A 144,179-nucleotide genomic window follows, 5' to 3' on the forward strand; every position below is an offset into this window, starting at 1 on the left:
ATACACAGAAAAATCAGAGTTATTACCTGTAATAAATGTGAAAGATTCCTGCAGTGATAACCAGGCAGGACTGAAACACATCCAAGCTGTCACCACGGTAACAGCACCGCCCATCCACAGGTGAGGGGAGGAGCAAAAAGAGGGACTTTGACCATTTTATACTAAAAACACTCAACTAATGTTTCTAATATGAAACAAATAAGCCCACATTAATGTGAGCGTTTATTAAATAATAATAATGATGATTTCCTCCTGATCTCATTTCCACAGCAGAGAAAACTGTGGTGTATATTGAGGTGGAGGGTGTGGTCTGTGGCTCAGGTGTAGAGTGAGGGTGGGGTGCACCACAGCAGCATGCTGGGACTGCTGAGGGTGGAGGAGGGAGTGATGATGACATCAGAGCTGCAGCACAGAGACCAGTGAACACACAGTCTGTTCATCTTTGCATAGATACAATATACAGCACAATATTGAATGACAGACACGCTGTGGGAGCTTCCACAGATACACTGACGTCAGCATCCAGAGTCCTCCTGCTGCTCCCCCCTCAGAGCCCCGTGATCAGCACCAACACATTCAGTTAGATGACAGAGTCCAGCTGCAGCTAGAATCAGCTCCCCTCTGTGAACAACAGCACAGCGTCAGTGTTTCACACTCAGTGAAAGGAGGAAACAGCAGAAGAACACCATGTGTGCTACGTTTCCCAGGACACACTACAAACTGCACAAATACAGAGCAGCACGTGGAAGGACCTGGAGCTGCATTTACAGAGCTGCAGACAGCGTGATGTCCTGTATGGACAGGTGGAAGGAAGCAAGTCCTCAGCTGGAACACTCGTGTTTGTCCACAGACAGGAAACACAGCAGGAAACTTCCTCACAGAAGTGCAGCTCATGGATAACACACTTCCTGTCAGTCAGAATGAGGCTGCAGCCAAACACAGAAAGGTGTTTTTGTCCAGATGAGCCCAGAGAAGAAACACGAGTGTTCACAGACATCAGAAGCTCAGAGAGGTGAAACATGAGGTTGGAGTCCTCGTCAGCATCCAGAAGAGCTGCTGTGAAACCCTGAGTACTCATGACAGACTCTGATGGCACAAACACATCATGATTCAAACAGAAAGACAAACATGGAGCTCCTGATCCTCCTGCATGAGAACAAGCTGACATGAGCGCTGTGTCTGAGAGTGTCTCCCTGTCACAGTGACAATAACACAGCTGCTGCTCACAGTCATTAAACTGACCTGAGGTCAGCTGTGCTCCTTACATATGAACCATGTGACCTCACATCAGTGCTGTGGATGACTGTAGTCATAGAAGAGTAGAGCTGTAGCAGGTGGTGTGAGGAGGAGGTGGTGTATTCTAGTTAACGCAGTACTGAAACACTCCAGCAGAGGGCGCTGTTAAGTCCTTATTGTAACACAGTTACTGTGTGCAGTTAGACTTCATACATAATCTGCACTTATTTCCATCAGACATGCTGTCAGTAAATGATTGGTTTCTATTGATTCTACTTCCTGTTGACTCGTTTGATGACAGTGAAACAATCACAGCTGATTGTGTGATGATGTAAACTGTCACTGTTACATTCAGTGTGTGTGACATAATGTTAGTGCAGGCTGATAACAGCCTGGTTCTGTTAGAAACACATGAACGTGTCCATAGATCAGTGTGTGTTTAACATGAGAGCTTCAGCCCTGCTGATGTGTTAAATAAAGACATGCAGGAAAACTGATGAGACTCTGAAATAACTCTTTATATTTATAATGTAACTCTGCATCAAAAGAACAACAAAGGATCCCAGACAGGTTTCTGTGAACAAAGACCATTCTGATGTTTCTGTGTTTCTAACACTTTGACATTATTAGTAAACAGACTGCAGTGAGCAGCATTTATAAAGAGCTTCTATATAAAGATATGACAGCTGTTTGACAAGTTTATCACTCTGTGTTTGGACCTGATCAGTCCAGCTGTTTACTTGAAACATGTTCATTTACCTGTTCTGTTATATTCATGTTCTTGTCTCTGTTGAAAACACATTTTAATGTCCCTCAGATTTTTCTCCCAGATGAATAAATATAAAAATGACACAAACTGACTGCAGCTACTTTTTGTCCTTTCTGTCAAAAACCTTCATGTGACTCATGAGAGACACGTTTCAGCTGTTTGTGACAGATCAGAGGCCAACAAGTCATTTATAACACTTTCCATCATTGTTTAAAGTTCTCAGTGTTTCTGTGTTGCTGCGTATAGGATCTCCCAGCATCATCACTGTGCTGTCCAATCATTGTGTGCGAGGTTACCCTTATAGTGCCATGTGTGTTTGCACAAAGAGAAGCATGTGTGTCAAATATAAATAAGCACAGAACAGAAACAGCTGCTCGTTTCTTCTGTTTAGAGTCAAGTTAGTGTTTTGTGTCTTTGTTTGAGGCCTGATGTCGAGCAGAGGTGTGTGTAACTGCACTGCTCTGTTATATGTGTGAAGTGTGTGCTTCTCTTCAGCATCATCTTTGTCACTGCTGATTCCTTTGTGTCATCATGTGTTGAGAAGAGAGAACAGTTATAACGGAGGAGCAAAAGGAAGCCCTGAAATCTGCATCAACAAGGAAGTGTTGGCTCACCAGTGATCCCAGCAGAGCCACTGGTTTGGCTCCAGTTGTTCTAGATTCAATGATGTTGTTGCTACAGATACATGTCAGCATCTTTATTGAATTTAATATGAAGCAGAAATGGTGTCATTAGGAGAAGAAGAGGAGAACAAGTCCGGCGAGGAGGCAGCAGCTCTTAAAGATGAAACAGCAGCTCAGCCCTGAGCTCAGAGAGCTGCACATGAAAAAGCTCCTCAAGCAGATCCTGTCAGAGGTTTGTCATCAACAGGAGGAACTGTTCACATCATAGGATGAAGATGCTGTCAGCTGGATGAAGAAGGTTATTTAATGGCTTCAACAATAAATACAGGAAGTGGACTTTCAAATACTAGATTCACTTTAGACTCACAGAGAAATGACTCAACCAGCTGTGTTTGACTCTATGAAAGGTCAGTGTGTGTCTGCACACAGACTGTTGTGTTGGACTGTTATTCAGTTGTCTGCTGAATGTTTTCAAATGTCTGCATCTCAGCTGTGATGAGGCTGGGGGTCATGGGAGGCCACCGTAGCAGCCTCTTCAACATCATGACATCATCATAAATGCTGCTGGACTGTCTGATGGGCTGACGGTGAAAAAGCCGTCGGGAAGGAAACAGAAGACGTTTCAGAGGCTGCAGCAGATTTCTTTGATTCGGGGCCTTTTTCAGCTTTATTGGACAGAGCAGTGAAGATAAGTGACAGCAAAGCAGAGAGAAAGGGGGCGTGGCCCGGGTCAAAGCCAGGCCAGCTGCTCTCCACCTCGTGGTCACCTGCTCATCCTAGTGAGCTCCACCAGCAGCCCTTTCACACACTTTACACTGTCAAACACTGTGTGTGGACCTCAGCTAACAACAGGCTACATTTAAGTCTGGACTACATGCTTTTATATTGTTTTTATTCCATCAGCAGCTCAACATCATGAGCAGCTTTGACATAAAGACATCAAACTCAAGCTGACTTTAAGCTACTTTTAATACAGGGGCTCAAAAACAACAACATCTTTATTATATATCAGGACACAAAGACATTTCATCTCAAAGGGAAACAGCTTTATTTGGAATAACCAGCACTATCAACTGGTTTGGGATCTCCACCAGTTTCATGTCTTTGCAGCTTCTCCAACAAAGTTCCTGTAAAATCAGCATGTTTGTCTTTATTGGTTTGATAGTGATTGATTATTCAGTCCCAATCTGCTGTCATCTAAAGAACAAAATGATGTTTCTATGAGTCACAAAGCTCCAGATGTTGTCGGCTTCACAAAGAAAACAAAGAACTTAAACACAAAGTGTTTGGAGCCAAAATGTTCCCAAGCTGCTCTTTTTGAAATGGCAGAGGTACAGTGGTGTCTAACAGCACACTGTGGAAGGCAAACATGTTATTGTTGGATGAAACTTCATGAATCCTTTGTAGATTTGAGCTGTTGGAGCCTTTCTTTTCTCTTCAGGTGTACAGATGCTGAGGAGGCAGGTGAAGCAGGTGGAGCTGTTGTGATGCTGCAGAGGGTGTGTCTTAGTAACTCTGTGAGGCAGAACTGGATCCAACATTGTGGATGTGTTGATGTTGGAGCCATTAAGAGTCTCTGGCCACACTGTAGGATTTCCCTTTGATCCACTGTGGGGGCATTTTGGAGTCTGTCAGTGAAACTCTTCATGTTTGTGTTTGACTCCAGTTTATAGAAACAGAGGAATGTGTCATGCTTTTGTTCGGCCTCCACAAATACACACATTTGTTCATTGGTTGGACTTTTTGGAAGGAGACACATTGAAAACCATGTTAATAAGATCTTGTTGTTTCCTGTGGATCCGACACAGAGAGTGGACTTCAGACAGAAAGCGTGGAAGAGATTTTAGAGGCCGTGTGTGGCAACAGGAAGTTTCTGTGTGTTTGCTGATCTTACATGTGGAAAACAACACGTGATGTTTGTGAAGTTCTACAATGATCATTGTTCTCACAGCATTTTGAGTGGGAACAGTTCAAACTGGGAGTAGTGGGAGTTATTTACTGATTGAAACAAGCTGAATGTTTCTGTGACGATGAAGATCAGCAGCTCAGCTGATCAATGAACTGACATCTATCAGTCGTTTCATGAGATGAAGTCATCAGCAGACATTTGTTCTGACTGTGTGATGAATGTCAGAACGTCAGGGCTCTGCTTTAGTCACTGCTTGATGATCATTGGCTCATTGTTGAATCCAGGGCCCAGTCTGACCTCTGACCTTTGCTGCAGGTCTTCTGTGTTATCTCCACTTTCATGTCTGATCTTCTGCTGTATCGTCCAAAATAAACATCTGGATCATTTCCAACACTTCAGCAGATCTTTAGTTTGGGCAGTGCAGCACAGAATAACACATATTGTACTATACTGCCCACTTCCTGATCTTATTGGATCTGTGTGTGAGGTTGGTGAAGGAAACACATGTTTACTGAGTGAGTCGCTGCCATTAGGAACTAGTTTTTATATCACAGCCTGGAAATCACACAGGACCATTTCTGCAAGTGAAAAGTCGTCATTGGAGGAAAATGATCATGTAGTTTGTGCGACTGAAGACTTGTCCCAACTACATGTGCTGCTGACCTTTGACCTTTCCTTTAGGTGCACAGAGGAGTCTGTGGAAACATCCAGAACTGAGGCAGTGCTACAGATGCTTCAAATAAAGTGGTGTATTATCCATGTTTTCTATGGATCACATCCAGTATCCTGATCTAACGAGCCCCCTTTGTGTGGATTTTAGAGCCTCTGACTTTTGCTGCGTCTCATTTCAAGCACAAGAGCAAGAAGTGGATGAAGAAATGGGGCGAGTGGGGTCAGTGTGGTGCATGTCAGCTGTGCTCACACATGCTTTCACAAAGAACATGTGTGTTCATTGGCAGCATTAAGGTGCACTTTAGTCTTCATAATAATAAAGTATTCTGACTTTATTCTTCTGAATCCTCACAGTCATGTTGCAGCTCTGCTTTGCTTTAAGAAAATGTTCTACCAGGATGTTACTTTCCTAAACGTGTTCTCCAAATGTTCCAAAGACTTTGTTCTAAGTAGTTCTACATGATGAAACATCCACACTAAGTTTAAGAAGGACACACAAACACCATCTGTCCTTTCATCATGTGTACAAACGTGTTCAGATGTCAAATGTACCGTGAATGGATGCAAATGTGGATCGTTCCAATAACATGAGACAGTTTTGTAAGTGGATCACAGTTTGAAGTTCATTATAACCTATAAGAACATGTTATTCAAACCAATTTTATCCAACAGGAAGAAGCATCAGGGGAACAGGAAACATTCAAACATGTTTACTGTAAGAACTGCACAAAGAAAGGAAACACAATCCTACACACGAGCACTTTAAAATGGACATTTAGCTTTTCAAACATCAGGGAGCTGCAATAACAACACTGTGCCCATTCTGATCAGACTGAAAGATTTATAGAGATTTATCCATGTGCTGGAAAAGGATTTGATATCAACATAGATGCAGATTAGCAGGAGCATTTTCTTCATATTGATTTAGAGTTCAGTACCAGGAATATGTAGAATTAACATCTGTGCGCATGACGAGTGATGAAAATTCAAAGTCAGGCTTTCAAAGGATGTCAGAATTGGTGTCTCTATCTGTGACTGTCCCAGAGGAACCTGCCTGAGGGATTATTACAGATCTGTCTATATAGAAAGACTTGCATTGATTCACAGTGTACAATTCTTTCTAATCTATTAACATCTTCCTCCAAATCCTGTTTCTGCTGTTTAATGACATATGTCTGAATACAGACAGTGGAAAAATGTCAGTTTTAGTTTTACTGGATCTCAGTGCAGCATTTGATACAGTTGACCACAACATATTACTCAAACGACTGGAGAACTGGACAGGTCTTTCAGGAACTGTACTAAACTGGTTCAAAACATACTTAGAAAACAGGAAATACTTTGTATCAACAGGTAACTTCACATCCGAGCAGACAAGTATCACATGTGGAGTTCCCCAAGGTTCCATCTTGGGACCCTTTCTGTTTAACATTTACATGCTCCCACTGGCACAGATTATAAAGAACAACAAAATAAACTGTCATAGCTATGCAGATGACACACAAATATATATCACAATGTCACCAGGAGACCAAGGCCCCGTACAATTTTCTCCAGCTAAACAAAACAAAACTGAGGTAATAGTCTTTGGCGCCAAAGAAAAACGATTACAGGTCACCAGAGAACTTCAATCTATACATCTAAAAACCACAAACCAGGCGAGACATGTGGGTGTAGTGATGGATGCAGACCTAAACTTAGAAAAACACATTAAGACAATAACAAAATCAGCTTACTATCGCCTCAAGAATATTTCAAGGATAAAAGATCTGATGTCTCAACAGGACCTGGAAAAACTAGTCCATGCATTCATCTTTAGTAGGCTTGATTACTGTAACAGCATCTTTACAGGTCTACCTAAAAAATCAGTCAGACAACTACAGCTCATTCAGAACTCTGCTGCTCGAGTCCTCACTAAGACCAAAAAAGTGGACCACATCAGTCCAGCTCTGAGGTCCTTACACTGGCTGCCTGTCCGTCAGAGGATAGACTTTAAAGTTCTGATGCTGGTCTATAAAGCTCTGAATGGTTTAGGACCAAAATACATCAGTGACCTCCTGACCCAGTATGAGCCTTCCAGATCCCTCAGGTCATCTGGATCCGGTCTTTTATCAGTTCCCAGAGTCAGAACCAGACACGGAGAAGCTGCATTCAGCTTTTATGCTCCTTATATCTGGAACAAACTCCCAGAAAGCCTCAGATCAGCTGAAACACTCAGTTTATTTAAATCCAGGTTGAAGACTCACCTGTTCTCAGCTGCATTTGAATAAAGCACCAAATCCACACTTTTAAGCTTAAATTTTAAAACTTACATTTAACTACTGATTTTATCTACTGTTCTGATCTGTTTTGATTTTATATACTGTTTTGTTTGTTTGTTTGTTAATTAGTTAGTTTGTTTGCTTGTTTTAATCAATTTTAAATCATGCTTTTTATTTGTTTTTGTTTCTAATGTCTCTGTAAAGCACTTTGAATCACCTTGTTGTTGAATTGTGCTATACAAATAAACTTGCCTTGCCATCAGAAGGGCTCAAACCTCCTGCTGTTTCTACTGGACCATAAATTCTACTTTATGATCATCTTCAAAAATAAAAACGTGAGTTTATTTGTGAACTCTGTGAAATGTGTCTGATGTTTAGTTTGAACCAATCCTGTGTCAGCCGCAGCCACATCATTGCCACACATACAAATGGGTGCGTTCCTGTTTATTCAATTCAATTCAATTCAATTCAATGTTATTTATATAGCGCCAAATCACAACAAAAGTCGCCTCAAGGCGCTTCATAGATACAGAGAAAAACCCAACAATCATATGACCCCCTATGAGCAAGCACTTTGGCGACAGTGGGAAGGAAAAACTCCCTTTTAACAGGAAGAAACCTCCGGCAGAACCAGGCTCAGGGAGGGGCGGCCATCTGCTGCGACCGGTTGGGGTGAGAGAAGGAAGACAGGATAGACCTGCTTAGACCTGCTGGCTGTCAATGGGCTTCATTCCATTTGATTTCAGCCATTTCCGGTGGTCGGCTGTGATCTAAACTCAACATGGCTCCTGTGTTAGAAGAGCCTCTGATTTTAAACTTTGCACATTTAATAGTTTCTTTCCAACACTGTGGAGCTACCAGCCCAGTATATGTAGCCACAGTAGATGGAGTTATCAAGCTGACTGACAAACATCAGGACTCATGTGATCCCTACATGTGGACCTTTCACAGATGGATCCAAGTGCAGATTCAACTCTGCATCACATTTGACTTCAGCTGTTACACACTTTCTAGCTGTGTCACTTCCTGCTTTTTGGATCAGATAGTTTATTCATGTCCACAAATGTTTGGCTGCATGTTTTTATCATCTATATTTCCAGTCTTCATACAGCCGATATTTCATGTGAACTCCAACCTGCCAGCTGCCATCATGTTTTCAGGGTTCATTCAGTGTTGAAATGTAGGACAAACAGCAGCACATGTTCTCTAAATGTTTGCAGTCATTTTAAATGAAGCTGATACTACATGAGACATTTTCCATATTTACTGTCTTTGAACAGAGAATAATAAAGCCATCAAACATATACAGGCTGTGCAAATACAAACTTCTGTGGTGCATTTGATGACCTGCAGAGGAGAACAAGTCGGGCTTTTCAGCCCTAACACAACCTCTTTGTTCTCAATACTACAAAACCTTCAAAGGCTGATATGCAAGTTTGCATGAATCACCAACACAGTAGTGTTTGTTTCTAGTATAATTATAAATAAGCTGATCAGATATCTGCTCACTGATTAGATCCTGTATCTATTACAGATGAACTGGATATCACAGCATGTTGTTAATCCGTCATATCAAACTAAACCGTGTTGCTGGTGTAAATATCCTCCAATAAAGTCAGATGAGGGCTGCTGTTGCCAGGTAACGATGATGTCACACTGGATCTTCTGATCTTTAGCATCGTAGCGCTCGGAGTCTGATGTTGGCTCATGTGTTGTTAAACACCAACATGACGTTCTACTAGTCAAGGCCTCAGCTTATTATATACCTATTATATTCTAGTATCAAATACACAATTTTCAAATGGAGGCCTTATAACAGATTATATTGTTCTCTTCCAAGATGGTTGCTGGCATCCACCAGTAACCTTTCAAAACAAAATGTCTAATTTCACTGCATTGACAGTAGGTAAAGAATTAAACTGACATTACTCCTCCACTGAATCTACATAAATCAACAGTTAAATAATGTCAGTTCTTCCGTGTTCTCTGGAATCAATCACAGCAAAGAAATTAGACTGTTTCTTTTGAAAAATGTTGGGAAAGAACAAATCAAGATCAAAAATCAAGATTCAGTTAAACAACAATTATAACTAAACAATTTGAGATAATGTTAGTTTCCATTAACATTAAATTAGGTTACTGAATTGGCAAACACCTTCCTATCAACATTACCCATTTTACCCCAATAACTAAAGAAATTAGCACTTGCAGGTCAAAACCTTTATTCAAGAGATGCAAAAATAACATTGATACAGTGACTGTCAAAAATTACAGCACTGATCATACTGTGACATGTTGGTTCAAAACAGCACACTTAGAAATATTCAACGTTCTTTACTTCAACTGAATGAAACTGAAAACACCATTTCACACGACCCAGATGGGATATTTAGACTGTATAACTGTTCACTCTACATCTCTTCACTAGTAAAAGAAAGAAAAAATACAAAGAGAAATTTAAAAATGCTGCCAAAGTATATGTCAGGTTGGGTATCAGACGCCACCTCTCTGGGGACACCTCAGGCCCTCCAAGGTTTGGAGGCCTATCTCCACCCACCACCACTTCCCCTGCCGGTGGCGGACTCCCTCAGGTGTCGGTGTGTTGGTGGTTCTTTGTGTCTGGGGGTGGGCGTCCGGGTGCACACCGGCTCACTCCTTGGCGGCCGCTTGTCGGGGCCTGGGGCCTGGGGCTCGCTCGGGCCCCTTTGGAGGTGGGGTGCCCCCGGCCTCTCGGCCTAGGGCTCGGTCACTCAGGCGCAGCTGGGGGCCGGCGGAGCTCACGGGCGCGTCACTGCAACTCCCCCTGACTTCTGCTCCGCGGCTGCTGGGCGAGCCCTCATCTGGGACTCTCCTCAGCTCTTACTGGGACAGTGGCGCGGCTGCCCTTCTGTTGGTCTTCCATGGTCTCTTGTGTTCTGGGGGCCTCTGGATGTCTGGAGTTTTGATCTCCTCCATACCCGCTTCACACCCTGGAGGACGGGGCTGTGGCCCCCCCACACTCCCTAGCAGATCATTACATGGAGAAACCTTTGGAATGCAAGCATGCTGATCCACACAGGTATGCACACATGGGTATTCACAGACGCGGACTAAAGCTTTCTTGGCTGCTGCCTCAAAGCACACTGTGCGCTGTCTATCTTGCGTGCTGCACAATATCGTTTATTACTTAGTAAATACTGATATCTATGACTAGCTAGTTTATTGTGATGGTGCTTTGTTTTCTCTATTATTATGTTGCTCTTTGTTGTTTGCTGTCTCCTCTGTTTGTTTTTGTTTGTTTGTTTTGTTTTTTTTTTTCTCCATACAGGTGACCCAGGAGTTTTTTTTTTCTCTCTCTCTTCCCCCCCCTTCTCACCGTCTCTTCTCCCCTTTGGTTTTCTTTCTTTCTCTCCCCCTCTCTCTCTCATTCATTCCCCCTGTCCTATTTATTAAAAAAAAAAAAAAAAAAAAAATGACAAAGGATGAACTGAAGCTCTGCCATCACGTAATGTCGTATACTGCTGTTTCTGATGTCATTTAGAAAAAAAAAAAAAATGCTGCCAAAGTGCTGCACAGAGCAAAAGGAAAAACAAACAACAACAAAAAAATGGCCCTGTCCTCATGGCAGTTGCAGTGTATATAAAAATGAACCCTGCGATCTGTTCCTCCAGCTTCAAAAATGCAGCAGAACAAGTGTGAGATTTAAATGTCTTCTCACCTAGAGCTGATCAACTTAAGATAAGATAAGATAAGATAAGATAAGATAAGATAAGATAAGATAAGATAAGATAAGATAAGATAAGATAAGATAAGATAAGATAAGATACGATAAGATACGATAAGATAGAACTTTATTAATCCCTCGGGTGGGTTCCTCTGGGAAATTCGATTTCCAAAAAAGCACAGCACCGACAGAAGTTACAGAGTTATACACACACACATATATATAAATACAGAGACAATATAAATAAAATATACGAAGGGGATAAATAGAATAAATAGGAATAAAAATAAAAATACAAGTGAATTGAACATTTCAAGTATTGAGTCTATTGCACTGTTGACTATTTACAAAAGTATTGCACAAGGTATTGTACAGTGAGGTGAAGAGGCACTACAGCTTAGTTGTTCCCCCCTCCTTTGTCCTCCTGTTTCCCCTCCCTCTCCCCTCCAGAGAGGAGTTAAACAGTCTGATGGCGTGTGGGACAAAGGAGTTTTTAAGTCTGTTAGTTCTTGTCTTTGGGAGAAGCAACCTGTCACTGAACAGACTCTTCTGGTTGTTAATGGCCGTGTGCAGAGGATGCCTGGCATTGTCCATAATGTCCATCAGTTTCTTTAATGTCCTTTTCTCTGCCACTGTCACCAGAGTGTCCAGCTTCATGCCGACCACAGAGCTAGCCCTCCTGATCAGTTTCTCCAGCCTGGATGAGTCCTTCTTTGCTGTGCTGTTCCCCCAGCACACCACAGCATAGAAAAGTACTCCAGCAACCACCGACTGGTAAAACATCCTCAGGAGCTTCCTGCAGATGTTAAAAGACCTCAGCCTCCTGAGGAAGTACAGTCGGCTTTGGGCTTTTTTATACAGGTGCTCTGTGTTGCATGACCAGTCCAGTTTATTGTCCACCCACAGCCCGAGGTACTTGTACTTGTTGACCACCTCCACCTCCTCCCCCTCTATCTGAACCGGCAGTGGACCTGCTCTAGACCTCCCGAAGTCCACAACCAGTTCCTTAGTCTTTGAGGTGTTGAGTTGCAGGTGGTTTGTGTGACAAACCATGCGACAAAGTTCCTCACCAGACTTCTGTACTCCTCTTCCTGATCATCCCAGATACACCCCATGATGGCCGTGTCATCTGCAAACTTCTGAATGTGGCATAATTCAGAGTTGTAGCAGAAGTCAGAGGTGTACAGGGTGAAGAGAAGAGGGGACAGCACAGTTCCCTGTGGTGCTCCTGTGCTGCTGACCACTGTGTCAGACGTGATGTCCTTCAGCCTGACGTACTGTGGTCTGTCGGTGAGGTAGTCGGAGATCCAAGCCACCAGGCAGGGGTCCACCTCCATCCTGTTCAGTTTTTCCTGAAGCATACAGGGCCGGGTGGTATTAAAGGCACTGGAAAAGTCAAGAAACAGGATCCTGACCGTGCCTTTTCCCCCATCCAGGTGTGAGTGGGCTCTGTGTAGGAGGTACAGGATGGCATCCTCCACTCCGACACCCGCCTTGTATGCAAACTGTAGTGGGTCCTGGGCATGTTGTACCTGTGGTCGGAGGAGGTTGAGGAAGAGCCGCTCTAGAGTCTTCATAAGATGTGACGTCAGTGCCACCGGTCGGAAGTCATTCAGCTCATTGGGCCGGTTCTTTTTGGGGACCGGGACGATGCAGGATATCTTCCATAGGGCGGGCACTCTCCCCAGTCGCAGACTGAGGTTGAAGACTCGTTGTAGCGGCTCCCCAAGTTCAGCAGCACACGCCTTAAGCATCCTAGGACACACCTTGTCTGGGCCTGCTGCCTTTCTGGGGCGAAGCTTCCTCAGTTGTCTCCTGACCTGATCCACTGTGACACTGGGAGATGTTTGGGAAGAGGGGAGGGGGGGAGATGTCTTGCTGCTGAGAGAGGGATTGGAGGAGGGGGGTGTCATGGTGTCAGGAAGGGGGGGAAGCGAGGGAGGTAGGAGAGTGGGGATTGGACTCTGTAGTGAAGGTGAGGGTGGGGGGGTTGTGGGCTGGTCAAACCTGTTGAAGAAGTTGTTGAGTTCGTTTGCCTTCTCCACAGTCCCCCCCACTGTGCTTTTCTTGGTGTTGTGGCCTGTGATGGTTTTCACACCATTCCAGACCTCCCTCATATTGTTCCTCTCCAACTTCTGCTCCACCTTCCTCCTGTAGGTGTCCTTTGCTTCCCTCAGGCAGCGTTTCACCTCCCGCTGTGCTGCTTTCATCTCCTCCTTCACTTTGCTCCTGAAAGCCTTCTTCTTCATGTTGAGGACAGCTTTGACTTCCTGTGTTACCCACGGTTTGTTATTAGGATAACACCGTACCGTCTTAGCAGGGGCGACCGTGTCCACATAAAAGTTGAGGTAGTCTGTAAGACAGTGTGTCGCCCCCTCTATGTCCTCACCATGTGGGCTCAGGAGCACATCCCAGTCTGTGGTGTCATAGCAGTCTCTCAGAGCATCCTCCTTTTCTGGGGTCCATCTCCGGATGGAGCGCGTTGTGACAGGCTGCCTTTGGACGAGGGGTGTGTATTGTGGCTGTAGGTAAACCAGGTTGTGGTCTGACTTCCCTAGTGGGGGGAGGGGGGTGGCTCTGTATGCATCTCTCACATTAGCATACAGTAGGTCAATTGTCCTGTTGCTCCTTGTGGGACAATTCACAAACTGGTGAAAAGCAGCCAGAGTAGAGTCCAGTGTGGCATGGTTAAAGTCTCCAGATATAATAATGAAAGCCTCGGGGTTTTGTGTCTGAAGTCTTGCTGTGACTGTGTGTATTTTCTCACAGGCAGCTGTTGCGTCGGCCCTCGGAGGGATGTAAACACACACACAGATCACATGACTGAACTCCCGAGGTAGATAATATGGCCGCAAGCTAACAGCTAGCAGCTCCAGGTCCGGACGGCATACCGAATCTTTAACGGAGACGTGTCCAGGGTTACAGTATCTGTTGTTAACGTAGACAATGAGTCCCCCACCTCTGCTTTTTCCGCTGGCCTGCGTGTCCCTATCGGCTCTCACGGATGTGAAACCGCATAGGTCTACGTTAGCCTGCGGCGTTAGCTCGGTTAGCCACGTCTCCGTGAAGATAAACAAGCTGCACTCACGGTATAGTCTGTGGTTGTTCAGAGCACACAGTTCGTCAATCTTATTCTGTAACGAGTTCACGTTGCCCATGATCACTGTCGGGATTGATGGTTTGAATCGCCTCCGGTGATCCGCTCTCCTCGCTCCAGCTTTGCAGCCTCTGTAGCTCCTCTTTAGCTCGGCCGGGATGTTGTGTCGCATGCCGGTCTGTCCCTTTGTTTTTAGTGCCAGCAGCTCCGCTCTCGAATAGATGAAGGAACTGGTTCCAGAAGTTTTAAAAAGTGCATTATCCATCTTGTATCGCTATATCTAAGAGGTATAAGTAGAGGAAGGTGAAAAAAAAGTTTGAAAAGCCTAGTCTAAAAAGTTAAAGTTAACAAAAAGGTGCGGTGTTGCAGAGCTACTTGGAAAGGCTGCCGTCACTCCAGCGCCATCTTGATGATGTCATCTTGATGACTTGCATGCATAACAGTGAGCTTTCCTTGCAGGAGCAGTTTTGTCTTAGTTGTGAGCTTTTCTTGTACCGGACTCTGCGCCCTAATTTTAGTGTCAGACCACACATTCAGAGTATTCCATCAGAACCAACCACGACGCAAGAGGAACACTGATGACGTGCAACCCCATGACCCAATCTGGGGCAGTGATGTACCAGCGGAGTTCAAGTTGTGGACCACCAGACAGAAGGTCCTGCACTCACTGTTCCCATGGGTCGGAACTGGAAAAAACACGTTAAGAATTGAGACTCTTGACTACCGATTTGGACTTTTCCTGAACAGCTCAACAAAGATAAATAAGGCTCAGAATGAGGAAATCGACGCGATCAGAATAGTGGTCATGCAACACAGGGTCGCCCTGGACATGATTCTCGCTGAGAGAGGGGGCCTCTGTGTCTTATTCAACACCACTTGTTGCACCTATATCCCGGACAACGTGCACTCCTTGACCATGACCACCGCCCTAGACAAGTTGCGACAACTGAGTAATGCGCAGCAACAAGACTATGTCACGAACAATGAGGACTGGCTGACCTGGCTGCTGAGTGGCAGCTGGAAGACCCTCGTGATAAAAGGACTCGTACTGATAGGAGTTCTGCTTCTATTATTGTGCTTGTTTTCTACATGTATCCTACCATGCATAAGATCCATGATTGACAAAATGGTACAGGCCACAGTAATTACCTATGTTGGACTGCCACTAGAAGATGAATCGGATGAAGAAGATTTAGTATAGAAACACACACACACATACTGAATGATGCTACAATTGAAAATGTTATAAGCAAGTGATTGTTGGCTGATAATAAAGTATGATTAAGTGAAAAATATTAACATCAGGAGGGGATGTTAAAGAAGAAACGCTTTTATGAGTTTTATGTTGCATTAAAGTATATGTTCATATTTTACTCTTAATAGGAAAAGAACAAAATGTACTACTCGCTCTGTTTATAGAAAGAGGAAGTTCACCCTATGACATTTATACGAACTTAGACACACACACACACATATATTCAAAATTAGAGGAAACTGCTATGCTTGTTTCACCCTGCTATAAATAATAAACGACTACTGCAGCTCGGTGTGAGTCCTCTCTGAGCCCTCACCCGTGCAGCACGTTAACCGTCTCCAAGTGTCTCAGTGTTGTTTATTCACCTGTTTGATAACTGTAAATCTCTGACAACAGTTTATTTATACCATCTTCACGTGAACACATTCAAGAACATCACAGATGAAGAAACATTAAAAACTTCCACACTACATGAAGCAAGAAAAATAGTTTATTCCTTTATGTAGAAAAAACAGAAACATCAAACATCTCCAAGACTCTCTTTGAAAGAACTAAAAACCTTTGTTCTCATGGTCCAATCATGAGTGAACTCCCCGATGAAGCCTTGTGTGCTAAAACATGTCAGAGTTTTAAAGGTTAAACATGAGTTTCCAAAACGTTTTGCTGGAGAACAATGAACTATTTGACTGAGTTTCAATCATTTACAGACGAGCAAAACCAGGACAGAGAAAAAAGGACAAAACTGACTCAGTAAAACAACAGAAAAGAAGATCCCATGTAGATCTGTATTATGTAGAAGTTCAGCCCAGCAACCAGTTCAGTTCAACACAAGTTTAAATGATTCTATCTGAACTCTGTGGAGCCTGATCTCAAGCTTTTTGACTCTGACACAGAAACCAGAGGATCTTTCTGTGTCTTCAGATTCACTGTGATCCAGTCATGGGAGTGATTTCAGCCCTGAGTGATCGCGCTGATGTTTGCACAGAGCAGACAATGAGGTGAATGTTTGGGCACATTGGTAACAGTGAAACAGTTTATTAGTAACGTGGGATCGTTTGTGTGCAGAGTATGAACTGAGATTCCTGAAGCTCTTGTCACACTGGTCACAGCTGTAGTTTCCTTCCATGTGTGTTCGTTCATGAATGTTACGATGACCTGACTGTGAGAAGCTTCTCTCACAGTGTCTGCACTTGTGTGGTTTCTCTCCTGTGTGGACTCCTTTGTGTGATTTAAGGTGACTTTCAGTGGTGAAGGATGACCCACACTGATCACAGAGGTGCTTTTTAACCCCACTGTGAATCAGGTCATGTTGTTTTAAATCACTTGGTGTGGTGAAGCTTCTCCCACATTCTTTGCAGTATTTCAGTTTGTCTCCAGTGTGTCTACGTTGATGTGTATTAAGGGCAGCTTGCCAACTGAAAGTTTTTCCACAGAGGTCACAATGAAAGTCTTTCCCACCACCACAGTGATGACAGGGTTGAGAACTGGATCCATCTGTGTCGCTCTGCTTCTAAACAAAGACACAAAGACAGTGTAAGTCAGTCCTTCAACATTTGTATCCTGAACGTCGCCTGAAATAAAGAGCATCTCTGCAGACGTCCAACTACATTTGACTGTTTCAGTTAACACACTCAGTTTACTGGGCTGCAATAACTACAATACTACCACCATAATACTACAGTAATACTAAAATCATAACTGAAAGGAAAATCTGAATAATCACTCAGAGCTGCTTTTCCATGCAGTAGAATTGCTAACATGCTAACACAGTTTAATGAGCAGAGTTGTTCCAAACAGTCAGGCTAAAATGACAAGATAACAATATAAATACATACCTCACAGTAGCTGCACTTGTAGAGTCTCTTTCTGGTGTGGATCTGTTGGTGTCGTCTCAGGTCATGTGGAGATTTAAAAGTCTTCTCACACAGGTCACATTGATAAGGTCTCTCCTCAGTGTGGGTAAACATGTGTCGTTGTAAGTCTGTGTGAGTTATAAACTCTTTGCCACACTGTTCACAGCAGTACACATCATGTCTGTTGTGAATGCGTAGGTGTGTATTTCGGCTCTCTCTCTGGCTGAAAGTTTTTCCACAGATGTCACAGCTGTATGCCTTAATTCCAGAGTGGGTAACTAGATGACTCTGTAAGTGGCTACTGTGAGTAAAAGCTCTGCCACACTGATCACAGCTGTACGCTTTAACTCCACTGTGGATGAGTTGGTGTTTTTTTAGGTAACCCTTCCTGGAAAAAGACTTTCCACACAAGTCACAGCTGAACGGTCTCTCTCCAGTGTGGATGACCTGATGCTGTTTTAGTTTAGCCCTCACAGTAAAACCCTTCCCACACTCGTCACAGTTGTGTTTTTTCTCTCCCTTTCTTCTGTGAGGTTTGTCGGCCTCCTGAGAGCGCTGACTTCTGGCTCCATGTTGGTCCTGCAGTGACAGAGATACAAACAGAGGCAGTGAGTGAAATGCAGTCGTGGAACAAACTCAACCTTCAAACTCCATTAACACTAGTTTTAAACCTGAAGGTGGAGCGTGGCACCAAACACCTTAAAGGTCTCTTATCCCCACCTGCTGGTAGTTCTAACACATTACATCCAACCTGCTGTTAAAGATAATTCATGACTGTTCAAACACTAAAATCATGCACACACACACACACACACACACACACACACACACACACACACACACACACACACACACACACACACACTATTTTATAATTTAGATTATTTTGTTGGTTCCTATTACATATTTCTATAATTTGTATAGATTTATACAGAATTATTCAGTGATAATAAATCCTATGTTTGTTTATTCTAAAGGAACCCCGTTAGCTTCCACAACAGATGTTGCTCGTCTTCCGTCAAATAGTCACATAAAATATTACACAATAAAGTGGATTCAAGATATCCACATAATTTCACTCTTACATCCACAGTGAGGTTTCACAATTGTTCAAATATAAGCAATCAATAATAATAATAATAATATCAATAACATTGAGGCACATTACACAAATTTCAAAAACAAATCATGTCTTACAATATTTACAACAACTAAAAGCTCTGTAAATCGGCTTTTAAGTGTTCATTGAAGTTTTGAATAATTCTCTAATTTTTTAAGGCAACTTATTCCACTTAAAAGTTGCTCTAAATGTAACAGTTTTACAAAACGTTACTTTTAACTCGAGCATTTACTAAATTGCAGCTTGTTGAAAACTGTGTAATATGATGATGTATTTCATCTGGATACTGCAGCTGAGCAGAATAAATGTGGTGTGTTTAACAGAATTGCTTTCTTTAGAACTACAAGTAAGCCAGAGAATATTTTAGCCTGTACAGGAAGCCAAGAAAGGTTATTATGCATGTTATCAATATTAGTATAGTATGAACATCTTCACACTAATCTGGACGCCTTATTCTGGACTAACTGAAGTCTGTTAAGATCTGTCTTATTAGCTGCTGACCAAATGATTGAACAATACTCCAGATGAGACATTACTAGTGCATTAATGACATCTTTCATAATGAAGAAGTGATACACAAAGAGCATTTCATAGCCATAGCTATGCCTTGTCGGCAGAGTTATGTGACATTAGTGATGTTTGTACTTTCAGCGTTAACTTGGTTTTAAAGCCTTTAAAATATACGTCGTTCAATAGTCGACCTTCATCTGACAGAGAATGTGATGATTTTGTGGATAATTAAAGTCAGTCATATATCCACAAACACAACAAGCTGAAAGTCAGTGATGCTGCTCGGTTTGCAGTCCTGAACATCACGGCACAAGCAGGATTCACTGCACTGTTAATGTTAGCTGTGTTATATTGCTGCCTCTGTTCGGTGGTGTCGAGCCAAACGCACTTTAACGTGTGTTTGAACGAGCTGACGGTTCACTCGTTAAGCTGAAAGAAAGATGCTTTAATCACAGCAGTCACACATGTGTCCACTGCACCATCTGGAACTCTTCTTGTTTACACTCGTAATAACACAAACACTAAATCCTGCTTCTCTGGTGCTGTTGTGTAGCAGTGTGTACACCTGAGACTGTCACCTGTCTGTCTGTCCTGCACTCTCTCTCTGTTTCTTTCTCTCTGATTGTGGAATAAAAGTATGAACATGTGTTTATAAGTTACACTTGTGTTTGAATCCTGCAGCTTATCACACATTTGATTTCCATGTGTGACGACTGCAAGTGTCCAGAGTGAGGACAGACTGAGGGACCCACTGCTGCACATCATCTGTGAGGCTTTGCAGCCCTGATGATCCACCAGGACAAACTCAGCAGTGTGTGAGGAAGAGGAGGAGGAAGAGCCAGCAGCAGCTGACAGATGGAGAGAATAGACAGACTGTTCCCTGTTTGTGAAGGACTGCTAGGAAAGTTTAACATAACTGTCTGTGCTGAATCAGTCTTATTAGGTAATGTTCAAATAATGTGATCATCCCAGTGTTTCTGCTCCGCGGCTGCTGAGTGAGCCCTCATCTGGGACTCTCCTCAGCTCTTTCCGGGACAGTGGCGCAGCTGCCCCTCTGTTGGTCTTCCTTGGTCTCTTGTGTTCTGCGGGCCTCTGGATGTCTGGAGTTTTGATCTCCTCCACACCTGCTTCACGCCCTGGAGGACGGGGCTGTGGCCCCCCCACACCCTCTAGCAGATTATTACATGAAGGAACCTTTTAAAAAAAACAAAAAACAAGCGCGTCCATGCTCACAGGTGTACACACGGGTGATCACACCCACAAACTACACCCTTTTTGGCTCCTACCTCAAAGCACACTGTGTTCTGTTGATCTTATGTGCTGCACAATAATGTTTAACATTTAGTATTTACTGTCATATTCCCATATATCATTGTGATGTTGTTTATTCTATTACTCTTGTTCTCTTCTGCTTGCTTTCTTTTTTCTTTCTCAGCAGGTGATCCAGGTGATTGATATATGCATTTTTTTTCTCTGACCGTTCTGTTGGTTTTTGTCTTTTGCCCTTCTCCCCCGTCCCTCTTCTCAGCTGTTTCTCTTTCCCTCTTTCTTTCTCCCCTTCTTTCCCCCAGTCAAGTCTGTCCCGTATTCAGTAAGTGAAAATAAAATAAACAATAAAAGGTGAATCAAATGGACCATTACGGCAAGGCTGGGATGGTCAGTTTGGTAAAGTAAATCCGTTGGGCATCTTTTTTTGCCTTTAGACAACAATTCTGATGGCAAAAGAGCCAAACGGGACAGGCAAAAAAAAAAAAAAAAAAAAAAAAAAAAAAGGTAATGTTCAAATAATGTGATCATCCCAGTGTTTCCAGTGTGGGAGAAAGTACTCAGAGTACTCAGGGCCTTCAAGTTACACACTATGAAAGGCAGCAACAAGTTTAATGTTCAGAAACCTAAAGTCTGTATCAGCAGCAGGATGGAGCTAAAATAAATGTTGGTTTCAGTTCTATGAAGCTTTGAGTATTTTGGATCAGTAGCTGCTGTGTTTGTTGCATCATATTGCTGTAACTGTTTATATGCTTTATATATTCTGAGCTAAGTTGATCTATAGTGTTACATCATATTCTATAAGGATGTTATGTGTTTGTAGACTTTCTGCCCAGTTTGACCCATTTAGCAGACGTCAGCCTGTTTAAGGCTCTGATATCTATTCTGTGTGACTTACAGCAGTTATGACATGGTCTGATTTTCTCACCCAATAAAGGAATATTTCATATATCAGTCTACTCTTCATTCTATCAGACACAGTTATCACAGCTCCTACATTTGCTTTTTACACATATATGTAAGCAATGAGCCAAATTTAGTAACAACATATTAAATAAACAATATTTGTCTCTTATATATGATACATCTGTATACACACTGTCACAGATACTTGTCTGTGAGTGAAGTGATTAATATAATAACTATAATATTGGCCATATTATATTTACATTACCACAGTGAGATGACTTTAGTCTCATGAACAACATCAGCTAATTGTTATTTACAGCTAATCTTAAACGACTGTTCAGCACAGAAATGAAGCCCAACAATCATGTTTCACAGTCCTGTGGTCTCAGCCTCAGATACTCATCAAATCACACAGAGCTCATGTAGAAACAAATGAACTAAATATGTTCTCCTTCATTTCTGTCAAACAAAGCTGTATGAAACGTTTCCAGCTGTTAGTATCATGGTTGCTAGGCAACCTGGGCAGCGCGACGGAGGCTAGACGTCCCATTTCACGAGCCTACGAGCCTCGCACTTCGGCCTTAGCGGTCTTTGAGTACCCTTGAGGACTTTAAAGCTGCAGAACCTGAATCGGGATACAGCCATGATGATCTCCAGCCTCGTGCTCGCCAACATTCTCACCTGAGTTAAGAAGACGATCACTGAAATGGTCTCAGCAGGTCCTTTGATGACAGCAATGAAATGCAGCGGTAAGGCTTTTTGGGGATTAAGTTCGTTTTCATGGCAAAGAAGGACGATGCAGTTCATCTGATCACTCCTCATAACATTCTGGAGTGCAGGCAAAATGCTATTATAAAAACTTAAGCAGCAACTTCTCCCGGTTCCAATATTTATGCAATTCTCAAACCTTTTGGCCACGACTGTATAACCTCTTCTGAAGTTTAGTGGATATTATACATGGTTATGCTCAGGATGTGTCGGCCAGTTTCCACTGGAAACGCCTTTTGGTTAAACTGTCAGCGAGGAATTTGCATTTGCACTGTTACATTTTTATATAACTTTAATGCACATAAACAACAGCTGCTTGTTTCAGTGAAAATACATTGATGGCTTTTTAATAAAGTTGTGCAGCTGTAAAGTATTTTGTCTGGTGTCAATTCTATCGTCAGCTACATCGTTATGGCAAATGTTCAAATGTATATGGTGATAAATATCTTTGGTCATATGGTCCTGCTCTGTCTGTCACCTTCTGTGTTGAGCTCATTGTTTCCTCTGTAGTGGCTGAGCTGAGTCCAAGTAGCTGAAAATGTTCCTCTGCTGCTCCGTCAGACTCTCCTCCTCCTGCTGATCAGCTGGGACACAAAACAGATCTTTGTTAGGCTCCACACTGCACTGAAGAGTCAAAGTGTCTCATATGTTCATCTGACAAGTAAAAGAACACATTTTTGTTTCCCGAGGTGGGCAACTTGTTGGAAACAAACACAAAAGCTTTGAGCACTGATACCTGCCATTGCTGGCATTGAAAGATGCAACGCCAGCAATGTGGATTGTCAAGACTCAAACCAATCATCAAGCAAAGACAACAGGGATCATTTGTTTCTGTTTATTTAGCATTCACAGCATTTGTAGTTGCCTTCTGTGCAGGGGAAGTCCACGCACACTGTGTGGTACCGCCATCCGCAGAAGGTGCATTCAACCTCTGTAAGAGAAACGAGATTGTCTGAGACTGAAATGATATTCACTAAAGAAGTGGTGATTTGTAAAACTTCACATTTTGATCCGGGACGTACTCTGCATGAAAACAAGCGCTCACTCTTCCTGCTCAACAAATGACAAGGGCGGAGCCTTATACCACGTGATACAGAAGCTGTGCCGTGTGATGCTAAAATTAGCAGGGAAACAACAACGGAGAGCACGTCAGGGATGACGAGAAAGTGACAGGAGAAAATCCGTCCCGGTCAACCACCCAAACATCAATAACGGGAACCTTATACAGCGCTTCCCTATACACGTCGAACTCCCGCAGGCACAAAGACATTACGGAGGCTATCACTTATCACCTGACCAAAGATATGGCTCCATCAACACTGTGCAAAACGAGGGATTTAGGAAAACGATCAACACCCTAGACAAACGCTACACAGTGCCGTCCTGCAACTATTTTTCTATTGTTGCACTACCTGCTCTGTACACGCAGCGTCGAGCAACGGTGGAGACGGAATTTCAAGCAGGACAACATTTTGCTGCAACAACAAAACGTGAGACATTTGTTGTTTTATGTTTATTTATTGTTATGAGAGAATCATGATCTCAATTCTAAGCCAAAAAATCGTGATTCTCATTTTATGCAAAATCGTGCAGCCCTAACATTAACACAAAACTATTGTTTCACCAGAGAAACACACATGAAGAGAGAGAGAGAGACAATAACAGCTACCAAACAGTCGTCATAATTCGTCACACAATGAGAAAAGGACAAATCAACAAGTAACAATGACTAATTAATATTAAAATCTGTAACATACACCCTAAAAAATTATTCAGGGGCTTAGTAAATATCATTATAATTCTAAGTTAGATGACCTTGATTAAATCTCTGAAAATCACAAAAGTGTTATCTTGAGTTGAAAATACTGAAAAGAATGCTTAAATTTTCAACACCAGTTTTTGAGTTGAACTGAGCTCTTTTGTTCAAGTTTATTTAAAAGAAAAAATTCTGTATTTGAAACACAGGGTGCATTATTTAAATCTACTCAATATATCTCATAGAAAGTACTCAAAATAACTGAGACACTGGTATTCATACTTATCATTGTCTTTAACTTTAATTATCAATGGTTCAAAATCAATATAATTTGGTCCCCCAATACTAACTTAAAACTTTGAGTAAGACTAATGACCTTTGGCATGTACCGCACGCGAGGAGCATGGCCTCATGGGAGATTTTCTGCACGTTGAACGAGACAGACACACATCCACTGCAGACTTGGTAACGTTTTCAGGTAAGTGACCAATTCTTACATTAGCTGTCTTTATCCACACCGTTCTTTTATAACATGTTCTGAAGAAAGCGTTTGTCATGGTGGCTCACTTGGTGGCGTGTTTGTGCACGTTAATTTAAGTTTTCAACCCGTCTTCCAGTAAAGGCGGCGGGAAACCGCGCCCTTTTATCCTTTTACGTTCTGAGTCGCTATCTGCGTTCCGGGTAATTTGACCGGAATGTCCCGGTACCAGCGACCTGACCGTTTAATCGGGGGCATTTTAGGAACCACGTGGAAGCAGGTGTGCTCAGACATTTCTAGAAAATGGCCCTGTTGAGTCGCGGTGCGGGAGCTGCAGTAGTCACGCGGCCTGACTCACTCTGTCAGGTTGTTCAGGAGATGAACAGACGTCATCAATGGCTTTGGTAACTAAGAAGACCTGCCCGCGGAACAGTTCATAGCAGCAACCATGCTGCTTAGCTTTCTTGTTCTATGTGGGGTCTTTCAGAGCATATAAGACGCTGCTTTCAGCTTTGTCCCGAACAGGGCCAGTTTTTGAGAGAACGCTGACAGGACCGCCCGGGTCAGCAGATTACCTCATCCAGGGCCGGTCCAAAGTACTATGGGGCCTTAAGTAAATTTAGACTGGGGGCCCTACTTCCTTTCAGATCCCAGAAAATAATGAAAAAAAAAAGCTTTGGTCCTTTTGGTCAAGCCAAAAGTGCCATCATTTCCAGTATAGTTAGTATATAGTTAGTATAGTATAGTTCCAGAAACACGCAGTTTATTTAAATCCAGGTTGAAGACTCACCTATTCTCTGCTGCATTTGAATAAAGCACCAAATCCACACTTTTAAGCTTAAATTTCAAAACTTACATTTAACTACTGATTTTATCTACTGTTGTGATTTTATGTTTTGATTTTATATACTGTTTTGTTTGTTAGTTTGTTTGTTTGCTTGCTTTAATCAATTTTAAATCATGCTTTTTATTTGTTTTTGTTTCTCTGTAAAGCACTTTGAATCACCTTGTTGTTGAATTGTGCTATACAAATAAATTTGCCTTGCCTTGCCTAGTTACTCCCAATTTACATAAATAAATGTTTATTTCAATCCAAGCTAAACTTTCTTATAAGAGATTGGTGTTATGGCAGATTACTCAGTGACATGTTTTGTAATGATAAAGTTTTGATTTGTATTTTTTCAGCACCATCTTCACCACCAGGAGAAAAAAATCTGCATCAACTACAAAGTAAAGCAGGTAATTTTACTCAGAGGACTTGATGTGTTAAATTTTGGAAGGATATGATATTGTTTTATACAAGCTGAGTAGTGGATGGTGATACCACCTAAATATTTATACTGGTTTTGTGGTGGGTTATTTTAGTCATACAAATGCCAAATCTAAATTTTGAGAATTTTTCAGTTCGGCAAATATATCGATGAGTTCATGGTCTGTCATCCAGTGTCACCATGAGTTTGGCGCAGCCCTTTAAGTGGGTATTCCCCTTGTGCGCGCAGCACTGAAGTATTTTAGTCCACGCCCACCTGCTGTGTGGGCCTCACCCTGGTCTAGTATAAGTTACGGTGAGACCAGGAAATCGGCTCTACCGTTTTTCTTCAGCCAGCCAGAAGATGTCCAGCAAGATCATTCGTCTGTGTCCATCCTGCCAGACCGGCTACATCATGTCGTGTGACCGACATGCCGTCTGTGTGGGCTGCCTCGGTCCTCACCATGCGGACCTCGCCCTCACACCTTAATCCTATTGCCGCTCCTGTTAGATCCTCCCGCCAGAGGAAAAGCAGCGAAGGCTGATGCTGAGGAGGCGTTCCCGCTAATAGAGGTATTCGCTGGAAGAAGCCATCGAGTTCTTCGATGGTGGGCCGGAATTGGATGATTCCACCCACCGTGAGGTAAACGGCAGTGGTGGCAGCTCCACTGCCTCCCAGCTGGGCAGCCTGGCGACAGAAGGGAGGTGGATGAGCGGACGCTCATCCACCCCTGGCCTTCATATGTCGGCGAGGACGCTGCTCCCAGTTGTTGGTGCGCTGCTCCTGGATCTGCCTGGCATCATCCAGGAGGCAGCTGGTGAGAAGGGACTTCCCGTCCCTCAGCCTGCTCCACCCCCATCTGATGATCTGGCGGGAAGGTATGGCTCCGCTCACTCTCATTGCCCAGATCCCATCTGGCCTCAGTTCCCGGCGGTGATGACCTACCTCTCTGAGGCAGCAGCAGAGCCAGCGAAGATTAGAGCGCCGGTCTCTACCTAGGGCTTCACAGACCGGAGTTTTCCGCCTGTTCCCCCTCTAGAGCCGAGCCTCGCTTCAGTTTTCGGCACCAAAATGACCAAGGTCGTTGGACAGCGACCGGCCCATCCCGCCAAACTTGACCAGCTGATAGCAAGGTTCACTGATCGTGCACATCAATGCACTGTTCAGTCAGCTGCAGTGACTAACAACACTGCCTTGCTAGCGTTTGTCATCTCCAGGAAGGTGGAGGAAGCAGAGCTGCCAGAGGAGCTGAAAGGCTTTCTCTGTAAAGCCGCTGACACGATTCTGAATATGTGCACCACTTCAGCGGTATGTTCCTCTCGCATCGCTGCCTGGGCAACCTGGCTCCGCCTCTTCCCTCCAAGATTATACAATCTCACAGGGAAATAGTGCAAGCAATTCATAACATAACATTTAGAAGCTTAGTGGAAGATAATACTTTATGTTAAGGTTTTAGTCTGCATACTGAACAACTCCACTTATATGGATTTATGTCTGGATGCGTAAATTAATCTTTTGCATGTTAGAAAATAAGGTCCAGGTTGCAAAAAATGGTAGATTTTTTTTTTTTTGATTGAATCAGAATTTTGGCCTTCAGATTTTTTGTCCTCTCCCATCCAGGTCAGTGCAGAGTTTCATAGGATCACGACCCTGAACCTTGAACCAAAGTTCATGTCATCGTTGGACTTGTATTCATCCAAACTCCTGTCCTTGTTTCAAGCCAAGAAAGCTGCTGCTGGACAACGCCACAGGGCACAGTTAAACCTTCTGCTTCAGGTAAGGAAGATTGCATTTTCTAACCACAAAAACGTTCCAACACAGCATTGAAGAGGCCCTTCCACTAAAAACGGCTTTTCTTAGGTTTCTGTTCAATATTTTAGTTCCACAGGTGTTCTTACCTTGATGGTGGGTGTGAAAACAGGTCAACAACAGAAAAAAAATAGTTATGTTAAAGCTAGAAATGGTAAGTCATGCTTTAAATGTGCAAATTTTGCCTCAGTTGAGACTTCCTGTTTTACAGAGTGGAAATTCCATCGAGAAAAAACGAGAAGTCATCATCAGATGTCTCATTGACCATCTGGGAGAGGATCCAAGTGCCTTAATCAAAACCTTTGAGGTTGGTGCAATAAATCTGTTTTAGTAGTAGTTTATTTTAGCTTGTGAGATCATAGAAAAGTTTTAAGATACTGTTCTAAAGAAGGGAAAAAAACACTTCAAAGCATACAAAAGAATAGCATTTGCTATTGCTATAAGATTTTGGAGCACAGTGTCTACATATTATGAGTACCGGTGATGTCATACAAATGAAACTTTTTGTTTCAATGTTTGGAAATATGTGAGCTTAAAATAGTTGTTTCTCTTTTTAAAGGACGGTGCTGATGCTGTCTTTGTTGAAGAGGCTTTGGCTGAGGAGGTGATGAAGATTTACCTGCTGCAGAATCAAGACAGGTCAGGCGAACCTACTGATGTGGGTATTGTTATTGAAGGCGTTACTGTTCTGGGCAAACTTGGGAATCTGAGCAAAGCCTGTTGATATCTTTTGGGACTGTGCTATGCTCTGGATCTGAAATACCCCAAGAATTTCAAATGCACATTTGAAGCATTTCAAAAAGTGTTCATGGAGCTGGATCCAGGAAACCTTTCTGTCAAGGTTCAAAGACTGAAAAATGACCTCTGTTCATTGTAGACAAAATTTCACAGGGCTGTTCTTAAAGTGTTAGACTTGTTAAGTGACATGTAATGCTCATCAAAAGGTTCAGTTGCGACATTACATTGTTTTGACATTCCTGTTCATAAATAATGTTTGTACCATAAACTGTGTTTTTGTATTAACTTTCCAGATTCACATTAAGGTGTAAATGGGAGAGTATCTTCTGTATGGTTTTTTTTTTTTTTTTTTTTTTTTTTAGCGCAATCCTTTTTGAAACCTTTTTATTTAAATTATGGATGTTTTTTGGTCACTCTTTAGTTATAATCTTCCCAATTTTTTGGAATCAAAATAAGATGTTCAAAAACTATGTCACAGTGCAAATGTTTTTTTGTTTTTTTTTCAGGATTAATATTTTTTTGGGATCTTAATTTTATTTTTGTCATTTGACCTTTTCTGAAAAGGTAAAGCACTGCGTTCACTTGAGCCACTTTTATTCTTTGTATGGCAGGTACATTTTTCTTGTTGTTAGCATCAATATGCCAGTTTTACAGAGTTTTATCAAGCATGCCAATTTGGATGCAATTTTATTATATAAGGCTGTTGTGACTGAAATTTTATCCAAGTTTTATCTACTGAATGTAGAACAGATTTCAGCTCACTGTGTTCAGAGAAGGAATCTGCTAAATGTGTGATTCACAAAAAAACTGTTTAAAATAAATCATTGTGAACAATGTTGAACTGACGTGGTTCTTTTTTCCTGTGTGTGTGTGTGTGTGTGTGTGTGTGTGTGTGTGTGTATAAAATAAACTTAATTGTAATTAACGTTTTTGCTTAAGTTAACTTAAAAATATTAAGTAAATTGAACCATTATTTAAAAACAAATAATTGTAATGGTGTAGGTTAAATGTGCCAAGCATTTCAGCATTTCCTAATTAATATTTTATGTACTTTGAACTTTTGGTTACTGTTGTTTTAACTTACATTTTCAATTGTATTTACTCAATTTTGTATGTTACTGTAACATCTTTAATTGTTCATAACAACTTATTCCATTTTAGTTGGATTTACTCAATTAATAAGGTGTATTTAAGAGATGTGATTGTTTTTGCATTTACTCAGTGTAAAAGTGTTGCACCAAAATATTTAAGTAATTATCAGTTTTAGTTCTTAGAGTGTAATGTATTGTTTGGAGTTTAGTCTGATTGGTTCAGGATGACCTGCCATTATCCAATCACACGTCTGCTTACCTGCATCTTTTCTCTTTTTTCTAACCTGAGCACCTGATGGCTTTGAACTTTTGTTGTCCATCTTCCATTGGTTTGAATTTTGCGCTCCAGTACAAATGCAAATCCCCCAACCCGAGGATCAGCACAATTAACCTAACAGCAGGCACGTGCAGAGGGGGGGGCTAGAGGGGCCTTTCCTGATGGGTGCCCAAGGTGCCCTTTTGTTGAGGCAACTTTTTTTTTTTAAATTGTTTTTTGTTTTGTTTTTTTATGTGTGTGTGCGTGCGGAGTCCTGTCTGTGCCCCTCAACAATAATATTTAACTATTAATCACAGTTTTGCTAAATAAAAGGATCTGGCTTGCATCAGTCACATGATCACATTTAACCAATGATCGCCCTTGACGGCAGAACGCGCTGGTTACGAGCCGGGAACGAGCTCACAAAGAGCACGCGCATTTTTAGCGGTCCAGAGCTGTAGGAGAAACACAAGTTAACTCAGAGACACAGACTGATGCGACAAAACCAGTAAGTACAGTGGGGCAAAAAAGTATTTAGTCAGCCACCGATTGTGCAAGTTCCCCCACTTAAAATGATGACAGAGGTCAGTAATTTGCACCAGAGGTACACTTCAACTGTGAGAGACAGAATGTGAAAAAAAAATCCATGAATTCACATGGTAGGATTTGTAAAGAATTTATTGGTAAATCAGGGTGGAAAATAAGTATTTGGTCACCTCAAACATGGAAAATCTCTGGCTCTCACAGACCTGTAACGTCTTCTGTAAGAAGCTTTTCTGTCCCCCACTCGTTACCTGTATGAATGGCACCTGTTTGAACTCATCATCTGTATAAAAGACACCTGTCCACAGCCTCAAACAGTCAGACTCCAAACTCCGCCATGGCCAAGACCAAAGAGCTTTCGAAGGACACCAGGAAAAGTATTGTAGACCTGCACCAGACTGGGAAGAGTGAATCTACAATAGGCAAGCAGCTTGGTGTGAAGAAATCAACTGTGGGAGCAATCATCAGAAAATGGAAGACATACAAGACCACTGATAATCTCCCTCGATCTGGGGCTCCACGCAAGATCTCATCCCGTGGGGTCAAAATGATCATGAGAACGGTGAGCAAAGATCCCAGAACCACACGGGGGGACCTGGTGAATGACCTGCAGAGAGCTGGGACCAAAGTAACAAAGGTCACCATCAGTAACGCACTACAACGGCAGGGAATCAAGTCCCGCAGTGCCAGACGTGTTCCGCTGCTGAAGCCGGGGTGGAAACATCATGCTATGGGGCTGTTTTTCTGCCAAGGGGACAGGACGACTGATCTGTGTTAAGGACAGAATGAATGGGGCCATTTATCGTGAGATTTTGAGCCAAAACCTCCTTCCATCAGTGAGAACTTTGAAGATGAAACGAGGCTGGGTCTTCCAACATGACAATGATCCAAAACACACCGCCCGGGCAACAAAGGAGTGGCTCCGTAAGAAGCATTTGAAAGTCCTGGAGTGGCCTAGCCAGTCTCCAGACCTCAACCCCATAGAAAATCTGTGGCGGGAGTTGAAAGTCCGTGTTGCTCGGCGACAGCCCCAAAACATCACTGCTCTCGAGAAGATCTGCATGGAGGAATGGGCCAAAATACCAGCTACTGTGTGTGCAAACCTGGTAAAGACCTATAGTAAACGTTTGACCTCTGTTATTGCCAACAAAGGTTATGTTACAAAGTATTGAGTTGTATTTTTGTTATTGACCAAATACTTATTTTCCACCCTGATTTACGAATAAATTCTTTACAAATCCTACCATGTGGATTCATGGATTTTTTTTTTCACATTCTGTCTCTCACAGTTGAAGTGTACCTCTGGTGCAAATTACTGACCTCTGTCATCATTTTAAGTGGGGGAACTTGCACAATCGGTGGCTGACTAAATACTTTTTTGCCCCACTGTAGGTGTACAGCGCACACTGTAGTGTGTAGCACCCAGGAGTATTGGCTTATTACGTACACGTTGGTAAGCTGTCTTGTTGCAACTGACGAACTGAAACAAACGAGCGTGCTGTGTGTGCAACAGCGCGACAAACATTACCTGTCCTTTTATTAACTGCACAAGTAGTGCTGGTCACAGCTGCTGGCTACCTGTGTAAGGCTGTCATGGGTCTGTAGCTCTGTCACCGTTTTAGGGAACATATTTAGTTTTAAAGTATTTAGAAACATATTTAGTTTTAAAGTAAGTTTCCGGGCTTTTCCTGCCTTTCTGGAGGGATTATATTTCACTAAAAAAACCATCTAATATGCATGTCCACATAATTATGCATTATTATAATTATAATATATTAAAAACATTTTTAAAGAACATACATTAAGAAACAGATTATATTAGATTTATATTTTAAATAAGACAAAATTTGGATGTTACAGCAGTAAAATGATTGTATCTCTACAGTTTAAACATGTAATAAGCTTTGCCCTGCACAGAGTGGATAGTGAAACAAATGGAATCATCATAAATACATTATTTCATATTTATTACTTCCCCCTCCTCTTTGCTTTATTATTGTAGCTCTAGTAATAAATAATAATGTAAGGATTCTGGATCAGCACCATGATGCCCATAGTATAGACAGTATTCTGAAGAAGGTCTAAAGTGTCACTGTGTGTGCATGTGTGTGTTTTATTTAGATGGATTTTTAAAAAAAATATTACTCATGATATAACATTGTGCAGACATGGCTGGTAAGGACATGAGGAGGAAACAGCAGGAGCTGTGTGAGGCTACTAAAGGCAGGGCTATAACATTTTTCTGTCATCATTTTATTATAGATTAAGTGCAAGAGTTGTTAGGTGTGGATAATTAGATTATAGTTTATTGCAATAGCAAGTTGTGCCTTGTTCTCACATAGACAGCAAGTGGAGAGTGATATATGAAATGATGCGATGGAAGGAAGAAGAGAAGCAAAGAGTGATTCACAGGCAGAGCCTAAATTATTTCTCACAGTTTTTTGTTGCCTTATGGTTCCAAGCGCTGTCACCAATCTTTGCATTTTGTTATTATCTCATGACACTTGTTTAATCAGCTACCATCTCTCCTGTGGACTTTTTACTGTCTACAGTCTCAGACCAACACAGCCCTGCCCTTCCCATATTAGATTCTTGATGAATGTGTGTTGTTGTTATTCAGCCTGGTTCAATGTGCCCCTTTTTAACTTTGAGCACCCGCCCCTTTAAACCTCTCTGCACAGCCCTGCCTAACAGACCTACACCTTAGTTCACAGATTCACTTTGTCTAAGGTTGATTTCTGGGATTTCACACAACCCAGGATTCAGATCGTGAATCCATGATGGGCTTGGATTTACATCATTATAAATGAAATGTGCTCTACTTGGAAGCAGCCGGCCCCGCCCCTTTTGACGGGTTGTGTGAGACTTTAAATCATCAAACTGTAAATTATAAATTTAAATTGTTATTGATCCTTTACCCCGAGTCCTAAAGTGTAGATTTATTTTCTTACTCTTCTTATATTTATTGTTTGTTTACTTGCACCGCTGTAACTGCAGCCTCGTCGTCTCGTCTCTCTATATGCTGGACTGTCTGTAGCGGAGATGACAATAAAGTTTACTTTGACTTCAGCAGCGCGCAGGCGCACCGAGGGCTCTCGCGCTCACTTTATAGAATTTAGAAAAAACATGGGTGCAGATTATAAGTCTGTATCATAATATCTGTTTGTTGTTTTTATTTTGTTTTGCGAGTTGGTTATTAGATGCCGCTCCAGCCAGCCAGAGACTCCCCGCCGCCCCGCCCTCTCCTCCCTGTGCCGCCAGCAGCAGGCGCACCTCGCAAACGGAGGGCGCCCTTACTCCCAGCAAATGGCTGATAGAAAACCGATCGGTGCCTACGAATTTCCCAATATGCGCTGGCATGACGTCGGGGAAGCATGGGTACGACCGATTATTTTATTTTTTTCTTGCCCGTGATACCCCCCCCACCACGATGCATTCTATTGGTTTGCACACTTACACACACCCAGCTGTGGTTTCCTGTTTTGCTGGACTCTGGAGAGCCCCGCCTTTAACGCTCTTCTCTCACAGAGAGCAACAGAAAACTTGGAAAAACTCCAGATTGACTGAACTCAGTTCAAAGTTACCTTGACACCTTTAGATGTGAGACGTAGTGATGGTCCGCTTGAAGCTGACGCTCCGGTGCGTGTGTCAGAAAGATCAACGCGCTGCTTCAGAAGCACCGTGTCGAGGCTTGATTCGTTTGGCCAGAGTCACGTGATCAGTGACGTCTGAAGCTTCGTTTAGAACGTACCTTTTTTTAAATCGAACTTTATTGAAACACAATGAGTATACAACATACAAACAGATGAAGTTTACAAAAGAACAGAACATGAACATACAGAACCAGGAGTAAAAAATGATGATATGAGTAGGCGAAAAAAATCAACATATAAATATTGTTCTGAGAGGCTTTTTGTTGGTTGAGTCTGAAATTGATTGTATGTACAATTCATATCCTTATAAAAAGGCAGAAATATGGTGTTTTATTAATAAACTTACATTCATGGATATAAAATAGCTAAAAGTATTAACAAATTTTTTATAAAAAAACATTTATCATTCTTCCTGGGGAACTTAAAGAAACAGAATAAAACATTTCCCATCGTAAAGAAAACTCCCTTAAAATATGGACAATAACAAAACTGCTAAATTCTTCCAGAATCTCTGTGTAGAGGAACCAAAAGAGATGTGCCACAGTTTCTGGATGATCCCCACAGAAAGTTCAATTAGTATTTATGTCTCTTTTAAATGTTACCATATAGTGACTGGCTGGGTCACATTTATGAAGAATTTTATATGAGATTTCCTTCACCTTGTTCACAATTAGATATTTATGGGATCATCCAGACTGTCTTCCAGGTGATATCTGGAACATGTCGGTTCCAGTAAGATATTCTATATATGGGAGAGACATGATATCTTCTTGGAATAAACTACGTATTTTCTTATTGCTGTTACCAAGTTCCTGTGAAAAGCAGATTTTTCCCACTGCTGACTCAGCTGGATCAGGGAGAGTGACTGAGGCAGATATTGAGCTGTCAGTGTTTTTATATAACATTAAAGTCCCTGAGGGTATGGCACCAAGCACCATTGAGAATTCCCCAACACTGACGGGAAAATTATATAGTGTAAGGAATTCATTGTAAGTAAGTAGTGCTCCCTCGTTAAATTTTAAAACTTAGTAGCGGCCGCCATTGTTGGCAGCTGAAATTTGGCTGGGCCGCGCTATGAATTCTGGGATATGGTGGGCCACGAAGGACACACCCGACCCATCCTTCAAACTCGGGGGAATGAAGGACGCATTTGAAGGAGTCGAGGAATCGGGACAGCCTTCGTCGCCTGGCTGTGACGTCATCGGCCTTCAAATGCGGCCTCCGGAGGATGCAGCCGACGTTTTGGGACACAGCTTGTGTGTCTTTGTTGGTCATGTGACCTCCCAGGGACTACACATGGAAACGAGCAGTTTAGCTCAAATCTGGCAGGTTTCCATCGTCTGTTTTTGTCCTGATGTCCATGAACATGAACACTGTCCCTGTCAAACACGTCCAGATAATCTGATCCAGTGTTGTTCTTCTTCTGTGGTGTTTGTGATGGAGCAGCAGCTGCTGATCCTGATGTCCTCCACCAAGGGGGCAGCAAATTCAGCTGACTGTCATCATTTATTAAAAAGATGTAACAATGTGACATAATGCAATATAATAGTGTCAGTTACACATTGTGGGTTGCACTGTGGCCAGAATGGACATTACCTCCTGCCTAATGGAAGCTGTCAGCCATCCTGCAACCATGAATTAGATAAGCAGAAGTGAAGGGATTGTTAACAACAATTTAATAATAAAATGTAATGTGATAGTTGCACTTTATTAGCTCCCCACAATCGTATGAATAATAACCATGAATGCACTGCATGCTCATAGCAAGTTCTTTAGGTTTAAAGTGAGATCCTGCTTTAAAGGGCGCTTCATCTGCTGGGAATGACATGTTTCTTCTAGTATGTAAGGCTCAGCCCATCTTACTGGGACTTACTTTTGTAGATCCACATGCTCTAAACCTGCTGCTCCATGATTGGTGCAGAAGCTTTAAGCTACTATTAACAAATAATGACCATGGACTTAGTTGTTACTACAATAACTTATCATTGAGCAACTTTTAATTTTACTTGTAAAACTATGCAAGTAGAATTGAATGGGGCACAGTGAGCTGAGCACAGGCCCACTCTGTGACACTCAGAGGTTTGTGGATATCATACTGAGAGTATTGGACACAGTGCAGCCAGCTTGCAGCCACTTTCCCACCACTTTAGCACAATGTTTACATGAGACTCAGCCACACTAATGTTCCTGGGCAGACATGTGGTGCAGCATGGCTGATGGCACTGTACCTGCAGCTGTCATGGACAAGAACCACTCAATACCTCACCCAAGCCAAGCCTGTGCTGATGTTGTGATCTGAGACCGAGACACTAACCCAGGATCAGGATATGATGTTGTGAGAGTTTCACTAAGAATTAGCTCTGATTACAAGATTTCAATCTATGGTAACTCTAATTTGTATTTACTTCAGTTTGTTCATCTTGGAGCTGTGTGCAGCTGAGGACAGTCTTATTATTACCAGGTGAGGATATGTAACAGCCACAGTCTGTAGAGATGATGTCACCATGGAGTGGTGATGTCACTGGAGCTGCCAATATGTGCTCCAGCCAAAGCTACACCAGAGGGTTGTGCTGTGTAACAGGTTGGTGCAGGTGGTGTTATCTACATTTGAACATTAGGCAACAGTCTCATGAAGACACTTTCTATTGTTCACTAAAGACCAACAATAACAGAGACAAAGGGAGAGCAGCAGAACTAGTGCTAACAATTAGCACTGCTAGCCTGCCCACCAACACCAGCTAATGTTCTAAAAACGATGATCAATGATTTTGCTGTAACGGCTCCAGCTGTCTGTGTCAGGGACACGTTGGAGATGAAGTGAGTGATCCAGTGACAAAGGTTTGGAAAGCTGCAGTCAGCTGAGACTAAAGGAGTCACCTGACCGAGAGACCAAATGTTTCACTGAGAACGTCCAGATGAACAGAATCAACCTTTGGGATAATCTGTTCCACACATCCATGTTTCACTTACTGCATTATATTTCCTCATTGCTGTGCACACAGGCCTGTGGCTTATAACCAACTCCAAGTTCAGACTCAGAGGCTGCTGAAGCTGTTTTCTGGAACAGAGACGTGTTGGATATAAAAGCAACTCTTCTTTATGTGTCAGCACTGAGGAAAGGAGCAGCTTCGTTTCTAAGTGTATGAAGGACTGTAGCAGTGTGTGTGTGAGCTTTATTTCACAGACAGAACCATGTCAAAAACACAACTTCAGGTAAAAACAATACAAAATCAAAGAGTCTGATCAGAAGGATTAAACAGAGGAGTGTGGGACTGTTTTTAACAGACAGCAGGTTAAGCCAGGCTGGAGGAGTAAACTGAGCCTCGGTGTGAGCAGCAGTGTGTTTGACAGGAAGCTGAGATAAACAGTCTGGAGCCCATTTAGTGCTTCATATGAAAGTGTGAGGATTTGAAAGCAAATCTAAAATCAAGCAGGAGTCAGTGTGAGAATGATTTGTGCTTTTCCTCAGTCAGATGCTGGGAGTTTCAGTTCATCCATGTTCAGCGTGCTGTCCTTTGTGTAACAGGAGAATATGACAGTATAAATCAAGTCTTCATGTCACTGAAAGCCTCCACAGTCTGCTATGGAGGTGCATCAGTTTGGATTTACAAGAAGAACATTTCTTAAACCTGCCACAAGATGGCGCTCCAACAGAAGGGATGTCCACAGTGTAACACAGACACACACATACTGTGTGAATGTGTGAGTGAATGGGCTTTCAACACAAGGCTTCTGCTGCTACCTTTAATGACATAATTAGCTAACAAGAACAAACTGTTAATTACCACCAAAGAACGGCTCCAGATTTTAGCTGCTGACCATTTTGTGAAACGTTGATTACATCAGCTTATTGTTGATTTTTCAACCTTAATATCAGCTGCTTTAAAGGAGCCTCGTTCTCTGGCAGTAACACTTTTCTTCACTAGATGCAGTGCAGGCACAGTCTGTGTTTCTAAACTACACACTAATGTTCATTGTTGTGCAGCTAAATCCTCCCTCTGGATGGGAAGAATCCCTGTCAGGCTTCAAACACCTGGCTTGGTGTTCTGGAGCTAATGTGTCACCTGTGAGGACTCTGAGATGAACACACAGCAGACACTTCAGTTCTCCGTCTGTGTGTCCTCAGTTTCCCAGCATGCCTTGGCTGTGGTGGTGGAGGTGAATGAGGGGGAACATGCTGCTCTGTCAGCACTCAGGTTTCATACCTGGTGATCTCAGAGGACAAAGCGGCGTTACAGCAGCGCACGTTGATGAGACCTGATGCTCTGAACAGTTCAGACTTCAGCCTCACTCTGAGAAAACAAACGACTGACTGTCAGCAGCAACTACACCTGCTCCATCAGTGACGGAGAGAAGAACTGAGACTGAGAGACATACAGCTGCAGGTCAAAGGTCAGAAACGCCCGCTCTTTGTACGGGTCAGGAGTTAGTACTGCAGAGGTCAGAGGTCAGCTTGCTGACAAACCATTTGAAACAGTTTGGAGCTAAAAGCACAACAGCAGAGGAAAGAAGAGACACTGCAGAGATGATGCAAAATATTGTGTTTTGTTCTCAGCTGTCAAAAAGTGTAACACACGTGTTCCAGCACAGCCTTTGTGTACTTTCACTTCTCCATACTGTTCATTGGAAATCCTGTTTGTTACTTTTTGATTTCAGTCCATGTGTCCAAAGCAAACTTCTGTCCCACACTTTCTCTGCTGACTCTTCACCGATGCTCAGATGATCTCAGATGATTTCACCAGAACTCATCAAAATTCGGGCTCCACAGAAACCCAGACGTCACTAAACAAGCGTAACAAGCAAAGTGAAAACTGGTCGTTCAGCTTTATTGACCAAAGATAAGCTCACATGTCACCTCATGACACAGACACTTATTTCCACAGCATGCACGAGGACTGACAATAAGTGTCTATAAAGCCACTTCTATCTGCCACACCTGTGCTTCTGTCATGGTTGCTCTCCTCTCACTCTGTCATTTATCCACAGTCTGCCTCCCTCTGCTCCGTCAGCTGACGTCCTCTCTACACCACCTGCTGTGTTTTATCCTGCAAAAACACATTTAAGAAGCGTTGCACCGAGTAACGGGAGGAACTGCTATAAAATCCATTTAAAGGAGGTGGTGCTGAGTGCTGTGACTGGGGTCCCACCACTGACATCACGGGTGGAGGACATGTTGGAAAACTGCTACAAAGTGCTGTGCAGCCAGCAGAGCTTACAGTCTGTCCTGTGTGTCATACAGGCTCTCACACTTAGTGTTTCTGTGACACATTGAAGAGAAGTTTGTGTTGTTCACAGTTGTGCTTGTACTGAGTGACAGCTGACATGACCTAACAGGAATAATGTGTCTGTGCTGAATGAGAAGTAACACACAATGAAGTCTTGATGCATCTCAATCATCCAGGAAAGTGAGTCTGTTGCTTCTGTTCATCTGGACGCAGCGTTTTGTGGGAGAAACGTGTCGTCATCATCAGGTGACGTCTTCAGTCTCAGCTGCAGGTTTCAGTCTTACAAACAGGACATTTGCATAAAGACTGAAAGCAGCTGCAGGAACGATGGGCTGGGAGCTCCGTTCCTTCATCTTAATTATGCAGATTCTCAGGACCATTGATCAACAACCACTGATCCATGTCCATGAGTCCCATTCACAGAGATGTGGGAATGGCTGCAGTCACAGCATGTAAGATGGAAATAAATGAGAAGTATTTAGCTGAAGTGGATTTGATTTATGTTACTTCTTTTTTAACTTGTAGTTCTACATTGGAAGATTATTGTGATATTGGAATATAAAAATACATTTATATTCTATTATTTTCTCAAAATAAGCGTCACACTCGTGGAAGCCGGTGTAGCCGCCGAAACGCCTGCATTTATGGAGACTTTCAGCCCCAGGTAGGCCAGTTATGGATCCTGGATCCACATTATGTCAGCAGCTGTTCTCCACCGTGAACTGTGTTCAAACAAACACGCTCACGCCTCACAGACGACAGCTTACAGTCCTGTAGAGATAAAGTGACTTCGTACAGCCCCGTCTTCAGTCTTGTGGAGATGATCTCGACGCTTTGGTGGATGTTACTAGCTCCTGTGCAGTATTTTGTAAAGACATGATTATACCCCGTAAGCGCGTTAAAATTTACGCTAACAATAAGCCATGGGTCACTAAAAGTGTCAAATCCTGTTTAAGGAAAAAGAGACAGGCCTTTAAAGAGGGGCTGTTACCGATTTTCAGACAGCTACCAAGGAAATGAAAATCGAGATCTTGAAAGCAAAACAGACAAAAACCTTCTTGAAAGCAAATTTGCTGCAAAAACTTTTGGGTCTGCCTGGACTTGTATGAAAACCATAGCAGGGTTTCAAAACCCCCAGAGCAGCAGTCAGGTCATTTTAGATGTTTTAATTCAGACAGAGATTTTCAAATGCTTTAAACATGTTTTATGCTCGTTTGTAAACATATCACGGCAGACCCGACGATGTTTGCATGAACGCGCTTTTTTTAAAAGTCAGGTCAAGGCTCCAAAGCCCAAAGGCGATATAACAGTTTGTGTTTGCTACATGGATCATTGTAGTTCAGCTTTCCTTTGTTATATTTCTTTAAGAGCTCAAAATGTGTTCATTACATAAATCAAATGTAATTTTCTCTGTAGCACTTCATGGATTTCATAAGCAACACACTGTAGTTGTTCACACAAAGCATAAAGGTAAAAACAATATACACAGTGTTATCTTCATTTTAGATGTCACAAAGTATTTGCGGCTCCCAGTGTTTTCCCGAACCCTGACCCTTTGCGTGGAAACCGGGTCCAAAAGGCTCTTTGGGTGTTAAAGGTTGCTGACCCCTGCACTAGGCCCAAATGACACATATATTTGATTCCAAATACAAAAAATAATGTGTAACCTGCTGGAAGAATGTAGGAGGTTGAGACAGGATCTCAACACTTGGTGTCTGCAACAAAAGACAACAATATGTGGGCCGATCGTGGCTCAAGAGTTGGCAGCTCGTCTTGTAATCGGAAGGTTGCCGGTTCGAGCCCCGGCTTGGACAGTCTCGGTCGTTGTGTCCTTGGGCAAAAAAGCACTTTGGGGTCCTCAGGGACGAGTAAAGCGCTCTACAAATACAGGCCATGTAATGGCAGAAACGTTCTCTAGTGTAAATCCTGACTAGTTCATTAACTACAGATCAGTTTCAGTGAACATTATTCACAGAGGGATCTGAGTTCCTTATACCAGACTCTACAGAAACTGTAACACTGTACAGCTCTGCGACTCAACAATATGACAACAATGTAACACACACTAGAATCCTCAAATAAAGCCCCACTAACCACTAGAACTAGAACTAACTAACTAGCACTGGACACTTGCATATTAGAGATTTCTACCACCATAGGAGGCGAGATATCATCCTTGAACCAGAGCATCCAGCCCTCAATTTCGGACATAAAAAGCGACGTGGCCAGGCATGATAACACTTTGACTGAACTGCAGGACTGTGCCTCGAACCACTCTGACACCATCGCCACTCTCCAGGCCACTGTGGAGCGTTTGTCTGCGGAGGTAAAGAAGTTAGATGAGAGATGTGGAGCTCTTGAGGCACTCCAGGAGGAATCATTTAAGAACTGCAGGAATACCAGAAGGCACAGAGGGACCCAAGATGACTGAGTTGGTTCACACCTGTTGGCGGAGGCGCTATCTCTCCAGGAGAAGCCACTCATCGATCGAGCACATAGAGTGAATCGCCAGCGTCCCAAACAAAGTCATCTTCCTCGGCCCATCATCTTGAGATTGCACTACTACCACATTGGTGAGGAAATTCTGCTGAAAGCTGCAGAGAACAAGAACCTGATGTATAAGGGTTTTTAAAATAAACATCCTCCCAGATTTCCCTCCCTCTGTTGGAAACGCAGAGCCGCATTTGCAAATATGAGAGGAAGACTACGTGGGATGACCGGCGTCAGGTACAGACTGCTATACCCTGCAAAGCTGTTAGTGACCCATGGTGATGTGAGGAAAAGCTTTAGCGATCCCAAAGAGACCGTAGACTACGCGGAGAAGCACCTCTCCCACCCACCTTCAAATGTATTAAAAGCAAGGATATATCTATATGTCTAACGCTGACACAGCACTGTGTTTCTTCTTTTCCCTTTATATTCCATGTAAAGGTGAATATGGAGCGTTTATGGAGCTCGTTTATTGACCAGCTGTCAGTTAGAAGGTAAGAGTTACTAGGTTAACAGAGGTTAGCAGTAACAGTACGGGGAAGTATATTGTGTTGTTCTTTTGTTGGTTTTTATTTTATCCTACTTTACTTTGTTATTTTGATTTTACCTGTTGTGAGTGCTTCCCGTAATTCTCCTTTTTCTTGCGCCGCTGCGGCCAGAGTTCACAACATTACATATTTTTGTATCTATAAACAGGAAGCTGACACTCTCCAGACTTTATCAAAGGTGTGAGCGTCACAGCAGAGGCCTTTGTGTCAACGTAGCTGAAGACAAAACACAGAAACACATGAAGGAGATTTTCCTGGCCTGGATTTTATACAAATATTCTGCAGTACATCAAAAATGAAAGAAAACCATTAGTCAACATATGAACATCACCTCTGAAGTTACAGAGCTTTGATTGGAGACACAGCTGAGCGTTTTGCATTTTGCATAATTAATTACATAATTAATTATGTAACCATAATTAAATGGTTACATCATCTTTAAAGTCCCCAGAGATCAGGAAAAGGGCCTGAGGGTGCTGTGTTTGGAGTCTGCTGGTTACAGTGTGCAGGACCTCACAGGCTGCTGCAGCGTTAGCAGAGGGCGGGACATACACAGCTATCATAATCACGTGTGTAAACTCTCGTGGTAGATAGTACGGTCTCATGCTAACCGCTAGCAGCTCAATGTCCTTACAGCGTAGCGTCTCTTTGATAGAGAAATGCCCAGAGTTACACCATCTATCGTTCACAAACACAGCCAGACCCCCTCCTCCCTTCTTACCACTCTCCGCTGTTCTGTCATAAGAGGCTCAGCAGCTAAAGCAGCACACCTGGGTCTCCCAGCCTATTAAAAGCAGCCCTTTGCTTCACCTGCTTCACTAAACATTATTATTTTAAGCAGAGTGGTGTGATTTATGTAGGCATTGCTGTGTGACAGGATGACTTTTCTTGCACACCCACCAAATGAGGGCGCACATGCTTCCACGCCCACTGGTGACTGCACACATCCTTTCAAGGAAGCATTTCATTCATCCCTAACAAATGGAACAAAACACTGTGCAGCGTGTTCAGGTTTGAACGTGGCCCTGGCCTCTCTCTGCATCCACCTGGCACATGCAACACACATCCACTCCCTGCTGAACTGCTTGTATTTGATGTGTTGAAGTTTTGGTAAAGTTTGAATAAATTCCACTTTATTTATAGGAACATTTCATCTGTGGACTCCTGCTTCCCCTCTCCTTGAGCCAGTTTGTGACGGGAACATGACATAAGAAAAGTAATTTATCCCTTTTTGATTCTGTGTATCTGGCGCTCATCCAGTGAGTTCACACTTGGCAGAAACAGACTGAATTTGTCTGGAGAACTTTGGCTTCAGCCAAGTTAGATAAACACACTGTGTCTCTGTCAAAACAGCAGTGTAGTTGTGGCACCCCTGTGAGGGAATGACCACATGAATATTATTTTGTGTAAAACACTCATGTAACGGGACATTTTTCATTGCTATATGTATTTATTTTCAGTTTCTGTAAGAGGATAGAAAATCCATGTAACAGGGATTCATTTTATGTTAGAAAGCAGTGAGGGCGGAACTTTGGTGCTTGCTCCGGGGTTTCGGGGTGCAGTAAGTGGAGCCCACCTTCCGCTGCTTCCTCAGACACGTTCTGGAGGAAAGCAGAGACGCATCGTGTCTTCCTTACTCTGCTCTTCACCTGCTTTTACAGGTCGGTACACGGTGCTCGCACCGAAAATGTTGTTTATTGTCACCATGGTTACCCAGGTTAATGTGAATGGGAGAGTTAAGGCGGTCCGCCAAAGTTATTTATATGTAAACACGGGAGAAAACCAGAGGAGTGTCCCGCGCGACCGCACCGCGAGCCCGCTCGTTAGGTGGAGCGCTCGTGAAGCAGAGTCAGTGCGCTCCTATGCTCTGTGCAAACGTGTTGTAATGCTCCAATCAAATCAGTTCTGTGAGATGTGAATGTTAATAGTTCTGTTAAAGTGACTGAGTAGATTAGCTAGTGTAACACAAGCACTCTGAGCAACTCTGTGTAGCTAACAGAGGCATTCATGGGTTGATTCAACAAGCTGTGTTTCATGATGCACTAAATAGTGATTTTGCCAGTAAATTACTGGAGGGAACAAATGTAATGTATTTACCAATGCTGTTATTGAATAGAACTGTTTAGCCAGTAAGACACTGCAGAAGACAATGTGATGTGTTTATTGATATGATAAAAGGATGTAGCTGTTATGGAAAGAAGTGTGAACTTGAGAAACTGAACCAGTTAAAAAGAGTATATTTCACTGATGTTGTGAAATAAGTAAATGTAATTGATGTGAATGAGGAACCAGCTGAACAGTATATTGAAAGCTCATGTTTAGTGTTTTATAGCATTTATTTGTGTGAAATAAATCAGACTCAGACACGTTCTGGAGGAAAGCAGAGACGCATCGTGTCTTCCTTACTCTGCTCTTCACCTGCTTTTACAGGTAACATGTTTGTCATCGAGGTCTTCATCCTTGGGACCCGTAACATAGTAACTTCTTCATTGTTATACTTCTATAGTTTTCCCATTTTGTGAGCTGTGGATGTGGAAAGTGTCTCAGTGACACATCCACATGAAAACGGCGTTACCTTCGTTCATTTGCACGTCAAATGAACGAGCTGTTTGGACTTTAACGTCACAGCTGATGCTTCGATACTCGAACTCAAGAGTTCAGCTTCCACTCAGAGGTACAAGTACACACAGCAAAGATAAACGTGTACACAAGGTGGAACCCACAAGTGCACAGCTCCGACCAGAGATGGGCAGTAATCCGATTACTTTTTTCAAGAAACGAGTAAAGTGAGGGATTACTATTGCAAAAAAGGTAATTAGATTACTGTTACTTTCCCGTAAGCACACTGCGTTACTGCGTTACTAAAACCGCAGCTGTGTGCAGATGAACAATGGATAATCTATCGAGTGTGGAGAGAGTGTGAGCGTGCAGCGTTTAAAGCGTGGAAGCACTGACCTTACTTTGAGTTTGACTCTGTAAAAAGTGACAAAAACATTAGCATCCGCTGTTCACTGCGTGGGAAGACAACATGCTCACTCACTATGTGTTAATGGGCATGCTTATTTATAACTTTGATAAAATGTCATAAAAATAATTCCATGCCAGCTCACCATTGGTGATCAGGTAGTTTCTGTTCCAGTTCCAGTCCCATAAATCATGAAGCTTGCTGCCAGAAAAGCTTCAAATCTCCTTTGAAAGCTGTTTGTGGTCTTGATTGTGGGAGCTTCAGTTGTCTGACTCCAGCTGCCACACAGTGCTCACTGATATCATTTGCAAAAACCCCAGTGTGACAGTATTTATCAGGAAGTGACGACTTTTCTTTGAACATTTGCTAAGGCTAAGCTGTGCTTTCTACCACAGTTGGGAATTTCCTGGTTTACAACAAATTATTGTGTCAACACCGCATAAGATTTCAAACTACAGGAAAATCACTGGAGTTATAAGAGGCAGACAACGACACACACACCACATGCATGCTGTTGCTATTTATTGTGGATTAACCTGTCAAGGGCAAGAACAAAAGAATTCTGCCTCAAATACAGGAAATCATAGCTTTCCTGTATTTCCTCCATTGTTGGCATGCTGGTTAGTGCTGTTGCTCCACAGTAAGAAGGTCCTGGGCTAAATTATCCATGAATGTAAACGGCTGTGTGTTTCTATCTGATAGACTGGTGAGCTGTCCAGGGTGTACCCTGCCTGGTAACCTATCACTTCAGGGTTATTTCCCAGCCCTGCTGCAACCAGGATAGAGATAGGAGGATGGTAGTTGTTGTAGACCCATTCAATTTCAATTGAAGGATTAAAATGTTCCAGGAGCTCAACTTACTCCATCTGAACATGTTTCAATCGTGTTTTATGAACACAACATGCAGCTTTACTGAATATGAAAAGGTTGTGTTGATTTAACTCAGTTGTTTAAGTTTCTGCCAAAGCAAAACCTTTGTGTGCAACCAGTGTCCACTATTGAATCAAGTCAATCCAACATGTTTTTGTCAGTGCAAGGAGGAGTTACGGTGCCTGTATTCCTGCACAATATTGTCCCGGGAGGGAGGAAAACTTTCTGGTGAAGTTTTGGTTGATTTTTGGGTTTTGCTTGACACTAGGTTGATTTTATCAGTGAGGTTTGGATTGTTTTCTTTCTCTAAGAGAGAGAAAGATGGTTTTATGCTTGGACATGTTTGCAATGGGCCCCAGTATTTGTTACTTTATTAGTATTTTATTGGTTGCGTTTGTTTGTGCTTTTGTTACAGTGCACTGAGATAAGAACATCTGAGAGGTGTGATCCACCACTGGTGATATTTTGGTATTTTGTGAGTTCCCGATTTAACAAATCAGCTCTTTAATCCAGACCTGAGAGGTTGAACTTTAAAGCGCTATAAAATATTCTTACTGGAAACAGTGGCAAAGTGTTTTTCTCCATGATTATAATGGGCTTGGGAGAAATTCACTTATATGTGACATTGATCACATGAGAAGTCCTGAGCCTAAAAGGATTGCAGCGAGTCAATCCAGTCCAAAAACAAGGAGCTGTTTTCCTTTAAAATGATGACGTCATCTTGCTGGTGATGGAGGCTCGAATAGGTTGCGCGTGAGACTCCATTATCAGCAATATCTGGTATGAATGTGTGTGGATGTATGCATGTGACTGGACTGTGACGGACTGACGACTAAAAGTTTAACTGACTTGATACTGAGACAAAAACGGTGCCGACTTTAGGATTAGTGAATGTCCACAACAATTCACCCAGCCTGTAGAAGAAGGGTGGAGGTTTTGTCTTGCTTTGTTTGTGCAGGAGCAGAAGGATGACAGAGACTAAAGGGGGAGGCTGTAGCTTCACATGAGTGTGAGCTGCAGACTGAACCCTTTGGTTGCTAATGTTGAGTCACTGATGTTTGCATTAAGAAAATTGTGTTTTATTAGCTGTGTTTTAATTAAGGTATCACATTATATTGTTGGGAATGTTAAATGCTAAAGTGAAGAAAAGCTTTGATTTCACTCATGACTGAACATGTTATTATTAACCATAGCAGGCCACTGTAAAGAGTCAATTAACTTTTATAGAGTGTTAAGGTTCAAAATATTGGGGATGGAAACAAGAGAAAAACCACAATAACAACACTGGTCCGGTCGGGTTGAGTCAAACGATGATTTTAATGATCACACGCGTGGGAGATGGACACTGATGCAGACAGCCTCAAAATCTCAAAATGGTGGAGCATTGCTCAAACTTTTATAGCCTCTGGTGCCTCCACCTTATCATACAAAGAAAAAAAATTAAAAATACAAAAAAAAAATGTGAATTACTAGCAATTAAAGGCTGCACTGCAAATGCTCTCTGTAACATTTCTGTTAAACAAGAAGTCACATACCCAGGACTGTTAATATCCAAAGACCAAAAGTCAAGATGCTCATCAAACTTGTCAAACAGTGTTGGGGAATTCTCAATGGTGCTTGGTGCCATACCCTCAGGGACTTTAATGTTATATAAAAACACTGACAGCTCAATATCTGCCTCAGTCACTCTCCCTGATCCAGCTGAGTCAGGAACTTGGTAACAGCAATAAGAGAATACGTAGTTTATTACGGCGGGGAGTCTCTGGCTGGCTGGAGCGGCATCTAATAACCAACTCGCAAAACAAAATAAAAACAACAAACAGATATTATGATACAGACTTATAATCTGCACCGATGTTTTTTCTAAATTCTATAAAGTGAGCGCGAGAGCCCTCGGTGCGCCTGCGCGCTGCTGAAGTCAAAGTAAACTTTATTGTCATCTCCGCTACAGACAGTCCAGCATATAGAGAGACGAGACGACGAGGCTGCAGTTACAGCGGTGCAAGTAAACAAACAATAAATATAAGAAGAGTAAGAAAATAAATCTACACTTTAGGACTCGGGGTAAAGGATCAATAACAATTTAAATTTATAATTTACAGTTTGATGATTTAAAGTCTCACACAACCCGTCAAAAGGGGCGGGGCCGGCTGCTTCCAAGTAGAGCACATTTCATTTATAATGATGTAAATCCAAGCCCATCATGGATTCACGATCTGAATCCTGGGTTGTGTGAAATCCCAGAAATCAACCTTAGACAAAGTGAATCTGTGAACTAAGGTGTAGGTCTGTTAGGTTAATTGTGCTGATCCTCGGGTTGGGGGATTTGTGTTTGTACTGGAGCGCAAAATTCAAACCAATGGAAGATGGACAACAAAAGTTCAAAGCCATCAGGTGCTCAGTTTATGTATTTATTTTTGGCCTACATCAGTAAGAAATGCCAAATTATATACACAAAGTTACAGGAATCACCACTCCTGTTATTCATGATGATTTCAGTAACATCACATAATAACATGTAACGTTATTATGTGATGTGCGTACTGTTAATGCTGATACTGTGGTGAAATTCTCTGCTTCTTTTGTGTATTCTGCATCTATTACGTCAGATTGTCTTACCCCTCATATGGTTGAGAATTTTGCCAATACCCTGTTAACTACATGTTCCTCCATCCTCGACACTGTGGCACCTATTAAAATGAAGCGCCCCAGAACTTACTCACAATGTTGGTTAAGTGACTCTGTTCGCGCTCTACGACGTGCGTGTCGGCGGGATGAGAGAAGGTGGAGGAAAGATAAACTCCAGGCATCTTACGACATCCTACGTACTAGTCGCTTGAAGTTTCAAACTGCTGCCAAAATGGCTAAAGCAGCTTTTCTTTCAAAAATTATCTCTACCAATGGTAACAATCCTCGAATTTTATTTAAAATTTTTAACTCTGTGGTCAACCCCTGCCCCACTATGCCGCTGCCGTGCTCCACGGTTCTTTGCGAACAATTTTTAAATTATTTTTTAGATAAAGTCTCATCTCTTAAATCTGCTCTTCCTTTAATGACAGGCCCTGCGTTTACCCCTGACTGTTCCTCTTCTATCAGTTTGAACCCGTTTCACTCCCTACTCTTAAGCGTCTGGTTGAACAACTGAACAATACTAATCTCGTATATGATGTTCTTCCATCTCGTATAGTTAAGGACTGTTTTAGTGCAATTGGACCTAGTATATTGTCCCTTTTGAACTCTTCTTTGCTCTCTGGTTGTGTACCATCAGCCTTTAAACATGCTATAATTCAGCCTCTTCTTAAAAAAAGGAACCTCGATTATAATGATTATGCGAACTATAGGCCGATTTCCAAGCTTCCGTTCTTGGCCAAAATTCTTGAGAAGATAGTGTTGCTTCAACTCCAGGCCTACCTGGATGAGAATAGCATTAATGATAAATTCCAATCGGCCTTCAAACCACATCATAGCACTGAGTCAGCGCTGCTCCGAGTTCTCAATGACCTTCTACTAATGGCTGATAATGGGCGCTCCTCGGTCCTAGTGCTATTGGATTTATCGTCGGCTTTCGATATGGTTGATCATAAAATCCTATTGGCGAGACTTGAGCACACTGTAGGCATCAAGGGTGTTGCCCTGGATTGGTTTAAATCATACTTCTCCAATCGGCTCTTCTCGGTTCACTTGGCCACTTCCTCTTCCTTCGCTGTACCTGTCTGTTGTGGTGTCCCTCAGGGATCTGTGTTAGGCCCTACTCTGTTCTCATTGTACATGCTTCCACTAAGCGCTATCTTTGAGAAATATCACATCGCTTTTCATTATTATGCCGATGACATTCAGATCTACTTTGAGTTAAATGATGACCTAGCTTTGTCCTTGAATAGTTTTCGAGAGTGCATGTGTGAGGTCAGGCAATGGCTCCTGGCAAATACTCTTATCCTTTATGATAAGAAAACTGAAATTGTGGTCTTTGGCAGTGACGTCCTTCGTGCCAAACTTCGTGATGCTTTTGGTTTTCTCACTAGCTCCTTTTCCGACACTGTTAGGAATTTGGGCGTGTTACTTGACAGCTCATTTAAACTTGATAGACAAGTGTCTGCTGTTGTTAGATCGAGTTTATACCAACTCCGCCTTATTTCTAAGGCCAGGCAGTACATCCCGCATAAAGACCTGGAAAAACTCATCCATGCCTTTGTAACTTCGAGGCTGGATTACTGCAATTCACTCTATTTTGGACTCCACTCTCCCTCCTCCATAGTTTACAGACAGTCCAAAATGCTGCTGCAGGCATTCTAACCAAAACTAAGAAGTTTGCCCACATTACTCCCGTCCTAGCTGATTTGCACTGGTTGCCTGTGAAATATCGTATCCAATTTAAAATTCTGCTGTTTACTTTTAAAATCACTAATAACACAGCACCGAGCTATCTTAAGGAACTCTTAAGCTTATATGTTCCTGCTAGGGCTTTAAGATCATCCTCACAGTTACTGTTGGTGCGGCCTAGATCTCGGCTGAAGTCTAGAGGTGATCGAGCGTTTGCCCTGGCCGCACCAGAGTTGTGGAACAACCTTCCCATTGGCATTCGGGCGTCTGACTCTATTCAATCTTTTAAATCACGGCTTAAAACGTATTTGTTTAATCTTGCGTTTTCTACTGGTTAAATGCTGGCCTTGTCTGCAGTGATTTATTTTACTAATTTTCCTATCTTGCTTTTTATTTGCACTGTGTATGTCTTATCCCCATTGTGTGTTGATGGCACAGTTATATTGTGCTATAGCTATGTGCTATAGTTATATTTTTTCTATTGGTGGCTTTTTCCTGTGAACATAATTCTACACTTTTATTTTTATGACTCTGATTATACTTGTGTTAATTTGTTCTATGTTAAGCACTTTGGCATGCCGTTGGTTTTTAAATGTGCTCTATAAATAAAGATTGTTGTTGTTGTTGTTGTCCTGTAAGCACAGTCTGCCTGTGTCTTTTCTCTGCAAATGAACATTTTCAGCCAATATAGGTAATACATCAACATGGCTGCCGTGGCTAAGTTAGGAATATTTATAATGTCATTTCCAAAACTTGCATATGATCTGCAATTTGTAGCAGATCTACTGACTGTCACAGAGCAGCTGGAGCAGTCTCAAATGCAGGTCAGTCCACTGCTGCCCCCTGTGGCCAAGTGCCATAGCTACTGCTGGATGAACTCGTGACACATGTGCACCTGTTTCTATGAACACATTGAGTCTGAGTGGCTGCACTTACACTGGTGTATTCAACATATTGAAAGATGCCAGCAATGTGGATTGTCAAGACTCAAACCAATCCACATTGCTGGCGTTGCATCTTTCAATGCCAGCAATGGCAGGTATCAGTGCTCAAAGCTTTTGTGTTTGTTTCCAACAAGTTGCCCACCTCGGGAAACAAAAATGTGTTCTTTTACTTGTCAGATGAACATATGAGACACTTTGACTCTTCAGTGCAGTGTGGAGCCTAACAAAGATCTGTTTTGTGTCCCAGCTGATCAGCAGGAGGAGGAGAGTCTGACGGAGCAGCAGAGGAACATTTTCAGCTACTTGGACTCAGCTCAGCCACTACAGAGGAAACAATGAGCTCAACACAGAAGGTGACAGACAGAGCAGGACCATATGACCAAAGATATTTATCACCATATACATTTGAACATTTGCCATAACGATGTAGCTGACGATAGAATTGACAGCAGACAAAATACTTTACAGCTGCACAACTTTATTAAAAACCCATCAATGTATTTTCACTGAAACAACCAGCTGTTGTTTATGTGCATTAAAGTTATATAAAAATGTAACAGTGCAAATGCAAATTCCTCGCTGACAGTTTAACCAAAAGGCGTTTCCAGTGGAAACTGGCCGACACATCCTGAGCATAACCATGTATAATATCCACTAAACTTCAGAAGAGGTTATACAGTCGTGGCCAAAAGGTTTGAGAATTGCATAAATATTGGAACCTGGAGAAGTTGCTGCTTAAGTTTTTATAATACAGATTTGTACTTTATTTCAGATTGAACCTTTAAAGGGGCATTTCTGGACTTTTAAACGCCAGTATGTTCCTATAGACCAAATATTTAAAGACCAAAAATGTTCTTCTCTCTTCTCTTCTCTCCCCTTGTTCTCTCTCGTATTTCTGAGAGTGTATCATGTAACACTATAGATCAACTTAGCTCAGAATATATAAAGCATATAAACAGTTACAGCAATATGATGCAACAAACACAGCAGCTACTGATCCAAAATACTCAAAGCTTCATAGAACTGAAACCAACATTTATTTTAGCTCCATTCTGCTGCTGATACAGACTTTAGGTTTCTGAACATTAAACTTGTTGCTGCCTTTCATAGTGTGTAACTTGAAGGCCCTGAGTACTTTCTCCCACACTGGAAACACTGGGATGATCACATTATTTGAACATTACCTAATAAGACTGATTCAGCACAGACAGTTATGTTAAACTTTCCTAGCAGTCCTTCACAAACAGGGAACAGTCTGTCTATTCTCTCCATCTGTCAGCTGCTGCTGGCTCTTCCTCCTCCTCTTCCTCACACACTGCTGAGTTTGTCCTGGTGGATCATCAGGGCTGCAAAGCCTCACAGATGATGTGCAGCAGTGGGTCCCTCAGTCTGTCCTCACTCTGGACACTTGCAGTCGTCACACATGGAAATCAAATGTGTGATAAGCTGCAGGATTCAAACACAAGTGTAACTTATAAACACATGTTCATACTTTTATTCCACAATCAGAGAGAAAGAAACAGAGAGAGAGTGCAGGACAGACAGACAGGTGACAGTCTCAGGTGTACACACTGCTACAAACAGCACCAGAGAAGCAGGATTTAGTGTTTGTGTTATTACGAGTGTAAACAAGAAGAGTTCCAGATGGTGCAGTGGACACATGTGTGACTGCTGTGATTAAAGCATCTTTCTTTCAGCTTAACGAGTGAACCGTCAGCTCGTTCAAACACACGTTAAAGTGCGTTTGGCTCGACACCACCGAACAGAGGCAGCAATATAACACAGCTAACATTAACAGTGCAGTGGATCCTGCTTGTGCCGTGATGTTCAGGACTGCAAACCGAGCAGCATCACTGACTTTCAGCTTCTTGTGTTTGTGGATATATGACTGACTTTAATTATCCACAAAATCATCACATTCTCTGTCAGATTAAGGTCGACTATTGAACGGCGCATATTTTAAAGGCTTTAAAACCAAGTTAACGCTGAAAGTACAAACATCACTAATGTCACATAACTCTGCCGACAAGGCATAGCTATGGCTATGAAATGCTCTTTGTGTATCACTTCTTCATTATGAAAGATGTCATTAATGCACTAGTAATGTCTCATCTGGAGTATTGTTCAATCATTTGGTCAGCAGCTAATAAGACAGATCTTAACAGACTTCAGTTAGTCCAGAATAAGGCGTCCAGATTAGTGTGAAGATGTTCATACTATACTAATATTGATAACATGCATAATAACCTTTCTTGGCTTCCTGTACAGGCTAAAATATTCTATGGCTTACTTGTAGTTCTAAAGAAAGCAATTCTGTTAAACACACCACATTTATTCTGCTCAGCTGCAGTATCCAGATGAAATACATCATCATATTACACAGTTTTCAACAAACTGCAATTTAGTAAATGCTCGAGTTAAAAGTAACGTTTTGTAAAACTGTTACATTTAGAGCAACTTTTAAGTGGAATAAGTTGCCTTAAAAAATTAGAGAATTATTCAAAACTTCAATGAACACTTAAAAGCCGATTTACAGAGCTTTTAGTTGTTGTAAATATTGTAAGACATGATTTGTTTTTGAAATTTGTGTAATGTGCCTCAATGTTATTGATATTCATCATCAACATCATCAACTTTATTTATAAAGCACTTTAAAACAACCACAGCTGACACAAAGTGCTGTACACTGGAACTGTAAAATAAAATTACATGAGATATAAATAAAACACAAATAAAAGAAGAGTGAAATCATTAATTAAATAACTACTTTAATTAAAAGAGAAACTAAGTCTCACTGAGGTTAAAAGCCAAGGAATAAAAGTGGGTTTTAAGACGTGATTTAAAAGTGGACAGTGAAGGGGCCTCTCTAACATGCATGGGCAAATCATTCCATAACTTTGGAGCCACAATAGAGAAGGCCCCGCCCCCTCTGAGCTTCCTCCTGGATCTCGGTACCTACAGGAGCAGCTGGTCAGCTGACCTGAGAGACCGACAGGGTGTGTGGAGATGAAGAAGCTCAGAGAGGTAAGGCGGGGCAAGACTGTGAAGGCATTTAAAAACAAACATAAGAATTTTAAAATGAACTCTAAAAGACACAGGCAGCCAGTGCAGAGAGGCCAGCACGGGGGTTATATGCTCTCTTTTTTGAGTTCCTGTTAGGAGTCGTGCAGCCGCATTTTGAACCAGCTGCAGACGTGAGAGCAATGACTGACTGACCCCCACATAAAGTGAGTTACAGTAGTCCAGGCGGGAAGAAATAAAAGCATGGATCACTGTTTCAAGGTGCTGCCTCGAAAGAAAAGATTTTACTCTTGCCAGTCGCCTTAAATGATAAAAACCGGACTTCACCACTGCTCTGATTTGGTTGTCCAATTTAAAATCACTGTCCAACTTAAAACCAAGGTCAGTAACAACAGATTTAAAATAGACTTCCAGGGATCCTAAAACAACAGGGGAGGACTCACAGGGACCACTGGGTCAAAACACCAACAGCTCTGTTTTCTTTTCATTAAAATTTAAAAAGTTTAGAGCCAACCAAGCTTTAATGTCATCTAGACATGTCAAGAGAGGTTTTATGGAGATGCCATCCTTGTGTTTTAGTGGCAAATAAATTTGGCAGTCATCGGCATAACAATGAAATGAGATCCCATGCCTTCTAAGGATAGAACCCAGAGGCAATAGATACAGTGAAAAGAGCAGTGGCCCTAAAATTGAGCCCTGTGGGACGCCGCATGACAGAGGAGCAGAAGACGATTCGTAACCGAGAAGGCTGACAGAGAAATATTATTATTATTATTGATTGCTTATATTTGAACAATTGTGAAACCTCACTGTGGATGTAAGAGTGAAATTATGTGGATATCTTGAATCCACTTTATTGTGTAATATTTTATGTGAGTATTTGACGGAAGACGAGCAACATCTGTTGTGGAAGCTAACGGGGTTCCTTTAGAATAAACAAACATAGGATTTATTATCACTGAATAATTCTGTATAAATCTATACAAATTATAGAAATATGTAATAGGAAACAACAAAATAATCTAAATTATAAAATAGTGTGTGTGTGTGTGTGTGTGTGTGTGTGTGTGTGTGTGTGTGTGTGTGTGTGTGTGTACAATCAGGAGGGATGGGCATGATTTTAGTGTTTGAACAGTCATGAATTATCTTTAACAGCAGGTTGGATGTAATGTGTTAGAACTACCAGCAGGTGGGGATAAGAGACCTTTAAGGTGTTTGGTGCCACGCTCCACCTTCAGGTTTAAAACTAGTGTTAATGGAGTTTGAAGGTTGAGTTTGTTCCACGACTGCATTTCACTCACTGCCTCTGTTTGTATCTCTGTCACTGCAGGACCAACATGGAGCCAGAAGTCAGCGCTCTCAGGAGGCCGACAAACCTCACAGAAGAAAGGGAGAGAAAAAACACAACTGTGACGAGTGTGGGAAGGGTTTTACTGAGAAGGCTAAACTAAAACGGCATCAGGTCATCCACACTGGAGAGAGACCGTTCAGCTGTGACTTGTGTGGAAAGTCTTTTTCCTTCAAGGATGCTCTAAAAAGACACCAACTCATCCACAGTGGAGTTAAAGCGTACAGCTGTGATCAGTGTGGCAGAGCTTTTACTCGTAGTAGCCACTTACAGAGTCATCTAGTTACCCACTCTGGAATTAAGCCATACAGCTGTGACGAATGTGGGATGGGTTTTACTGTGAGGGCTTCACTAAAACAGCATCAGGTCATCCACAGTGGAGTTAAAGCGTACAGCTGTGATCAGTGTGGCAGAGCTTTTACTCACAGTAGCAACTTACAGAAGCATCTAGTTACCCACTCTGGAATTAAGCCATACAGCTGTGACGAGTGTGGGATGGAGTTTACTCTGAAAGCTTCACTAAAACGGCATCAGGTCATCCACACTGGAGAGAGACCGTTTAGCTGTGACTTGTGTGGAAAGTCTTTTTCCTTGAAGGGTTCCCTAAAACAACACCAACTCGTCCACAGTGGAGTTAAAGCGTACAGCTGTGATCAGTGTGACAGAGCTTTTACTCACAGTAGCAACTTACAGAAGCATCTAGTTACCCACTCTGGAATTAAGGCATACAGCTGTGATCAGTGTGGCAGAGCTTTTACTCACAGTAGCCACTTACAGAGTCATCTAGTTACCCACTCTGGAATTAAGGCATACAGCTGTGATCAGTGTGGCAGAGCTTTTACTCACAGTAGCAACTTACAGAAGCATCTAGTTACCCACTCTGGAATTAAGGCATACAGCTGTGATCAGTGTGGCAGAGCTTTTACTCACAGTAGCAACTTACAGAAGCATCTAGTTACCCACTCTGGAATTAAGGCATACAGCTGTGATCAGTGTGGCAGAGCTTTTACTCACAGTAGCAACTTACAGAAGCATCTAGTTACCCACTCTGGAATTAAGCCATACAGCTGTGACATCTGTGGAAAAACTTTCAGCCAGAGAGAGAGCCGAAATACACACCTACGCATTCACACCAGACATGATGTGTACTGCTGTGAACAGTGTGGCAAAGAGTTTACAACAGACGCACACTTACAACGACACATGTTTACCCACACTGAGGAGAGACCTTATCAATGTGACCTGTGTGAGAAGACTTTTAAATCTCCACATGACCTGAGACGACACCAACAGATCCACACCAGAAAGAGACTCTACAAGTGCAGCTACTGTGAGGTATGTATTTATATTGTTATCTTGTCATTTTAGCCTGACTGTTTGGAACAACTCCTCCTTGAATCACTACCTTATCGTGGTGGAGGGGTTTGTGTGTCCCAGGGATCCCAGGGGCTATGTTGTCTGGGGGCTTTTGCCCCCTGGTAGGGTCTCCCATGGCAAATTGGCCCTGGGTGAGGGACCAGACAAAGAGCGATTCAAAAGACCCTTATGAAAAGGACACCGAGGGAACAGTTTACCCTGCCCGGGATAGGGTTACCGGGGCCCCGCCCTGGAGCCAGGCCCGGGGAGGGTGCCCGAGGGCGAGCGTCTGGTGGCCGGGCCTTAGTCCATGGGGCCCGGCCGGGCACAGCCCGAAGAGGAGACATGGGCCCATCCTCCCGCAGGCCCACCACCCGCAGGAGGCGCCATAGGGGTCGGGTGCATTGTGTGCCGGGTGGCGGCCAGGAGCGGAGGCCCTGGCGGACTGACCCCCGGCTGCCAAGACTGGCAATAGGGACATGGAATGTCACCTCTCTGGTGGGGAAGGAGCCTGAGTTAGTGCGTGAGGTTGAGAGGTACCGGCTAGATATAGTCGGGCTCACCTCTACACATGGCTTGGGCTCTGGAACCAGTCTCCTGGAGAGGGGCTGGACTCTGTCTCAGTCTGGAGTTGCCCCTGGTGAGAGGCGGCGGGCTGGGGTGGGTATTCTAATATCCCCTCGGCTTGCTGCCGGTACGTTGGGGATTTTCCCGGTGGACGAGAGGGTTTGTTCCCTGCGCCTTAGGGTCGGGGAACGGGTCCTGACTGTCATCTGCGCTTATGCGCCGAGTGGCAGTTCAGAGTACCCAGCCTTCTTAGAGTCCCTGGGGGGGGGGGGGGGGGGGGGGGTGCTGGAGGGTGCTCAACCTGGAGACTCTGTTGTCCTGCTGGGAGACTTCAATGCTCACGTGGGTAACGACAGCGAGACCTGGAGGGGCGTGATTGGGAGGAACGGCCTCCCTGATCTGAACCCGAGCGGTGCTTTGTTATTGGACTTCTGTGCTAATCACAGTTTGGCCATAACGAACACCCTGTTCGAACATAAGAGTGTCCATAAGTGCACGTGGCACCAGGACGCTCTAGGCCGTAGGTCGATGATCGATTTTGTAATCGTATCAGCAGACCTGTGACCATATGTTCTGGACACTCGGGTAAAGAGAGGGGCTGAGCTGTCAACTGATCACCACCTGGTGGTGAGTTGGATCAGGTGGCGGGGGAGGACGCTGGACAGACCTGGTGCACCTAAACGCGTAGTGAGGGTGTGCTGGGAACGTCTAGCAGAGGCCCCAGTCCGCGAGATCTTCAACGCACACCTCCGGCAGAGCTTCAACAGCATTCCGAGGGAGACTGGGGACATTGAGTCCGAATGGACCATGTTCAGCGTCTCCATTGCCGAAGCTGTTGCATTGAGCTGCGGCCGCAAGGTGGTTGGTGCCTGCCGCGGTGGTAATCCCCGAACCAAATGGTGGACACCAGAGGTCAAGGGAGCCACCAGGCTGAAGAAGGAGTCCTATCGGGCTTGGTTGGCCTGTGGGACTCCGGAGGCAGCCGACAGGTATCGACAGGCCAAGCGGAATGCGGCTCGGGCAGTGGCTGAAGCAAAAACTCGGGTGTGGGAGGAGTTCGGAGAGGCCATGGAAAAAGACTTTCGGACTGCCTCGAAGAGATTCTGGCAAACCGTCAGGCGTCTCAGGAGGGGAAAGCGGTGCTCTACCTGCACTGTGTATAGTGCTGGCGGAGCGCTGCTGACGTCGACTGAGAAAATTGTCGGGCGGTGGAAGGAATACTTCGAGGACCTCCTTAATCCTACTGACACGTCTTCCGAGGAGGAAGCAGAGTCTGGGGATGAGGGGAATGACCCACCAATTTCCGGGGGCGAGGTCACTGAGGCAGTTAAACAACTCCTTGGTGGCAGAGCCCCTGGTGTTGATGAGGTCCGCCCCGAGTTCCTGAAGGCTCTGGACGTTGTAGGGCTGTCCTGGTTGACACGCCTCTGCAATGTTGCGTGGAGATCAGGGGCAGTACCTGTGGACTGGCAGACCGGGGTGGTGGTCCCCATCTTTAAGAAGGGGGACCGGAGGGTGTGTTCCAACTACAGGGGGATCACACTCCTCAGCCTCTCTGGGAAAGTCTATGCCAGGGTGCTGGAAAGGAGAGTTCGTCCGCTAGTCGAACCTCGGATACAGGAGGAACAACGCGGTTTTCGTCCTGGTCGCGGAACACTGGACCAGCTCTTTATCCTCTCCAGGATACTTGAGGGTGCATGGGAGTTTGCCCAACCAGTCTACATGTGTTTTGTGGACTTGGAGAAGGCATTCGACCGTGTCCCTCGGGGTGTCCTGTGGGAGGTGTTGCGGGAGTATGGGGTGTCTGGCCCATTGCTACGGGCCATTCGATCCCTATACGACCGTTGCAAGAGCTTGGTTCGCATTGCCGGCAATAAGTCGGACTCGTTCCCGGTGGGTGATGGGCTCCGCCAGGGCTGCCCTTTGTCTCCGGTTCTGTTCATAATTTTTATGGACAGGATTTCTAGGCGCAGCCAAGTGGCGGAGGGCTTTCGCTTTGGTGGCCTCAGAATCTCATCTCTGATTTTTGCAGATGATGTGGTTCTGTTGGCTCCATCGGGTGAGGGCCTCCAGCTCGCACTGGAACGGTTCGCAGCCGAGTGTGAAGCAGCGGGAATGAGGATCAGCACCTCCAAATCTGAGGCCATGGTTCTCAGCCGGAAAAGGGTGGAGTGCCCACTCCGGGTCGGGGATGAGTTCCTGCCCCAAGTGGAGGAGTTCAAGTATCTCGGGGTCTTGTTCGCGAGTGATGGGAGAAGGGAGCCGGAGATCGACAGATGGATTGGGGCTGTGGCTGCAGTAATGCGGACGCTGCACCGGTCCGTCGTGGTGAAGAGGGAGCTGAGTGTAAAAGCGAAGCTCTCAATTTACCGGTCGATCTATGTCCCTACCCTCACCTATGGCCACGAGCTGTGGGTAGTGACCGAAAGAACGAGATCGCGGATACAAGCGGCAGAAATGAGCTTCCTCTGAAGGGTGGCTGGCCTCTCCCTTAGAGATAGGGTGAGGGCTAGTAGGAGGAGTTGGCCGTCCGACTGCGGTCTGGGGTGTGGGGCCTCCCTGCTGCTGCGGAGTCGGGGTGGTCTGCCTCTCCCCACCGCAGGGAAAAGGGTAACACCACCTGGGTCTGGGTGCAATTCCCCCCTCCAGGGGCAAGGGTACCTAGACCCGGTTTGTAGAGTACGCTTGGGGAGTGTGATTGTGTGTACAGCGTCTCTTTATGTCTGTCTCCACGTTGGTTGAGTGTGGAGTGAGTGCATATGAGAGCATGAGGGTGGGAATGGATGTTTGTGTCTGTGTGTGCCTGTATGTCTGTGTCTATATGTCAGGTTGGGTATCAGACGCCACCTCTCTGGGGACACCTCAGGCCCTCCAAGGTTTGGAGGCCTATCTCCACCCACCACCACTTCCCCTGCCGGTGGCGGACTCCCTCAGGTGTCGGTGTGTTGGTGGTTCTTTGTGTCTGGGGGTGGGCGTCCGGGTACACACCGGCTCACTCCTTGGCGGCCGCTTGTCGGGGCCTGGGGCCTGGGGCTCGCTCGGGCCCCTTTGGAGGTGGGGTGCCCCCGGCCTCTCGGCCTAGGGCTCGGTCACTCAGGCGCAGCTGGGGGCCGGCGGAGCTCACGGGCGCGTCACTGCAACTCCCCCTGACTTCTGCTCCGCGGCTGCTGGGCGAGCCCTCATCTGGGACTCTCCTCAGCTCTTACTGGGACAGTGGCGCGGCTGCCCCTCTGTTGGTCTTCCATGGTCTCTTGTGTTCTGGGGGCCTCTGGATGTCTGGAGTTTTGATCTCCTCCATACCCGCTTCACACCCTGGAGGACGGGGCTGTGGCCCCCCCACACTCCCTAGCAGATCATTACATGGAGAAACCTTTGGAATGCAAGCATGCTGATCCACACAGGTATGCACACATGGGTATTCACAGACGCGGACTAAAGCTTTCTTGGCTGCTGCCTCAAAGCACACTGTGCGCTGTCTATCTTGCGTGCTGCACAATATCGTTTATTACTTAGTAAATACTGATATCTATGACTAGCTAGTTTATTGTGATGGTGCTTTGTTTTCTCTATTATTATGTTGCTCTTTGTTGTTTGCTGTCTCCTCTGTTTGTTTTTGTTTGTTTGTTTGTTTGTTTTTTTTCTCCATACAAGTGACCCAGGAGTTTTTTGTTTTTTTTTTGTCTCTCTTCCCCCCCCTTCTCACCGTCTCTTCTCCCCTTTGGTTTTCTTTCTTTCTCTCCCCCTCTCTCTCTCATTCATTCCCCCTGTCCTATTTATTAAAAAAAAAAAAAAAAAAAAAAATGACAAAGGATGAACTGAAGCTCTGCCATCACGTAATGTCGCATACTGCTGTTTCTGATGTCATTTAGAAAAAAGAAAAAAAAAAAAAAAAAAGAGATAGGGTGAGAAGTTCGGCCATCCGGGAGGGGCTCAGAGTAGAGCAGCTGCTGCTCCACATTGAAAGGAGCCAGCTGAGGTGGTTCGGGCATCTGACAAGGATGCCCCCTGGGCGCCTCCTGGGTCAGGTGTTCCAGGCATGTCCCACCGGGAGGAGGCCCCGGGGCAGACCCAGGACACGCTGGAGAGATTATATCTCTCGGCTGGCCTGGGAACGCCTTGGTGTTCCCCCGGATAAGCTGGAGGAGGTGGCTGGGGAGAGGGAGGTCTGGGCCTCTTTGCTTAGGCTGCTGCCCCCGCGACCCGGCCTCGGATAAAGCGGATGAAGATGGATGGATGGATGGATGGATGTTTGGAACAACTCTGCTCATTAAACTGTGTTAGCATGTTAGCAATTCTACTGCATGGAAAAGCAGCTCTGAGTGATTATTCAGATTTTCCTTTCAGTTATGATTTTAGTATTACTGTAGTATTATGGTGGTAGTATTGTAGTTATTGCAGCCCAGTAAACTGAGTGTGTTAACTGAAACAGTCAAATGTAGTTGGACGTCTGCAGAGATGCTCTTTATTTCAGGCGACGTTCAGGATACAAATGTTGAAGGACTGACTTACACTGTCTTTGTGTCTTTGTTTAGAAGCAGAGCGACACAGATGGATCCAGTTCTCAACCCTGTCATCACTGTGGTGGTGGGAAAGACTTTCATTGTGACCTCTGTGGAAAAACTTTCAGTCGGCAAAAGACCCTAAAAGTACATCAACGTAGACACACTAGAGACAAACTGAAATACTGCAAAGAATGTGGGAGAAGCTTCACCACAACACATCACTTAAAACAACATGAACTGATTCACAGTGGGGTTAAAAAGCACTTCTGTGATCAGTGTGGGTCATCCTTCACCACTGCAGGTGAGCTTAAAACACACAAACGAGTCCACACAGGAGAGAAACCACACAAGTGCAGACACTGTGAGAGAAGCTTCTCACATTCAAGTACTCGTAACAGGCATGAACGTGCACACATGGAAGGAAACTACAGCTGTGACCAGTGTGACAAGAGCTTCAGGAATCTCAGTTCATACTCTGCACACAAACGATCCCACGTTACTAATAAACTGTTTCACTGTTACCAATGTGCCCAAACATTCACCTCATTGTCTGCTCTGTGCAAACATCAGCGCGATCACTCAGGGCTGAAATCACTCCCATCACTGGATCACAGTGAATCTGAAGACACAGAAAGATCCTCTGGTTTCTGTGTCAGACTCAAAAAGCTTGAGATCAGGCTCCACAGAGTTCAGATAGAATCATTTAAACTTGTGTTGAACTGAACTGGTTGCTGGGCTGAACTTCTACATAATACAGATCTACATGGGATCTTCTTTTCTGTTGTTTTACTGAGTCAGTTTTGTCCTTTTTTCTCTGTCCTGGTTTTGCTCGTCTGTAAATGATTGAAACTCAGTCAAATAGTTCATTGTTCTCCAGCAAAACGTTTTGAAAAACTCATGTTTAACTTTTAAAACTCTGACATGTTTTAGCACACAAGGCTTCATCGGGGAGTTCACTCATGATTGGACCATGAGAACAAAGGTTTTTAGTTCTTTCAAAGAGAGTCTTGGAGATGTTTGATGTTTCTGTTTTTCTGAAACCACCTGAAAGAAAAACTATTTTTCTTGCTTTATGTAGTGTGGAAGTTTTTAATGTTTCTTCATCTGTGATGTTCTTGAATGTGTTCACGTGAAGATGGTACAAATAAACTGTCCTTTCAGCTTTAGCTCCTAATTTATTCATTATTTATGGATGTAGCACAGCAGCCGTCTCTTGATTAACACATGGAGGGCTCGGGATCTGATGGTGTCGTCTCCCTAATTTGCCCACTCAGTAAATCTCACTCATGGCCAAGAAATTGAAATAAACCTTGTTTCCCTGCTGGATAGTGATCCACTGTAACTCTGCTCCTCCTTCCTGTTTAGGATTTCTGTGGCTGAAGTAAAATTCCCTCCATCCATCACTTATCCCAGCTAACCCAAAGTGAAATAAAGTTTTGCTCGTCTTAAAAAAGCATTACAATAATGGGCATTACCAATGCAAACTGAATGATACAGAAGATGAAAGAAGAGACTTTGATCAGTTAATAAAGCTCATGATCTGGATTCATTGTGGCTGCTACACAGATACTTCTGGGTCACTTCTCTCAGTTAGGAACCTTCCTCACCAAACTGACTGTTGGACCACACCCCTGGTTTCATGAGAAATTGTTTCAGCCATGATTTCTCTTCCTGTATTTCAGAGTAAAGACTGAAGTGACAAATGGAAGCATGTTTAAAAAACACAATGTGAGAGAGACGTTGAGGTCCTTAGAAGTTACCCTGGGTTTTTCTGTCACCCTGCTAGATGTTACACACCTTGTTATTGGACTGATTTCTACTGCTGGACTACTCCTGCGGAGAGTAACAATACTCTTGCTAATTAGCTCCCTTTCACACCTTTGGGGATATTTATTTTTGTGTTTGCAGCGCTGTGAGCCAGAACAGCGAGAGAAAAATCTGCAACAGCGACGAGCCGAATGCTTACGTGAATCGCAGCAGCTGCTCATGTGCTACGCTGAATTAGAGGATATCTTTGCTCTGGATTTCTATTTCTACTTTTTCATTTCTATATGATTCTTCTTGCATCTAAAGAAAGATGATTCAATTTGCTAAATGTTGATGGCTCTTCGTGCTCAGGTGTAAATGAGACGTAATATTTGCTCTTGGTTTGGTTCTCCTGTACAGAACCTTGCAGTACAACAGAAACCTAAAAACATTCTTTGTAGTTGTTATTCTTAGTTGTTCTGCTGCCTAAATACCACAGGGTCTGATTATGAAGTTATTGAGCTGCACATACTTTACGACCTGCTTAAGTTCGAGGTCACAGCGTCTGTAGAGCAGCTGGAACATAATGAAGTCTACAAGGTTAAAGTTTTCTGTTGGGTCTGTGTTTCCACAAACCCCGCTAATTCTAGAGACTTATTCATCATGAAGAAAACAAGACAGTCGATCGATCGATTACTTGCGCAAGGGAGGCCTCTCATCTGTGTCTAGCACGACAATGACCCCAATGATGGCCTCCTCTCGCTGCCTTTTATTGACAAACATCAAACAATAGTTTACAAAACACCTCCCCTTGCAACCCCCTTTGGTTACAAAGACAAGTCACTGTATGTAAATGTATACTGTATTTTCATGACCATAAGGCGCACTTAAAAGTCTTAGATTTTCTTCAAAAAGTACGGCGCGCCCTATAGCGCAGTGCGCCCTGTGTGTTGTAATGAGGACGTAGTAGAGAACACCATGAGAACGCTAAAGAGTGAAGTGTGCGCGTTGACTTTATGGCACATACCTGTATAAAAGAACAGGTATGCAGGACATCGTTGTTTTAACAACCCTGAAAATGGCAAAGAGACACGCTTACGAAGCACAGTTTAAACTGAAGGCCATCAGCTACGCGGAGGAACATGGAAATCGAGCAGCAGCGAGAGAATTTAAGATTAACGAATTGATGGTTCCCAAATGGAGGAAGCTGGAAAACGAGCTCCGGCAGGTCAAGAAAACGCAGCTGAGTTTCCGCGGACATAAGGCGAGGTGGCCCGAGTTGGAGGAAAGACTCGAGCGGTGGATCATCGAGCAAAGAACGAGCGGGAGAAGCGTTTCGACGGTCACCATTCGGCTAAAAGCAGTTTCACTAGCTGAAGAGATGAACATTGAACATTTCCAAGGAGGTCCGTCTTGGTGCTTTCGTTTCATGAAACGGTGCCATTTTTCCCTCCGGACCAGGACTACGGTAGCGCAGCAACTTCCAGCGGATTATAAGGAAAAGCTGGCCATCTTCCGCTCCTACTGCAGCAAACACATCGGCGACAAACACATCCAGCCCAGCCACATCACAAACATGGACGAGGTCCCGCTCACTTTCGACATCCCGGTGAGTCACACTGTGGAGAAGAAGGGGACCAGCACGGTAGCGATACGCACAACGGGTATGAAAAGTCTTTTTTTACTGTTGTGCTTGGCTGCCATGCTAATGGACAGAAACTGCCGCCTATGGTGATTTTTAAGCGAAAGACTTTGCCTAAAGAGAAGTTTCCAGCAGGAATCATCATTAAGGCAAATGAAAAGGGCTGGATGGATGAGGAAATGATGAAAGACTGGCTGAGGGAGGTGTATGTAAGGAGACCAGGTGGTTTTTTCCATGCATCACCATCACTCTTAACACTAGGAGTCCCAGGCTTCTACCTTTCTACCTTTAAAACCCGGAGAGCAGCCAAATGGCTTTTAGCTAAGCTTTAGCTTCAGCCAAGTGGAAGCTAAATTCACTAGTCATTCATATGTATATTAGGTTGTTACCTGGGAATTCTGGAGGGAGGGGAGTGGGGGTGTGTGAATGAGGGGGTGCTGGAGCTGCTAAAAGCTTGAACTTACTTTTGTGTTTCATCTTGATGCATTCTCAATCATCCAGGGAAATAAATCTCCAAAAGTCACCAACTTGGAGTGTTTCAGTTTGCCGTCTTAGGGAGAAATCAACACACATGGGTGTATTTCCTTTGTTGCTGACATTTATTGATAAAAACAGTACAAAAAACCAACCATTTGTACACATATTTACAAATAATAATAAAAAGTGAGTGAGTGCATTTCAACATTTTCAGCAATCACTCACAATCCTGGCACTGCCATGGTATCTGTAGTCTGCATTTACCACATGTGTATCTGTTGCAGTGAACACATCGCACAGTGGCATGATTGTTCTTGCATTTGTGTTTGACCTGACACATGGCTCTTTTTCCAGGGCTCGGTGTGGAGGGTTGTGTCCAAAGCAACTGTTCTTTTCTTGCCTTCTTCGCAGCTACATGAGAGTGAGCCAACTCCCTTGCAAGCTCCACCAGGAAGTCCACCCGTCTTTCCTTCGTCCCGGTGCATGCTTGATACAGCACATGTGCATTCAGTGCTGCCATGTCAATCATGTTATAAAACACGGCAACTGGCCAGCACCGTGTTCCTCTGCGGACAGTGTACTCCCGAACCATCTGGTCCATCACATCCACGCCACACTTTGTTTTGTTGTAAAGGGTGACTGTGTTTGGCTTCCTTTTGGTAGTGTTATCAGTCTGAACCACGCTGTGCATGCTGCTAAGAATATAGACTGTCTTCTTCCGTTTGGCCACATACGCCGTCAGCGTGGCAGCAGAGGTTAACAACCTAACAACCTAATCGTACCCCTGACACTAAAACACCATGTTTAGTCTCAAAAACGCCTCCAAACTCTTGGCGACGCTCATTTTGTCCACAAGTGGAGTCACGTTCCAGTTTCTGTAAATATGGTGCAAACACACACGACCCTGAGCTGAAAAGATGGATGGATGTGTAAAATCCATATTGCTGCTGTTCACAGCAGGACTTTGTTTAGCTTCTGTTCCAGTATTCCTGAACTGGCTTCTCCAAACCGGCAGCCTGCTGTTACGATCAGCTGTGGGAAATCTACAAACTCATTACAAAATATCAGAACTAAGACTTTTATTTTGACGGGTGGCGTCTCAGCTTCAGTGTGTTGATGGGCACAGCCACGGTTACCACAGCTGGAGTTGGTGTACGGCGAGCTGTGAGGGGACAGAGATGGATAACGCACATTTAACTCTTTAACAGGAGATACGTTACGACTAACAGACGACGACTGAAAGCCTGGAGATCCTCTGACGTGTGCATGGCTGATGTGAAGTATGATTAGTCCTACATGACATCAACAACAGAGGCAATGAAAGCTTTGTTGTTAACAGGTTGTAGGTAAAGTCAAATGTCTACTTCTACACTTGTGTTGGGTAAAGTTCTTCTCACTGCAGCAGATTTATATCTGTGCTTTCACAGGGCGTGATGTGGAGCTCAGCGCTGAGGTGCAGGTCTCCTTGGAGACGGCATCCTGGCTGAAATATTATCATGCTTCCAAAACATCTCAGCTTTTATTTTGAAAGAAACAAGACTTGAAAACGAATCCCCTTCTTCCTCTTTGTCTTTGTTCTTCAGAGGAGTGTCACCTGGACAAACTCAGGGCTGTTCTAGAGCCTTTCTTATTATTTGACTCCATAGAAATAAAACTGAATGGAATCAAACAAAAACTCCCAAACAGCTAAAACACTTTGCTTTATTCTCTTTTTTAACAAATACGTTGAAGTCCATCCACAACAACACAGCTGAGATCTCCTTTGTAATCAAGTGTTTACATCCTTTGTACAGATCTGCATACAAAACAATCATTTACGTCCCACAGAAGTCTAGTTACACGTAACTATACAAGAACTGGTGAATGACAGAAACATGAGACACATGATCACAGGTGATAACAAAAAGAGAAAGAATTCATGTGTTAGTGATGTTTTTCAGCCCTGATGGCTCATGTTGGAGAAACAAGCTGAGGTACGTGGAAAGTTCACACACACAAGTGGGCGTGAGCGCACACACAGAGAGAAACACAACTGAAGCATCTGTTTGCTGTTTCTGCTTTCATCATCTCTGCTGCTGTGTCAGGCTGGGGTCTCTCAGTGACGTGGTTGAGGTGAAGTATGACGAGTATCCCTGATTCAGTCCATCGAGACAAAGGGCAAAGAAAGCTGTTGTTAACAAACTCTATGGTGATGTGGCATTTAGCTCTGACTCTACGCTCTGCTGAATCCTTTGAACCTGCTGATCAGTAAAGCTCTACGTGCTGCAGCAGATTGACCTCATCTGTGTTCACAGGTGTGGACCTCAGCGCTGAGGTGCAGGAGACTTTCATTCAGTTCTCCCTGCAAACAGCATCCAGCCTGGAAATACTGTCATCTTTCCCACAAATGGTGCTCTTATCTCAGAGAAGAAGTCTGATGTAAATAACTGCAATCAACAGTGATGTTCTGCACAGATCACTTTTCCATTTTGCTCTCTAGATGAGTCCCAGCTGCCTGACCTTGTGTCCAGGTGATCGTCTCACTGAGGAGCTTTTGTTCTGAAAATCTCACGTCCATCACCTGTTTCCTTTTTACTATCTCTGCTCTTTCTTTATTCACAATGCTCATAATATCACACAATTATATTCATCACCTGCATGTTTTTATCCAGCTGCTGTTAGAACCAAACAAATAAAAAGGATGAAAAGCCTGAAATCCTTTGATTTATTACATTTGAAACAAATATGAGAGCATCCCTAACAGCACAGCTGAGACCTTTGTTTTAATCAAGCCTCTGTATCGACACACTTGTAAAGATTCATATACAAAACATAATAGAATAAATCAATATAAAATACACATAATCACAAAAATGCAGCCATGTTGTGAGTTTGCATGTAAAACATGCATGTTTCCCTTTGTACAGGCAGATTTACAGCAGACAAAGCAACACGCTGATCGACTTTGACCGCTGCAAAAACAAAATACCCACCAAGTCTGAAGTCGATCAGAGGAACTGTTGACAGACTGACAGACAAACAGATGCTTGATTCATTAGTGCGATTAAATGTTCTTCTTTAGCAGCATCACTTCATGTGTTTGTGTTCCAGGAATAAAGGTCTGTTTAAACTGGACGTCTCCTCAGCATCACTCGTGCTGTCGTGGTTTCAAAGCTGTGCAGAAAGAATCTGAGGGATGATACAGAGGTGACCAAAGTTACAAACATCCAGCTGTGCTGCAAATGTTTGCAGAGCTCCAAACTCTTTGGCTTTCTGCAGAGCAAGTATGGAAGAAGCACCTGAGCTAACTTCAGTTTAGACGATATGAGGAAAAATGCTGCTTCCCAAAGTTTCCTACAAGTATCCAGTTTATATTTAGAGAAGCGAAGGCTCTTTATCCTGACAACTACTCCCTGGTGGATCCCTGTCCTGTGACAGCAGCAAAGACTGTGTATCAGTATCATCAAAGCCACTTCAATAACCAGTGTTTAAAGCTCTCTAGCAGATGGACTTCAGTGGCAGCAGCCTCTGTCTGCTGTGTACAGAAGGTTCTCTGATGAAGCACACAGCAGATGCTGCACTACAACAGCAGCAGCAGCTCAGCTTCAGTTTGCTTCGACGCCCTTTTTGACCTGTGAAACAGCAGAAAATGAAACATTTCAACACCCGTTTGTTAGCGTGAGCTATTCTGCTGTTTTTCATCATTTCACAGGTGAAATAAAATCACATTTACTTCCTGTAGGAGTGATCGTGTCCAGCCTGACTGAGACCATGTGCTCCATCCTGCACAGGTAATAAACCTCTGACATGAAGGGCTGTCAAGTAGTTTTAGACAAATGGGGTAAAAGAGACGTTAAAAGCTTAAAGAGAAACTACGTTTTCTAAGAACTGTCTGACGTTCACCTCTCACACAGTGGATACGATTCTGCCGCTGCAGGAATAATCTTTGTGCTTATGAAACTGTCCATGTGTTTGCAGAAAATGTCACATGTTCAAAGCCATCCCAGCACCTGGGGTTTGTATAAGTGCAGCTGTTGGTGGGGAGATAGTCTCACTCTTCTATATAAAGAGTCAGCAGGCAGCAGATCTTCATCTGTGATCTCCTCCATCATCACGTCTTCACTCTTCAGCAGCTATGGCTTCACTTCGTGCCCTTCTGGGAGTGGTGCTGTGCTCCTCATGGTTTCTGCTTCTGCCTCAGGCCGACTTTGATTTACAGAGTCATCCATAATATTTTTTATTTTTTATTTTACTGCCCATCTATTTTCATACAAATGTCTCCGTCTTATGGAAAAGGGGTGGAGCTTATCCAACGAGGACAGGCAGGGCCCCCCCAGACAGTTTAGCAGTCTATACAGGAGGCTGACCTTTGCAACATGTACTTCTATAATGACTTCACCATTTAGGTTATTTGGTTATGTTTCACCCTGGATTTTGTGTGATAATATTTATTTTGTCCACTGATTTAAAAACAACAAACTATATGAATATAAAACAGAGTGAACAACAAAACATCAGCTTTGGAAACTTTGATGTAAAATTCTGCAGTTGTTTTCTCAGATATAGCATAAATCAAACTAACATACATCAGTGTGTTATTAATGTGCACACACACACACACACACACACACACACACACACGTGTTACCATAAACAGCTCTTATGCTTCTGTATGATTCTCAGTGCTTTCCATTTGCGTGTCCACAGGTTGCTGTAAGTGGTGCTTGACTGCAGTTTGCTCTCATTTCAAGTGGTTTGCTGTCACAAAGCCAACAGGAAGTCCGGCCATGGTTGAGCCAACTGAAGATGGGTTGAAGGTGGCGTCCTCGTTTCCTCTGTGAGTGCGAGAGGACAGACAAAGCAAACACCGTTTGGACAGCATTAAAATATTTACACTGATGATTAATGTTGTGTCTTTGCACCTGTAGCGATACATGTTGGAAAATGGAGACTTTAGCCACCAAGACTGACGTGCCTGGAAACTTCCCTGTGAGTACGCCCACAAAGACAGGAAACAGTTTAGCCACCGCGGTTAATCCTCCATCATCATCATCCAGTATTTTTCACATCTTTTCTTCTGCTGTTTCCCTTGTTGTCAGTCACGGGGTTTGTGACTGAAATGCGTGTGGTCGACGGGAAGCCTGACGAGTACGGCCTGAATCATTCCATCAACACCGGACGGAGTGAAACCTTTGTTGAAAACAGATTATATGGTAACGTTGCATTTAGCTTCAGTAAACTGTGAAGTTACAGCAGCAGATTTACATCACGTGGCTTCACAGGAAGTAGTCTGGACCTCAGCGCTGAGGTTCAAGCAGCTCTGCTTGCAGACGGCATCCTTCCTGAAAATGTTCTTCATCTTCCTAAAACCAGAACTTTTACATTGGTGCTGAAGTTCTATATAAAAACAGCCTGAAATACAAAGTGATGTTGTGCACTGATTACCTCACACTTTCCATGTTTCCTTCTACAGAGGAGTGTCCGCCTGAGTGTTTTGTCTGATCTGTTGTTGATCGTCTCATTGACACTGCATGCAGATCTGACACCAGGGCTGGACTGGGACAAAAAATGGTCCCGGGCATTTTGACTGGAGACCGGCCCCCCAGGTATTAAAGGAAAAACCATGAAGCCTTTGAATGAAAACAAACGCTGTTGTCACAGTGATGGACGCTGTCTTGTTGGTATACATGCATCAGTCTAATAAACTTAAACCTGCACCATCCTCCCTGTCCTGGTATTCTAAACAGGAAGTAGACTGTTGGTCGAGTTAACCTCCTGAACATCTACAACACACGGTGGAAACCTGACATTAAGACAGAGACTAGAGGTGAGACATGATCATTGCTGATTACTGATGACAGATTTAGATATATTTTCATAAACCTTTCATTTGCCACATCAATAAACAGCACGGCAGGGCAAAATATGTTTTCTAACATGGCAACCTTTAAAAAGTGAAAGGAGACAGAAAGACAGCTGAGAAAGAATCAAACGGACTTTTTGATGCATTTTACACACAGTACTGGTGCAGAATCTAGAAAATGTGGGAAACACTGGCATCATATGCAGTACTTACTTCTGAAGAAATTATGATGGGACCCTAAAAAATGACTATGTACAATAATGGATTTCTATACATTTTACATCAGATGAAAACGTTTGTTGTAAGATTCAGATAATTATTTATTAAAAGTGAGACATTTTAAATGAGAACAAGAAAGAAAAGTATTTCTTTGTGCCCCCCTCTCCCTGTTAATGCCCTACCTGCCCCCCTGGCAACACTTTGCTAGACCCGCCCCTGCACAGTTACCAGCTGTCAGCTACACAAAAAGGATCCTGGTGTTATTTGTCTCTCAGAAACAGTTCATAACTTCAACTCATTTTTGTTTTGTCATGTTTTGTTCTTTACATTGTCTTTCTTCTATATAATTGTTAAACATTTAATAAATATGTCTACAAAAAGATTTTAAAAATCAGACATTTCACACAGACACCCAAATGATTTCTGACTGATGAAGGGGGCTGAAGGTGCCCTGCTCTTGCCCAGCTTCTGCTGCTCTCTCCCTGCTCACTGTCAGCAGCTGGCAGCCTCGGTCCTGCCTGAGACTCTTCATCTATCAGTGCCAAAGAATATGGGAAATAGCAACGCACAACATGCACATTACAAAACAAGCACATGAATCAGCATTACATTCATTAGTGAAGTGCTGACGTTCGTTCCTAAACTTTGGGCCTTAATTAACATCACTGTGAACTAATGTTTGCTTTGCTTCTTAACCAGTGAAGCAGCGAGGGGCTTTCTGAGGTTCCTGCTCGTAAATGCCCAAAATGAGTCGAGTATTTCTCTGCAACTACAAACTCTGTTTTCATCAGAGGTGTAAATATTACAGCACTGTGTCAGAGTCACTGAGGCTGGAACACAGAAAAAGGAAGTAGATGTATTTATTTTTAGGCTTTATTGCCTGGAACCACTTTAAAAATACGCTTTGGGTCACAATTAACTGCAGAAAACCAGGAATCCACATATGAACATTATCTGTGCAGAGATTTATGCTTCTGAAGGTAAACAGTGAAAACTTGCAGCACTAAATGCACAGATAGCCAGGCGTTTCACATTTTGGGACCATCTGCCAGTTTTCATTTCTTAGGTATTGAAGAGCAGAAATGATTGAATTTTATTTACATGCTTAAAAATGTTTGCTTTTGAATATTATTTGAAGAATTACCCACACACTCAGGCACTGTGGGCCTGTTTCCCTTTGCACAACCGAGTGTTGGAAACGGGCCTTTTCTCTTTAAACTCTGAGGGGCTGTAACTTTGGCTTCTATTGGCAGATTTGCATGATTGACCCTCTTTTTAAAATAGTTTTAGCCAAGAGAATCAAGCTAACATCACTGTTTTTACGTCAGCTCACGTCACACGAGCTGTTTCAAGAAAAGTCCTCCTGTCACACAGCAATGCCTACATGAATCACACCACTCTGCTTAAATAATAATAATAATGTTTAGTGAAGCAGGTGAAGCAAAGGGCTGCTTTTAATAGGCTGGGAGACCCAGGTGTGCTGCTTTAGCTGCTGAGCCTCTCATGCTAGCCTCCATCTATAAGCTGGGATCACAGGAGCACTGCAGTCCTGACTAGATCAAGGATTGTTATTCATGCAGGTGACAAAAGTTTACATTCACAGAGTCATAGGATTGAGCCTGGTTTGAAAAGCAGCTGTTTAATGCAGCTGCTTAGAGTTCACACACAGTAGAAGAATCAGACTTGAGTCACATTTCAAACACTGGAAAAATACTCAGCAAGTAACAATGAAAACAGCACAGACTCAGTATATCCTGTTCAGTCCTGTGTTTGATATGAATGTGCTGTTCAGAGAGGATCTCATGTCCTCTTTTACAAAGCCTTTGTTTCATGATGTTTGTGTATAAATGAATGTAGGTGTGTTTCTAAGTGTGAAGGAGCCCTGGGAGAAAAGACTGAAGCTTGTGCCAAAGAACAAACAGGAAAGAAAGATCAGCATTAATGAAGACGAGCACAGAAGGAGCCCAAGCACGTGTTGCTTTTTCAGATTTCTCTAAAAGTGTGTGTTCATTTGTTCCATCCTTCACAACAAACAACAGCTGACAGACACACATGCACTCTGTGTCACTTCACAGGGGCTGATGAAAGTGGACACAGTAAAGGGAGAGCTGGACCTGCTCTACACATCCTGCACTCTGTTAACAGACTTTATTCTGCAGCATCAACAGATAAAAATATATGAAGATATAGAAACGTTTAACATTGTGACTGTTCACATTAGTGAAGCTGTTACTTTGCTGCCAGGTGGGAAAAGAAGCCTAAAGCTGAGTCTGATTAAACATCTGCTGCACCAGAGAGTTTCATGGCCCTGCTTTATCCTGTGCTTGCTGACCACCTCGTCCTGAAACCTCTTCATCATCCTCACAGTTGTGTGAAGAAAGAGGGAAGCAGGTGGAAACCATCTGTGCTGCTGTGTTCACTTGTGTGTGTGCGTCTATGGTCATATCTAATGTGTACCTACAGACAAACACAAACACCTGGCATTGCACAAGAGTCTCTATGGAGCAACCTGCAGATGTCAGAGATGTGATTAGAGGGTAAAGTGGACTAGTGAGAGCATCTATGTTGTTGTTGTCTGCTGGGGGACAGCATCAGCTCCAGAGATGCATCAGGATCAGCAAACTAATCTGCAAGGCTGCAAGTGTCACTGAAGGAGTTTGAGTCAGTGAGGGACTCAAACTCACACAGCTGGTCAAGAAGGCTCAGCAGCTGCTGTATTTCCTGAGGAGGCTGAGGAAATTTGGTATGTTGGCCAAGATCCTCAGCAGGTTCTACAGCTGCACTGTGGAGAGCAGCCTGACAGCTGCATCACTGCATGGTACGGCAGCACTACTGCAAACCGCAAACGCCTGCAGAGAGTGATAACAACTGTGGAGAAGATCATCAGGACCCCGCTGCCCTCTCTGCAGAGCAGCTACCATCACAGAGTCCAGAGGAGAGACACACCTCTGCCCTCGAGACGAAGGTTCAGAAGTGTGAAATGTAGAACATCCAGACTCAACAACTCCATCTTCCCCACTGCTATCAGACTCCTGAACAGCTGACCGACCTCAAACTGCAGTTTGCACATCAGGTCACTTTGCACACTAAGTTCATTTTGCACATTAAACTCCATGTACATCCATGTACATCGACATCTGCAGACCACACGTGTCTTCAGTTACTTATTTGTACTTATTTGCAGTTATTTATCTTTTTATTTTATTTTTTTAAGTTATTTTTTATCCTTATTTTATCTTTTTATTTATTCTTATCTTGTTCTTTTAACCATTATCTAACTTGGCATTGTGCACGGTGTGTTTAGATTCAGTTTAAATTCAGGGACACGGAGCCCCTGTTGATCCTCTACCTAATCACACGAGCCACGGTGTGAGAACGGGTGTGGGTCACAATCAGCCAAGGTTTTGGGTGAACCCATTGTGAGATCTAGCCCCACCCTATCATGTGATTTCCTGTGATCAAATGTCCCAGGATGTGAGTGGGTGTTAAGACGTCCATGTCCATCTTCAAGCAACTTAAAGAAGTCCAGACGCTTTTCTTTCCAAGCTCCTTCAACAACATCATTCATAGAACAGCTTCCAGCTTCTTTTGCTCGGCTACAGTTTGGATGGATTTGCAGATGCAACAAGACTAAAATGGTTAGGGTCAGGAGGTCAAAGGTCAGAGCTCCTGTGGGTCTGAGGGCGGCCTCACGCTGGAGAAGGATGAAGGAGTCTGACCTGAGCCAGTGTTTGACATGAACACATCAGCACTGCTGTCAGTGAGCCTAACGACAGCCGTTAGCATCATTTCAGTGTTTCAGTCATAAAAACACTTCCTGTCTCTGTGGTGGTTACAGTGACATCATGCAGTTTGTGCTTTGACCTCCAGAGGGCGACAAATCAGCACAGACAGAGAGCTCCATTCAAACTTTGCTGCCATCAGGAATAATTCTTCAAATATAATCATCAGTGTTTGAGCAGTTATGATATCAGGGACAATCTAGACATGTGTGACAATACTGAACATGTCACATGACACACCTCAAACATCATGTGATCCACTCTCAGTCTGCACTTTCATTCATGACTTCAACAGGTTGAAATGAGCTTTGAAGAAACATTCAGTGAAATAAATCTTTCATGGATTCATGTGAGCAGCAGATGAACTTTGTACCAACAACATCTTCAATAACAGAGTCTGAATGAAGCTCAGGTGTTGATGCTGCTCACTGATTGGACGCTTGCTTTCAGCTCTGCTCTCAGTCTTTACTGCACAGGTGAAGGTAGAAAGTGTGACTGGATCTATAGACTGGAAACAGAGAAACATGCTGAACATTTGAAGCTTTGCAGCAGAAATGTTCATGTTACAAATACAGCAGAGCTGATCTGGGATCAGTGTGTTCACACCTGCAGCTACAACAAGGTTTCATGTCTCCACACGTCAGCATGTGAACTTTACTCTGACTCAGTCTGAGCAGTCAGACGGCATATTTTTAAAGTTAACACATCAGCACACACAGAGCTGAGCCCCTCCCACCTGTGCTGAGTTTCAGGTGGAGCCCCGCCTCCTTCCAGGAAGCAGCTCACCTGTGTGTCCGTGTTTAGTGTCCAGGTGTGGAGTGGAGCTTGTTGTTGGTGTGTGAAGAAACTGTAAGTTTGCTTTGTTTCCTCCTTTAACAGTTTGTCTTTAGGAACTTTACTGTTTGTTCAGCTCGTGTTTGATTTCTTCACACAACAAACTGTGTGTGTTTGTATTTCCGGTCTCTCCATTAAAGTCAGTGTGTAATGTTTCCTGGCTAACATCAGCTGTGTGCAGCTTAGTTCAGCACAAATCTGCCGCTCCATAGTTCACGGTAACGGACTCACAGCTGGACCAACGAGGCCGAGTGTGTCCGCCACTCTGAGCTACGTTCGTGTTTGTGTACTTGTAGTTTGTACTTTGAGTTCACTCAGAGCCCACAGAGGACGCAGCGTACGTGATGACGTCACAGCCCTTTACCTCCTTTACTGTCACTGTGATTAATATTTACACACGAGACACCTGCAGAGCTCTGACGCTGAGCTAGCACATAGCATGCTAACGCTAAGCTAACACTAAGCTAACACTAAGCTAACGCTAAGCTAACACTAAGAGTTCTTACAGACACGAGTTAAAAAGCTGCTTTTAGTTTGTGATCAGAGTCCAGGACTGAGAGCAGCAGCAGAGCTGATGGATGATGAATTACTGGATGGAAGAAGCTTCTCATTAGCAGTGAATCAGTGTGTGTGCAGTTCTCTGCAAACAGCAGGAAGAATTACTGTGAAGCTTTAACTCTGCTGATCCTCTTTGAATCCTGGATCAGATGAAATGTTTAAAATGTTGTTCACACGTGTTGGACTGACTGAAGCTTCCAGTCACAGTGAATCAGTGTGTGTCAGTGAATGCATCGTGTGTGCTTCAGGCTCCATCTAGTGGACTGATAGCAGAGCAGCTGATGGCAGCTTCCTCTGCCTCACACTGCTGTCTGACTGCATCCAGCTGACACTGAGATGAAGCAGGAAAGAAGCAGCTGATATTTGGACAGCACACATGATGAAAGGAGGATTTCAGCTGATGTGCACATGAATGATTTTATGTTTCCTCTGCAGGTAGAAAGTGTGTGTGAGCTGATGTGAATTGAGCAGCATGGATCAGTGTGAGGACAGAGAGGAGGGAGTCCCTCCCTCTAAAAGCACTCTGTGTGGGGAACATGAGAGCCAGACCAAAGCTCAGAGGTGAGATGACCATCTCTAACTGTCCATGACTCTTCTCCATGTCACAGCTCAGCACTCACATCACTGCTGCATCATTATTCACAGGAACCAGCCTGGACCTCCACCCAGCTCTGTGTCCTTACAGAGTGACGCGTCTAAAGATCACCCCATTGAATTTAAAGTGCAGCCTGTGTCTGCTGCAGAGAGGTGAGCTGTTAGCAACATGAACTCTTTGATTAAACTGCTCGATGTTGTTGGATATAAACTACAAACACGTCGTTCCCTCAGTCCCATTTAAACTGTCTTTTAAAACAAGCCTTTGGTTTCTAAACAACTGAAAACCCACTTCAGCAAACAGGAAGTGATCAGAGCGTCCGTCCACTTCCTGTCAGGCCCTGCAAACATTTCATATTGAAGAAAAGTCGTTGACATCTCACATTTTTACTCCACCACATTCAACCATTTTGACATTTTAGGCCACAGCATGAAACTCTTGTCACATGACTCCTGTTATGTTATAGAGTCATGTGACCACCAGGGAGGGATTTGTATGGATGAAACACATTCAAATCAATCTGATTCATCAATGGAAACATTTTTGGTGTAAATGCAGCAACACTGAAAACGCTGAAGATAAAAACACAACAGATGAAATATGAACAAATCGAGGCTTTGAATACACGTGTGTGTGTTTGAGACACAGAGATAAATGGATTGTGTGTCTGTCCTATTGCTGCGTGAGGATTTTATTGTAGATTTTGTGCGTGTACACTTTTGACCACGAAGGTGTTGAAAGGGCGTAAAACAGTTGGAGGCACCAGAGTGAACACTAGTGCTGTCAGTAGATTAAAACATGACTAATTAATGACACAATCTTCTGTCATTAATCCTGATTAATCACAATTACTTGATCAATAGCTGCAGTTACATTTTTCCAACTTTATATTTAAGCCTGTAACAGACGTTTACACCATATAATGAAGTCAATGCAGAATAAACACAAAGAATGTTAAACGCTTCAATTCAAAGAGACTTTGAATAGTTTTCAGTCTTTAACTCAGCTTCTCTGCTGTAAATACAACTTTGTAACAAACATATATACTAAAAGCTAAGTGTGCACTAATATATAATAATATATAATCTATATTACTGCTGTTAATGAAAATGTTTAATCAGACTCATCACAGGGTTACTGTGGATTCATTTGGATGAATCACCATTAAACATCATTTTTAATGTAAACGAATCAAAGTTCATTTCATGAGCAAACAGACTCGAGAGAAAAGGGCAAATTTACACACTTAACATGTTTATTGAACATGTAAACATTGATTAACCTCCTGAATGAGCCGACCCCCCCAGGGACAGTCCTGCATGCTAATGATGGGCTCTGCTCTGTACCTGCAGGATTCTGTCAGCCACAAACTCCTCAGCTGATCCTGAATCTGAGCCCATCTGTCAAACCATCATTTTCTTCACAGGTCTGTGGAGGTGGCACTGATCCTGCAGCAGTCTAACACTCTCTGTCACTCTTCTTCAAGTCTTTGACACGAGGAACCAAAACTATGTTATTAACAACACTAACAGGTCTGCAGTTTGTCCACTTGGCAGTTGTGTCATCAGTGCTTTGCATCGTTGTGATATTTTAAGCTGGAAGTGCTTCGGTGAAAAGAAAATTCCTTCTGTCACGATGTGCAGAATCCTTCATGTTGGTCGGCTGGTCCGTCTTGTTATTTTTTTAATGCTCAAACTTTCCATCGAGAGGTCAGTGTGTGTTTGTCATCTTCCATATTGAGCTGATTGGTTCAGCTGCCGTCACTAACAGATGTGCTGCACATCTGCACGTGTGCAAAGGTAACTCTACTCGGACAAACTGCTCGAAGTGCGTTGATAGAAACATTTCAGGGATTTTGAGTCGTTCTGCTCTCCAGATGTGTCGTGTTAAAGGTTTTTATCATGTTAATCATGATAACAGATGAACCCCTAACCCTACATGTTAATTTTGACAGCACTGGTAAATCCTTTTTAATGTTCTTCTGTCAGATCATTGATTAGACTCGACTCCAAATACGAGACTCAGAAAACTCAAATGAAAACTCAAATCAAAGCAATGAGAAAAGGACTTCTTGTGTTAGAATGAAAACATATGGAAGAGGTCAGGTTTCAAACACTCGATGAATCTGCTGCACAGTTACATTCAGGGACCTTTGGCCTCCTGAGAGCATTAGTTGATGGTTCATCACAGTTTTCTCAAAGTTTCCTCTGAGCTTCTGCAGCATCATCACTTCCATCACTGATGAAAGAAAGTTCATAGAAAACAGAAAATATATCTTCACAATCTGAGAGTCTAAAACTTGACAGACTTGATTCAGATGAAGTTATTTGAGCAGAAACTCCTGGATCTTTATCCTGTGTTGATCTAATCCTTCATGGTTCTTCCACAGAGTGGAGCAGCAGAGCTCAGAGGTTCCCAGTGGTCAGTCTGCCCAGCAGCATCAAACACAGCTGGACTCCATATTTATGGTCTGTACATGTACAACAACTACTTTATTATTAATAATAATGCATTTATTTATAGGTCCCTTTCAGAACACCAAGGACTCTGTGGACTAAATGACCAAAAGAAAACAAACTTTGAAATCAGACGGTGCAAATGTGATCACAGGGAAACGTTTTAAACATCGAGGCTTTAAACAGAAACCAAAGTGAAACAGTTTGTAGTCGAGATCAGTGGGAATGAAGCTGAATAACTGTTTCTTCAATAACTTTGAGCTCTTAAAAAACAAAAACTAGCTGAAAGTCTGGCTGCTCTTATGAAAAGTACAGAGAAATTATGGGTCGCTCAACACTTGTACACAATATAAGAGTTTAAATAAATCTAAAGAATAACTCAAAGTCCTACAATCATACTGATAAAGTCATCTACAGCTAACTATCCAAGTGGATTTGTTTAAGACAGCTCCATCTGCTGGTGGCCCTCTGCAGGTGCATGAAAGGGGCATGTTTATAGTGAAAGTAGTAGAGAAAGTAAACCCCACGGGAAGGAGGAGGACTCTCAGCAGCTTCCAGCTCATATTCAGACATTTGACTTCTCACTGAAAGCAGCAAGTTTGAGTGTCTGTACCTTAGTTAGAAGAGAAAACATGTCAGTAGTAATTAGAGTTGATTGAGCAATGCTGTCCTTGTAATGTAGTTTATGATTTTTATGGACAAGTCCAGTTTTTCTGTAGAGCCTCTCAAGTTGGTGACAGCAGCAGTGGAAGTTCACGTGTAAACCAGAGCAGCAAATCAGGTCCAAATGTGTTGTTCACAGTGAGTGGGATCATCATTGGCTGCTATGTTAACCTCCTGCAGCAGGATGTCTTTGGTCAGAGAATGGATAGATCACGAAGTCATTGTTGAGTTTAGGGAGACAGTAGACAGTTGGAGGAGGTTCAGCCAGTTGACACACAGTAGATAAAATAACTGAAGGCAGGAGCAGACACCTGTATGACTTTCCACCTCTCACATAGATTATTTCCCTGGGCAGCGCCACAGGGCTGGTAGATGTAAACAAAGCTGGAGGAGAGGATTGATTCATCTGAGAAAAGTCACAGAGTTGTGTCTTGATGCTCAATCATCCAGGTACGTAAATCCCAAAAAGCTTGATTCTGTTCATCTGGATGTTTTCAGTGGGAGAAACGTTTCATCATCATCAGGTGACTTCTTCAGTCTCAGCTGACTGCAGGTTTCAATCTCATAAACAGGACATTTGTATGACTGAAACCAGCCCACTGAAGGAACAATGGGCTGGGAGGTCAGTTCATTGATCATTGGTACGCATATTGTCAGGACCATTGATCAATGGTTGTTGATCAATGTTCATGAGTCCAGTTCACAGAGAGCTGGGGAATGGCTGCAATCACAGCATGTAAGATGGTGACAAATGTACCCTTAGGCCCCTCCTCCATTCAGAGATGGTCTTTCCTTTTCACATAAATGGCCTCCTTGACTCCGCCCTCAAACCAGCGTTCACATTTACTCAGGACCTTCTTGATGTGAAGTTCTTCTGCTTCGCTGGCTGCTGTGTCTGTGGGGATGGTGTTTGTTCTGTGTTGTAGCGTCCTGATGACGCCCAGTTTGTGCCCCAGTGGATGATGAGAGTCAAACCTTAAATACTGATCTGTATGTGTAAACAGAGTGAACCTTTAAGACCAGTTGTCTGTACGATCAACTCAGTCACCTGAAACATCTCCAAGTTTCTGGCTTTGATCATCAACCTGTTGGTAGTTCAGCTCTGAACACCAGTGAAATGTTTCTCCCACTGAAATCGCTGCATTCATATGAACAGCATCAACGTTTTGGGATCATGGAGTTGTGGACAAAGTCTCAGTTAATCAGATAAAGTCAAACCTATAATTGGTAAAGAGTTCGCGGATGATATGCCCCTTGATCGTAAAGAAGTGGATGTTGTGTGGACTAAAGTTCAGAGTGGTGGGTCATTCATAAATATTCTGTTCCAGCTGCTGGAGGACAACATCATCACTTTTGTGAAGAACGAGCTGAAGAAGATCCAGAAGGCTCTGAATCCAAATAAGCCCCAGTGCTTGGAGTTTCAGAGGGAGGATGATGAGCAGAGGAGCAGCAGCAGAGAGGCATTTGTGAAGATCACAGTGGACTTCCTGAGGAGAATGAAGCAGGAGGAGCTGGCTGACCGTCTGCAGAGCAGTAAGAGGATTTATCTAAAGATTTAAGCTGCTGGATAAATGAGACACTTGTGACACCAGTGTGTTCAGTCATTTCTCAGTGGGTCAGAAATTGTCATCAGCATTTTGTAAAATATGATTGTTAAAGTTGTATTTTTATTATTATTATTCAGAACTTCCAGCTGCTGTTTGTCATCGTAACCTTAAGTCTAAGCTGAAGAAGAAGTTCCAGTGTGTGTTTGAGGGCATCGCTAAAGCAGGAAACCCAACCCTCCTGAATCAGATCTACACAGAGCTCTACATCACAGAGGGAGGGACTGCAGAGGTCAATGATGAACATGAGGTCAGACAGATTGAAACAGCATCCAGGAAACCAGACAGACCAGAAACAACCATCAGACAAGAAGACATCTTTAAAGCCTCACCTGGCAGAGACGAACCAATCAGAACAGTGCTGACAAAGGGAGTGGCTGGCATTGGGAAAACAGTCTTAACACAGAAATACAGCCTGGACTGGGCTGAAGACAAAGCCAACCAGGACATCCAGTTCATATTTCCATTCACTTTCAGAGAGCTGAATGTGCTGAAAGAGGAAAAGTTCAGCTTGGTGGGACTTGTTCATCACTTCTTTACTGAAACCAAAGAAGCAGGAATCTGCAGCTTTGAAGACTTCCAGGTTGTGTTCATCTTTGATGGTCTGGATGAGTGTCGACTTCCTCTGGACTTCCACAAAACTACAATCCTAACTGACCCTAGAAAGTCCACCTCAGTGGATGTGCTGCTGATAAACCTCATCAGGGGGAAACTGCTTCCCTCTGCTCGCCTCTGGATAACCACACGACCTGCAGCAGCCAATCAGATCCCTCCTGACTGTGTTGGCATGGTGACAGAGGTCAGAGGGTTCACTGACCCACAGAAGGAGGAGTACTTCAGGAAGAGATTCAGAGATGAGGAGCAGGCCAGCAGGATCATCTCCCACATCAAGACATCACGAAGCCTCCACATCATGTGTCACATCCCAGTCTTCTGCTGGATCACTGCTACAGTTCTGGAGGATGTGCTGGAAACCAGAGAGGGAGGACAGCTGCCCAAGACCCTGACTGAGATGTACATCCACTTCCTGGTGGTTCAGGCCAAAGTGAAGAAGGTCAAGTATGATGGAGGAGCTGAGACAGATCCACACTGGAGTCCTGAGAGCAGGAAGATGATGGAGTCTCTGGGAAAACTGGCTTTTGATCAGCTGCAGAAAGGAAACCTGATCTTCTATGAATCAGACCTGACAGAGTGTGGCATCGATATCAGAGCAGCCTCAGTGTACTCAGGAGTGTTCACACAGATCTTTAAAGAGGAGAGAGGACTGTACCAGGACAAGGTGTTCTGCTTCATCCATCTGAGTGTTCAGGAGTTGCTGGCTGCTCTTCATGTCCATCTGACCTTCATCAACTCTGGACTCAATCTGCTGGAACAACAACAAACAACATCCAAGAAGTCTGAAACAGAAGAATCTGCAAAGAAACACTTCTACCAGAGTGCTGTGGACAAGGCCTTACAGAGTCCAAATGGACACCTGGACTTGTTCCTCCGCTTCCTCCTGGGTCTTTCCCTGCAGACCAATCAGACTCTCCTACGAGCCCTGATGACACAGACAGGAAGTAGCTCACTGACCAATCAGGAAACAGTCCAGTACATCAAGGAGAAGCTCAGTGAGAATCTGTCTGCAGAGAAAAGCATCAATCTGATCCACTGTCTGAATGAACTGAATGATCGTTCTCTAGTGGAGGAGATCCAACAGTCCCTGAGATCAGGAAGTCTCTCCACAGATAAACTGTCTCCTGCTCAGTGGTCAGCTCTGGTCTTCATCTTACTGTCATCAGAAGAAGATCTGGATGAGTTTGACTTCAAGAAATACTCTGCTTCAGAGGAGGCTCTTCTGAGAATGCTGCCAGTGGTCAAAGCCTCCAACAAAGCTCTGTAAGTAAACATGTTGTCATCGCTTCATTGTTAAAATCATGGGAAATAAATCAGAAATGCTGAGTTCAAAGAGCACTGTAACATTTTTTTAAAATAGTAAATTAAATGATCATCAGTCACTCGGTAAATATATGGTAGTTTTAATGTTTCACTCCAGCATTTCTAAAACACACTTTGTTCTGTAACTCTTATCAAAGGACAATCCAGACCCAGCCTATAAGAACATGAGCTCTGATGCTTCAGCCCCTCTGACAGGTTTATTATCCTCAGCTTGTTCATTTGTCTCCAACTCCAGGAGTTTGGTTGTTTTATTCTAAAGCACAAACTTCACCTGCCAGACTTCACCTACATCTTTTTCTGATGTTCATAATTTAAGTTCAAGTTTGTATCTCACTTTCAGTGCACACTCTCCCTTTTTAAATATAAATCTCTGCTGTGCTGTCATGTTTTCATCCTGTATGGAGGGAGAAACTCGGTCTTCATTACTGAAATTGCCTCTAAGGTCGTGTTTCTTGTCAGTAACCATATGTAACTGTAAGGCTTCCATAACCAGTGTTATCACAGAATTACAGTGGGTTCACTCTGGGTCCTCTACAGTTTCTTCCCACTGTCCACAGACATGCAGTTAGGTTACCTGGTGATCCAAACTTCATGCAGGTGTGAGTGAGAGTGGTTGTCTGTCCCTCTGTGGGCTTAGTGGAAGAGACTGGATGGATCTCTGCTTTGTCTTTGATATATGCTGACAGCAAACATTCTCCATGAAGTCTGCATTTCAGCTCATCTCCTTTATACACACCTTTAACAGGAAGAGTTTTATACAGCTAGTGTTTAAAATCAAGTGTTATTCACAATACACAGGTAATGAGCATGATTATTGAATTACTAAAATTTTCTAAAATAATTGTTTTAGTTAATATTGTATGACAGTGTACACAGAATTATTAGCTCAGTAGGCAGAGTGGTCGCCCCATGATCATAAGGTCAGGGGTCGAATCCACCGAATAGCTACCTTGTGGTACCCCTGAGCAAGGTACCATCAAGGTACCAATCATGTGCACTGGACTGGTAGCACTCATAGTCTCATAGGTTTAAATAAATTTAAAAAAAAAAAGGGTTCAACATATAAACAAATTTAATTTGATCACATATATTGTTTGTTTTTTTTTGTTTTTGTTTTTTTCCTTTCTCTCTCAGACTGAGCAGCTGTAACGTCTCAGAGGAAGGCTGTGAAAATTTGTTGTCAGTGGTAAGCTCCCAGTCCTGTAGTCTGAGAGAGCTGGACCTGAGTACCAACAGCCTGAAGGCTTCAGCAGTAAAGCTTCTGTCTGCTGCAGTGGAGAGTCCACATGCCAAACTGAATGTTCTGAGGTCAGATCAATTTGTATTATGTTTAGTTCTGTTTGTTTATGTGTTTGATGTTTGTTTTTGTTTATGTCTTTATCCAGTTATCCTTGTTTCATAGCATTTTTATTCATTTCAAAGTTAAACAGAAGTTTTACTAACCTGCTCAGCACAAGACAATAAGCTATTGCACCTTGATTACACTTTAACAACAATCTTTATTCATGTTTTTATCTTCAGACTTAACATCTGTGAACTCTCAGAGGAAAACTGTGAAGCTCTGTCCTCAGTTCTCAGCTCGCAGTCCTCTAGTCTGACAGAGCTGGACCTGAGTATCAGAATGCTACAGGATTCAGGAGTGAAGCTTCTGTCTGCTGGACTACAACGTTTAAACTGTAAACTGAATACTCTGAGGTCAGATCAGGGAACAGTTTGTTTTTAGAATTCTTAATTAAAGTTCATACATATGATGTTGTATCTTAGTATCTTTATGTTTTCTTTAAAAATAGAAAGTCAACATTTAATGTTGTGAAATGTATTAACAAACTCTACATGAGTACTTGTTTTATAGATTGTCTTTTATTTTTCAGACTGAGTGGCTGTAACCTGTCAGAGAGAAGCTGTGAAGCTCTGTCCTCAGTCCTCAGCTCCCAGTCCTCCAGTCTGAGAGAGCTGGACCTGAGTAACTCTGACCTGCAGGATTCAGGAGTGAAGCTTCTGTCCGCTGGACTAAAGAGTTCACAGTGTGCAGTGGAAACTCTCAGGTCAGGATTCAAACTTTTCCACAGATGATCATTTGAAATGTGATTTATATTATTGTATAAACAGGTAACTTTTACAGCTGTCAAGTGAACTTTTATTCACATTTGAGTGGATAATTGGACTCTGAATTACTAAAAGTTGTTATAGTCATGTCTCTGTTTATTTAAAAAAATACTTCATGCACTGCCTAATTTAAAGATTTAGGCTCCTTTGGGCCCATAATATATATATTTGATTTCTTTGTGAATGAAATTAGGAGGATATTGGCGACTGCTGATTGGCTCGCTGTTTGTTTTTTATTCACAGTACTTAATTTTAAAGGCTGATTTCTCAAAATGAGATGTTTATCTTTTCTTCTACAACACGTGGAGCCACCAAATCTTCTTGCTTCATTTATTCATTACAGTTTGATTTAAAGAATATTAGACTCGTAACATAATAAATATATTTATTTCACTTCTTCTTGAGAGAAAGAAAGGGATGACTGGGTGAGCTCCAGTGGTTCATCCCAGCAGAGAGAGCGGCACACTGGGCTGCAAATGATCACAGTAGTAATGGCCATAGTTTGATAAAACAGGCAGTCTTACCCTGTAGATAATACAGGGTTCTGGTGCCTATGTGGGGGAGGGGAGTCGCCCGGTACTAACTACATACTACTAACTACCTCATTCAGATGTCTTCCGTACTAACCTTGATAACAAGTAACTGCAGTAGCCTTATAGGTCAAATCAGTTTCACCTGTTAAAGTTAGCTCCACTATTAATTAGGGGTGGGGGAAAAAATCGATACTGTGTAGTATCGTGATATTTTGTTTGCTAATAATGTATCGATACAGGGACAGCAGAAATCGATATTTTGTTACAAACAATTTTTTCTCTGAAGTCAACATGCTCTGGAGTCAGAGCATGTTGACTTCAGAGCATGTTGATCCTTTTTCTGAGCAACAATCCTGACATTCCTTCACTGTCCAAATGTGTTTAACTTTTTTTTTGGCAGCAATAAACATGACAGTTTACTTATTTTAATTTAAGACATGTTTAATTTTAATTAAGTTTGAAACTTTTTTATTTAATGTAAAATTATATATTTTTTTAAATTTACTTTCAAATTCTTCAGTTGCTGAAGGGGCTGCATAGTTTTCATAAATTGCATAGTTCAGAATAGCTATAATTGTACCAGATGGTTGCATTCAGTTAAGTTGGACTAGACTGTAATACAAACCGTTCAGTTTGTCAACAATAAAACTGACTGAAATGAGAGAAAGACTGAGTGTGAGACTTTGATATTAGATAAAATGAATATTGATAAAGTTTACCTTTATGTGCAGAATTTAAATATCGCAAAATATTTTAAAAAATCACAATAATATCGTATCGTGCGTTAAGTATTGTGATAATATCGTATCGCGAGTTGTATGGTGATTCCCACCTCTACTATTAATGGTGTCACTTGTTATTTCTGGGATGAGTTTAGTAGCCTGAACAGCTGCTTAAAGGAAAGTAATTAAATAATAAAAATAACCTAAGTCCGGGGGAACCTGCAAGAGCTGTTTGCACAAAGAATAATGCTCAGACTTTGAGGTTTTATCGTTTTACACAAGGTTTAAAAATGAATGTCCACAATTGAATTGCAGAAATTGTTATTGAGCTAATACTGATGTAGTTGTCATCTTTGGTAAGGAGAGGTTGGAGGAAGGATGAGCACAGTCAGGCCTAAAGATGCTCTTAATAATAATAATGGATTGCATTTATATAGCGCTTTTCGAGACCCTCAAAGACCCTTTACAATCCCACTACAGGGAGTGCAGAATTATTAGGCAAGTTGTATTTTTGAGGAATAATTTTATTATTGAACAACAACCATGTTCTCAATGAACCCAAAAAAACTCATTAATATCAAAGCTGAATGTTTTTGGAAGTAGTTTTTAGTTTGTTTTTAGTTTTAGCTGTTTTAGGGGGATATCTGTGTGTGCAGGTGACTATTACTGTGCAGAATTATTAGGCAACTTAACAAAAAACAAATATATACCCATTTCATTTATTTATTTTTACCAGTGACACCAATATAACATCTCCACATTCACAAATATACATTTCTGACATTCAAAAACAAAACAAAAACAAATCAGCGACCAATATAGCCACCTTTCTTTGCAAGGACACTCAAAAGCCTGCCATCCATGGATTCTGTCAGTGTTTTGATCCGTTCACCATCAACATTGCGTGCAGCAGCAACCACAGCCTCCCAGACACTGTTCAGAGAGGTGTACTGTTTTCCCTCCTTGTAAATCTCACATTTGATGATGGACCACAGGTTCTCAATGGGGTTCAGATCAGGTGAACAAGGAGGCCATGTCATTAGTTTTTCTTCCTTTATACCCTTTCTTGCCAGCCACGCTGTGGAGTACTTGGACGCGTGTGATGGAGCATTGTCCTGCATGAAAATCATGTTTTTCTTGAAGGATGCAGACTTCTTCCTGTACCACTGCTTGAAGAAGGTGTCTTCCAGAAACTGGCAGTAGGACTGGGAGTTGAGCTTGACTCCATCCTCAACCCGAAAAGGCCCCACAAGCTCATCTTTGATGATACCAGCCCAAACCAGTACTCCACCTCCACCTTGCTGGCGTCTGAGTGGGACTGGAGCTCTCTGCCCTTTACCAATCCAGCCACGGGCCCATCCATCTGGCCCATCAAGACTCACTCTCATTTCATCAGTCCATAAAACCTTAGAAAAACCAGTCTTGAGATATTTCTTGGCCCAGTCTTGACGTTTCAGCTTGTGTGTCTTGTTCAGTGGTGGTCGTCTTTCAGCCTTTCTTACCTTGGCCATGTCTCTGAGTATTGCACACCTTGTGCTCTTGGGCACTCCAGTGATGTTGCAGCTCCAAAATATGGCCAAACTGGTGGCAAGTGGCATCTTGGCAGCTGCACGCTTGACTTTTCTCAGTTCATGGGCAGTTATTTTGCGCCTTGGTTTTTCCACACGCTTCTTGCGACCCTGTTGACTATTTTGAATGAAACGCTTGATTGTTCGATGATCACGCTTCAGAAGCTTTGCAATTTTGAGACTGCTGCATCCCTCTGCAAGATATCTCACTGTTTTTGACTTTTCTGAGCCTGTCAAGTCCTTCTTTTGACCCATTTTGCCAAAGGAAAGGACGTTACCTAATAATTATGCACACCTGATATAGGGTGTTGATGTCATTAGACCACACCCCTTCTCATTACAGAGATGCACATCACCTAATATGCTTAATTGGTAGTAGGCTTTCGAGCCTATACAGCTTGGAGTAAGACAACATGCATGAAGAGGATGATGTGGACAAAATACTCATTTGCCTAATAATTCTGCACTCCCTGTATTCATTCACTCTCACATTCACACACTGGTGGAGGTAAGCTACAGTTGTAGTGGTAGGTTAGGTTTTGCCCAAGGACAAAATGACCAAGACAGAGAGAGCTGGCTCATCAGACAGACAAGCTCATCTTGTAACCTACTGGTTCGCTGGTCAGCACACCAGCTGACTAGCGAACCGGCTAACTAGCACACCAGCTAACTAGCAGACCAGCTAACGGCAGCCACAAGCTGAAGGACGATTAAATGTAGTGGAGATATCAGAGATGACACTGGTGTGTCCGATTCACTCTTTAGCACTCTGGTCACTCCGGTGTGTCAGCCAGAACACCACTGAAGGCCAAATGATCCCAGCATGTGGAATAAAGAGCTTAAGGTTTGGTTTGAGACACTTTATTCTTTCACTGATTGATTCTTGCGGCTGTGATCATGTGTGTGGTTTCTTACAAAAAGGAAGTACACAATACAAATACATGACAAATAAGATGAATAGATAAGTTACATATCCAGTTATATGTACGTACATCAGTATAGCTAATATAGCCATATATAAGGACAAAGATCACAGTACTATAACGCAGTAATGTTAAACACAAAGGTGTATATCTACATAAATCTGTCCTATCAGTGATCAGGGTACTGTAGTATACTTCCACTACATAAACTATAGAAACTAAACGACATTAGTGTGACTTTAAGTTACCATCAGTACAGACGAACTGATGGTAGTTGTACAAAATAAAGGCATTGCAATTATTGTGAAGGGCTTCCGGTTAAACTAAGATCAGCTGATTACCTCATAACAAATTGTTTGCTATAGAACGCAGCTCCCACTCTTCATTAATATCATGTACTGTAACTCCCAAGTAACCATGGTTACCCAGCCACGCCCAGTAGTCTCCAGAGAGACCAACAGCTGGTGCACGTTGTAACGCCGTGGTTTTCATAGTCTCTCCTTTTTCTACAGCTCATGTGTTCTTCTTGTGATGGTGCGTCTTGAGGGAGGCTCATACATGCCGTCATTTGTTGATCCTAAGAACGTTCCTCAGACCGACTTCTTCAACAACACTAATCAGCCTGCAGTTTGTAGCTACTCACTTCACTGTGGTGTTTGTTAGCTTGTCTTTCTTTGGTTTTATCCCGACTCCTCCCACAAGCTGATCCTACGTAGTCTGCCCAAGCCTCCCACCTCTGTTTGTTTGGGTGGTTTGTTTGCTGCCATCAACAGCGTGTAATGCATTTAAGTGATACTTCAGACATGAAGTACTGCGACAATAAAAAACTCAACTTTGCTTAAAAATAACTTTAGTTGTATCAACACTGCCCTCTGGAATAATTAGACTTTGGTGACAAACTGATGTGATCTCCATGTTTCCTTTGTTGGACACTGAGCACACTGAGGTCAAATCTTTATTTATCCAGTTCATCTGTAGGCTGAGCTCAGTCCATCCATTTAGTGAAATGATGTTTAAAGGTCTCCTTGTTCTGTGAGCGTGCACAGATCCTGAAGCAGAAAGCCTGGGTTAACAGAGAAATGATCATCACTGTGATGATGCTCACCATCTCTGACTGGGATTTGAGGTTTTGTCAAAGCAGCAAAGAAAGCCTGGCTATGTTGGACTGGGTGTGGAAGCAGCTCCCAGTTTGAGTTCAGGAGACAGACACCCTCTCTACTTTGACGATCAGCTTCAAACTTTCCTTTTTGATAAAACTTATAGTTAGAGCTGGATCAGGTGACCCTGAACCATCACTTAGTTATGCTGCTATAGAGATGGATAACAGATGGATTGTTGTTTTGTGTGTCTGCAGTCTGTCAGGCTGTCTGATCACAGAGGAAGGCTGTACTTCTCTGGCCTCAGCTCTGACCTCCAACCCCTCCCATCTGAGAGAGCTGGACCTGAGCTACAATCATCCAGGTCCCTCAGGAATGAAGCTTCTGTCGGCTGGACTGAAGGATCCAGGCTGGAGACTGGACACTCTCAGGTATGGAGAGAATGTCTGATATAGGAGGAAGAGCTGGAATCATTTCCTGTGTCTTTCACTCACTTCCTGTTTGTTCACTTCCTGTTTGTTTCCTGCAGATGAGACATGAACAATCACACATGCAGGAATATTTTCAGGGACAGACACACTAGTCTAGCTGGATAGTACATGGATATTTATGTAGGGGGTCTTCAAGGAGTCTGTTTGCAGGAACATTAATGATAACTGATAAGTCATGTTGAGAGTTTCATTAAAAGTAGACTTACAGTTAGGTAATATTTGGACAGAGACAACATTTTGTAACTTTAGATACAAGTATCAGCCATGTGTGTGTTTCCCATGCTGTATGTCCACAGTCACAGTGACAGTCAGTGACACTGACAGAAGGATGAAACAAGGCTGTGAATCATTTCAGTCTGTGTGTGTGACAAAGAGGCAGACAGGAGCAGCTAACATTTGGAAATGGAAGCTTACTGGAAACACTACATTCACGGCTGAATTCACGATAGATTTGTTCTCAAGTGCACATTTAGCAGCTAATGCTAATACTGTTTTCCCTTTGCTTTCTACAGCAGCTATTGCTAAGTAGGCCACTTTGCTCCGCTAAGGATTTGTGTGACCATGATGGAGACTCTGATAAGCTAATGCTGCTAAGCTAATGCTGTTTATGGGCCCTGTTAGAATCAATATTTCATTCTCATTCTGTTGTTTGAGAACAATATTAACGTTTCACATCATTATAACACAAGAGAAAAGGGTATTGGCATTAGCTACTAGTGCTTATTCACCTCAAATTACCTTTAGCTGCTAATGGCAGCCTACTTAGCATTAACTCCTCACTAATATAATGCTAATTTACATCAAATTAGCATTAACTGCTCATATTGTTATAAGGAAAGAGAAAACGGTATTAGCATTTGCTGCTAATAATTATTCACCCCTAATTAGAATAAGCTGCTAAAAGCAGCCAACTTAGCATTAATTCCTCACTTTGTTGTTACCCAACGGAAAAGAGTATTAGTATTAGCTACTATCATTTTTAATAAGTAAGAGAAAACAGTATTAGCAGTAGCGCATAATGCTAATTCACGTCAACGTAGTATTAGTTAATAATGGCAGCCTACTTAGCATTAACTGCTCACTAATATAATGCTAATTCGCATCAAATTAGCATTAGCTGCTCAAGTTGTTATAAGGAAAAAGAGAAAACGGTATTAGTATTAGCTGCTAATAATTATTCACCCCTAATTAGAGTTAGCCCCTAATGGCAGTCTACTTAGCATTAACTCCTGACTAATGTGATGCTAATTCACATTAAATTAGCTTTAGCATTAGCTGCTAGCATCAGCCTACCTAGCACTAGCTGCTCACATTGTTAAAAGGGAAGAGAATACGATATTAGCATTAGCTGGTAATATTTATTCACCCCTAATTAGAATTAGCCACTAATGACAGCATACTTAGCGTTAACTCCTCACATCGTTGTAATGCAAATGAGGCTAACTTGCATTAAATTAGACTGCTGTTATTAGCTAATGCTATTTAGCAGTAGCTGCTCACATTGTTATAAAGCAAAGGAAAACGATATGAGCATTAGGTTCTAATGCGTATTTGCCTTAAATTAGACGTAGGTGCTAATGGCAGCCTACTTAGCATTAGCAGCTCAGATGTTGTAATGCTAGGAAAAAGAGTGTTAGCATTAGCCGTTCACATTGTTATAAAGTTAAGGGAAATAGTGTTAGCATTAGCTACTCACATTGTTAAAAAAAAGTAAGTGTTAGCATTAGTGCATAATGCTAATTCATGTCAAATTAGCATTAGTTAATAACGGCAGCCTATTTAGCATTAGCAGATAATGTTGACCTTGGCCCACTGGAAAAGTTCAGAACTAAAGATTTAGGAGTGTTTCTCGATAGCTCTTTCTCGTTTGAGAAACAAATGAATTCTGTTATTAAAACCAGCTGTAAGGTTTATATTGTTGATTGTCATTTATGCTTAGAAATATTTACTCATATATGCTTAGAGTTGTATAATCGATTGCATAATGATAGAGGTTTGATCCTGAGTAGTCTGTAAAGACTCTGTGTGCCTTCCAGAGTGCTCTGGCATGCACACACCACTTGGGGCCATGAGAGAGGTCGTACCCTCTCTTACTGATTTATGGTGTAGGACAGAGGTCTCAAACTCAATTTAGCTGGGGGCCGCTGCAGGCAGAGTCTGGGTGAGGCTGGGCCGCATTAGGTTTTCCACAAGAAAGGCATGGTTAAAAAATTCCAATCTTCTCAAATCTCTTTATTTTTATTTTTTAACACAAAATATGAAAAATAAATAAACAAATTAAGAATTAATAAGAAAATAAATCAATCTGTAATACATAAATAAAAATAATAATAAGATATTTTTCAGTCTTCTATATCTGCTGTGTTTAGATTGAAATGTCTGTATTAACAGTTCTATAACCTTCTTCTGAACATGAATGGAACACTGTAGAAAATGAACTGTTCTTCTGAACATGGCTTCTCTTGCCTACTCCTTGCTGCTAGAGACCTGGCAGCGTTTCCTCTCGCATAGCCGAGCCAGATTTGGCCTGAGGGAGGAAGCAGTTGCGACCCTCAGTATGTCTTGAAGATGATCATCCGTAAGTCTGGACCTGTACTTGGACTTATTGAAGTTCAAAGTGGAGAAGAGCTTTTGGCACAAGTATGTGCTACCAAAAAGGCACATGGTCCGCTTGAACATTCGGGAAAGCCGAGGGAAACTAGGGCTCAATTCTCTCAAAAATTGTCCAAGCTTGTCTGCTTTTCCACTCACCTCCCTGAACTTTGCTTTGAGTTCAGAGTTGCACTGCAGCTCAATGAGCTCCATTTGAAGCACAGAAGGGGCATCTTGCACATCAAAGGAGAAGGGGTCCGCAAAAATGTGAAAGGTGGCTCTGTGTGTCTTGAAGTCAGCAAATCTGTGATCAAATTCCTCCTGTAGCCTCAAAATGACATCAACATACTCGTCAGCACTGAATGGTGTGCCTGCATCCACGAGTGCCTTGCATGCTGGGAAATGGCAAAGGTTTGTCTGAGAGAGCTGAGCTTTCCAGAGCGCCAGTTTTGTGGAGAATGCTCTCACGTTGTCATAGGCAGCACTGACAAGTTGCCCCTGGCCTTGTAACGTCTTGTTCAGTACATTAAGCTCATGTGTCATATCAACAAGAAAAGCTGAGTCCATGAGCCATTTGGGATGAGTTAGCACAGGAACACTAACTCCATCCTTCTCCATGAAGGCTTCACTTCTGCTCTCAACTCAAAAAGTCTCTTTAATACATTTCCCCTGCTGAGCCAACGTACCTCAGTGAAGTCGAGCACATCCCCATATTCTGACTCCATTTCCTCTAAAAAAGCACAGAACCTTCGGTGCTTTAAGCCCCTGGATCTGATTTGGTTGATGCATTTCACAACAATAGACATCACATTGTCAAACTTCAGGCATTTGCTGCAAAGGACCTGCTGATGGATGATGCAGTGCAGAGCAATGGCCTCCTCCACGCCTTCCTCTTCCAGTTTGTTTTGTGCCACCAGTCCATGTTTCCTCCCTGTCATTGATGGCGCTCCATCTGTTGTTATTCCAACAAACCTCTTCCATGGCAAACCAACATTCTCAATGGCATCACACAGCTTGTAAATATCTGCTGAGCGGTGGTCTGGCCATGCATTGGAATTACTGTGAGCAGCTCCTCCATCACTTCAAAACTGTCATCAACACCACGGACATACATTGGGAGCTGGGCAGTGTCGGTGATGTCTGTGGTCTCATCAAGAGCGACTGAGTATACACTGAAACATTTGGCTTTCTCACACAGTTGGTCATAAATGTCACTTGACAGGTCAGAAATGCGATCTGCTGCGGTGTTGGCAGAAAGGCTGATGTTGCTAAACTGACCTTTCTTTCCCGGACAGACTATATTTGCAGCCTGCAATATGCACTTTTAGACAAATGCACCTTCTGTGAATGGCTTCCCTGCTTTAGCAATCATCTCACTAACCACGTGGCTCCGACTGCTGCATTATTCTCTTTGGTTGCTTTCTTGGAGAAATCTTGCTGCCTCAGTAGATCTGTTTTAAGACTGGCAACCCGGTTCGCTCTCTCGTCTCCCTGGTATTTTGCATCCAGCTCAGCATGTCTAGTTGTGTAATGACGTTTCAAATTGTATTCCTTGTGCAGCGCAACTTTCTCTGTGCAAATAAGACAGGTCGGGGTGCCCCTGTGCTCAACAAAGAAATATTGCATTTCCCACTTTTCCTGAAATTGTCGGTGCTCATCACCAACCTTTCTCTTCACCGCAGGCTTTGAAAAAGACATGTTTGGGGCTATGTGACATTTATAATTCTACTTGGTGTCACTGTCGCATTGAAGTTTCAATCAAGCGTTTAGCCGACGGACGGGGAACGTCTCAACGCGTAGAGAACGTCATTTCTGCTTCTTTTTCTTGCAACCGTAGCACGGCGATCGGCAGATAAAAAGCCGGTAGCAGTCTCCTTTGTTTTTACGCTCGATGTTCATGTCTTTCATGACGACACGAACACCGTGGCGTTTGCAGATGGTAGAAAGTGCAGGGATAGCGAGCGCAAAAAAGGCGACTGCTCACGGCGCCGGGCTGTTGTTACAGGAGAAAGAAGCGGAAATGACACCGTGACATATAACAAATAACATCAGCTGTTTCTGTTACACACACACACACAGACACACACACACACAGACACACACACACACACAGACACACACACACACACAGACACACACACACACAGACACACACAGACAGACAGACACACACACACACACACACACACACACAGACAGACAGACAGACAGACACACACAGACACACACACACACAGACACACACACACACACACACACACAGACACACAGACACACACACACACACACACACTATGCACAGACTGGTACTCTTTGTTCATACCTGTGTAAGACGTCATAATGAACTTGTGCATATTCATGTAAGCTCAATAAAGAGCAGTGTTACGAGGGAGCAGACGAGAGCGACTGAGGTCAAGTGAAGGAACGGCGCTGTCACAGTTCTCTCCCTCATCAATTGTCTGGTTCCAGCGGTGGGTCTGTGCTAGACGACCCATCACCAGCTTTTTCCACTGGTTACCAGTACGTGGTAGAATCCACTTCCAGATCTGGTTGTCTTTAAATCTGTGAATGGATTGGCTCCATCTTATCTCTCTTTAACAAAAGAATCCAAGTGGAGCCCTCAGGTCTGCAGATAAGCAGCTTCTGACCAGAACTAGACGTAAAAACAGAGGTGAGCTTTATCGATGGCTGCAGCCAAACTCTGGAACAGTCGCCCTTCACATCAGGTCGTCACCAACACTGGACATTTTTAAAAGCCGGTTGGAAACACATTTGTACTCTGTAGCTTTCAATCCTGACCAGTCTTTATAGTCATTACTGTGTATGTTTCCTATTTTCTCTCTACTCTGTGCAGCACTTTGGCTCAAGCTGTTTTTAAATGTGCTGATAAATAAATGTAGATTTCTTTGAATAAAACAGTGGAGCCGAGCTTTGAGCTCAGTGTGTAACAGTGTGTGTGTGAGAGCCATGTAATGTCCATGTGTGCATGCTGACTGTGCTGCTCTGACCCCCCTCCTCCTTTCAGGGTGGAGCCTGCTGGAGTCCGATGGTTGAGACCAGGTCTGAGGAAGTGTAAGTGTGTTTTTAATGGGATTCATGAAAACAAAGCAGCACACATTCAACCATCTTCATCATGTCAGGAGTCATCATCAAAGTGTCAATCAATGAACAGATGATGGATCAATAACTGCAGCTGGATTGTGTTTGTTCTCTCCATCAGATTCCTGTCAACTCACAATCGACACAAACACAGTGAACACAAAGCTCCAACTGTCTGACAACAACAGGAAGGTGACATATGTGGAGGAGGTTCAGTCATATCCTGATCATCCAGACAGATTTGATGTTCGTCCTCAGCTGCTGTGTAGAAATGGTCTGACTGGTCGCTGTTACTGGGAGGTCGAGTGGAGAGGAAACGTTTATATATCAGTGAGTTACAGAAGCATCAGAAGGAAAGGACACAGTGACTGTTTGTTTGGATGGAATGATCAGTCCTGGAGTCTGTACTGTGATTATAATGGTCCTCAGTCTGTCTGGCACAATAATATAAAAACATCCATCTCCTCCTCCTCCTCCTCCTCCTCCTCTGTCTCTAACAGAGCAGCAGTGTATGTGGACTGTCCTGCTGGCACTCTGTCCTTCTACAGAGTCTCCTCTGACACTCTGATCCACCTCCACACCTTCAACACCACATTCACTCAAACTCTTTATCCTGGGTTTATGGTCTGGTCTGGTGCCTCAGTGTCCCTGTGCTGAGTGGAGTGTAAAGAGTGTCTCCTGTTACAGAAACACTCTGACTGTTGAACAGATAGTTCAGTCTGTACATGTCTGTCTCTTTCACTCACAAACACGTTTTCAGATTCATGGATTCAATCAGTTGATGTTTGAAACTCTTCTAAATGATTCCTTGTAAACTTCTTCCTCTTCAGTCACAAACAAACAGGAAGTGATGTCACATGTGTTCCTGTCCACACAGCAGAATGAGTCTATTGCTGACAGTGATGTACAAACAGAGTGAGCATTTCTGAGGCCCAAAATAAACTGAGTAGTTCACTGAATGAACAATGGACTGTGAGCTCAGTTCCTTCATCATTAGTATGGATTATATATGTATATGTATTATATTAGTATCATATATATCAGGTGCTGCTGCTTTCAGTCATTGTGCAAATGTGCTGTTTGTAAGCTTGTAAAGCTGCAGTCAGCTGAGACTGAAGAAGTCACCTGATCAGTGAGCAAACGTTTCTGAAAACGTCCAGATGAACAGAATCAACCTTTTGGGATCAGCCAGCAATGCAGCATCATTGTTGTTCAGCTTCAGAGGTTTGCAGGAATGAACTGATGACCAGAAACAGCTGCAAAGTCCAAGAAAATACCAGCTGGAGTTCAGCTGCATTTGAAGAAGTCAAAGAAAAGTAAGGATGGCAAAGGGCGACGTTTTCTTCCAAAGAGCTGCAAACATGGTCGACGCCTCATTAGAAGAATCATCTGGACATTTGTGAGGAACTCTAACCAAGAAAGCAACGTCACACAGATCCAACAGACAGTTTCCATGACTGCAAGTGTTGAGTGGAAAAATGCTACATTGCATTATTGCATCCTCTCACCACAGGAGGCGCTGTTGGCACCACTGATTGCTGATCAGCTGTTCTCTGATGATCTGATTGATACTGTGAATAACGGGACTCACTGAACTCTGTGACACAGTGAAGATTACAGAGTTTAACTTCACCCTTTAAGACTGACCACAGAACCAAGTCCGCCAGAGCTTTTGTTATATTTTTACATGCTGTGGAGCCATTTGTGGGAGCATTTCAAGTTGCTATACATCAATACAACTGTTATAGCCCTAATTTTAATAATATGTATGCATTAAGTCCATAGTAACTACATAAACTGCAAAAAAACCTCTGCTCATCCATCTCTGTGTGTATCAGGATACATTTGGTTCATAATACACAGAAAAATCAGAGTTATTACCTGTAATAAATGTGAAAGATTCCTGCAGTGATAACCAGGCAGGACTGAAACACATCCAAGCTGTCACCACGGTAACAGCACCGCCCATCCACAGGTGAGGGGAGGAGCAAAAAGAGGGACTTTGACCATTTTATACTAAAAACACTCAACTAATGTTTCTAATATGAAACAAATAAGCCCACATTAATGTGAGCGTTTATTAAATAATAATAATGATGATTTCCTCCTGATCTCATTTCCACAGCAGAGAAAACTGTGGTGTATATTGAGGTGGAGGGTGTGGTCTGTGGCTCAGGTGTAGAGTGAGGGTGGGGTGCACCACAGCAGCATGCTGGGACTGCTGAGGGTGGAGGAGGGAGTGATGATGACATCAGAGCTGCAGCACAGAGACCAGTGAACACACAGTCTGTTCATCTTTGCATAGATACAATATACAGCACAATATTGAATGACAGACACGCTGTGGGAGCTTCCACAGATACACTGACGTCAGCATCCAGAGTCCTCCTGCTGCTCCCCCCTCAGAGCCCCGTGATCAGCACCAACACATTCAGTTAGATGACAGAGTCCAGCTGCAGCTAGAATCAGCTCCCCTCTGTGAACAACAGCACAGCGTCAGTGTTTCACACTCAGTGAAAGGAGGAAACAGCAGAAGAACACCATGTGTGCTACGTTTCCCAGGACACACTACAAACTGCACAAATACAGAGCAGCACGTGGAAGGACCTGGAGCTGCATTTACAGAGCTGCAGACAGCGTGATGTCCTGTATGGACAGGTGGAAGGAAGCAAGTCCTCAGCTGGAACACTCGTGTTTGTCCACAGACAGGAAACACAGCAGGAAACTTCCTGACAGAAGTGCAGCTCATGGATAACACACTTCCTGTCAGTCAGAATGAGGCTGCAGCCAAACACAGAAAGGTGTTTTTGTCCAGATGAGCCCAGAGAAGAAACACGAGTGTTCACAGACATCAGAAGCTCAGAGAGGTGAAACATGAGGTTGGAGTCCTCGTCAGCATCCAGAAGAGCTGCTGTGAAACCCTGAGTACTCATGACAGACTCTGATGGCACAAACACATCATGATTCAAACAGAAAGACAAACATGGAGCTCCTGATCCTCCTGCATGAGAACAAGCTGACATGAGCGCTGTGTCTGAGAGTGTCTCCCTGTCACAGTGACAATAACACAGCTGCTGCTCACAGTCATTAAACTGACCTGAGGTCAGCTGTGCTCCTTACATATGAACCATGTGACCTCACATCAGTGCTGTGGATGACTGTAGTCATAGAAGAGTAGAGCTGTAGCAGGTGGTGTGAGGAGGAGGTGGTGTATTCTAGTTAACGCAGTACTGAAACACTCCAGCAGAGGGCGCTGTTAAGTCCTTATTGTAACACAGTTACTGTGTGCAGTTAGACTTCATACATAATCTGCACTTATTTCCATCAGACATGCTGTCAGTAAATGATTGGTTTCTATTGATTCTACTTCCTGTTGACTCGTTTGATGACAGTGAAACAATCACAGCTGATTGTGTGATGATGTAAACTGTCACTGTTACATTCAGTGTGTGTGACATAATGTTAGTGCAGGCTGATAACAGCCTGGTTCTGTTAGAAACACATGAACGTGTCCATAGATCAGTGTGTGTTTAACATGAGAGCTTCAGCCCTGCTGATGTGTTAAATAAAGACATGCAGGAAAACTGATGAGACTCTGAAATAACTCTTTATATTTATAATGTAACTCTGCATCAAAAGAACAACAAAGGATCCCAGACAGGTTTCTGTGAACAAAGACCATTCTGATGTTTCTGTGTTTCTAACACTTTGACATTATTAGTAAACAGACTGCAGTGAGCAGCATTTATAAAGAGCTTCTATATAAAGATATGACAGCTGTTTGACAAGTTTATCACTCTGTGTTTGGACCTGATCAGTCCAGCTGTTTACTTGAAACATGTTCATTTACCTGTTCTGTTATATTCATGTTCTTGTCTCTGTTGAAAACACATTTTAATGTCCCTCAGATTTTTCTCCCAGATGAATAAATATAAAAATGACACAAACTGACTGCAGCTACTTTTTGTCCTTTCTGTCAAAAACCTTCATGTGACTCATGAGAGACACGTTTCAGCTGTTTGTGACAGATCAGAGGCCAACAAGTCATTTATAACACTTTCCATCATTGTTTAAAGTTCTCAGTGTTTCTGTGTTGCTGCGTATAGGATCTCCCAGCATCATCACTGTGCTGTCCAATCATTGTGTGCGAGGTTACCCTTATAGTGCGATGTGTGTTTGCACAAAGAGAAGCATGTGTGTCAAATATAAATAAGCACAGAACAGAAACAGCTGCTCGTTTCTTCTGTTTAGAGTCAAGTTAGTGTTTTGTGTCTTTGTTTGAGGCCTGATGTCGAGCAGAGGTGTGTGTAACTGCACTGCTCTGTTATATGTGTGAAGTGTGTGCTTCTCTTCAGCATCATCTTTGTCACTGCTGATTCCTTTGTGTCATCATGTGTTGAGAAGAGAGAACAGTTATAACGGAGGAGCAAACGGAAGCCCTGAAATCTGCATCAACAAGGAAGTGTTGGCTCACCAGTGATCCCAGCAGAGCCACTGGTTTGGCTCCAGTTGTTCTAGATTCAATGATGTTGTTGCTACAGATACATGTCAGCATCTTTATTGAATTTAATATGAAGCAGAAATGGTGTCATTAGGAGAAGAAGAGGAGAACAAGTCCGGCGAGGAGGCAGCAGCTCTTAAAGATGAAACAGCAGCTCAGCCCTGAGCTCAGAGAGCTGCACATGAAAAAGCTCCTCAAGCAGATCCTGTCAGAGGTTTGTCATCAACAGGAGGAACTGTTCACATCATAGGATGAAGATGCTGTCAGCTGGATGAAGAAGGTTATTTAATGCAAACGTTCACACTGAAGTCAAATTGTTGTCGTGTTGAACAGATTCATGTACTGATCGTCTCCAGAATGTTAGAAGAGCTTCAATGAATCATTAGAAACAACTTACAGCTGCACAGCTGTGTCAAACACATCTGTGTGTCATTGTGGGATTGTTGTGTTTCTACATGTGACACACGTCTAAAACATGCACACAATCTGAACACAAACAGGGACTCATGTGTTCCCACAGCCAGATGCTGAGAGCCATTTCCTTGTAGTCCTGTGTCTACATACATGAACCATTAGATGTTATTGGAATGATTGTCAGCTCTGATAGTTTCATGTGTGTTTAGCTGGACGCTGTTTGATCCTCGACATGTTTAAAGGTGTCCAGTCCTGAGACACTGGGGCTGGAAACAGCTGTGATGTCATTGGACTGTCACACAGACAGAAGTGCATGAAGTGAGCAGCCGAGGAGCCGCTGATGTTTTGGATTCAACAGCATTTGAAAGGTCGACACAGACACATTTGCACACAGAAAGCTGAATCTGTCATATGCCACAGTGAACTCACTGTTCAGTGTTTTTCAGGAAGCTTCTTAACTGCCTCTGCTGCCAAACAAGCAGCTGATGTCCTTGAGAAGAAGCTGAAGAAGTCTTCAACAACAAATACAGGAAGTGGACTTTCAAATACTAGATTCACTTTAGACTCACAGAGAAATGACTCAACCAGCTGTGTTTGACTCCTTTGACTCTATGAAAGGTCAGTGTGTGTCTGCACACAGACTGTTGTGTTGGACTGTTATTCAGTTGTCTGCTGAATGTTTTCAAATGTCTGCATCTCAGCTGTGATGAGGCTGGGGGTCATGGGAGGCCACCGTAGCAGCCTCTTCAACATCATGACATCATCATAAATGCTGCTGGACTGTCTGATGGGCTGACGGTGAAAAAGCCGTCGGGAAGGAAACAGAAGACATTTCAGAGGCTGCAGCAGATTTCTTTGATTCGGGGCCTTTTTCAGCTTTATTGGACAGAGCAGTGAAGATAAGTGACAGCAAAGCAGAGAGAAAGGGGGCGTGGCCCGGGTCAAAGCCAGGCCAGCTGCTCTCCACCTCGTGGTCACCTGCTCATCCTAGTGAGCTCCACCAGCAGCCCTTTCACACACTTTACACTGTCAAACACTGTGTGTGGACCTCAGCTAACAACAGGCTACATTTAAGTCTGGACTACATGCTTTTATATTGTTTTTATTCCATCAGCAGCTCAACATCATGAGCAGCTTTGACATAAAGACATCAAACTCAAGCTGACTTTAAACTACTTTTAATACAGGGGCTCAAAAACAACAACATCTTTATTATATATCAGGACACAAAGTCATTTCATCTCAAAGGGAAACAGCTTTATTTGGAATAACCAGCACTATCAACTGGTTTGGGATCTCCACCAGTTTCATGTCTTTGCAGCTTCTCCAACAAAGTTCCTGTAAAATCAGCATGTTTGTCTTTATTGGTTTGATAGTGATTGATTATTCAGTCCCAATCTGCTGTCATCTAAAGAACAAAATGATGTTTCTATGAGTCACAAAGCTCCAGATGTTGTCAGCTTCACAAAGAAAACAAAGAACTTAAACACAAAGTGTTTGGAGCCAAAATGTTCCCAAGCTGCTCTTTTTGAAATGGCAGAGGTACAGTGGTGTCTAACAGCACACTGTGGAAGGCAAACATGTTATTGTTGGATGAAACTTCATGAATCCTTTGTAGATTTGAGCTGTTGGAGCCTTTCTTTTCTCTTCAGGTGTACAGATGCTGAGGAGGCAGGTGAAGCAGGTGGAGCTGTTGTGATGCTGGCAGAGGGTGTGTCTTAGTAACTCTGTGAGGCAGAACTGGATCCAACATTGTGGATGTGTTGATGTTGGAGCCATTAAGAGTCTCTGGCCACACTGTAGGATTTCCCTTTGATCCACTGTGGGGGCATTTTGGAGTCTGTCAGTGAAACTCTTCATGTTTGTGTTTGACTCCAGTTTATAGAAACAGAGGAATGTGTCATGCTTTTGTTCGGCCTCCACAAATACACACATTTGTTCATTGGTTGGACTTTTTGGAAGGAGACACATTGAAAACCATGTTAATAAGATCTTGTTGTTTCCTGTGGATCCGACACAGAGAGTGGACTTCAGACAGAAAGCGTGGAAGAGATTTTAGAGGCCGTGTGTGGCAACAGGAAGTTTCTGTGTGTTTGCTGATCTTACATGTGGAAAACAACACGTGATGTTTGTGAAGTTCTACAATGATCATTGTTCTCACAGCATTTTGAGTGGGAACAGTTCAAACTGGGAGTAGTGGGAGTTATTTACTGATTGAAACAAGCTGAATGTTTCTGTGACGATGAAGATCAGCAGCTCAGCTGATCAATGAACTGACATCTATCAGTCGTTTCATGAGATGAAGTCATCAGCAGACATTTGTTCTGACTGTGTGATGAATGTCAGAAGGTCAGGGCTCTGCTTTAGTCACTGCTTGATGATCATTGGCTCATTGTTGAATCCAGGGGCCCAGTCTGACCTCTGACCTTTGCTGCAGGTCTTCTGTGTTATCTCCACTTTCATGTCTGATCTTCTACTTGTAGTCCTGTGTCTACATATACAGTGGCTTTCAAAAGTATTCGGCCCCCTTGAACTTTCCCACATTTTGTCACATTACAGCCACAAACATGAATCAATGTTATTGGACTTCCAGGTGAAAGACCAACACAAAGTGGTGCACACGTGAGAAGTGGAACGAAAATCATACATGATTCCAAACATTTTTTACAAATAAATAACTGCAAAGTGGGGTGTGCGTAATTATTCAGCCCCCTGAGTCAACACTTTGTAGAACCAGCTTTTGCTGCAGTTCCAGCTGCCAGTCTTTTAGGGTCTGTCTCTGCCAGCTTTGCACATCTACAGACTGAAATCTTTGCCCATTCTTCTTTGCAAAACAGCTCCAGCTCAGTCAGATTAGATGGACAGCGTTTGTGAACAGCAGAAATTGAAATTGAAATTGCAGTGAAGTCAGCTAGAAACTTACAGTGACGTGGACATCATGCAAAGACTGCCAGACTCTGTAATACTGCAAATGATCAGTGACTCAGGTTAACACTAAACTTTAAACGGCACCTCTGTGTCTCTGTGTGCTGAACATCTAGGATTGAGTCAGGCTGCATCAGCTGAAGCTGTTATTTGTATATATCAGTATTTTTTTATTCAGGTGTGGGGAAAATACGTAAGACTGCAGTGAAGCGATGCACCAGATGAATCCCTGGCCAAAGGTATCGTACTCAAATCAGACTACTGATCCAGCCACATCAGCCTTTTGTGAGGTCTGTTTAAAGTAGACTAAAAGTGAACTGCAGGTTCCTGAGAGGTGGACTGTGAGCACAGAAACACATGTTCATACATACAGCTGCAGCAAACTTACATTAATTTTAAATAGATTTGTTACTCTGATGTCTGTCTCTGTGTTAGTCCTCTGACAGACTGGTGACCTGTCCAGGTGTGCTCTACCTACTACTGGGACAGGTTCCAGCCTCTGTAATAGAAATGTTCTGTTATTCTCATTTAAAGTGTTTAAGTGCTTATGCATATGCTTAGTTGTGACACTGTTACTGTTCAGTGAAAGTTGCTAAAACTAGATGAACTTACTTCAGCAGTTTGAGAAAACAACTCCCTTTACAGGTGCTGATAAGGCCAAGGGCACAAAACAGCACAACCATTGATGCGTTAGGTTTCATAGCGAGACACGTGAAGTGTGGTAGGATCAGTTTGTAACTTCCTCCCTCTTCCTTGGAAGGCATAAAGGAGGAGGAGCACGACTTCTGTGGCAGCGCTGACATGACTGAACTGTGATGTTTGATGTGTGTTGGCGCAGTAATAAATAGCTTGATCACAGCTCTTTCTGTGTTGCAGACTTTATTTAAAAAATTCCACGAACCCCCCCCCCCACTGTGAACCTGAATTGAATATTCAGAAGACATTTGTTTAAATAGTTCTACAAATCTGAGCTGTTGGTGTGTCCTTGGATTGTGTGGTAATAATATTAGAGCCTGCAATCTTTCTTACTGGATCTCTACTATGAGTCATGTTACCTGAGATTAGTTCTATGTTTACCTGTCAGCCTGGACGAATGTGCTGTGTGAAGAATGTAAATGACATCAGATCTGAACTGCTTACATCTAAGGAGCCTGTTCATATTTAATTGTAATATGAACCAATGATTTTCTGATTGATTGCTGATATATACAGTGGGGCAAAAAAGTATTTAGTCAGCCACCGATTGTCATCATTTTAGGTGGGGGAACTTGCACAGAGGTCAGTAATTTGCACCAGAGGTACACGTCAACTGTGAGAGACAGAATGTGAAAAAAAAAATAAATCCATGAATCCACATGGTAGGATTTGTAAAGAATTTATTCGTAAATCAGGGTGGAAAATAAGTATTTGGTCAATAACAAAAATACAACTCAATACTTTGTAACATAACCTTTGTTGGCAATAACAGAGGTCAAACGTTTACTATAGGTCTTTACCAGGTTTGCACACACAGTAGCTGGTATTTTGGCCCATTCCTCCATGCAGATCTTCTCGAGAGCAGTGATGTTTTGGGGCTGTCGCCGAGCAACACGGACTTTCAACTCCCGCCACAGATTTTCTATGGGGTTGAGGTCTGGAGACTGGCTAGGCCACTCCAGGACTTTCAAATGCTTCTTACGGAGCCACTCCTTTGTTGCCCGGGCGGTGTGTTTTGGATCATTGTCATGTTGGAAGACCCAGCCTCGTTTCATCTTCAAAGTTCTCACTGATGGAAGGAGGTTTTGGCTCAAAATCTCACCATACATGGCCCCATTCATTCTGTCCTTAACACGGATCAGTCGTCCTGTCCCCTTGGCAGAAAAACAGCCCCATAGCATGATGTTTCCACCCCCATGCTTCACAGTAGGTATGGTGTTCTTGGGATGCAACTCAGTATTCTTCTTCCTCCGAACACGACGAGTTGAGTTTATACCAAAAAGTTCTACTTTGGTTTCATCTGACCACATGACATTCTCCCAATCCTCTGCTGTATCATCCATGTGCTCTCTGGCAAACTTCAGACGGGCCTGGACATGCACTGGCTTCAGCAGCGGAACACGTCTGGCACTGCGGGATTTGATTCCCTGCCGTTGTAGTGTGTTACTGATGGTGACCTTTGTTACTTTGGTCCCAGCTCTCTTCAGGTCATTCACCAGGTCCCCCCGTGTGGTTCTGGGATCTTTGCTCACCGTTCTCATGATCATTTTGACCCCACGGGATGAGATCTTGCGTGGAGCCCCAGATCGTGGGAGATTATCAGTGGTCTTGTATGTCTTCCATTTTCTGATGATTGCTCCCACAGTTGATTTCTTCACACCAAGCTGCTTGCCTATTGTAGATTCACTCTTCCCAGTCTGGTGCAGGTCTACAATACTTTTCCTGGTGTCCTTCGAGAGCTCTTTGGTCTTGGCCATGGCGGAGTTTGGAGTCTGACTGTTTGAGGCTGTGGACAGGTGTCTTTTATACAGATGATGAGTTCAAACAGGTGCCATTCATACAGGTAACGAGTGGGGGACAGAAAAGCGTCTTACAGAAGACGTTACAGGTCTGTGAGAGCCAGAGATTTTCCTTGTTTGAGGTGACCAAATACTTATTTTCCACCCTGATTTACGGATAAATTCTTTACAAATCCTACCATGTGAATTCATGGATTTTTTTTTCACATTCTGTCTCTCACAGTTGAAGTGTACCTCTGGTGCAAATTACTGACCTCTGTCATCATTTTAAGTGGGGGAACTTGCACAATCGGTGGCTGACTAAGTACTTTTTTGCCCCACTGTGTGTGTGTGTATATATATATATATATATATATATATATATATCTGGATAGCGTAGTGGTTAAACTACACGCCTTTGGAACAGAGGATCGCAAGTTCGATTCCTGCCTGGGGCGTCTGTATCCAGTAAGGGTCCTAAGGCTAGACCCCCTATGCTAAGCAAGCCTACCGCAGACATGAGCGAGACAGATAAATATGAAGGCATGCCGGCTCGGACGTCGCCCGGATCAACAAGGTCCGCGTCAGGTGTTGAGGAACCAGGGCACCCTGATGAAAAGTGGGCTACTGGAACAAGAAGGCATCGGTGGGCAAGGGACGAAAACAGGGCGTTGTTGGAATGCTACTACGCAAGTAACCCCGGCGGAAGGGGCTACATGAATAGGATGAGGGACCTATGGATTCTTCGATACCCAACATCCACAATGACGGCGAAACAACTAGTAGCTCAGTGTTCCAACATTCGAAAGAAGGGACTGCTCTCACAGCTAGAGATTGACGAGGTACAACACAAATGCTACGGCAAGGAGGAGTCAGGACGCCAGGTGAGGGGGGAGATATCATCACCCCCACCCGAGATTGGGTACATAGCCCCAAGTGCGATAGGAGAAGGATCGTTGAGTGCGAGAGGAACTGACCTGAAAAATAGGATCATGGCCAAGCTTGAAACCTGGATCCCCCGTAGCCGGTTACCAAGATTACGTGAAGTACCCTCAGAAGGTCTGCTAGATGATGTTAATGCAGCACTACGGGCAATACCTACAACCACGATTACCGACACTAACAAGCTGATCTACAATACGGCAGCAGTGATCAGTGAGATGCTTGGCTACAAGTCGAACAGCCACAAGGGGCAGTACCCTCCATGGAGAAGGAGGCTAGAGGGCAAGATCAAAGTAGCACGGAGGGAGGTTAGCCAACTAACGGAGTTGCAGCAAGGTGCGACAAATAAGGTGCCTAAGAAATACAGCAAGCTGTCCATACCTGAGGCCTTGGAAACTGCCAAGCAAAGACTCACAGCCTTGGCCAGCCGCTTGAGGAGGTACACCAGAGAGATAGAAGGCAGGAGAATAAACCAGCTGTTCTCCACAGAACCAGCAAAGGTGTACTCTCAGTGGCAAGGGAACAATAAGAGAACAGCACCACCAAGGCTGGAGACGGAGCAATACTGGAAGAGCATATGGGAGAAGGATGCAACCCATAACGGCAATGCTCAGTGGCTAGTGGATCTGAGGGCAGACCACAGCGACCTCCCTGAACAGGGTCCAGTAACCATCACAGTGGCAGATATCCAAGAAAGGGTCTCCAGTATGAAGAGTTGGACAGCACCAGGGCCCGACATGGTTCACGCCTACTGGCTGAAGAAGCTGACTGCACTCCACGAGCGTCTGGCAGCACAAATGAACCAGCTGCTAGTTAACGAGAGACACCCGGAATGGCTAACTGAAGGCCGGACGGTCCTGATCCCCAAGGACCCCAAGAAGGGACCGGTCCCCTCCAACTACCGACCAATAACCTGCCTCAGTACTACATGGAAGCTCCTGTCAGGCATCATATCGGCTAAGATGAACAGGCACATGGGTCAATACATGAGCGGGACACAGAAAGGAATTGGCAAGAATACCAGAGGTGCAAAACACCAGCTACTGGTAGACAGAACAATCAGCCGAGACTGCAAGACCAGACTGACCAACCTGTGCACTGCCTGGATTGATTACAAGAAGGCCTATGACTCAATGCCCCACAGCTGGATACTGGAATGCCTAGAATTGTACAAGATCAATGGGACCCTAAGAGCCTTCATCAGGAACTCAATGGGGATGTGGCGTACAACACTAGAGGCCAACTCCAAGCCCATAGCACAAGTTACCATCAAGTGCGGGATCTACCAAGGAGATGCTCTGTCCCCACTGCTGTTCTGCATAGGCCTGAACCCCCTCAGTGAGATCATTAACAAGACTGGCTACGGATACCGACTACGGAACGGAGCAGTTGTCAGCCACCTCCTGTACATGGATGACATCAAGCTGTATGCCAAGAGTGAACGAGACATCGATTCACTGATCCACACTACCAGGCTATACAGCAATGACATTGGAATGTCGTTCGGACTGGAGAAGTGTAGTCGGATGGTAACAAAGAGAGGGAAGGTAGTCAGAACTGAGGGGATTGAACTACCAGAAGGCAACATTGCAGACATAGAGGACAGTTACAAGTACCTGGGGATCCCGCAGGCAAATGGGAACCATGAAGAGGCCGCTAGAAAGGCTGCAACCACCAAGTACCTGCAGAGGGTCAGGCAAGTCCTGAGGAGTCAGCTGAATGGTAAGAACAAGATCCGGGCCATCAACACATACGCCCTGCCCGTGATCAGGTACCCTGCTGGGGTAATAGGCTGGCCAAAGGAGGAGATAGAAGCCACTGACATAAAGACAAGAAAGCTCCTGACCATGCATGGAGGGTTTCACCCCAAGTCCAGCACCCTGAGGCTGTACGCTAAGCGGAAGGAAGGGGGCCGGGGACTGGTGAGTGTCAGCACCACAGTCCAGGATGAGACAACGAACATCCAAGAATACATTGGGAAGATGGCCCCAACTGACCGAGTGCTCAGTGAATACCTCAGGCAGCAGAAACCCAAGAAAGAGGAGGGAGACGAAGAACCATCATGGAAGGACAGGCCCCTGCACGGTATGTACCACCGGCAGATAGAGGAGGTGGCTGATATCCAGAAATCCTACCAGTGGCTGGACAAAGCTGGACTGAAAGACAGCACAGAGGCACTAATCATGGCAGCACAAGAACAAGCTCTGAGTACAAGATCCATAGAGGCTGGGGTCTATCACACCAGGCAAGACCCCAGGTGCAGGCTGTGTAAAGATGCCCCAGAGACAATCCAGCACATAACAGCAGGGTGCAAGATGCTAGCAGGCAAGGCATACATGGAACGCCATAACCAAGTGGCCGGCATAGTGTACAGGAACATCTGTGCGGAGTATAACCTGGAAGTCCCGAGGTCAAAATGGGAGATGCCCCCAAGGGTGGTGGAGAATGACCGAGCTAAGATCCTGTGGGACTTCCAGATACAGACGGACAAAATGGTGGTGGCTAACCAACCGGACATAGTGGTGGTAGACAAACAGAAGAAGACGGCCGTAGTGATCGATGTAGCGGTTCCGAATGACAGCAATATCAGGAAGAAGGAACACGAGAAGCTGGAGAAATACCAAGGGCTCAGAGAAGAGCTCGAGAGGATGTGGAGGGTGAAGGTAACGGTGGTCCCCGTGGTAATCGGAGCACTAGGTGCGGTGACTCCCAAGCTAGGCGAGTGGCTCCAGCAGATCCCGGGAATAACATCGGAGATCTCTGTCCAGAAGAGCGCAGTCCTGGGAACAGCTAAGATACTGCGCAGGACCCTCAAGCTCCCAGGCCTCTGGTAGAGGACCCGAGCTTGAAGGATAAACCGCCCGCAGGGGCGTGCTGGGTGTTTTTTTTATTTTTTTATTTATTTTTTTTTTTTTTACATACATAGTTTTTTGTTGCCTTATGGTTCCAAGCGCTGTCACCAATCTTTGCATTTTGTTATTATCTCATGACACTTGTTTAATCAGCTACCATCTCTCCTGTGGACTTTTTAATGTCTACAGTCTCAGACCAACACAGCCCTGCCCTTCCCATATTAGATTCTTGATGAATGTGTGTTGTTGTTATTCAGCCTGGTTCAATGTGCCCCTTTTTAACTTTGAGCACCCGCCCCTTTAAACCTCTCTGCACAGCCGTGCACTGAACTCACTATCTTCTCCCTCTAACAGTCTCCACATGTTCTCACTGTAATTTCCCCTCATGAATGAATTTATGCTGCACTAATGTGAATGTTTGCAGGGAAATCAAACGCATTTCACACGCAGTACTCGAGCTGACTTACCTTTGTTTGAATGACGACTTGTACGCGCTGACTCCACAGATAAGGTACGAAAATATATCAGGCTACGTCTTCAGGGTTTCTACTCCACGGCCATATTTCATACGGGTCCACATTTCCACTGCACGCTATTTTCTGCAAGTACCGCCGCTTCGCCTCTGGACGCAATCGGACTCTATACAGTCCATTCTCTTTTGAGCTGCTTTTAAGCATCTTGTAATCATCGTTCCAACACAGTGTGTTTGTTTTGATTCGTAGACCTCGAAAATGGTGCCGCGCTCCCACAATGCATTGCGGCGTGACGTCAACTCCAAAGCCCTATAGAACATGTTCTTTTTCATTGTCAAAATTATCAGGAATAAAGAAGAAAACTGATTCAAAACCTGTGGAACCTGCCAAAAAACACTTTTTACTGCAAAGGATTTCTAGATGTGAAGGTTTTGTGGCTTTTTTCAGTTTCTAAAACAAACTCATTTGTACAGAAGGATATGAGGATGTATATGTCCGGTGGTGGGGTTTTTTCTTCTTGATTTAATGTATTCATTTATCTCTTCACTTAATCTTTCTTTATGTTTTTTTTTTTTTTGATTTGGCATGAGCGATTTCCGGTCCTCACTCCAACCCAGTTGGTGGCGGTAATGCACCACATGTTCTATCACAGCTGCGTCCGAGAGGACAGGAAACGTCTGTATGCGTCTGCAAACCAGGTAACTACACTCAGCTGAGCCTCTCTGCTAGTCGTTATTAGTTGGAGGGTTTTGCGTCACTTTCTCTCGGCTTGATAAAGGGCTGTATAGAAATCTCTGGTACGTAACACGTAACGTCATTTTTAGGGAGCGTCGCAGAGAAGTGAGGCTGTTTCTTTGTTTTTGTCGAGTTTTGATTGAAGACATGTTTCCAGTCTGTTTTTTACTCGTTTGTTTTTTCATTAATAACTTTACATTATCACAGAGAACAAGAAGGCGCTTTGTTTGTCACATTCACCTTATGTCTGTGAAGGTTCTCAGTCATCCAGGTCATCGTAGTCAAAGGAGCTTGCAAAGAAAAGCGTCTGGACTTCTTTAAGTTACTTGAAGACGTTTCACCTCTCATCCGAGAAGCTTCTTCAGTTCTAAGGTCAAATGGTGGAGAGTCCCAGATATAAGCCTAGTGGGAGTGACCCCCCACAGAGGGACAAAAGGACCCCCTGATGATCCTCTAATCACCTGAGCCAAGGTGTGAAACTGGGTGTGGGTCACAATCAGCCAGTTTCGGGTGAGTTCATTGTGAAACCTGGCCCCACCTTATCATGCGAATTCCTGAGGTCAGATGGCCCAGGATGTGAGTGGGCGTTAAGGCGTCTGGGAAGGATCTCAAAACTGGATTATAGATGGCAGAGAGTTGGTGTCGTAAACCCCGCCTCTGTTCAAAGATGGTCGCTCACAGTGGACATAGATGCTTCTTTCACTCCTCTTTCAAACCATCTGTCCTCTCTGTCCAAAATGTGAACATTGGCATCCTCAAAGAGTGTCCTTTATCCTTAAGATGCAGATGGACTGCTGAGTCTTGTCCTGTGGAGGTGGCTCTTCTGTGTTGTGCCATGCGCTTGTGAAGTGGCAGCCACTTGGCAGCCACAGTGATAAATGGCTGAGATGGCTGCAGCTGTACGTGTGAGGTACCTACATGTTTCAAGATGAATTTGCAGAGATGTCATGTTTGGTGCTTACAGACATCACACTGCATTTTGTGATTTCGTAGCTATTGTTGTGATATTTCGGAGCTTCCCATGATCACCGTGACAGTCATTCATTTTAACATAACCTTTCTATTCCTTTCAGGGATCCTCATTTTTTTGGTGAGGAATATCAGCAGCTGTGTCGACAGGCAACAGGTAACGGCATGCTTTTCTGTTAGTACTGTAGACCTTGGTCTGGTGCTCTTTTTTAGTTTAACACAGTATTTTCATTTGCCGAAGTGTAAAAAGCTTGTTCCAGGAGAAACAAACTTTAGTGAGTTCTGCAAAATGATTCCCACCATTGCACACTCTGTCAGCCTCCAGTGTGCCCTTTTTTTGTCCTTTAACTGAAGAAAGTCGGTAGTCAGAACATATGAGATAAATGAGATCCTCATTTTGCCTGCTTATTTCAAGATACAACATTTTCACAAACTGCTGTAGGATAACCTTGCTATTTGTCTTTTCCAACACTTCTACATTCATCCATATTTCCTTGTCTGCTTCTTTCCAGGGGAAAAGTACCTGAAATGGGTGAAAGATTTTGTTTCCAAAAACAAAAGCATGTGCGTTCACCTGAAGAAGCCAAGTGGTGCTGACCTGTGGATAGAAGAGCTTGAGAACACCAAATACAACGGGGATGATGATGAAGTTAACGCCTGGGGAAAATTCTACCTTCCCGAGATTGTAAAAATGCAGGTTATTGGTGTGGTAAAGGGCACCTCATGTCCATGTGACGAGCTTGTGCTGATGACGTGTGAGGACAAAAAGCTGTACGGCTATGACGGAGAGGAGCTGCATCTGGTGGCTTCCAGTTTCCTGGAACTATGTGACAAAACGATAGAGTATCCAGCATCCAAGCGCTACTACAATGGAGAGGCCTTCAAAGATATGGTGAGAAGTTAGACTGCTAAGAATAAGACTGGGGATGCCTAGTGTTAGAGATCAATCACCTGAGCTTTTCTTTGTATTGTTGTGTGTTCTGTTTAGACTGAGGAGGACTGGAAAAAAGTTAAGATGAGTGATGTGGGGAGGAAACTGCAGGAAGAACATAAAAAGCTGGTAAATGAAACCCAGTCAGCGTTCGTCAGCCTAATATCATAGGTGGGTATTGGAGCTGAGTATCATCACTGATTTCTAGAACCTGTTCAATTCCAATTCACAAGGTCCCAATTAGATTCCATTTAATTCTTACTCAGAGAGTCAGAAACATTATAATTCTGATCATTTATCAGTACTGACACTTGTGAAACTTCATCAGAGGTGTGAGCATCACAGCAGATGCTTTTGTGTCAAAGTAACTGAGGATAAAACACAAAACCATGAAGCAGATTTTCCTGGCCTAGCTTTTTACAGTAGATAACCTTAAAAATATTATTCTGCAGTAGAACAAAAGCAGACGAGAACCACGACTCAACAAATGTACATTGGCTGATGCTGCTGAAGTGATTCAGAGGTTTTAATAAGAGGTTTTAATAGAGACACAGCAGAGCATTTTGCAGTTTCACTTAATTTGAAAAAAAAAATACATAAAATTTGGTATTGAACAGCAGAAATGAGGCTGTCTTGTCGGAAGTCATTAAAAAAAATGGCTGTAAACAACGGTAGACTGCTTCATAACAAGCAAGCGAATAATGCCAAAAACAGAGATTTGAGATGGGAAACGGTGTTCTTAAAGTACACTGAGAGAGGCAGAGAGCTGTGCTGTGTTGTTTTTCTGTGTGTGTTTTAATGGTGGTGGAAGCAAACCAGCAAAAGTAAGAGGGAATTCATGACAATGTTTATGTCAAGCGAAATGTGTCTTCTTTTGCTGCTGGTTTGGTTAGAGAGAGACAAAACGTGCAGCTTCAGGATCTGAGCAGCTTTCAGCACCAACGGCATCACAGCTCAGACTTGGATTCAGGATTAAGCCCTTTATGTTTGACTGTAGTGATTGTAGCTCTGTCCTTGTTATTAATCGCTTTAGTCAAACACAGCTATTGTTTGCTGGGATGTGTATATACTTGACAGTTTGTATCTCAGAGTTATCAAAGACACTGTGGATAATCATCAAGAGATTGTTGTCCTCTTAATAATGACCTATTTGATTGTTTGTTTTTTCTTCTTCTTACAGATTCTGGTATTTGGCCAAAAGAGAGCTTCACAATTCTTGGCTTCACCTGTGGTAGAAAAATGACTGAAGTTATGCAACACTCTCTAAAATTAAAGCTATGCAACGCTTTAACATGAATGGCGAAGGAGTGCATCTCTTTCACTGTCTCTTCCTGTCCTCTTCTCAGTCTTTGTTGTGGCACCTCTGCTATGTGTTATAGAAAGCACTTGGAATCATGTTCAATACAAAAACACCAAACTCGTGGGATTGCCCTAGCAAGCAGTTGGTAAAAACTAATTAAAACTGATATATATCAGCTTCACTTTCTAGCTGCAAAAGCACGTTTCTGCAAAAGCATGCAGTTTCCTGTCAGCACTTTTTGGCACAGAGTGTACTCAGAGTTAGGCCTTTCTTATATAAAGCAATATAATCAGCATATAAACATTTAAGATGATAAATTTAAAGCTCAACAGTAACTGCTATAAATATTATAACTACACATGTAGTGCTTTTGCTTAAGTAAATTATAGTTGGGATCATAATAAGAAAACATGTGTTTTTATTTTCTGTGTACCCTGGGTACAGACCAGTATAAAAATGGGATTCTTCCCAATAAATGCTGTCTGATAATGCTTCATATTGCATTAAACACTAGATATGTAAGCAAACAAACAAAAACCCATAGAAGCCAGTTTTAATTATTAAATGTGACAATTACATGGAGATGGAAAGTAAACATGCTTATACACGTCTCTGTGATTACAGAAAATCCACACAGATGCTGTCAGAGCAGAGAATCTTTGATTTATCAGAATGATGAATGCAAATGATTTCATGAAATCTCACTCTTGTTCTGGGTTGTAAAATTCACCTGTCCAGTTAAACCGAATCCTTTGCAACACGGTTCTAAGAACCCTACCAACCTCATCCTCAGCTCTCTGCCTGTTGTCCTTTTCAGCTGAGTATTCATCCACATGTGTTTCAACTTCTCTCTCATTTTCAAGCAAATTGCTCAGGCTCTCAGCTTCAGCACAGTTACCATATGGCCACTCTCTGAGGTCTTCTGTGTTCAAGCCAAACAAATTCTTACATGATCTGCAAGGCTTCATTCTGGCACCATCACGGAGACAAAAAGCCTCACACCTGATATTTCCAGGTACTTCAATTGTTCCATCAAAGTAATCTTTCTGGACTGTGTTTGGATAATAGGTCATCACCGCACCAGATACATATTTATGCCATTTGCTAAGACAGGAGGCAGCAATCATAATTTTCCCAGCGTTAGGACCTTTGGTGGACATGGAGACTCCGCAGTACCTTTCTGATTTGTTGGTTTGGGATTTTTGAGAAATGCAGATGGTGGACGAGACGAAAGCTGTTTTTTTATTATTCTCTTCTAAGTCCAAGTCTGTGAGGAGATCTTGCAGACTCTGCTTTATTTGCTCTTCATTCTCTGAGTTATTTTGCAGGACGATCTGAAAACAGTTACAGATCTGGTCAAAGTGTTGCACCTGATTATATAGTTGTTTTTCATAGAAAGTTGATCAACATGTTTGTTTCGCTGCTTGACTTATTTAACTATGCAGGACCATTGGATGCTTTTGATTTAGACATTTTAAGATAGGGGTGAAACATGTCACAAAAATCTATTTAATTTTAAATCAATAAGCAAAAATCCATCTTTGTTCTCACTAATTTATAATTAAATTTGCTAATTGACCTTTTTTTTTCTATTTTGCTATGCCGGGCTGTCAAAACACGCTGAATTTAGAGTCTTTGAGCTTAACAGATCCAGCAGCTACACAGTGACAGCATCATATACGCCTTGAAGACTGTAAGCATCTCCAATAATGAGTCTGTTAGACATTATTTAGAACTAACAAATTCTGAAGCAAGTCTCCAGCTCTCCTGCAGTCTCTGTGTTTGGTGGAGAAGTATAGCTAGAAGCATATGTTGAAGTATAAGGTACAGTATGGATTTTCTTTGGATTTCTCAGTAAAAAAGCACTTTGCATTATACTTTCCTAAAAACTGGAAGTTTGTCAGATTGACTGACAATGTGAGAAGAGTTATCTTACCATGTCGAGCACACAGGAGAAGGGACTTCGCCTGGGAAGCTGAGTTGAATACAACTTAAAAGGCCTGGGATATCTTCTCATTAAAGAACCCAAAACAAAAGGATTAGGGAAGATTTCTTCTGGAGAAAAGGGGATGTTGTTGATTTTGCCCAGAAACAACATGCTGTGAAGGATCTGTTGAGTGAAAACATATTTGCTTATTGTTAGTAGTGATAAACAGGACTGTCTTAAAAGTGTCAAAGGTAACACACCTCATCCACCAAGTGTTGACTTCCCGGAGTCATGTAAGAGCCCCGAACCATCCTCTTGGTAATCTTGTAGGCATTAGTTTTCAACCTCCTTTGAGAAATTGTTGTCTTCTAAAATGATAATGATCGAGCAGTTAGGGATTTAAAAACACAGGAGATCTGATAACTTTGGCTACAGCAGAGTCTGCAGACATACCTATTTTGCTCTTGGTCGGCCTATTTTAAACATGAGAGAAAACATAGTTAGTGAAATGTTGATAACATACAATGACTATCATTGGTGGCTGAAAAGATGCCAGGTAACAAGTGAAAAGCTGCTACTTACCATCGCCACAGTCTAAGAATGAAACAGGAAACACTGAGCGAGTTGCCTCCATCTTAAAGCTGTTGATCATGTGATTTAAAGGAAAGCCACACCCAGCTCTTTCCTGGAATTTTACTCGACTGTAGAAAACTGCTCCATTTGCCCCGCCCACCCATGATCTTTAATATCTACCAAAAAAAACCTTTTGGTTGTCAGTAACCAGTCGATCGTTTTCGCGATTAAAAAGTGGCTTTTTGCGGCGGCGTTCCCACCACGAGCAGAACTCCGGCTCAAAAACCGCTGTTTTTGAACACTTTTATTTACTTAAGCATTTTAATGGGCTTACTTTGAAACAAAGTGCGATTGAATGATTATTGTTATGTGTTGCCTTGAATTCGGCTATGCTGTCTGTTAGACAGCTGTTTTTCTTTATTGTTGTTTTTGTATTGTTTGTAGCGAACGCTACTGGAATGTATAGATTAAGCTACGTAGCCAAGATAATTAATAATTTAACTGTTGTACATTGGTTGATGATGATTTGCATTGTTACATAGGCTTGCAGAAAAATATATTTGTTTACCGGTAAACTGAATCGAACTTGATGTGCTAATGGACGTTTTTCTGACCTACAGGTCAGGTTTTGTTCCCTCCCTTTGAATTAATCTTCTTCATATTGAAGTGGCGAGCCGGTAGGACCATTCTTTGTTTCCCGTCTTTCCCCCACTTAGCCGTCTTTGGATTACGGACATATTTCCCCATTTGTATGAAGCTGGACTCTAAGGAGGAATACCTTAAAAGTGAACTTTAAAAAGAAGAGGACCAAAAAGGACTTTTGCACAGAAAAATCACAGCATTGATTTATTATTTAATTGTGGGCATTTATGTTGTGTGTTGTGTTAATTATTTTGTTCCATTTCCCCTTTCCTCCATTTATTCAATATATTTTTGGTACAAGATATTGCAGTCTTTGGTCTCATCATTCACACCATCTCGGCTCCATAAAGAACTATTTCTTCTGCGCATCAGTCAGTAAACTCATCCATTGAAATAAACTAGTCCTTAAATAACTTTGAGTTACACAGTGGCAAATGTAATAGAGAAAGACACAGGGCCACCTGAAATCTGTCGTCCTATCTGATTCAAAACCAACATGTAGGAGAATCTGGAATCTTTGATTTTGAGTTAAAAATAAAATATGGGTAAAATGCAGAAATGTTTTTACTAACATGTACTAACAGAGACTTGGAGGAGAGAGACCTAATGTTTAATAATCCACATTTCACTGTTTTACTCTTTGGTTCAGATGTGGATACTGTATTGTTCTTTCTTTGTGATTGTTTATGTTTAAGTTGTTTGTTGCTGGTTTTTAGTTTGTTTTTTGTCTGTTTGGGAGCTGACACAGTCTCTATGGAGATGGGTTTTTGGGGGGTAGCAGGAGGAGAGAAGCTGCAGAGAGGCGTGTAAGACTGCAACTCTGCTTCCTGGTCCCAACTCTGGATAGTCATATTTTGGGGGGTTTAATAAACTACTACTGCATGATGTAAAGCTGAAGTATTACACAGCTTTATGAACCTCCTGTTATCCTGGTAGACGAGTACAGCAATAAATCTTTTACTTGAACATCTTCTGGCTCCAATAAGATTTGAAATGTGACCATGAAGTTAGAGACACACTGACTGAAACCCACAGCTGTGACTGTGGATCACATCCACACACAGTGTAGCTGCTGTCTCTGTGTGAGGTCTGTGTATATATGTATATATTTATGCTTATATTCATATTCTCTTATTCCCCTTTATTTGATATCCTAATTCTGTGCTGTGTAAAAGTTTGTCGGTGTTCTGCTGCTACAAACTGGATTTCCTGGAGGATAAACATGAGGGATTCATAAAGTTCTATCTCTCTGTTAAAATCCCCCAAAATCAATGAAATGTGAATTTCAGGCAGACGTGTTTTTAAAAGAGTCTCTTTAATGGAAAAATGTGTTTTTAAAACCAGCCAATAGGAGCGTCTGTGGATATCAGCTGAGGCTGAACTCAGGAACACCATCACATATAAATACACAGAATTAAATCACTAGATAAAAGACGTCATTAAATAAGGATCGAATCAACATGTCAGAGGTCAAAGGTCAGTCAGAAGAGGTGTGGTTAAACACTGGCAGTGCAGCGACCTAATGCAGTTTGGTTACCGCCACGGGAAAAGCCCCGCCCCCTCTGAGCCTCCGCTGTGTCCTCAGCACATCCAGGAGCAGCAGGTCAGAGGGGGCGGGGCCATGTCAGGACTTATTTTAAGTAAAATTTAAAGTGGAGCGACGGCAGGAGTCACACAGCAGTAACCAGCTCTGTCTGCCAGGGTCAAAGGTCAAACAAGTCCTGCAGCTGACCCACACACAGACTTACACTGAACCACAGAGAGTGATGAATCCACACATCACTCGGCTGGAGGAAGCTCGGTTTCCACACCGTCCAATCAGAAACCAGTGTTGACGCTGAGACCCGTCTCTGTAACAGGAAGTCCATGAACAGGCAGACCCTCTGCAGCAGGCTGACCTGTGACCTCTGAGACAGAGGGAGGAGTTTGTGTCAGCAGGGGGCGCTGCAGCATCGCCTGAGAGCTTTAAGAACAACAGCAATAAACAGGAAGTGAAAGTCACACTTCTGTTGGTGTGCGTTATCAGCAGACCCCACCCTCTGCAGGAAGCTGAGATAAGAAGCAGCCAATCACAGAGCAGAGAGCATGTGACTTCCTGTTCCTGCTGTTACTGTGACAACAGCTCCTGGGACAGAGAGCAGCTTTCTAAAGAGGAAAGATGTTGCTGTCACCCCCGGGTGTCATGTGACCCACCTGATGTACCGATTTAAGACTGTAAGAACAATAATAACATGTTTTAGTCAGGTGATCCATGCAGAGCAGATCCATGTGACCAAACACAGCTGGATCACATGTTTCCTCTCCTGGAAACAGAAAGGCTTCATGTATAAAGGCTCATGTACCCACTGAGCCCTGCTCTCAGATCTGTGAGGCTTTAACAAACAACAGTTTAAAGTCATGTTTAGCATCTTCTGTCAGTGTGGAAGGTCACACACTTTCCTGAGTGTTGAACCCTGAACTACTAGCTGTTCATGTCAGCCTGGACATAAATACAGACCTGCCTGCTGTCATAGACCCCAGCACTCACATGTTACTTATAAGTGACTCATATGTATGCATGTATATATTGTGTATGTTGTGCTATTTCTTACTTAGTGTGTTGTGTCTTTGTTCCTGTTTGTGCTGCAGCACTGTAACCTAAATAATTTCCCCTGGGATCAAAAAAGTATTCTGATTGTGAGTAAATGAAAGCAGTCAGAGCAGAGGACGGTGATGTAAGGAATGGGATTTTAATCAGCCAGTCTCCTTTAACTCTCAGCATCACAAAGTAATGTGGTAACATCTGGACTGATGTGTTTACTGTCAGCTAGTTTAAATGCTGTAGGCTGCAGCCGCTGCTCTAACACTATAACTGTAACAGGGCTCAGTGCTGCTTCTAACAGTCTGAGCTGCTTCAGGCTTTATTTGTGAGGAGCACAGCAGCTTACAAACACGTGGCTGGGCCTGGACCCAAAGGAGTGTTTGTTAAAGCCTGCAGTGAATCCAGCAGCAGAATGATGGAAATGCAACACAGCAATGATGAAGAGGAGCAGCATTAAAGCCAAAGTCCAGTTCATACAGTTAGGTCCATAAATCAAATAAGGGAAAATAAAATGTTGTTGGATGCACCTGTCTGCAGCCTTAATGCTCTCTGGTCGCTATGGTAACGCGTAAACATTTCTTTCAAAATAAGACACACGACTACAACACGGGAAAAGACCCAGGGAAACGAAGTTAACGATAAAAACCCTGAAAACCATTGTTGGATTTATATTTTATCATTGTCATTGTTATTGGGGAATATCTAACCATATATGCTTAGAGGTGTAGAACCAATTGTGTAATGATAGTAGTCTTTAAAGACTTTGTGTGACTCCAGAGTGTTCTGGCATTCACACCCACGTCCTGGGATCATGGGAGAGGTGCTACCTTCTTATTGTTCTGTGGTAGGATGTCTGTTTTAGTCTAAGTGCCTTTTGTTTAGATGAACTGCTGGACTTCCAGACCAGCAGGTTTAGGGAAGTCGTTTATGGGGTCACACACACACACACACACACACACACACACACACACACACACACACACACACACACACACACCTACATAACATACAGACTGGTACCTTTGTTCACGTGTATGTTAATGAACCTATGTATATTCATGTAACCTCAATAAAAGAACAGTGTTACGAGGGAACGGACGAGAGCGACTGTGGTCAAGCGAAGGAACGGCATTGGTCCAGTTCTCTCCCGTGCACGAGAAACATAAAGAACTACTCGTGTCTTGGGTGAACCCATTGTGAGATCTAGCCCCACGCTATCATGTGATTTCCTGTGATCAAATGTCCCAGGATGTGAGTGGGCGTTAAGACGTCCATGTCCCTCTTCAAGCAACTTAAAGAAGTCCAGACGCTTTTCTTTCCAAGCTCCTTCAACAACATCATTCATAGAACAACTTCCAGCTTCTTTTGCTCGGCTACAGTTTGGATGGATTTGCAGATGCAACAAGACTAAAATGGTTAGGGTCAGGAGGTCAAAGGTCAGAGCTCCTGTGGGTCTGAGGGCGGCCTCACGCTGGAGAAGGATGAAGGAGTCTGACCTGAGCCAGTGTTTGACATGAACACATCAGCACTGCTGTCAGTGAGCCTAACGACAGCCGTTAGCATCATTTCAGTGTTTCAGTCATAAAAACACTTCCTGTCACTGTGGTGGTTACAGTGACATCATGCAGTTTGTGCTTTGACCTCCAGAGGGCGACAAATCAGCACAGACAGAGAGCTCCATTCAAACTTTGCTGCCATCAGGAATAATTCTTCAAATATAATCATCAGTGTTTGAGCAGTTATGATATCAGGGACAATCTAGACATGTGTGACAATACTGAACATGTCACATGACACACCTCAAACATCATGTGATCCACTCTCAGTCTGCACTTTCATTCATGACTTCAACAGGTTGAAATGAGCTTTGAAGAAACATCAGTGAAATAAATCTTTCATGGATTCATGTGAGCAGCAGATGAACTTTGTACCAACAACATCTTCAATAACAGAGTCTGAATGAAGCTCAGGTGTTGATGCTGCTCACTGATTGGACGCTTGCTTTCAGCTCTGCTCTCAGTCTTTACTGCACAGGTGAAGGTAGAAAGTGTGACTGGATCTATAGACTGGAAACAGAGAAACATGCTGAACATTTGAAGCTTTGCAGCAGAAATGTTCATGTTACAAATACAGCAGAGCTGATCTGGGATCAGTGTGTTCACACCTGCAGCTACAACAAGGTTTCATGTCTCCACACGTCAGCATGTGAACTTTACTCTGACTCAGTCTGAGCAGTCAGACGGCATATTTTTAAAGTTAACACATCAGCACACACAGAGCTGAGCCCCTCCCACCTGTGCTGAGTTTCAGGTGGAGTCCCGCCTCCTTCCAGGAAGCAGCTCACCTGTGTGTCCGTGTTTAGTGTCCAGGTGTGGAGTGGAGCTTGTTGTTGGTGTGAAGAAACTGTAAGTTTGCTTTGTTTCCTCCTTTAACAGTTTGTCTTTAGGAACTTTACTGTTTGTTCAGCTCGTGTTTGATTTCTTCACACAACAAACTGTGTGTGTTTGTATTTCCGGTCTCTCCATTAAAGTCAGTGTGTAATGTTTCCTGGCTAACATCAGCTGTGTGCAGCTTAGTTCAGCACAAATCTGCCGCTCCATAGTTCACGGTAACGGACTCACAGCTGGACCAACGAGGCCGAGTGTGTCCGCCACTCTGAGCTACGTTCGTGTTTGTGTACTTGTAGTTTGTACTTTGAGTTCACTCAGAGCCCACAGAGGACGCAGCGTACGTGATGACGTCACAGCCCTTTACCTCCTTTACTCTCACTGTGATTAATATTTACACACGAGACACCTGCAGAGCTCTGACGCTAAGCTAGCACACAGCATGCTAACACTAAGCTAACGCTAAGCTAACACTAAGCTAACGCTAAGCTAACACTAAGAGTTCTTACAGACACGAGTTAAAAAGCTGCTTTTAGTGTGTGATCAGAGTCCAGGACTGAGAGCAGCAGCAGAGTTGATGGATGATGAATTACTGGATGGAAGAAGCTTCTCATTAGCAGTGAATCAGTGTGTGTGCAGTTCTCTGCAAACTCAGCAGCAAGAATTAGTGTGAAGCTTTAACTCTGCTGATCCTCTTTGAATCCTGGATCAGCTGAAATGTTTAAAATGTTGTTCACACGTGTTGGACTGACTGAAGCTTCCAGTCACAGTGAATCAGTGTGTGTCAGTGAATGCATCGTGTGTGCTTCAGGCTCCATCTAGTGGACTGATAGCAGAGCAGCTGATGGCAGCTTCCTCTGCCTCACACTGCTGTCTGACTGCATCCAGCTGACACTGAGATGAAGCAGGAAAGAAGCAGCTGATATTTGGACAGCACACATGATGAAAGGAGGATTTCAGCTGATGTGCACATGAATGATTTGTTTCCTCTGCAGGTAGAAAGTGTGTGTGAGCTGATGTGAATTGAGCAGCATGGATCAGTGTGAGGACAGAGAGGAGGGAGTCCCTCCCTCTAAAAGCACTCTGTGTGGGGAACATGAGAGCCAGACCAAAGCTCAGAGGTGAGATGACCATCTCTAACTGTCCATGACTCTTCTCCATGTCACAGCTCAGCACTCACATCACTGCTGCATCATTATTCACAGGAACCAGCCTGGACCTCCACCCAGCTCTGTGTCCTTACAGAGTGACTGGTCTAAAGTTCATCCCATTGATTTTAAAGTCCAGCCTGTGTCTGCTGCAGAGAGGTGAGCTGTTAGCAACATGAACTCTTTGATTAAACTGCTTGATGTTGTTGGATATAAACTACAAACACGTCGTTCCCTCAGTCCCATTTAAACTGTCTTTTAAAACAAGCCTTTGGTTTCTAAACAATTGAAAACCCACTTCAGCAAACAGGAAGTGATCAGAGCGTCCGTCCACTTCCTGTCAGGCCCTGCAAACATTTCATATTGAAGAAAAGTAGCTGACATCTCACATTTTTACTCCACCACATTCAACCATTTTGACATTTTACAGCATGAAACTCTTGTCACATGACTCCTGTTATGTTATAGAGTCATGTGACCACCAGGGAGGGATTTGTATGGATGAAACACATTCAAATCAATCTGATTCATCAATGGAAACATTTTTGGTGTAAATGCAGCAACACTGAAAACGCTGAAGATAAAAACACAACAGATGAAATATGAACAAATCGAGGCTTTGAATACACGTGTGTGTGTTTGAGACACAGAGATAAATGGATTGTGTGTCTGTCCTATTGCTGCGTGAGGATTTTATTGTAGATTTTGTGCGTGTGCACTTTTGACCACGAAGGTGTTGAAAGGGCGTAAAACAGTTGGAGGCACCAGAGTGAACACTAGTGCTGTCAGTAGATTAAAAATGACTAATTAATGACACAATCTTCTGTCATTAATCCTGATTAATCACAATTACTTGATCAATAGCTGCAGTTACATTTTTCCAACTTTATATTTAAGCCTGTAACAGACGTTTACACCATATAATGAAGTCAATGCAGAATAAACACAAAGAATGTTAAACGCTTCAATTCAAAGAGACTTTGAATAGTTTTCAGTCTTTAACTCAGCTTCTCTGCTGTAAATACAACTTTGTAACAAACATATATACTAAAAGCTAAGTGTGCACTAATATATAATAATATATAATCTATATTGCTGCTGTTAATGAAAATGTTTAATCAGACTCATCACAGGGTTACTGTGGATTAATTTGGATTAATCACCATTAAACATAATTTTTAATGTAAACGAATCAAAGTTCATTTCATGAGCAAACAGACTCGAGAGAAAAGGGCAAATTTACACACTTAACATGTTTATTGAACATGTAAACATTGATTAACCTCCTGAATGAGCCGACCCCCCCAGGGACAGTCCTGCATGCTAATGATGGGCTCTGCTCTGTACCTGCAGGATTCTGTCAGCCACAAACTCCTCAGCTGATCCTGAATCTGAGCCCATCTGTCAAACCATCATTTTCTTCACAGGTGTGTGGAGGTGGCACTGATCCTGCAGCAGTCTAACACTCTCTGTCACTCTTCTTCAAGTCTTTGACACGAGGAACCAAAACTATGTTATTAACAACACTAACAGGTCTGCAGTTTGTCCACTTGGCAGTTGTGTCATCAGTGCTTTGCATCGTTGTGATATTTTAAGCTGGAAGTGCTTCGGTGAAAAGAAAATTCCTTCTGTCACGATGTGCAGAATCCTTCATGTTGGTCGTTGTTATTTTTTTGAAACATTTCAGGGATTTTGAGTCGTTCTGCTCTCCAGATGTGTCGTGTTAAAGGTTTTTATCATGTTAATCATGATAACAGATGAACCCCTAACCCTACATGTTAATTTTGACAGCACTGGTAAATCCTTTTTAATGTTCTTCTGTCAGATCATTGATTAGACTCGACTCCAAATACGAGACTCAGAAAACTCAAATGAAAACTCAAATCAAAGCAATGAGAAAAGGACTTCTTGTGTTAGAATGAAAACATATGGAAGTGGTCAGGTTTCAAACACTCGATGAATCTGCTGCACAGTTACATTCAGGGACCTTTGGCCTCCTGAGAGCATTAGTTGATGGTTCATCACAGTTTTCTCAAAGTTTCCTCTGAGCTTCTGCAGCATCATCACTTCCATCACTGATGAAAGAAAGTTCATAGAAAACAGAAAATATATCTTCAGAATCTGAGAGTCTAAAACTTGACAGACTTGATTCAGATGAAGTTATTTGAGCAGAAACTCCTGGATCTTTATCCTGTGTTGATCTAATCCTTCATGGTTCCTCCACAGAGTGGAGCAGCAGAGCTCAGAGGTTCCCAGTGGTCAGTCTGCCCAGCAGCATCAAACACAGCTGGACTCCATATTTATGGTCTGTACATGTACAACAACTACTTTATTATTAATAATAATGCATTTATTTATAGGTCCCTTTCAGAACACCAAGGACTCTGTGGACTAAACGACCAAAAGAAACAAACTTTGAAATCAGACGGTGCAAATGTGATCACAGGGAAACGTTTTAAACATCGAGGCTTTAAACAGAAACCAAAGTGAAACAGTTTGTAGTCGAGATCAGTGGGGATGAAGCTGAATAACTGTTTCTTCAATAACTTTGAGCTCTTAAAAAAGAAAAACTAGCTGAAAGTCTGGCTGCTCTTATGAAAAGTACAGAGAAATTATGGGTCGCTCAACACTTGTGCACAATATAAGAGTTTAAATAAATCTAAAGAATAACTCAAAGTCCTACAATCATACTGATAAAGTCATCTACAGCTTACTATCCAAGTGGATTTGTTTAAGACAGCTCCATCTGCTGGTGGCCCTCTGCAGGTGCATGAAAGGGGCGTGTTTATAGTGAAAGTAGTAGAGAAAGTAAACCCCACGGGAAGGAGGAGGACTCTCAGCAGCTTCCAGCTCATATTCAGACATTTGACTTCTCACTGAAAGCAGCAAGTTTGAGTGTCTGTACCTTAGTTAGAAGAGATAACATGTCAGTAGTAATTAGAGTTGATTGAGCAATGCTGTCCTTGTAATGTAGTTTATGATTTTTATGGACAAGTCCAGTTTTTCTGTAGAGCCTCTCAAGTTGGTGACAGCAGTCAAAGTTCACGTGTAAACCAGAGCAGCAAATCAGGTCCAAATGTGTTGTTCACAGTGAGTGGGATCATCATTGGCTGCTATGTTAACCTCCTGCAGCAGGATGTGTTTGGTCAGAGAATGGATAGATCACTAAGTCATTGTTGAGTTTAGGGAGACAGTAGACAGTTGGAGGAGGTTCAGCCAGTTGACACACAGTAGATAAAATAACTGAAGGCAGGAGCAGACACCTGTATGACTTTCCACCTCTCACATAGATTATTTCCCTGGGCAGCGCCACAGGGCTGGTAGATGTAAACAAAGCTGGAGGAGAGGATTTATTCATCTGAGAAAAGTCACAGAGTTGTGTCTTGATGCTCAATCATCCAGGTACGTAAATCCCAAAAAGCTTGATTCTGTTCATCTGGATGTTTTCAGTGGGAGAAACGTTTCATCATCATCAGGTGACTTCTTCAGTCTCAGCTGACTGCAGGTTTCAATCTCATAAACAGGACATTTGTATGACTGAAACCAGCCCACTGAAGGAACAATGGGCTGGGAGGTCAGTTCATTGATCATTGGTACGCATATTGTCAGGACCATTGATCAATGGTTGTTGATCAATGGTCATGAGTCCAGTTCACAGAGAGCTGGGGAATGGCTGCAATCACAGCATGTAAGATGGTGACAGTTGTACCCTTAGGCCCCTCCTCCATTCAGAGATGGTCTTTCCTTTTCACATAAATGGCCTCCTTGACTCCGCCCTCAAACCAGCGTTCACATTTACTCAGGACCTTCTTGATGTGAAGTTCTTCTGCTTCGCTGGCTGCTGTGTCTGTGGGGATGGTGTTTGTTCTGTGTTGTAGTGTCCTGATGACGCCCAGTTTGTGCTCCAGTGGATGATGAGAGTCAAACCTTAAATACTGATCTGTATGTGTAAACAGAGTGAACCTTTAAGACCAGTTGTCTGTACGATCAACTCAGTCACCTGAAACATCTCCAAGTTTCTGGCTTTGATCATCAACCTGTTGGTAGTTCAGCTCTGAACACCAGTGAAATGTTTCTCCCACTGAAATCGCTGCATTCATATGAACAGCATCAACGTTTTGGGATCGTGGAGTTGTGGACAAAGTCTCAGTTAATCAGATAAAGTCAAACCTATAATTGGTAAAGAGTTCGTGGATGATATGCCCCTTGATCGTAAAGAAGTGGATGTTGTGTGGACTAAAGTTCAGAGTGGTGGGTCATTCATAAATATTCTGTTCCAGCTGCTGGAGGACAACATCATCACTTTTGTGAAGAACGAGCTGAAGAAGATCCAGAAGGCTCTGAATCCAAATAAGCCCCAGTGCTTGGAGTTTCAGAGGGAGGATGATGAGCAGAGGAGAAACAGCAGAGAGGCATTTGTGAAGATCACAGTGGACTTCCTGAGGAGAATGAAGCAGGAGGAGCTGGCTGACCGTCTGCAGAGACGTAAGAGGATTTATCTAAAGATTTAAGCTGCTGGATAAATGAGACACTTGTGACACCAGTGTGTTCAGTCATTTCTCAGTGGGTCAGAAATTGTCATCAGCATTTTGTAAAATATGATTGTTAAAGTTGTATTTTTATTATTATTATTCAGAACTTCCAGCTGCTGTTCGTCATCGTAACCTTAAGTCTAAGCTGAAGAAGAAGTTCCAGTGTGTGTTTGAGGGCATCGCTAAAGCAGGAAACCCAACCCTCCTGAATCAGATCTACACAGAGCTCTACATCACAGAGGGAGGGACTGCAGAGGTCAATGATGAACATGAGGTCAGACAGATTGAAACAGCATCCAGGAAACCAGACAGACCAGAAACAACCATCAGACAAGAAGACATCTTTAAAGCCTCACCTGGCAGAGACGAACCAATCAGAACAGTGCTGACAAAGGGAGTGGCTGGCATTGGGAAAACAGTCTTAACACAGAAATACAGCCTGGACTGGGCTGAAGACAAAGCCAACCAGGACATCCAGTTCATATTTCCATTCACTTTCAGAGAGCTGAATGTGCTGAAAGAGGAAAAGTTCAGCTTGGTGGGACTTGTTCATCACTTCTTTACTGAAACCAAAGAAGCAGGAATCTGCAGCTTTGAAGACTTCCAGGTTGTGTTCATCTTTGATGGTCTGGATGAGTGTCGACTTCCTCTGGACTTCCACAAAACTACAATCCTAACTGACCCTAGAAAGTCCACCTCAGTGGATGTGCTGCTGATAAACCTCATCAGGGGGAAACTGCTTCCCTCTGCTCGCCTCTGGATAACCACACGACCTGCAGCAGCCAATCAGATCCCTCCTGACTGTGTTGGCATGGTGACAGAGGTCAGAGGGTTCACTGACCCACAGAAGGAGGAGTACTTCAGGAAGAGATTCAGAGATGAGGATCAGGCCAGCAGCATCATCTCCCACATCAAGAAAGCTCGAAGCCTCCACATCATGTGTCACATCCCAGTCTTCTGCTGGATCACTGCTACAGTTCTGGAGGATGTGCTGGAAACCAGAGAGGGAGGACAGCTGCCCAAGACCCTGACTGAGATGTACATCCACTTCCTGGTGGTTCAGGCCAAAGTGAAGAAGGTCAAGTATGATGGAGGAGCTGAGACAGATCCACACTGGAGTCCAGAGAGCAGGAAGATGATGGAGTCTCTGGGAAAACTGGCTTTTGATCAGCTGCAGAAAGGAAACCTGATCTTCTATGAATCAGACCTGACAGAGTGTGGCATCGATATCAGAGCAGCCTCAGTGTACTCAGGAGTGTTCACACAGATCTTTAAAGAGGAGAGAGGACTGTACCAGGACAAGGTGTTCTGCTTCATCCATCTGAGTGTTCAGGAGTTTCTGGCTGCTCTTCATGTCCATCTGACCTTCATCAACTCTGGACTCAATCTGCTGAAACAACAACAAACAACCTCCCAGAAGTCTGAAACAGGAGAATCTGCAAAGAAACACTTCTACCAGAGTGCTGTGGACAAGGCCTTACAGAGTCCAAATGGACACCTGGACTTGTTCCTCCGCTTCCTCCTGGGTCTTTCACTGCAGACCAATCAGACTCTCTTACGAGCCCTGATGACACAGACAGGAAGTAGCTCACAGACCAATCAGGAAACAGTCCAGTACATCAAGATGGAGCTCAGTGAGAATCTGTCTGCAGAGAAAAGCATCAATCTGATCCACTGTCTGAATGAACTGAATGATCGTTCTCTAGTGGAGGAGATCCAACAATACAGGACTTCAGGAAGTCTCTCCACAGGTAAACTGTCTCCTGCTCAGTGCTCAGCTCTGACCTTCATCTTACTGTCATCAGAAGAAGATCTGGATGAGTTTGACTTCAAGAAATACTCTGCTTCAGAGGAGGCTCTTCTGAGAATGCTGCCAGTGGTCAAAGCCTCCAACAAAGCTCTGTGAGTAAACATGTTGTCATCGCTTCATTGTTAAAATCATGGGAAATAAATCAGAAATGCTGAGTTCAAAGAGCACTGTAACATTTTTTTAAAATAGTAAATTAAATGATCATCAGTCACTCAGTAAATATATGGTAGTTTTAATGTTTCACTCCAGCATTTCTAAAACACACTTTGTTCTGTAACTCTTATCAAAGGACAATCCAGACCCAGCCTATAAGAACATGAGCTCTGATGCTTCAGCCCCTCTGACAGGTTTATTATCCTCAGCTTGTTCATTTGTCTCCAACTCCAGGAGTTTGGTTGTTTTATTCTAAAGCACAAACTTCACCTGCCAGACTTCACCTACATCTTTTTCTGATGTTCATAATTTAAGTTCAAGTTTGTATCTCACTTTCAGTGCACACCCTCCCTTTTTAAATATAAATCTCTGCTGTGCTGTCATGTTTTCATCCTGTATGGAGGGAGAAACTCGGTCTTCATTACTGAAATTGCCTCTAAGGTCGTGTTTCTTGTCAGTAACCATATGTAACTGTAAGGCTTCCATAACCAGTGTTATCACAGAATTACAGTGGGTTCACTCTGGGTCCTCTACAGTTTCCTCCCACTGTCCACAGACATGCAGTTAGGTTACCTGGTGATCTAAACTTCATGCAGGTGTGAGTGAGAGTGGTTGTCTGTCCCTCTGTGGGCTTAGTGGAAGAGACTGGATGGATCTCTGCTTTGTCTTTGATATATGCTGACAGCAAACATTCTCCATGAAGTCTGCATTTCAGCTCATCTCCTTTATACACACCTTTAACAGGAAGAGTTTTATACAGCTAGTGTTTAAAATCAAGTGTTATTCACAATACACAGGTAATGAGCATGATTATTGAATTACTAAAATTTTCTAAAATAATTGTTTTAGTTAATATTGTATGACAGTGTACACAGAATTATTAGCTCAGTAGGCAGAGTGGTCGCCCCATGATCATAAGGTCAGGGGTCGAATCCACCGAATAGCTACCTTGTGGTACCCCTGAGCAAGGTACCATCAAGGTACCAATCATGTGCACTGGACTGGTAGCACTCATAGTCTCATAGGTTTAAAATAAAAAAAGGTTCAACATATAAACAAATTTAATTTGATCACATATATTCTTTGTTTTTTTTGTTGTGGTTTTTTCCTTTCTCTCTCAGACTGAGCAGCTGTAACGTCTCAGAGGAAGGCTGTGAAAATTTGCTGTCAGTGGTCAGCTCCCAGTCCTGTAGTCTGAGAGAGCTGGACCTGAGTACCAACAGCCTGAAGGCTTCAGCAGTAAAGCTTCTGTCTGCTGCAGTGGAGAGTCCACATGCCAAACTGAATGTTCTGAGGTCAGATCAATTTGTATTATGTTTAGTTCTGTTTGTTTATGTGTTTGATGTTTGTTTTTGTTTATGTCTTTATCCAGTTATCCTTGTCTCATAGCATTTTTATTCATTTCCAAGTTAAGGTAAACTTATACTAACCTGCTCAGCACAAGACAATAAGCTATTGCACCTTGATTACACTTTAACAACAATCTTTATTCATGTTTTTATCTTCAGACTTAACATCTGTGAAATCTCAGAGGAAAACTGTGAAGCTCTGTCCTCAGTTCTCAGCTCGCAGTCCTCTAGTCTGACAGAGCTGGACCTGAGTATCAGAAAGCTGCAGGATTCAGGAGTGAAGCTTCTGTCTGCTGGACTACAACGTTTAAACTGTAAACTGAATACTCTGAGGTCAGATCAGAAAACATTTAGTTTTTAGAATTATTAATTAAAGTTCATCCATATGATGTTGTATCTTAGTATGTTTATGTTTCCTTTAAAAATAGAAAGTCAACATTTAATGTTTTGAAATGTATTAACAAACTCTACATGAGTACTTGTTTTATAGATTGTCTTTTATTTTTCAGACTGAGTGGCTGTAACCTGTCAGAGAGAAGCTGTGAAGCTCTGTCCTCAGTCCTCAGCTCCCAGTCCTCCAGTCTGAGAGAGCTGGACCTGAGTAACTCTGACCTGCAGGATTCAGGAGTGAAGCTTCTGTCCGCTGGACTAAAGAGTTCACAGTGTGCAGTGGAAACTCTCAGGTCAGGATTCAAACTTTTCCACAGATGATAATTTGAAATGTGATTTATATTATTGTATAAACAGGTAACTTTTACAGCTGTCAAGTGAACTTTTATTTACATTTGAGTGGATAATTGGACTCTGAATTACTAAAAGTTGTTATAGTCATGTCTTTGTTTATTTAAAAAAATACTTCACGTACTGCCTAATTTAAAGATTTAGGCTCCTTTGGGCCCATAATATATATATTTGATTTCTTTGTGAATGAAATTAGGAGGATATTGGCGACTGCTGATTGGCTCGCTGTTTGTTTTTTATTCACAGTACTTAATTTTAAAGGCTGATTTCTCAAAATGAGATGTTTATCTTTTCTTCTACAACACGTGGAGCCACCAAATCTTCTTGCTTGATTTATTCATTACAGTTTGATTTAAAGAATATTAGACTCGTAACATAATAAATATATTTATTTCACTTCTTCTTGAGAGAAAGAAAGGGATGACTGGGTGAGCTCCAGTGGTTCATCCCAGCAGAGAGAGCGGCACACTGGGCTGCAAATGATCACAGTAGTAATGGCCATAGTTTGATAAAACAGGCAGTCTTACCCTGTAGAAAATACAGGGTTCTGGTGCCGATGTGGGGGAGGGGACTCGCCCGGTACTAACTACATACTACTAACTACCTCATCCAGATGTCTTCCCTACTAAACCTGATAAGAAGTAACTGCAGTAGCCTTATAGGTCAAATCAGTTTCACCTGTTAAAGTTAGCTCCACTATTAATTAGGGGTGGGGGAAAAAATCGATACTGTGTAGTATCGTGATATTTTGTTTGCTAATAATGTATCGATACAGGGACAGCAGAAATCGATATTTTGTTACAAACAATTTTTTCTCTGAAGTCAACATGCTCTGGAGTCAGAGCATGTTGACTTCAGAGCATGTTGATCCTTTTTCTGAGCAACAATCCTGACATTCCTTCACTGTCCAAATGTGTTTAACTTTTTTTTTGGCAGCAATAAACATGACAGTTTACTTATTTTAATTTAAGACATGTTTAATTTTAATTAAGTTTAAAACTTTTTTATTTAATGTAAAATTATATTTTTTTTTTAAATTTACTTTCAAATTCTTCAGTTGCTGAAGGGGCTGCATAGTTTTCATAAATTGCATAGTTCAGAATAGCTATAATTGTACCAGATGGTTGCATTCAGTTAAGTTGGACTAGACTGTAATACAAACCGTTCAGTTTGTCAACAATAAAACTGACTGAAATGAGAGAAAGACTGAGTGTGAGACTTTGATATTAGATAAAATGAATATTGATAAAGTTTACCTTTATGTGCAGAATTTAAATATCGCAAAACATTTTAAAAAATCGCAATAATATCGTATCGTGCGTTAAGTATTGTGATAATATCGTATCGCGAGTTGTATGGTGATTCCCACCTCTACTATTAATGGTGTCACTTGTTATTTCTGGGATGAGTTTAGTAGCCTGAACAGCTGCTTAAAGGAAAGTAATTAAATAATAAAAATAACCTAAGTCCGGGGGAACCTGCAAGAGCTGTTTGCACAAAGAATAATGCTCAGACTTTGAGGTTTTATCGTTTTACACAAGGTTTAAAAATGAATGTCCACAATTGAATTGCAGAAATTGTTATTGAGCTAATACTGATGTAGTTGTTATCTTTGGTAAGGAGAGGTTGGAGGAAGGATGAGCACAGTCAGGCCTAAAGATGCTCTTAATAATAATAATGGATTGCATTTATATAGCGCTTTTCGAGACCCTCAAAGACCCTTTACAATCCCACTACAGGGAGTGTAGAATTATTAGGCAAGTTGTATTTTTGAGGAATAATTTTATTATTGAACAACAACCATGTTCTCAATGAACCCAAAAAACTCATTAATATCAAAGCTGAATGTTTTTGGAAGTAGTTTTTAGTTTGTTTTTAGTTTTAGCTATTTTAGGGGGATATCTGTGTGTGCAGGTGACTATTACTGTGCAGAATTATTAGGCAACTTAACAAAAAACAAATATATACCCATTTCATTTATTTATTTTTACCAGTGAAACCAATATAACATCTTCACATTCACAAATATACATTTCTGACATTCAAAAACAAAACAAAAACAAATCAGCGACCAATATAGCCACCTTTCTTTGCAAGGACACTCAAAAGCCTGCCATCCATGGATTCTGTCAGTGTTTTGATCTGTTCACCATCAACATTGCGTGCAGCAGCAACCACAGCCTCCCAGACACTGTTCAGAGAGGTGTACTGTTTTCCCTCCTTGTAAATCTCACATTTGATGATGGACCACAGGTTCTCAATGGGGTTCAGATCAGGTGAACAAGGAGGCCATGTCATTAGTTTTTCTTCTTTTATACCCTTTCTTGCCAGCCACGCTGTGGAGTACTTGGACGCGTGTGATGGAGCATTGTCCTGCATGAAAATCATGTTTTTCTTGAAGGATGCAGACTTCTTCCTGTACCACTGCTTGAAGAAGGTGTCTTCCAGAAACTGGCAGTAGGACTGGGAGTTGAGCTTGACTCCATCCTCAACCCGAAAAGGCCCCACAAGCTCATCTTTGATGATACCAGCCCAAACCAGTACTCCACCTCCACCTTGCTGGCGTCTGAGTGGGACTGGAGCTCTCTGCCCTTTACCAATCCAGCCACGGGCCCATCCATCTGGCCCATCAAGACTCACTCTCATTTCATCAGTCCATAAAACCTTAGAAAAACCAGTCTTGAGATATTTCTTGGCCCAGTCTTGACGTTTCAGCTTGTGTGTCTTGTTCAGTGGTGGTCGTCTTTCAGCCTTTCTTACCTTGGCCATGTCTCTGAGTATTGCACACCTTGTGCTCTTGGGCACTCCAGTGATGTTGCAGCTCCAAAATATGGCCAAACTGGTGGCAAGTGGCATCTTGGCAGCTGCACGCTTGACTTTTCTCAGTTCATGGGCAGTTATTTTGTGCCTTGGTTTTTCCACACGCTTCTTGCGACCCTGTTGACTATTTTGAATGAAACGCTTGATTGTTCGATGATCACGCTTCAGAAGCTTTGCAATTTTGAGACTGCTGCATCCCTCTGCAAGATATCTCACTATTTTTGACTTTTCTGAGCCTGTCAAGTCCTTCTTTTGACCCATTTTGCCAAAGGAAAGGACGTTACCTAATAATTATGCACACCTGATATAGGGTGTTGATGTCATTAGACCACACCCCTTCTCATTACAGAGATGCACATCACCTAATATGCTTAATTGGTAGTAGGCTTTCGAGCCTATACAGCTTGGAGTAAGACAACATGCATGAAGAGGATGATGTGGACAAAATACTCATTTGCCTAATAATTCTGCACTCCCTGTATTCATTCACTCTCACATTCACACACTGGTGGAGGTAAGCTACAGTTGTAGTGGTAGGTTAGGTTTTGCCCAAGGACAAAATGACCAAGACAGAGAGAGCTGGCTCATCAGACAGACAAGCTCATCTTGTAACCTACTGGTTCGCTGGTCAGCACACCAGCTGACTAGCGAACCGGCTAACTAGCACACCAGCTAACTAGCACACCGGCTAAATAGCAAATCAGCTAACTAGCAGACCAGCTAACGGCAGCCACAAGCTGAAGGACGATTAAATGTAGTGGAGATATCAGAGATGACACTGGTGTGTCCGATTCACTCTTTAGCACTCTGGTCACTCCGGTGTGTCAGCCAGAACACCACTGAAGGCCAAATGATCCCAGCATGTGGAATAAAGAGCTTAAGGTTTGGTTTGAGACACTTTATTCTTTCACTGATTGATTCTTGCGGCTGTGATCATGTGTGTGGTTTCTTACAAAAAGGAAGTACACAATACAAATACATGACAAATAAGATGAATAGATAAGTTACATATCCAGTTATATGTACGTACATCAGTATAGCTAATATAGCCATATATAAGGACAAAGATCACAGTACTATAATGCAGTAATGTTAAACACAAAGGTGTATATCTACATAAATCTGTCCTATCAGTGATCAGGGTACTGTAGTATACTTCCACTACATAAACTATAGAAACTAAACGACATTAGTGTGACTTTAAGTTACCATCAGTACAGACGAACTGATGGTAGTTGTACAAAATAAAGGCATTGCAATTATTGTGAAGGGCTTCCGGTTAAACTAAGATCAGCTGATTACCTCATAACAAATTGTTTGCTATAGAACGCAGCTCCCACTCTTCATTAATATCATGTACTGTAACTCCCAAGTAACCATGGTTACCCAGCCACGCCCAGTAGTCTCCAGAGAGACCAACAGCTGGTGCACGTTGTAACGCCGTGGCTTTCATAGTCTCTCCTTTTTCTACAGCTCATGTGTTCTTCTTGTGATGGTGCGTCTTGAGGGAGGCTCATACATGCCGTCATTTGTTGATCCTAAGAACGTTCCTCAGACCGACTTCTTCAACAACACTAATCGGCCTGCAGTTTGTAGCTACTCACTTCACTGTGGTGTTTGTTAGCTTGTCTTTCTTTGGTTTTATCCTGACTCCTCCCACAAGCTGATCCTACGTAGTCTGCCCAAGCCTCCCACCTCTGTTTGTTTGGGTGGTTTGTTTGCTGCCATCAACAGCGTGTAATGCATTTAAGTGATACTTCAGACATGAAGTACTGCGACAATAAAAAACTCAACTTTGCTTAAAAATAACTTTAGTTGTATCAACACTGCCCTCTGGAATAATTAGACTTTGGTGACAAACTGATGTGATCTCCATGTTTCCTTTGTTGGACTGTGGGCGAGTGTCAGAACTGAATGTACTGAGTAACATGTGGAGTTTAAATATGTGTCAGTTCCAGTTTTAGAGCTCTAAAGTGCAGCTATCATGTTAGGAATATGTTAGGAATAGACAGGAACACTGAGCACACTGAGGTCAAATCTTTATTTATCCAGTTCATCTGTAGGCTGAGCTCAGTCCATCCATTTAGTGAAATGATGTTTAAAGGTCTCCTTGTTCTGTGAGCGTGCACAGATCCTGAAGCAGAAAGCCTGGGTTAACAGAGAAATGATCATCACTGTGATGATGCTCACCATCTCTGACTGGGATTTGAGGTTTTGTCAAAGCAGCAAAGAAAGCCTGGCTATGTTGGACTGGGTGTGGAAGCAGCTCCCAGTTTGAGTTCAGGCGACAGACACCCTCTCTACTTTGACGATCAGCTTCAAACTTTCCTTTTTGATAAAACTTATAGTTAGAGCTGGATCAGGTGACCCTGAACCATCACTTAGTTATGCTGCTATAGAGATGGATAACAGATGGATTGTTGTTTTGTGTGTCTGCAGTCTGTCAGGCTGTCTGATCACAGAGGAAGGCTGTACTTCTCTGGCCTCAGCTCTGACCTCCAACCCCTCCCATCTGAGAGAGCTGGACCTGAGCTACAATCATCCAGGTCTCTCAGGAATGAAGCTGCTCTCGGCTGGACTGAAGGATCCAGGCTGGAGACTGGACACTCTCAGGTATGGAGAGAATGTCTGATATAGGAGGAAGAGCTGGAATCATTTCCTGTGTCTTTCACTCACTTCCTGTTTGTTTCCTGCAGATGAGACATGAACAATCACACATGCAGGAATATTTTCAGGGACAGACACACTAGTCTAGCTGGATAGTACATGGATATTTATGTAGGGGGTCTTCAAGGAGTCTGTTTGCAGGAACATTAATGATAACTGATAAGTCATGTTGAGAGTTTCATTAAAAGTAGACTTACAGTTAGGTAATATTTGGACAGAGACAACATTTTGTAACTTTAGATACAAGTATCAGCCATGTGTGTGTTTCCCATGCTGTATGTCCACAGTCACAGTGACAGTCAGTGACACTGACAGAAGGATGAAACAAGGCTGTGAATCATTTCAGTCTGTGTGTGTGACAAAGAGGCAGACAGGAGCAGCTAACATTTGGAAATGGAAGCTTACTGGAAACACTACATTCACGGCTGAATTCACAATAGATTTGTTCTCAAGTGCACATTTAGCAGCTAATGCTAATACTGTTTTCCCTTTGCTTTCTACAGCAGCTATTGCTAAGTAGGCCACTTTGCTCCGCTAAGGATTTGTGTGACCATGATGGAGACTCTGATAAGCTAATGCTGCTAAGCTAATGCTGTTTATGGGCCCTGTTAGAATCAATATTTCATTCTCATTCTGTTGTTTGAGAACAATATTAACGTTTCACATCATTATAACACAAGAGAAAAGGGTATTGGCATTAGCTACTAGTGCTTATTCACCTCAAATTACCTTTAGCTGCTAATGGCAGCCTACTTAGCATTAACTCCTCACTAATATAATGCTAATTTACATCAAATTAGCATTAACTGCTCATATTGTTATAAGGAAAGAGAAAACGGTATTAGCATTTGCTGCTAATAATTATTCACCCCTAATTAGAATAAGCCGCTAAAAGCAGCCAACTTAGCATTAATTCCTCACTTTGTTGTTACCCAACGGAAAAGAGTATTAGTATTAGCTACTATCATTTTTAATAAGTAAGAGAAAACAGTATTAGCAGTAGCGCATAATGCTAATTCACGTCAACGTAGTATTAGTTAATAATGGCAGCCTACTTAGCATTAACTGCTCACTAATATAATGCTAATTCGCATCAAATTAGCATTAGCTGCTCAAGTTGTTATAAGGAAAAAGAGAAAACGGTATTAGTATTAGCTGCTAATAATTATTCACCCCTAATTAGAGTTAGCCCCTAATGGCAGTCTACTTAGCATTAACTCCTGACATTGTTATAATGCAGGGGAAAAGAGTTACCATTATCGGATAATGCTAATTCTCATCAAATTAGCATTAGTTAATAACGGTAGACTTCATATCATTAGCTGCTGTCATTCTTACAAAGCAAACAGTATGAGCATTAGCTGTTAATCCTTTTTCATCTAAAATTAGAATTAGCCACTAATGGCGTATTGTTAAAAAGTAAGAAAAAACATTGTTAGCATAAGCGGATAATGCTAATTCATCTCAAATTAGTATTAGCTAATAATGGCACCTGCTTAGCACACACACACACTCACACGCACACTCACACACACTCACACACACACACACACACACATGCACACAGACAGACACACACACACACACATGCACACAGACAGACAGACACACACACACACGCACACAGACACTCACACACACACTCACACACACACTCTCACACACACACACACACACACGCACACACACACAGACACACAGACGCACACACACGCACACACTCGCACTCACACACTCGCGCACACACACGCACACTCACGCACACACAGACACACGCACAGACACACACACACACACACTCGCACTCACACACTCGCACACACACTCGCACACACACTCGCACTCACACACTCGCACACACACACTCGCACACAGACACACACACAGACACACACAGACACACACACACACACACACACACAGACACACACACTCACTCGCACACACACGCACACACACACACATACAGACACACACACACACACACACACGCACAGACACACACACACACACGCACTCGCACTCACACACTCGCACTCACACACTCGCACGCACACACACGCACAGACACACACAGACACACACACACACACACACAGACACACACACACACACACATACAGACACACACACACACACACACACACACACACACACACACACATACAGACAGACACATACAGACAGACACACACACACACATACAGACACACACATACAGACAGACACATACAGACAGACACACACACACATACAGACAGACACATACAGACAGACACACACACACATACAGACAGACACATACAGACAGACAGACACACACATACAGACAGACACATACAGACAGACACACACACACATACAGACAGACACATACAGACAGACACACACAGACAGACACACACACACAGACACACACACACGCACACACACACACGCACACACACACACGCACACACACACACGCACACACACACACAGACACGCACACACACACACAGACACGCACACACACACACAGACACACACACACACACACACACACACTATGCACAGACTGGTACTCTTTGTTCATACCTGTGTAAGACGTCATAATGAACTTGTGCATATTCATGTAAGCTCAATAAAGAGCAGTGTTACGAGGGAGCAGACGAGAGCGACTGAGGTCAAGTGAAGGAACGGCGCTGTCACAGTTCTCTCCCTCATCAATTGTCTGGTTCCAGCGGTGGGTCTGTGCTAGACGACCCATCACCAGCTTTTTCCACTGGTTACCAGTACGTGGTAGAATCCACTTCCAGATCTGGTTGTCTTTAAATCTGTGAATGGATTGGCTCCATCTTATCTCTCTTTAACAAAAGAATCCAAGTGGAGCCCTCAGGTCTGCAGATAAGCAGCTTCTGACCAGAACTAGACGTAAAAACAGAGGTGAGCTTTATCGATGGCTGCAGCCAAACTCTGGAACAGTCGCCCTTCACATCAGGTCGTCACCAACACTGGACATTTTTAAAAGCCGGTTGGAAACACATTTGTACTCTGTAGCTTTCAATCCTGACCAGTCTTTATAGTCATTACTGTGTATGTTTCCTATTTTCTCTCTACTCTGTGCAGCACTTTGGCTCAAGCTGTTTTTAAATGTGCTGATAAATAAATGTAGATTTCTTTGAATAAAACAGTGGAGCCGAGCTTTGAGCTCAGTGTGTAACAGTGTGTGTGTGAGAGCCATGTAATGTCCATGTGTGCATGCTGACTGTGCTGCTCTGACCCCCCTCCTCCTTTCAGGGTGGAGCCTGCTGGAGTCCGATGGTTGAGACCAGGTCTGAGGAAGTGTAAGTGTGTTTTTAATGGGATTCATGAAAACAAAGCAGCACACATTCAACCATCTTCATCATGTCAGGAGTCATCATCAAAGTGTCAATCAATGAACAGATGATGGATCAATAACTGCAGCTGGATTGTGTTTGTTCTCTCCATCAGATTCCTGTCAACTCACAATCGACACAAACACAGTGAACACAAACCTCCAACTGTCTGACAACAACAGGAAGGTGACACGTGTGGAGGAGGTTCAGTCATATCCTGATCATCCAGACAGATTTGATGTTTATCAGATGCTGTGTAGAAATGGTCTGACTGGTCGCTGTTACTGGGAGGTCGAGTGGAGAGGAGGGGTTAATATATCAGTGAGTTACAGAAGCATCAGAAGGAAAGGAAACAGTTATGACTGTTTGTTTGGAGGAAATGATCAGTCCTGGAGTCTGTTCTGCTCTGATGATGGTCCTCGTTATGTCTGGCACAATAAGAGACAAACATCCTCCTCCTCCTCCTCCTCCTCCTCCTCCTCCTCTGTCTCTAACAGAGCAGCAGTGTATGTGGACTGTCCTGCTGGCACTCTGTCCTTCTACAGAGTCTCCTCTGACACTCTGATCCACCTCCACACCTTCAACACCACATTCACTCAAACTCTTTATCCTGGGTTTTGGTTTAGTGTCTGGACTCCTGGTTCCTCAGTGTCCCTGTGCTGAGTGGAGTGTAAAGAGTGTCTCCTGTTACAGAAACACTCTGACTGTTGAACAGATAGTTCAGTCTGTACATGTCTGTCTCTTTCACTCACAAACACGTTTTCAGATTCATGGATTCAATCAGTTGATGTTTGAAACTCTTCTAAATGATTCCTTGTAAACTTCTTCAGTCACAAACAAACAGGAAGTGATGTCACATGTGTTCCTGTCCACACAGCAGAATGAGTCTATTGCTGACAGTGATGTACAAACAGAGTGAGCATTTCTGAGGCCCAAAATAAACTGAGTAGTTCACTGAATGAACAATGGACTGTGAGCTCAGTTCCTTCATCATTAGTATGGATTATATATGTATATGTATTATATTAGTATCATATATATCAGGTGCTGCTGCTTTCAGTCATTGTGCAAATGTGCTGTTTGTAAGCTTGTAAAGCTGCAGTCAGCTGAGACTGAAGAAGTCACCTGATCAGTGAGCAAACGTTTCTGAAAACGTCCAGATGAACAGAATCAACCTTTTGGGATCAGCCAGCAATGCAGCATCATTGTTGTTCAGCTTCAGAGGTTTGCAGGAATGAACTGATGACCAGAAACAGCTGCAAAGTCCAAGAAAATACCAGCTGGAGTTCAGCTGCATTTGAAGAAGTCAAAGAAAAGTAAGGATGGCAAAGGGCGACGTTTTCTTCCAAAGAGCTGCAAACATGGTCGACGCCTCATTAGAAGAATCATCTGGACATTTGTGAGGAACTCTAACCAAGAAAGCAACGTCACACAGATCCAACAGACAGTTTCCATGACTGCAAGTGTTGAGTGGAAAAATGCTACATTGCATTATTGCATCCTCTCACCACAGGAGGCGCTGTTGGCACCACTGATTGCTGATCAGCTGTTCTCTGATGATCTGATTGATACTGTGAATAACGGGACTCACTGAACTCTGTGACACAGTGAAGATTACAGAGTTTAACTTCACCCTTTAAGACTGACCACAGAACCAAGTCCGCCAGAGCTTTTGTTATATTTTTACATGCTGTGGAGCCATTTGTGGGAGCATTTCAAGTTGCTATACATCAATACAACTGTTATAGCCCTAATTTTAATAATATGTATGCATTAAGTCCATAGTAACTACATAAACTGCAAAAA

General features: G+C 43.0%; 1 protein-coding gene and 5 long non-coding RNA genes across 6 annotated transcripts; 5 read left to right on the forward strand and 1 right to left on the reverse strand.

Annotated features, from left to right (window-relative positions):
• Positions 1-16,783: 16,783 nt before the first annotated feature.
• Positions 16,784-22,528, reverse strand: LOC143420741 (uncharacterized). The gene is made up of 3 exons (XR_013100446.1): positions 22,430-22,528; positions 17,361-17,957; positions 16,784-17,035 (listed from the first exon to the last, which is right to left on the reverse strand). It is a non-coding gene; the product is annotated as an uncharacterized LOC143420741 (long non-coding RNA).
• LOC143413503 (uncharacterized) lies at positions 19,694-21,240 on the forward strand. The gene is made up of 2 exons (XR_013094111.1): positions 19,694-19,951; positions 20,782-21,240. It is a non-coding gene; the product is annotated as an uncharacterized LOC143413503 (long non-coding RNA).
• A 2,385-nt stretch (positions 22,529-24,913) lies between the features above and the next one.
• LOC143420742 (uncharacterized) lies at positions 24,914-28,277 on the forward strand. The gene is made up of 4 exons (XR_013100447.1): positions 24,914-25,424; positions 27,056-27,211; positions 27,456-27,551; positions 27,804-28,277. It is a non-coding gene; the product is annotated as an uncharacterized LOC143420742 (long non-coding RNA).
• A 15,707-nt stretch (positions 28,278-43,984) lies between these two features.
• Positions 43,985-57,085, forward strand: LOC143413504 (uncharacterized). Its single transcript, XR_013094112.1, has 3 exons — positions 43,985-44,218; positions 51,135-51,240; positions 55,239-57,085. It is a non-coding gene; the product is annotated as an uncharacterized LOC143413504 (long non-coding RNA).
• Positions 57,086-79,802: 22,717 nt separating this feature from the next.
• LOC143420743 (protein NLRC3-like) lies at positions 79,803-91,484 on the forward strand. Its single transcript, XM_076888866.1, has 7 exons — positions 79,803-79,844; positions 81,824-82,028; positions 82,180-83,977; positions 85,172-85,345; positions 85,559-85,732; positions 85,909-86,082; positions 91,244-91,484. Exons 1-7 carry the CDS (start codon positions 79,842-79,844, stop codon positions 91,434-91,436), a joined length of 2,721 nt encoding a protein of 906 aa, XP_076744981.1. The 5' UTR covers positions 79,803-79,841; the 3' UTR covers positions 91,437-91,484.
• Positions 91,485-132,974: 41,490 nt separating this feature from the next.
• Positions 132,975-140,503, forward strand: LOC143420746 (uncharacterized). The gene is made up of 3 exons (XR_013100460.1): positions 132,975-133,119; positions 133,296-133,469; positions 138,787-140,503. It is a non-coding gene; the product is annotated as an uncharacterized LOC143420746 (long non-coding RNA).
• The last annotated feature ends 3,676 nt before the right edge of the window (positions 140,504-144,179 follow it).

This window comes from Maylandia zebra, linkage group LG2 (assembly GCF_041146795.1).
Source record: "Maylandia zebra isolate NMK-2024a linkage group LG2, Mzebra_GT3a, whole genome shotgun sequence".
Classification (NCBI taxonomy): Eukaryota; Metazoa; Chordata; class Actinopteri; order Cichliformes; family Cichlidae; genus Maylandia; species Maylandia zebra.

Coding starts and splice junctions, on each gene's coding strand:
- LOC143420743 (XM_076888866.1), top strand. Junction 82,029..82,179: donor GGCTGACCGTCTGCAGAGCA/GTAAGAGGATTT, acceptor ATTATTATTCAG/AACTTCCAGCTGCTGTTTGT. Junction 85,346..85,558: donor GCCAAACTGAATGTTCTGAG/GTCAGATCAATT, acceptor TTTTATCTTCAG/ACTTAACATCTGTGAACTCT.